At 37.3% G+C, this 144,179-nt stretch overlaps 1 protein-coding gene across 1 annotated transcript; it reads right to left on the bottom strand.

Annotated features, from left to right (window-relative positions):
- Positions 1–72,329: 72,329 nt before the first annotated feature.
- Positions 72,330–137,374, bottom strand: DICER1 (dicer 1, ribonuclease III). The gene is given in 28 exon segments (XM_021005138.2): positions 72,330–76,810; positions 77,972–78,047; positions 78,137–78,299; positions 87,366–87,634; positions 92,762–93,644; positions 98,443–98,598; positions 103,175–103,964; positions 104,889–105,064; positions 105,187–105,260; positions 105,263–105,291; positions 105,578–105,760; positions 107,560–107,713; positions 108,155–108,368; positions 108,614–108,793; positions 114,596–114,735; positions 115,706–115,781; positions 117,187–117,319; positions 118,038–118,192; positions 119,450–119,692; positions 120,935–121,067; positions 122,567–123,039; positions 125,653–125,821; positions 132,222–132,382; positions 133,021–133,155; positions 134,863–134,993; positions 136,441–136,603; positions 137,227–137,346; positions 137,348–137,374. Coding segments are annotated over 28 exon segments (5,772 nt in total). The 3' UTR covers positions 72,330–76,644.
- Between the last annotated feature and the right edge of the window lie 6,805 nt (positions 137,375–144,179).

Raw genomic sequence — 144,179 nt, 5'->3', positions numbered from 1 at the left:
CAGGCTGATCTAGGAATTTATTGAATTTATTCACTGAGCCTCTGAATGGAGCTAGTATTAAGCCTTCAAGGAGCTTAATAGGAGAAGACAACACAGAAATGGGAACTAGAAGCTAGAGGGGTGTGGGTAGGGTAATGTTCATTAAGCTGGCCTATTAAAGTCCAGGGCAGTTCCAAAGGCAGAACCCCATTCACAGGTTTGTAAACTGTTTGCCTGTGTTTCCTCATCTGTAGAATGAGTTGGAGAAGGAAATGGCAAACCACTCCAACTTTGCCAAGAAAACCCCAAATGGTGTCATTAAGAGTTGGACATGACTAAACTTCTGCTTACTCCTTTTGTGATGTTAGACAACTCTTTTCACCTTTTTATACTGTTTTCTTCCCTGAAAAATAAGAAGGGGTGTACCTATGATTTAATTGATAGAGAGAGCTCCCAGATGGGGAAACTTCCCTATCAATATGGGTCAGAATCTTCTCTACAACTTTTAGTCTCAGGAACCTGGGGCCTTGAGGCCACATGTGGCCTTCTAGGCCCTTGGGTGTGGCCTTTTGACTGAGTCCGAGTTTTACAGAATAAATCCTTTTATTAAGGGGATTTGTTCTGTGAAGTTTGGATTCTGTCAAAGAGCCACACCTGAGGACCAAGAGGGCCACATATAGTCTCAAGGCTGCAGGTTCCCCACCCCTGTCTTAGAAAATAGCCATGAACACTGAGTTTGAGTAACTTGTGTCACCCAGTGTCATGTCTATATTATGAAGTGACCCTGGACAAATCACTGAAGTATTAAATGGTATAATAATCCTTAATACTAAGTATTTCACAGGGATGTTATGGGGTAACCATTTTGTCAACTATAATTCATCTCTTCTTTTAAAATTCAAACAGTGCATAATATCTTTGCTGATGACCCATCATGGTATACAAGTCACTCTGCATCTCTAAGGCTTTGCAGTGAAATAAAAGCTTTGATAGATTCTACCAAGCTGGAAAGGCTTTAAGGCTAGACTTAGCAATATAATGAGTGTCTGTCTCTTGAGGACCATCAATCAGATGAGATACATGTTTTTAGACATAACTACATGTGAAAATCTAATGTATGAATTGAGAAGATCCACACCTAGAAAATTCTAGATTCCAAAGCATTGAAGTGTTTCTATTCATCCAAGGATTATGGAAACATAGCATTTAGAGTTGGAAGAAATCTTAAATATTATCCAGTCCAACCCCTTCATTTTACAGATGAGGAAACTGAGTCCCAGATATAGAATATCTAGTAAACTAGTAAGCAGAAGAACTGGAAAACAACCCAAGTCCTGACTCCACTCTAGATGTGATGTCTCTCTCTGTCTCTCTGTTTCTGTCTCTGTCTCTCTCTCTGTGTCTCTGTCACTCCATCTGTCTCTCTGTTTCTATGTCTTTCTTTTGCTCTTTTTTCTCTGTCTGTCTATTTCTGTCTCTGTTACTCCATCTCTGTCTCTCTGTCTGTCTCTGTTTCTGTTTCTGTCTCTCTGTGTCTGTCTGTCTGTTTCTCTCTCTCTCTCTCTCTCTCTCTCTCTCTCTCTCTCTCTCTCTCTCTCTCTCTCTCTCTGTCTTTCTGTCTCTCTCTCTCATTCTCTCTCTCCCTCTTTTTTCTCTCTCCACCTATGATTTCATTAGTATTGAGAACTCCTTCTAGGAAGCTACGGAAATGCTATATCTTGATGCAGATCAGTAAAATGCCATCTTAAAGAGTTGCCTGAGGGCACTGAGAGGTTAGGTGATCTGCCTATGGTCACATAGTTTATATGTGTCAGAGTCAGGTTCTAAACCCATGTCTTCTTGACTCCAAGGCTGACCATTCTAAAACACTACCAGTCTGTGCTCTTGTACATTGCATTTTTTTTCTAGGCACTGAAGAGAGAACAAACATTTTAGGGGAAGGAATTAGAAGGGAAGGAGAGAGAAAAGAGGATGCTGAAGATCAGAAAATCTAATCTTCCAAGATTATAAACATAGTATATGTATAAATATAGGTATGTAAATAGAGGTATCCTATGTACAGCAAGGAAAAGAGATGTATGGACAGAGGAGGAAGGACAAATGGGCACAGTGCCTGGGATAGAATAGGGGCTTAATAGATATTTATTGGCTGACTAAAGATTCATCAATTAATAGATTGAAGGGTTGGTACTATTAAGCCATGGCCCAAAACCAAAGTTCTGGATATATGTAGATCGGATTCAATCTTTTGCTTGTGTCCTTTAAATTCCTATGATTACAGTTTCCTCATCTTTCCAATGAGGAGGTTAGACTAGATGGCCCTGAGGGCTCTTCCAGCTGTACAGCCATCATTCTATGACCTTAGAGTCCATAAGATCTAGTTCTGTGCTCTTGAACTAGAATCATAGTTCATTCCTAACCCAGTGCAGCAATGTACCTGACAAGTGATCATGGAGACTTTATTTGGTAACCTTCAGTGACATGTAACTCATTATTTTGAATACCTCTCATAATTACAAGGTATTTCCATATATTTGAGTCAAACTCTTCATCCCCGTAAATTCTTCCCATTGGTCCTACACATCAAATCCCTCTTTCCTTTGAGAACCTTTCAAATATTTTACGATCACATTCTACCCAAATTTTCTCTTCTCCAAGTCAAACACATTCAATTACTTCAGCCATTCCTCCCCAAACTGAGAATATTTTTAAAATATAGGATTGTCTACAAAAAGATAAAATACTCAGATTAACAGAACATGAAATAAAGATCTTAATCAAACCAACTGAACAAACCATAAAGGAACTATCCGAGGGAAGAAAAACCTGGGTCCAGATAAATTTATAAGTTATTTCTAACAAATATTTTAAGAACAATTAATACCCATGCTACACAAATTATTCTATATTTTCTATAAAGAAAATACTATCAAACTATGTTAGGCGACAACTATAGCCCTAATACCTAAACCAGAGAAAGACAAAGCAAATAAAGAGAACTACAGATCAATATCATTAATGAATATTGATACAAAAATTTTAAATAAAATCCTAGTAAAAATCCAAAAAAGTATTAACTATGACCAAGTTGGATTTATACCAGAGATGCAAGCATGGCTCAATATTTGGGAAACAATGAAAATAATTCATCATCTGACAATATTACCTCAATTAACTTACTTATTCAATGCCATAGCAATCAAACTACCAAAGGATTATTTTGTAGAAGTAGAAGAAATAATAATGAAATGTATCTGGAGGAACAAAAGGTCAAGAATTCCAAAGGAAATGATGAGAAACGTAGGAAGGAAAGAAACCTAGCAGCATCAGATCTCAAACTAGTCTACAAAGCTATAATCATTAAAATAATTTGGTATTGGTTAAAAAATAGAGAGGTGACCCAGTGGAACAGGTTAAGTATACATCATACTGAAGCAAACAACTCTAGTAACCTAATGTTTGATAAGCCCAAATGTTGGAGAAAGGATTCATTATTTGACAAAAACGACTTTAAAAATTAGACAGAAATCTAGCAGAAATTAAGTTTGGTCTAATACCTCACATCACACACCAAAACAAGCTCCAAATGAATACGTGACCTAGATATAAAAGGTTACACCATAAACAAATGAAAGGATCCAGGAATAAATTACCCTTCAGGCGGGGAAGGTATGCATGAGCAAACAAGGGATCAAAAGATAACAAAGGTAAAAAAATGATAAAAAAAAGAAAAAAAAAACAGACTGTTCATGGAGTTGTGGATTGATTCAGATATTCTGGAAAGTAATTTGGAATATTTTCCCAAAAGTCATGAAATTGTGCGTGCCATTTAACCCAATGACACAATTATTAGATCTGCAATACCAAAGAGATAAAAGAAAGAGGAAGAAGTTCTTTGTATACAAAAATATTCATAGCAGCTCTTTTTTGTAATGGCAAAGAACTGGAAATTAAGGGACTCATTAACTGGAATGCCTGACTGTAATAGGATAGCATCATGTTATGAGAAAGAGATGGTTTTTGGAGAGACCTGGGTAGACTGGCATGAACTGATTTAGTAAAGTGATCATGACCAGGAGAACAATTTATACTAATAATATTGGCATTATAAAAACAAACCGTTCTGAAAGACTGTAGAACTCTGATCAATGGAAAGATCAATCATGATTCTAGAAGACCAATGCTAATGAATGTGACTACCCCGTGATAACATAGAAGTTATAGACTAATACGTGGAATGAAACACATTTTTGGCCACGGACAATATAGATAATTTATTTTGCTTGACTATGCTTATTTATTACAAGAGTTTTGTTTTTCTTTTGATGGGGTGTAGGATCAGGGGAGAAAAAAATAAATACTTAATAGCTGAAAAACTAACATTTAATTTTAAAATATTAAGTGAAGTAATGTGCAGGAGATGTATTCTTATACACAGGAACATATGTTCTCAGCAGCGTCTTGGAGAATGTACTACAGAGTTCAAATGAAAGACTATAATAATTCTGTATCTCCTTTCTCCCCTTGGGCTCCCTCATGGGAAAACCTAGCCTTTTCTGCATGGCCTGTTTATCTTTCTATAATTGTTCACTTTGTCTTTAGGAACCGTAGGCTTTTTGCTACTCTGAGTATATTTATTAGGAAAGCAAATAGGAGGAAGAAATTGAAGAGCATTGCTGGAGAAGAGAAAGTGATAGATTTAACACTGAGGTGTCTTTTTCAGAGACAAACAGATAGACAGACTGGTAGATACATAGAGAGAGAGAAAAAGAGACAGAGTGAGAGAGAGAAAAAGACAGAGAGGCAGATACAGAGACAAAATTAAAGATCCTTTTGATACAACTTCCTAGAGCAGATTCTGATGTTTAAATGAGAAGTTTGTTAGAGAAGTACAGTTGGATAAGATTTGTTGGTCTCTGGACTTATCAGTAATCTATATTCTAGTGGTGAAAATCTTAGACAGAAGAATAAGCCAGCTATAGGCCTAGGGAGTGGGGGTGGAGGTAGAAAAGGAAAATAGCTATTAGAGATGCAAGAGACCTCATCAATTGAATCCCCTTACTCTACAAAATGAGTCCCAGAAGAGTCAAGTGACTTCCCTAGCATTACAAAGCTAGTTAGAGGCCAGGCCAGGACTAAAACACAGATCCTTCAACTCCCAACCCAGGGTTTTTTCCACTGTAAACATCAGCTCCTGAAAAAGAGAGACAGAGACAGAGAGAGACAGAGACAGAGAAGAGAGAGACAGGGAGAGAGAGACAGAAAGATACAGAAACAGAGAGAAACAGAGTCATAGAGAGACAGGGAGAGACAGAGACAGAGAGAAACAAAGAGAGGGGAGTGGGAGGGAGAGAGAGAGAAAGACAGGCAGAGAGAGAGAGAGAGAGAGAGAGAGAGAGAGAGAGAGAGAGAGAGAGAGAGAAATGGGGGAGAGGGGGAGCCAGATGGATAATACATCTCTAAAGGACCTCCTACACTACTAAAAAACTTTTTAAATATACAGCTCCAATCTTCATGATCCCTTCACAGAATTTTCCAGTGCCCCCTCTCCACCCACACTGAGAAAAACAGACTTGCAATGTGGAATCATAGGATTTTGCAAGTAGAAAACACCTTAGAGATCATGTAATTCAATCTCCTCATTTTACAGATATGGAAACCGAGTCCAGGAGAGGTGAAAGAGTTTACCCATGTTTTACCCATGTTCACATGTAGTTAGTAAGAAAAAACTAGATTAGGAATCAGAAGACATATTCTAGTCTGGGCACTGTCATTTATTAGCTGTGTGATCCTGAGTCACTCATAACTTCTCTGAACCTCAAGTATTTGTCTTTAAAATGGGAATAATAATCCCTACCCTGTCAATTTCACAGCATTGTTGTGAGACTCAAATGATATAATGACTGTAAAAACACATTGCAAACTGTGAAGTATGATGGAAATGTAAGGTTGTATTTTTGTTATTAACTTAAGTTACTGACTCCCAATCCAATAGTTTGTCCACTACACTTAACACTAAGTGACTTGTGTAATTATCAGCCTTGAGACATCAATTTAAGTGAAAACTGGCCAAAATATCCACTGTAACTATAGTAAATTAAGGGCACGATGACATTCTAGTTGAACAAATTCAATGCCTTAAATCCATTAAAAATTTTCCCATTCTGAATTCAAGCCAACATTCCTCAACTTAATTAAAAGCTTCTTCCCCTCCTTTCCCCTCCCCCAACTCAAAGCTCAGCTCCAACAGTATCATGCAACTTTGAGCACGTCATGTTACCTTTCTTTCTTCATCTCTAAAATTGAGATAATAATATTTAAATTACCTATAGAACCTACCCTTACTTTGTTAAGCAGACATGTTATAAAGTTCAACATAAGCATGAGTTATTATTTTTCCTTTCCCTTTTTTCTACCTATTATGACTCCCAATTCCCTTCTTTCCTTCATTCATCAATCTTTTCCTTTTTTCTTTATTTTGTTTCTTCTTTCTTTCTTTCCTTTTTTTTCCACCCACAGTCTATATTGCTACAGAAAACAGATCTGGCCTCATAAAGACCCAAGTTCTTCTCTTGGAGAGTTCTCAATAATTACGTCTTTGGCTCCTGCCCCAACTCAGATTTTTCCCTTAGGAAAATTTGAATTTCACTGATTTTAGTTGCCCCCAGTTCTCTTACAAGCGCTGAACTAACAAAATGTGCAATATAGAACTGTATTCCAAATAAACAAACCAAAAAACTACAGAAAGGATTCATACTAAAGCTCATACCTAGTTAAGAAAACTTTCCCCTCTCAAGAGCACCCAGGGACCTATACATCCACTCCAGACTCAATTCATTGTCATCCTGGAGCTCAGGGCTCCCCTACATTGTGGGGAAAAAAATTTCAGGTGCTAAAGAGTCAAGCAACCCACAGTTCCAATGACGCCTATCTTCCCTTGGAGTTGTATTCAGTTTCTCTAGACCCAGTGTTATGCTGACATCAAAATTCCCCCAAGCTGAGAAAAATCTTGATTGAGGTTGTAGGAGTTAACTGCTCTCCGCACCCAGTACTGTCCTGTACAGTCCACATGACTTAGAAGATCAGCGAAAGGCAAGATCCAGGATGTCTCTATTCCCCAGTATCCCCAGCTTCCAGAGCTCCTAATGAACGAAAAAGCAAATCAGCTTCTTCTAGAAATTCCACTCTTATTTTGCCACCAATGCTTACATTTATTAAGCTCCTTCCTCACTTCAACCAGGAACTCCTCCATCACTCTTCTACCACTGCCTCCAGGTCCACACGGCGTCTCTCTCATTTTCCCGCATGAAGATTGGAAGCATCTGGTTTCACACTCCTACCAAGGCCTTGTTGCTCTTCCATGAGACTGCTACTACGGCTTACATGTGTCACTCTTATTTGGGAAAGTGATAGTTATTAAGATGAGAAAACCCCTTCACTCATCCCCATCCTCTTTGACCCTATCCTGCCCAGACCTGCTCCAGCCCTCCTAACCCCTTCCACTGTGCCTTCTGGAATTCCCATTCCATTTTATCCTGGATCTCTTCCTCCCATAATCTTTCCATTTACTTGTTCTTCCTGAAAACTTACTCCCCCAGACAATACTGCATCCCTGGACTTACTCTCTAGCACTAGCATGCAAATACTCCTCCCCTCCATTAACATACTGATCCTTAAAACAGAGACGGAATCTTCCTTGCTCCCCATTGCCATTTTCAGATTCGCCCTTTATCTCCATCACTCAGCAATGTCTCCTCCTTTAAATTCACCTGCAGCCTCTGGTTAGTCTCCCTCCTTTCTCAGGGAGTTCATCACCTGGTTCACTATCTTCCTCTCCTGCCTAACTCCAGCCTTTATACTGGGTACTTGGGGAAGCCAGCACTAAAAACACCAGAGTAGGGAGGAAAAAAGCTGACAGCTTCTGTTTTCAACTCTGTCGTGGCAGCAAACACCCCTTTTATGCTACCTCCTACCTTCCTTTTTTTCTCATTTTTCCTTCCTCCCTTTTCTTCCCCTCTCTTTCATCCCTTTTTTCTTTCCCTATCACTCTTCTTTTTTCCTTCCTTCTTCCTTTTCTTCCTCATCTTCCCACCATTGGATCCCAATCACAGCTTCTTTCAAATGACTGCCAAGGAGGGCCCAAACCTGTAGAAACCACATAAACAACATCTGCCTGGTGCTCCTGCTCCCCAAAGCCAAAAGGGGCTGGCCTCCCTGCACAGACTCCCTGCACTCCGTGGAGAACAGCATGCGCACACATGCCAGACATTTCCTCATCACCTCTATTTTCGGTCCAACTTCCAAATGGGCATCCTGTCTATTGCCAATGTAATATGAAGTGTAATAAGAGAAAATAATGACTTGATAAAATGTTACACATGAGGGCTTGTGTGCTGCCTCCCAAACTGCAAGACAGTTTCAGTAGCTGCTACCATATGCCTGACTCAGGTTGGAAACTGCTTCTCATAATCTCTTTCCTAGTAATTTAGGGATGAGGGCTCTTTAATTAAAACCGTCCCACACTCAAAAGCCTAACAGAAATGACACAAAATCTTTGATTCTGACTCCACGAGGATCTTTAAACCAGAAGATGATGAGCAGGAACCTCAAAGCAGAGATACTGGCAGTTTAGCACTGGTTTCATTTAAGGATGGAGACTTTACTAGTGATTATACTATTAAACCCCAAAATAGATGCAAAATAGGTGCCTACTTGGTTCTGTAACTCAGTGATGATATAATGCCTTTTCCATGCTGGGTAGCATGCTTGAGTTCAGTCTAGATTCTGGGAAGAAAAAGAAAGGAAGGAGGGCAGGAGGGCAGGAAGGAGAAGGAAGGAAGGAAGGAAGGAAGGAAGGAAGGAAGGAAGGAAGGAAGGAAGGAAGGAAGGAAGGAAGAAGAGAGGGAAGGAGAGAAAGGACAGAGAACAGAAAAAAAGAGAGAGCAGAGAAAGAAAGAAATCATTGTGATATAATAGAAAGAACACTGGCCCAGAAATCAGGAGCACGAGTTCTAGTCCCAGCTTTATTACTGAACTGCTGCATAATTGTGGTTAAATTGACGTACTCTTTCTCTGCCTTACTTTCTTCTGTAAAATGAGGCACTTGGATGTCGTGATCTGTAAAGTCCCTTCCAGATCTAATAATCTATACTATATTGGCATAGGAAAATCAGACAATTTAGGTTTGGAAATATCTGTGTTCTAAAGTCTAAATCTGCTCTCACACACTATGATTCTATAACTGTATTGGTAGGTTTGACTAAAAATCAAACCCTAAGTTAGACGGAAAATCATCATTGCATTTCTCAAGGCCAGGCTGATGGTATGATGTGAGGGGCACTGACCCTAAGTAACTCTTCTATTGTCTTGTTATGGTATTTGAAATTCCCTCTACTAAAGTCATTCCTTTAGGCAAAAGATTTCATTTTCAAGGGCCTTCTGTTAAAAATAAATAAATATTATCCTGGAGGAGTAACAAATTGGACATATGCATAGACTTTGTAATAGTTACAGCTACAAAATTTGCTATGGAGAAGATCTTGAACTCATCTTTTCCCCAATGTTTTTGACAAACTTATCATCTGTTCAGTACCAGGCAGTCTACATTGATTATTAGACTAGTTATTGGAGACATTCATGATGGGTATAAGCAGTCTGAAGCATATTAGCAAGGGCAACTTGTAAGAGAGAGGCAAATAATAATAACAATAACCATAAACAAAAATAACAACTAAAACTTATATAGTGCTTTGGGGTTTGCATAGTGCCTTCCATTTACATGTAGTAGACATTAAATAAGTGTTGTTATTGTTTTATATTTAAAAAAATCATCCAAAGACATGTGGGATCAGAAAAGAAGGAAAGTTGGTCATGGAGTAAGAAGAATAAGATGGACCCCTCAGGTGCTACATTGGTATCCTCAGGATACTTTTCTAGTAAAGTGGGTGAGGGATGATACAGAGGCCACGGAAGGACTTCCTGCCAGGTTGAACGATCTCTGTTGAGCCAACAGGCAAGTGGTGCGGGGTACTTACCCATCAGTAAATGAGAAGCATTGGTGAGGATGGCTGTCCCTCATGTAGCCTGCGATATTGATAGAGGATGGGAAACAACCAAGAGGGGATATATTAGAAAATGGGGGCATTTTCATGTAAAAACCAGGGAAGAATTAAGAAAATGGGGCCCATGTAGTACATACAATAATGCACCCTTTATCTCAAGTCTGGGCTGGCTTGCACATTTATTCCACTAATTCTAGGAGCTTTAGGTTTAATTTGTATTCTCTTTGTCTCTGTCTGCCTGTCTATCTCCCTCTATCTCTCTGCCATTTTCTCTATCACTTTGTCTGTCTTTCTCAGTCTCTGTGTTCAGTCTGTGTCTCTGTCTCTCTCTCTCTGTCTCTGCCTCTCTCTCTTTCTGTCATTGTCTCTATCACTTTGTCTCTGTCTGTCTCTGTGCTGTATCTGCATCTTTGTGTCTCTGCCTCTCTGTCTCTCTCTTGTTTCTCTGTTTAAAATCTTTTTTTTTAATGCAATTTTATTTTTTGGTCGGGCAATGGGGGTTAAGTGACTTGCCCAGGGTCACACAGCTAGTAAGTGTTATGTGTCTGAGGCCGGATTTGAACTCAGGTCCTCCTGAATCCAGGGCCGGTACCCTATCCACTGTGCCACCTAGTGGCTCCTAAAAATCTCTTTTAACTACTTGAGGGGGTTTAGAAATACTACTGTAAAGTATCTCCAAAATGGTTGTGATTCCAATGGGAATCACTGTTTCTGTCTCTTCCCTGATGAGGCAGAGAGTGCCTCTGCTTCTATATAGAATCATACCTTTCTCCAAACCATAGTCTGCTCTGCTAACATTAACCACACAACAAGGATTAATAAATGGCAAAGACACAGGCTTCCCCTGACACAATAACCAAACATCGGTAAGCATGAGGTATTTGCAGTTAAGCATTCTGTTGCTTACTAGTTGGATACTGAGTGACAGAATAAAGGACCAAGGAAAGCCAGAAGAACTGGCTTATCATTTTTCCTGCTTCCATCGGTTCAACATGATACAGTCCCAGGAAACCAAGCTTCAGCACTGCTGCTCCAGGGCTTTGGTCAACTGAAGCTCTGGACAAGCCAGAGACCTGTAAGCTAATGCTTGTTTAGGTCACAATGAATGGTCACACTCAGGGTGCAGACTGAGGGAGGTGAGGGTTGTAATGTTCTCTGCCCTAGTCAGCATATATCTGGAGCACTGTGTTTAGTTCAATTCTGGGCAAATTTTAGGAGGGACATTAAGATGATAAGTGTGTCCAGAGGATGGTGAACAGGGTTGTGAGAGAATTGGAGACCTTGTTGTACAAAGTTGCATTGACAGAAGAAGGGATGTTCAACACAGAAAAGATTTATATTAAGGAGGAAACAACTGATCTCTGCAAATATTTAAAGGGCTATCACATAAAAAAAGGGGCAAGATTTGTGCATGGCTTGAGACAGATTAGGAGAAACGGGAATTGGACTTCACATGAGGCAAAATTTGCTAACAACTAGAGTGGTAATTATAAATTTCCAACCCTGGAGGAGACCACTCAGATGCAATAAATATAATACAGACAATACCTGGTCCCGGGAGAGGTGGGCCTGTCTACCTAAATTTAGAGATCTCTTCTAACACTGAGAAGTTTATAATTCTATGAATCACAACAGCAACAATGAGAAAAGTGAATCCTCAGGCTTCTACTTAGTGTCTTCTTTACCGCTTCACATTAACCCTTTTTGTGTCATGGACATTTCCCTTTGGCAGTCTGGTGAAGCCCAAGGACCCCTTCTCAGAAGGGTTTACACACAGAAAATAAAATGCAATTATAATAGAATAGTTATCAAAATATACATATTCTTAAACACATAAGTTCACATACTTCAAGTTAAGAACTGTTGATTTGAAGGAAGAGGGATGTTCCAGATATGATTCAGGCATTCCCAAAATGAGCAGTTCCTCTAAACCCCCAAGGATGGTGATGACTTCATTAATACATTGTCATTAGCTTCTATTATTCTATTAGCAGGGAGCAGTTCCTGAGGGAATAAATTATGGGACAGGCATTTCTAATAGGAAATTTTAGAGAATGATAATGATAGTACAAAGTGTTGCAAAAGTCTTGGTGCAGTTTTAAACTACTGAAATTTAAAATGCACCTTGAGTTTAGGAAAGTGGTATAGCACTTTAGGCTTTGCAACTTTGTGAGATCTTGTTTGCTCCTCACCACAATCCCACGAGGTAGGTGCAATTGTCCTCATTTTGCAGAGGGAGGAATTGAGGCTGGGTGAGAGTAAGTGATTTGCTTCTAGTCACACAGCTAGTAAGTATTTGGGGCAGGATTTGACACAGATCTTCCAGACTCCAAGTTCAGTGCTTTAACCACTGTAGTACCCAGCTACCTCACATAAGGAGAAAAAAAGAAAACCCTGGCGAAGCAGGTCCTGGTGAGACACAAAAGGGAAATATGATAGGGACCAGAGGGCACCTCAGAGTGTATTTGTTAAAATGAGCATATAGGTACATAGATCTCATAGGATGTCATAGAATGTCAGCATTAGCAAGGACCTTAGAACCACATAACTGTAGCATGTTAGCTCTGGACAGATCTTCGAACCACAGAACACAGAGCATTTAGTCAAAGACCTCATTTAACAGAAGAAATGCTTCCAGAGAAGCGTTGTAGTGAAAGGAGCATAGGTCCAGTAGCCAGTGGACTTTGGTTATAATCCTGGTTCTGCCACTAATTAGCGGTGTGACCTTCCCCTATCTGAGCCTCAGTTTCCTCAATTCTAAATAAGGGTCTAGTACTAAATCAATTGCCATTCAAGACTTTTATGATGAAGAGGACAATGACAAATGACTTGTTCAAGAACAGTTCATAAACTAGGCATTCAGGTTTAAAAAATCATCAAGTTAATAACAAGCATAAATCAGAAATCCCTAACATGAAAGAAAAATAAATTTGAAAAAAGACTATTCATTTGATAAATAAAACTGAAAGTAGTTTTTAAAAGAACATCAATCTAAGCACACCATTAGTTAAGCTAATTTAATAGAAAAATATTACAGAGAAATAATTTAACAAAATAAAAAATGACTATAGAAAAAATAAATATCAGAATTATTGTATACCATTATATTCCAACAAAACTAAGAATTTTAAAGAAATGAATTTTTTATAAATATTTAAAATATATAGAATATCAGAATTAGAAATAGATAATTTTGATTTAATCTGAGAAAAGGAAATTGAGGAAGCCATAATAAACTCCCAAGGGGAGAAAAATTAAAGATGATGAATTTATAACTTAATTTTATCTACCATTTAAACAAAAATTAACCCCCATACTACATAAGTTATGAGTAAATTTTGGAAAAGGAAGCCATATCATTAAGCTCCTTTTATGAGATGAAGGAAGGAAGGAAGAAATGAGGGAGGGAGGGAAGAAAAGAAGGAAGGGTGGAAGAAAGGAAGGAAGAAAGGAAGGAGGGAGGGAAGGAGGGAAGGAAAGGAGAGAGAGAGAGAGGGAAGGTAGGAAAGAAGGAAGGGTGGAAGAAAGGAAGGAAGAAAGGAAGGAGGGAGGGAAGGAGGGAAGGAAAGGAGAGAGAGAGAGAGGGAAGGTAGGAAAGAAGGAAGGGAGGGAGGAAGAAAGAAAGGAAAGAAGGAAGGAAGGGAGAGAGGGAGGAATAAACAAATAACCAAAACCAAAGGTTTTGATTTGGAAAGCAACAGAAGACCCATGTAATCTAAGGTCAGAGATAGGCTTGTCCAGAGATTTGAGGCTCCTCAGAGGCCCTACCCTTCCCAATGGAAACATTTCCCAATGAAGCAGAATCATGTGACCCCAACCTCTTTGTTTCTGTCATGTCCAAACTGTCTAATTCCATCAAGGAAAAGCCTCTAAAATACAAAACCCAGGCTTTGCCTTTGGGCCAGTTTCAAGTTTCTTACAACCCAGTAAATCCGTTTGTTTTTATTTCTTCTTTCTGTAAACATTTCTCCATCTAATATGGTAACTGCTATTTATACAAAGCTATAAAAACAGAGGTCAGAACACAATAAGATTATAGTCTTATTTCAATACATTCAGTTCATAATAAAATAAAATCTTACAAAGTATCCTGAGTACCATTCAGGATTCTCAAAGAATTAATGTATATCACATTGAAAGAATTCTGTTTGGATATAATATTTTCCACAGCTGTCAGGCCTCATTTAAAAGGCAATATCCTCTTTCTGGCATTTTATTTAGTCTCCATTTATCCCATATGTAGAATTGCTAATTCCATGATGTATGAGTCAGGGGTGTATGATTACATGAAGGTAATATGCAGAATGAGCTAGAGAAATGATTTGGTGTGATGAATGAAAATGGGGTGTGTTACTCTATTTGTGGAGTTGCCTTTCTCGTTGATGATGTGTGTCAGAAAAGATAGAAAACAGCAGCATTGACATAAAACATTTTTTCTGGTGCCACTGGAGTATGCAAATAAGAAGCAGTTTGGAATAGTAGCTAGGGAATCATCCTTGGAAGTAGGAAGATATTGACTAAAAAGTTAATGAAAAAAAGAAAAACCCATAGTAGGTGTGATCAGACTGTAACACATAACTAGTGAGGAACTTTCAAGGAAAATAGGAGTAAAAGATAATCATCTAGAAATTGTATCATAGGAAGAAAAGATAGAGTGGTCAGTCATGTGGCAAGACCAAGAAATGATAGGTCAGAGTATTCCACTGGTACCCTCATGAGATCAGGAAAAGGAAAGACCTTAATTCCCAGGCCTCCATTGGTAAGTATAATTCCTGTAAAAAATACAATACTTTTTTTACAGGAGAAGAAACTGGCGCTCCCTCAGATTGTGACTTTTCACATAGCTGGTTAGAACCATGACTAGAGCTCGAATCTCCTGACCCCACCAGCACACTGGGTGGAAATCCTCTGGTGAACTTATGGGAAATCAAGGTTAAGAGCTGCATAAAATAGTCAGTGATGGATCAGTTTCCATTTGCATTGTTGGAGAAAACTCCCAGACTAATGAGATCATAGATCCATTTGAGCAGGTGAATGCTACTTACATATCATCTGCCTCACAAGCTGTTGTGAAGAAAGTGTTTTGTGAAAAGACGAGCGCTATAGAAATAGGAGTTATGAATTAACTTCAACTGATCCGTGATATTGATGTGGGTGCAGAGTGAACACAGTCCATGCCCTCTCATTCGGTACAACTCTTATCCTTGTCCTGTCATTAATCTTTCACAGTGAATCTGTTTGGCACACTTGGAGCCTCTGTATTACATGAATTCCTTAAGGTTTCATGGATACCAATGAGACTCGAAGGCTGGCCATGCCTTACTCTTGCTATGAGACCAACTTGTCTCCTTTTCCCTTCATGCAGGTCCCCGATATCTTTTACACCTCTTTCGGTACATAAGTCATTCAAAGATGACTGTTCATTCTGACCACTTTTTTACCACCATGTGGTTTTACATTGCCCTTTGGGGCACCTGCAATTTTTGCTTCTCTTGGGATTATGGCATAGTGGATAGAGAACTGGACTCAGAGTCATAAAGACCTGGGTTTGAACCTCACTCCAGATACCTACTAGATATGTAACTCTAGGTAAGTCACTTAATACTACTGAATCTTGGCTTTTTCATCTGCAAAGTGGAGATAATAATAGTACTTACCTCACAGTGTGTGTGTGTGTGTGTGTGTGTGTGTGTGTGTGTGTGAGAGAGAGAGAGAGAGAGAGAGAGAGAGAGAGAGAGAGGGAGAGAGAGAGACAGATTGACAGAGACAGAGACAGATACTAAGACAGAGGCACAGACAGTTTGGTTGTTTCCTCCGTCATTTCTGACTCTTTGTGATCCCATTTGGGGTTTTCTTGGCAAAAGGGATTTGCCTTTTCAAAGCGGTTTGACATTTCCTTCTCCAGCTCATTTTACAGATGAGAAAACTGAGGCAGAGAGGGTTAAAGCAATTTGCCCAGGGTCACACAGCTAGTGTCTGAGGCAAGATTTGGACTCAGGAAGAGGAATTTTCCTGACTCTAGGCCCCTGCTCTCTATCTACTGCTTTACATAGCTGATAAATGTGTGTGTGTGTGTCTGGGTGTATGGGTGGATGTGGGTGTGGGTGTGTGTAAATCATACACACACATAGATACACACACACACACACACACACACATATATTTATATATAGTGTTTTGCAAACCCTAAAGCACTATATAAATCTTAGCCATTTTTATTTACATGGTTTGCAGTGATATAGCATCACCAGAGGAATGTTTGTGATTTTAAAAAAAGATGAGCTTTTGTGACAGGAAGCAGCTTAAAATCATTAAAAGTAATGCACAATTTCCCACAGGGAATTTAGCTTACTTTCTTCCTCCTCTTGTACATTTCTAGATACATCTAGCTCACTGACCATCTTCAGTACCTGTCCAAGATACATAAATTACAGGACTAACTCAGTGGACTGGCCACTGAACTGCATACCATGATCCAAGCAATATAAATTCTTCATCCATGTTTTCCTATATGGATTCCTAGGAGAATGTCTGTTAGGTGGTCATGGATCTCACCGAGGAGACTCTGCAATGTTCCAGTCTTGAGAGCACCACAAACAGAAGCCTCTGGGGGACCCCACCTTCTTTCACATTTGGACCATGGGTCCTCCATGACAATAGTAGCCACCTTTGGTGACAATGGAAATTAGAACACAACATAAATGTGACATTTTAAAAATGCTTTACCAGATCAGCTTTACCCTAAAATTCCAAAGGGAGATTCCTTAAGACTTGAGTAATTACCTGTTGCATTTTAAATCTGGAGAAGACAGTTTTAGAATCATAGGATGGTCCTTGAAGATCAGCTAGTTCAACCTCCCAAACAATGTAGAAATTCTTTCAATAGAATCCCTGATTGATGGACACCTTTAGTGATGGCAAGGTCACCAGCACCTAAGACATCCCACTGCATGATTAAATAGCAAAACTTGTTAGAAGGTTCTTTATATTGAGCTGAAACATATTTGTCACAAAATTAATATTTTGCTAAATGGTTCCTTTTCTTCATGGGGTATGCTGGGAATAAGAATTTCATTAAAATTAGACTTTACTCCCTTTCACTCACTTTATAGATATTTGCATTAGTGTCTCATTACAATCTTTTAAGACAGCAGATACATGTGGTCAGGGACTATATCCTGTCTAAACTTTGCATCTTTCCCCAGGACCCAGTCCAGAGTTCTGCACATAGTTGACTTTTAATAAATGTTTATTTTGTTGTATTGTCCAGGCAACCTCAGTGTGGAAAAGAAGCTGAAACCCTCATTAACAATACTGGCAGCAGCTAACGATTTCTGGATTCCCCAGCAGTGCTAGCAGCCACATGCAAGGCCGTATCTACCACTACTATGTGTTTCTGCCTCCAGTCTCTATCAGCTGCTCCTGGAGGTCAGAAAGGTGTATATTGGGCACAAGCTTCCACACACATGCACAGAATTCAGGTCCATTCTGCTGCACTTCGTCTGTGTTCTGAAGGTGGAAAGGAAGTGTGAGAGCACAAGAGACAGCAAACAGCTCACTGGAATAGGCCACCAGATGAGAGAGAGGTTGAGATCTGAATGACAAGTGGACACCAAAGGTGGCTGAACAATCTTGAAAAAGGCTTGACAAGCCCTCACACCAAAGTCTTCCCTGAGCACCCCTTGCAACTCTCACCTGTGGCTCCAAAAAACTGTAGCATGTACAACAGCCACACCCCTATAAAACCATCTCAGCAGACAGCCAAACTAGGTTGAGGGTAATCAAAAGGCCTCAAACTCATCGGTGAGTTAGAGGATGTCTACTCCAAGCACGTGAAGACTACCCTCCCCCCAACAGAATGGGCAGACAGGATCAATTTATTCCAGTGGCCATGAAGGTGGCTAAAACAGGTACTGTGGAGCACTTAGCACTGAGGATACCAAGGTCATCCACTGCATCCTGGGCCTTTGCTGATCATCTTGACTTTTTTTGTTTTGTTTTTTTAGGCAATTGGGGTTAAGCGACTTGCCCAGGGTCACACAGCTAGTAAGTGTCAAGTGTTTGATCTGAGGCCGGATTTGAACTCAGGTCCTCCTGACTTCGGGGCCAGTGCTCTATCTACTGCACCACCTAGCTGCACCCCCCTTGCCTTTTATCTTGCTCCTGGACTTCAATGACTCTGGAAGAGAGAGTGAGGCTGCTGACTTTGCACAACTCTGCCTCACTTAAATCCAACTCATGTGCAGGTCAAGACATCACCCATAACATCACGATGTCATTGATCCTTTTGGAAAATAAAGGAGGAACAAGAAGAGCAACAGGCCATCAGGATAGCGAGCTGATCCTTAATCAACCAATCATCAGGAGGTAGCTCCACTATCTGAGCCCTAATCCTGCTAGATAGCATGCTGACCTTGTATGAGATGGCCCTTAGCTGTTCCCAAAGAAAATGACATGGAATCGCTTTTTGTTGACACAATGAAGAATTCAAATTAATCACTGATCCCCCCATCATTTTCCCTTACATAATGCTCTGACTGGTTTCAACTTCACAAAAGAAGACGCCCCTCCCAGAGTAAGCTCATCACCTCTAAGCTCATCCCTATGCTGCTAACTCAAGCCCTGGTCCATACCACCTGCCCTCAGGTTCCGCCCCCTCTGATTGGAGGGCTGGAAGGCACAGTAGTAAATTCCTCCCAAGGCCTTCCTTTATAGAGGAAGAGGGCAGGAACTGGCTTGTGCTGCTTTGCATCTGCTGCTCTGCCTGGTTCTAGCTCCACGGAACAAAATGCCCCCAGCACCAGTGCCCCTCAACTGCTTTCCTGCCCCCTTTTATGTGTTGTTCTCTCCCTTTAGATTGTAAAGCTCCTTCAGGACAAAGACTGTATTTCTCTTTATTAACTGTATCCGGAGCACCTAGCACAGTGCCGGACACATAGTAGGTGCTTAATAAATATTTATTGGACTGGATTTTCTTTTTTCTAGCTCTGGCATTCTATAATACTCAGTTTCTTTTTCATGGACCATTATAATCTGTCTATAAACATGTAATGAAAACTATTTTGAGCAAAATCTATAAAATGTTTATATGTTTTTTGTTCTTTGAAAAGTTGTTGGCAACTAACAATGATATTAAAATCACCCAAGACTAGAACATGATGGTATTTTTATTACTCTTCATCTTAAGATAATAGGCATAGACCTGGAAGGAAGCTCAGAAGGCATCTAGTCCAACCCCTACCTTTTATTTTTTAAATTTATTTTTAATATATGGAATAAAACAAGCACTTCCATAACATAGTATGATAAAAAAAAAAGAGGATTGCACATGAAACTGCAAATCTATTATATATAACTTGTGTTCCTTTTAAATATTTAATAAAGTTAACATGTAAATTTCTTTTTTTTCCTATTTTCTTCCCTCCCCCACCCCATCTCCCATCTTAGAGATGGCTCAAGACTTGGCCAAAGTCACTCAAGAAGAAAGGGTGCCAGAATTCAAAACCAAGTTCTCTGACTCCAAATCCTACCCACCATCTTTGTGCCATATGATATATTTTTGGCAATATTTGGTCATTATTGTCACATGTTTAGTTCTTTTCCATGCAATATAACCCAAATCCTGTCCTGTGAACAACATCCAGCAGCCTTTTAGCTGTGAAAATATTTTTGTGCAGTTTTCTGACCCGCAAAAAATATTTTTATAGTGAAAATGTATGACTGGCAACAGACTGTGTAATGTCAATGGTTTGTTAGCTTCACTGGAAAATAAACAAAGGTGAATATGTGAGTACTGGGGGATGGGTAAACTCAAACAAATGTGATACTCAACAGCCCTTGGGTTGCATTTTTCCACAGCCAAACCATAGCACTAATTGCTTTACAATCAAGTTGTCTGCCTGAGCAATTGGATAATCCTAGTGAAGGGTGGAATATGGGGCAGATTGAAGCCAGGAGGGGTGCACTTTCCTCTTGTTTGAAACATTCTCCTCAGCAAAGTTGCCTAGCCTTGTGGCACCCTGCTGTAACAGAATGGAATTGGTTTTATCCTGCTACCTTTCTTATTCCTCCTTTCTTTTTTTTCCATACTCCATTTCTCTGCTATTCCTGTAACATAAGAGCTCACCAAGACTCTGTCCTTTATGCTCTACAAACCACAAAATCACAGAGATCTTACAAGTAAATATTAGATCCCATATTTGACAGCAAAAAAACTCAAGCCCAGAAGGAAATGACTGTCTCAAGGTCTGAGACAGTGATTGTTGTGAATTGTATCTACTGAGTCCTACATCCAATATTTTTTCGCCACAACGTGCTCTCTATTTCCTCTTTTCTCTCTACATTCTCCCTCTTGGGAATTTCATACACTCACCAATTCTATGCAGATGACTTTCAGAGCTATATCTTCAGCCCTCACCTCTTCTCCAAGCTAAAGACTTTCAGTTTCCACTCTCTGATAGACATCATAACACTTATGGCAATGGCAGGTTTTGAGTTTGAGGCCTTTCTGAAAGCCATGACGCTACTGTTCAGTAAGCAGCCTCCACTCCCATAGACATGCCACCTCCTACTACCTGGTCCACCATCTTCTTCTGGAATCTTCCATATCAGAAACGTTCTCACTAATTGGTAGCTCCCTACCTGTAACTTCAAAGGTAAGAAGCTAATCAGATCTACTGGACTGAGATTTCACTTTTCAATATGTGAGGTGTGTACTGCCCTGGTAGATTACATACATCCACATGGGTTGTCCAAATGCCATTCACAAGAGGCATTGATAAATATCTCTCATTGCCCATCCCTCTCCAAGGGAAACTATAATTCCTGTCTTGAGGAGAAAAGGAGAAATGATCATGAGGCTAGCCAGTCTGTTCTTCAGTTTCTGAGAAAGGAGAAGGATTATATCTATCTGCTCCCCTAAATGATGGTGGTTTAGAGACATGATTTTGGTTCAAAATAAAAGAAAAATCACTTTCTTAACTGTTCATAGGGCCAGCGGAGGGTTGTCCCAAGCTTATAGTCACCAGCTTGTTTCTTTTTTGCCAAACACTGGTTATACAAAAGACTTATCACAAGTAGTGAATAACTAGTAAACTCATTTATGCAAACAAATGGCAAACATAAATCTATTACAGATTATAATATAGCAGAAAATATACAACAGCAATGACCTTCTTTTATATATATTTATAATTTCTTTTTTTAATTAATTTCTTTTTATTTTTTAACATTCCCTTCCATGAGATTTTGAGTTTTAAAGTTTCTCCCCCTCCTATCCCTCTTCCTTCCCCAAGACAGCATGCAATCTGATATAGGCTCTACATATACACTCATATTAAAACATATTTTCACATTAGTCATGTTGTAAAGAAGAATTAGAACCAATGGGGAAGAACCACAAGAAAGAGGAAACAAAACAAAACAAAAAAAGAGAGCAAATAGTATGTTTCAATCTGCATTCAGACTCCATGGTTCTTTCTCTGGATGTGGGTAGCATTTTTCATCATGAGTCTTTTGGAGTTGTCTTAGATTCTTGTAAGCAATGGCCTCTTTATGTCAGAGCAAGCTAAAATCTCAGTTCAACCAAGAGAGAGGCCTTGATCTCATCCAAAGGAAATATCCCAGAGTCTCTAGGGAGATAATCTGATAATTAGGGGCATGTTGAGACAACTACCACTACATATCTGTAGCTTTCAAATTCTGTCTCTTCTTCATACCACATGTCTGAAGTCAGTCCTAAAGAGAGTCTGGAACTTCATATGTCCTCTCTCAAAGATGAAATACAGAATCTCTCCTCTCCAGAGTTCTTTTTTCCAACCCTACCCCTCACATAGGCATGTAACACTGCATTAACATTTTCTCTACTAATTCTGAGACACACTTAAGCATCAGCACATCATGAGTTGGGATGGCAACAGACCCAGTCTTAGTCCTTCACAGTAAAATGGCTACCCTGATGAGAGAGAATTGTACAAAGGGTGCTCATAAGGAAAATTATATTCTCCAGTTTGATGGTGGTTGACTGTCATAGTATGGGGACTTAACTAGCATTGCAGTCCCACATCTTAAATTGTTATCAACCTCACTTCCTCTGACATATCTGGGCTCAGAGCACTGGCAGGCTTCTAGTCTCTGTCTCTCTCCCTTATCTCTTCCCACCCCATTATCCCTAACCAAGAACTTCAGGACCCCCTGGAATATCACCAACTAGACCACCCTAGGCTTCTAGACCTCCTACAGCTTCTTTGGACAGAGTGCTGCACTCTTCCAGGTCCTATGAAGCACCTCCTTTCAGAGCATTATAGTCTTCTCAGCCCCATAGAGCATTCTCAGTCAGTGAGCTTGGGGAATCTTAATCAGAGCTCTGATAATTTCAGACTTGTTCGTCTGAACATGTGCTAGATTGTTTGATTAATTCCCTCTTTCCATGATTACAAGCTTCGGATTGTCTTTTTTTTTTTTAAGTCCTGGGATGTATTTAGGTGTTTTACTGTTGTTTTCTCTTCGGATTTTTTTATCCCGACCATTATGCAATCTGGTACCCTTTATAGATCTTTTTCTGGAGTTATATGTATGAAAGCTGGGATCCTCTATGATCCTCCCTCTTGTTCTTGAATTCCCTAGGTCAGCTACGTCATAGATAACTTTTGACACTGGGCTGACACCTTTCCTTGTTCTTTAGCTCTTTTCATATTGTGCTGCCCATCTTTGGAAGTCTATATAGGCAGGACCACCCCAAAAATTGTTGTTCCTTTCATCCTTCCCCTCCCCTTTCCTCTTCCTGATTGCCAGCTCCAGGAATATTTCTACCCCTGTTAGTAAGGGCAAGGAAGAGGGGACTGTAGCTATATTAATAATATCAAAGATTCAAGTGGATACAATGGAAGGGGTGGACAGAGGAAGATAAAGAATGGGGAAGGGGAGTGCTGAGATGGATGGAAATGAGGGACTGAGGAGAAGTAGTGGGAGTCAGTAGACATCAAGTTTAAATCACAGAGATTAGGGAAACCAAAGATTGAAAACACAGAATTAGAAAGGTACCAGTTGACTGGATGTCCTCTTATTAGCTAGAATCATTCAAATCTAACTAAAAAAGTATTGGATTGAAAATGGAAGATGAGGGGAAAATACTTACACTTATCTATCAAGCTAGATATCATAGAAAACAGCTACAGTGTAAAAAGAATAGAAGCAAATATCTCCATTAGTTCACAGGAGGCAAAATTGAAAGGGCCACTAATAAAACACCTGGACTTAGATGTCTATATATGTACAAAAAGTATGAATAACAAACAAAGCAAACAAGAAATCCTAGCACAGGGTAGTAAATTTCCCTATAGGTTTCACTATATGACTAAAATATGGCTTTAAGACTATATCCTATAAAAAAAGAACAAAACAGATAAAAGAGAGGAAGAACATGGAGCATCATTGTATATCAAGAACATATAATTATTTGAGGAAATTCAGGAACCAATGGGAAGAAGCATTTGGAGAAAGCATTTGGGATAAGATCAATAGAGAGGGAAACAAGTGATATTGTCATCAGAACATCCTACAAACCATCTGGACAAAAGGAGGAAATATATGAGGGGTTCAGGAAATAGACCACAAGCCTAGCACATGATATAGTGGGGATAAGGGACTTCAGTTATCTGGACATCTGTTATAATGTTCTCTCTCATTCTCTCTCTCTCTCTCTCTCTCTCTCTCTCTCTCTCTCTCTCTCTCACACACACACACAAACACACACACACACACACACACACAAACATCTATCTATCTCTCCCCAAAATCAGAGCACCTAATAATTTCTATCTCAGTCTTCTTTAATGATAATTTCATCCTTCAAAGATAGAAGTAATAAGAGTTAGCCAAATTCTAACCAACAAGGAAGAACCAGTTGCCAAAATAAAAATGATGAGAATTTTGAGTGGAAGTATCTACTCCATCTTAGAATTTATAGTAGAGAAGGCATGGAAACCTGCCTTAGAGAAAACCAATTTCAATAGATTCAAAAAAAGGAATAGAAGGATACTATGGTCTAGAATTCCTTAGAGAAAATCAGTCCAAAAGGGATGAAAAGTGCTTAAGAATAGAATTCTGAAGTAAAAAAGATAAACAATTCTGAAAATTAGAAAAAGGAGAAATTGTCTAAAAAGACCAATGTGTATGTACAGAGAACTCATTAACCAACTTAATTTCAAAATGTCAGATACAGAAGATGGAAGGAAGAGCAGGTAACTAAAGATGGATGTGAAAGTGGCACGGCCCTGTAAAAAGAATGCCAGGACAAAGATCAGAGTGAGCTTATGCTGGAAAGGAATGCAAAAGCCAAAAAAACAGGTTTTTAGCTTTCTACAGAAAAAAAGGAGGATCAGAGAAGGGAGCCCTGGGTGGATGAGACAATGAAATCAGACAACGGAAAGAATATAGCACAGATCAACTTTTATTTCTTTGTTTTCTCTGTCAAGGAAAATTATCTTTGGACTAAAAAGGGGAAAAGAAAAATGGCTAGTAGAGAATTGAAAACCAAGAAAAATAGAGATACACTGGGGGTACAAACAGAAGTCAAGATGCTCTCCGCTTTCAAAAAGCTCACATTCTAATGGGGAAGATAACACATAAAAGGAAACTCAGCTGTAGAAATAATGGAAAGGCTTAGAATTCCTAAGGGTACAGAGGTGGAGCACAGTTCACTACCCAGGAGCCAGGTGATAGACTAGGGGTCTGATAGTAGGGAAGATAGTAGAGTCTGGTAATCTTCCATATCTTTGGGAAGAATAGAATTGTTAATCACATCTCTTGCATGTGGTATAAGCAGTTAAGCAGTCTGCAAGGATTCTGGATGGCTTCAGGGTAAAAGGCAGGCAACAGAGGAAGAGTTCCCAGTGCCAGATGGGTTCTATGTGCCAGGTACTGTGCTAAGCCCTGGAAATTAAAAAAAAAAAAAAGGCAAAAACAGTCCCTACATTCAAGAAGCTCATATTGTAATGCAGGAGACAACACGTAAATAACCAGGTACATATAAGGTTGTTGTTTGTCCTTCACTCTCAAAGAGGACCAATGACATCAGGAGGGTGATATCTTGACTTACATGTGAATTGGACTTAAGTGAGTCAGGGCTATGCAAAGTTACCAGCCTCACTTTCTCCTCCAGGGTCATCTGAGTCCAGTGGCAAGACATGGGTCAAGACAACTGGAAATGAATCCAGTTTCAGTGAGAGACTTTGGCCTTTTTAAGCTAAGGTCTTTCCCAGGTCTCAGTTTGTCTGAGGCAACACCCATTCAGTGATTTAAGGCTAGGTAAGAAATAAGGCAAAAGATGGCCTGGTTTGCCTACTCAAAAAAAAAAAAATTAAAGTGGGAGGGGAAAACCCTCGGGGTTTCTGACCAGAACAGAAACAGCTGCTATTTACACTCACTCTGAGCTATCAAAACCCAAACAATGACCAAGTGAGGCTTAAGGCAAGGTCAAGTAGCTCCATTTGAATCCCAATGGGCTTTATAAAAGCCTGGTGTTCCAGAGCTTTTTTCAAGAAATCATAAATGAAACTACATGGGAAAAAAGAGTTAATTGTCCCATATAGAGTAAAAAGAAGGAAATCTCAAAGGGACAAATAGTAGAAGTAGGGGATCAGAACATGACAGGGAGAGACAGGGAGAAAGCTTCCTGCAAAAGTTGAGATTTAAGCTGAGTCTTAAAGGAAGCAACAAAGAGCTGAAGGTGAGGAGGGAGAGCATTCCAGGTATGGGGAACAGCCAATGCAAAGACCTAGAGACACGATAGAGCATGTCACATTCAAGGAGTAGCAAGTAGGTCAATGTCATTTAATTGTAGAGCCCAGGAAGGGAAAAGTAGAAGAACCTGAAAATACAGAAAAGGGCCAGGTTATGAAGAGCTTTAAATGTCCCAGAGAGGACTTTCTATTTGATCCTAGAGGTAATAAGAATCCCCTGATCACAACAAGTCAACGCGGCCTCCCCAAGGACAGGTCATGACTTGCTGACCGCCTTTGCTTCCTTGGCAAAGTTGCTAGGTCAGTAGATCACTGGTATGCTGACAATAACATTTACCTATATTTGAGCTAAGCTTTTGACAGAGTCTTTCAAGCTGTTCTCATACAAAAGATGGCTCAATTTAGACTAGATGATAGTACAGTTAAGTGGATTCAGAGCTATTTGGAAGGCTAAACCTAAACTATTAATAATTTAATAGTAAATTTGCAAAGTTATCTCCAGTAGAGTGGAGCAGCTAGATCGTTCTGGTTCTGGAGCTAGGAGGACTCACCTTGATGAATTCAAATCTGGGCTTAGATACTTATTAGCTGTGTGACCATGGGGAAGTCACTTAACCTGGTTTGCCTCAGTTCCCTCATCTGTAAAATGAGCTGGCGAAGGAAATGGCAAACCACTCTAGGATCTTTGCTAAGGAAACCCCAAATGAGGTTAAGAAGAGTCAGGCATGACTGAATAACAGCAATCCCCTTATGTACAGCCTAAATTTATTTCTCTGAAACTTTTTTGTTTGTTTTTGGTGAGGCAATCGGGGTTAAGTGACTTGACCAGGGTCACACAACTAGTAAGTGTCAAGTGTCTGAGGTCACATTTGAACTCAGGTCCTCCTGACTCCAAGGCCGGAGCTTTACCTAGTCAAGTGATTTGCTAAGGGTCACACACTTAGTGTTTCAGGACAGATTTAAATGGAGGTCTTCCTGACTCCAGCACTTTACCTACTTTGCTACCTAGCAGCCCACATAAGGATATATTTCCTACCAATAAGTGGAATGAGCTGCCTCGGGAAAGTAGTGATTTCCCCTTTAAGAAAAGGTTCTCTCATAGATGTTAGATATGAGTTGGAGTAAGTAGATGGTTCTGAAATCCCTTCCCACTCTAAAATTCTCTAATTATGTGGCAGAATAATGCTGGCATGGGGTCAGCAGTGGCAGCATCAAAAGTATGTTCTCTCTCCAAACACCATGGGCTTCAGCATCTGGGTAAGTAAAAACCCAATGATCAGATCCCCAGGATCCTGATTAAACTTATAAGCAGAGTCAGCACCAGTAGCCTAATCCCAAAATGTTTCTGTGTATGGTTGCTAGGGGTTGGTGTCTGTGGCCTCATTTCCAAACAAATTTTCAGATGTCTAAGTCTAGTGTCTGAGACCCTAATAATGGCTGGAATCCCAGTAAACCAGAGCCAGTGGTCTGAAGCTCTATTTTAAGTTGACTATTGAAACACTGATCTCTTTAGACAATAATAATTCACGTTATATCACACTTTAAGGTTTATAAAATGCATTACCTATATTATATCATTTGAGCCTTAAGTAGTTGTCATTATGATGTCCATTTCATGGACGAGGCTGAAATAGATTAAATGACTTGTCCATACTAGTATGTGTGTGAGATGGTATTTGAAGAGGGACTGGATTTGCTGGTGGACTTTCAACCCAAGAAGGACAGGAAGCTCTCAGGTATGAAATTCTGAAGATGAATATGTAAAAATTCTATCAAAGAAAAGCAGTAACTAATGTGGATACACAAGGAACCTCCTGATTCACTTAAATTTGTGTGTGTGTGTGTGTGTGTGTGTGTGTGTGTTTAAATACAGAAAATGGGAATAAGGTCAGGTAACAGAGGACAAATACAAAAGAGTAGATTGCTCCTGTAGGAATGCTATCCTGAGAGTGATTGGTGATGTATGGTAAGAATAAGAAAAAGAAGTTTGTTCAATTTTTTTCAAGTTACATTAGGCACAAAATGAAGATCAAAGAATGGAGAGAAATAATTCTGGTGCAACACGTCAGGATGGTTATGAAAAGTGAGATAGTTTGCCATGCATAAAACATTAGGACAAGGATTAAAATTACAGGGAGACAGAACGCATGCAGTCAAAGTAAGCAAAGCTTTTTAAACAGGAGAGCAGTGGTAAAGGTGATAGTTACTGAGGCACAGAAAACAGTTTGTAGATGAGGTAGTAGCACAATAATGGGACCCCCAGAGAATTGCTGGGTTGGAATAGAGGGTGCCCAACCCCCTGGTGGTATATATGGCAGTGCCTGGTACACATGCCTTTTATGGTTCTGACTCAGAAGTCTCTCTTTTTTAAATTTTCCTTTTGGTGATGAACTTAATCATCCACAAACACAAATATTTCAACACATCAAGAACAAAAAAGGATTGTAGAAGACACTGTGAACTTTTATTGTGTACAGTTTGTTTTTAAAGGGTATATTAAATTTAACAAGGCATTATTAACAAAGTGGCCTTTATACTTGTGTTCCCTTCTTACCTTCATTTTGTTTTGTTCTGAGTATTTTTAATGTTTCCTTGATCTTTTCTTTCTCTTTTTTTTTTGCATTTCTTTTACTATCCACTAATTCATTCCCCCCCCCCAAAAAAAATCCTTCTTTGGAACAAATATAGTCAAGCAAAATATATCAACACATTGGTCACGTCAGGAAATATATGCCTTATTCTGTGCTTCTCATCCATCACCCCTCTGCCAAGAGGTGAAAAACATGCTTTGTCATCAGTCTTTTGAAATCTTCCAAAGTCGTTTTCCTTTACATTATTTTGGTCATTGCATATATTGTCTTCCTGGTTCTGCTCATTTCATTCTGCATCAGTTTATACAAATCCTCCCAAATTTCCCTGAATCCTTCCAAATTTATATTTCTTAGAAGAACAAAGAGAGGATGCGAGAAGGGGAAGGCAACAAGCATTAATATAGTGCCTCCTATGTGCCAGACACTGTGCTAGGTGCTTTCAAAATACTATCTCATTTGATCCTGACAATAGGATGCTTTATTATCCCCATTTTACCGTTAGGAAAATGAGGCCACATTTGAACTCAGGTTTCTCTGACTCCAGCACCTGCAGTCTATCAATTTTGACTCCTAGGTGCCTCAATTATAGCACAATAATATTCTATTACATTCACATACCACAATGTGTTTAGGTATTACCCAGTTGATAGGCCCCCACTTTTGTTTCTTTGTAACAAGAAAAGTTGCTACTATGACCTTTTTTTTTTTTGGTCAGATTTATTGATCTTTTCCTGGGTCTTAGACTTCTTTGGGATGTATCCCTTGTAATAGTATCATCGGACCAAATGGCATGTGACTTTAGTGACTTTGGGGGCAGAGGTCCAAATTGCTTTCCATAATGATTAGACCAATTCACAGTTCATTCAACAATGTATCAATGTGTCTGTTCTCCGCTGACTCTCCAACAGTTGCCATTTTCATGTCATGACATTCATGCCAATCTATAGATGTGAGACAGAAATTTCATGTGAAATCTCTTCCAACTGGAATTTCTATGAATTTCTACAAATTCTGTGCTCCAAGGCAGCTTCTGCTGAATGGTAGAGGCCACTTAGAAGGATAGGCCTATCAGCAGCAGGTATCAGTGACCTGAGCAACAGTCATGGATTCCAACAGTAACAACATGTATTGATTAAGGGCCCCTCTCCCCATAAGTGAAATTCCTTCCTTCTTTCCCAAGCAGCACTCAAGTGACTAATGGCTATTTAATTTTTCATTGTCTTGATCAACTTAATTGAATTATTCAAGTGATTTTAGCAAAGATACCACTATTTGGTATCCTTTCCAAACAAGAAGTTTTATAGCACTAGTTAGAGCTCCTCTTGCTAAACTGATTGAGATGTTCAAGGAAATATACTTAATTCCCTTAATCCGGACTTCATTGGTTATGAACAATTTGCAAAGTTATAAAATTTAGGTTGTTGTGATTATGTTCCATGGCACTACACCTTGAAAACATACACTTGCTCAGAACTATCAGCAGTCCCCTCCACCCCCAAATATAGCTATATCTGGTGGCAAATTCAGTACATGGAACCTGTAATCAAAACAAGGGGCACCAGTAAGCGGAGGGCATAGACCAAACATACAGAAGAGTGGGAAAAGGGAAATGGGCATAAAGCAGGGGTTCTTAACCTTTTTTGGTCATGGAGCTCTTTGGCAGACTCATGAAACCTATGGAGCCCTTCTCAGGATGAAATAAAATACATGGATCACAATGGAAACCAATTATATTGAAAAACAGCTATCAAAATAGATATTTTTAAAAGTTCAAGGACTACAAGGTAAAAACCACTGGTGTAAAGAGAGGGGAAAGAGAGTGGAGAGAAAAATTGAGTGGGCAAAGGATTAAAAGAGAGAGAGAGAATGGCAGGGGAAGAGCAAGGATGAGGAAAAGTAGAAGGGTAAGAAAAAAAGAGTATAGAAGAGAAAGGGAGAGAGAAGAGAAGATGGTAGGGAGGAGTGGATAGGAAGAAGTAGAGAGAAAATGAGAAAGGAAGATATAATGTAGTGTGAAACCTTGTACAGGAAGTCAGAAAACCTATATTCTAAAGCTGGTTCTGCTACTCATTTGCTGTGTTAGTGACCTTAGGCAAGTCACACCTCCATGGGCCTCAGGTTTGTCTTCAGTAAAATGAGAATGCTTGGCAAGATGTTCTCTAAAATTTCTTCTGGATCAGACATCCAATGACTCTAAGAAAGCAAAAAGATCCAGGAAAATGACAAAGGTTTCAAAATATTTTCTCTCCTGGAAAAATAGAAGCCACTAGAATGAAAGAACAAATGAATGAGTGAATGAAGAATGAATGAAAAAGGATTTATTATTGAGCCTTTACTAGGTGTGAAGCACTGTGCTAAGTGCTAGGAATACAAAGAGGAAGGTAGAACCAGTCCCTGCTCTCAAGGAGCTCGGATTCTAATGGGCAAGACAATACATCTAAGAAGGAGAAAATGCCAGAAACATTTTCTATAAATATCTTCTTTATGCCTCGAAAGGAAGGAGCACTGACTGCAACCTCCTATGCCTGCTGTACTGAGGCAGAACCACATGCAAATGGGTAAGCTTTTAAACAGCAAAAAATAATCCTGGAAAAACATCGAAGGTGTCAGTGTCAAGTGAGTTACAGCACAGGACCATGTTCTGTGTTGACAACACCTTATTTCCCAACTCAGTGAATCCTCACCTGCTAATGATATCAACAAGGTCTTGACCCAGCAACCTCCAGGCCTTCCCTGGAAAATATCTGGAGCAAATCATTAAGAGATCAGGTTCCCAGCCCCTGGAGGATAAGTAGGTGCTAAGTATCAGCCAAACTGGATTTGTCAAATCCAAATCAGGCCAGGTCAGCTGCACAGGCTCCTTTGTCCAATATTCCTAGCTACAAAACCTGAGGAATATTCCCAGTGCATTTAGAGCTAAACGAGACTGTGAAGAGCATTAAGTCCAACCCCCTCACCTTACAGAAGAGGCAAAGAAGGCCACAGAATATAAAGCTATTGGCTCAGGGTCACATCCCGGGCCTGGGCCATAGCGTTTGGAGCCCAGCCTACTAGGGCCTGTCAAGTAGAGAGGGAATACTAAACATTTTTCAGTTCTGGGCAGAGGATTTTTTTTATAAACATCTTGGACATAAGGAGGGACATACCTGGCTTCAAGTACCTAAAGAATTACCATAGAGTAGAAGGATTAGATTTATTCTGCTTATCCTTAGAACACAGAACCAGGTACAATGGGTAGAGGTTACAGGGAGGCAGAATCCCAGTCCATGGATAGAGGTGCTTTCCTTAATTCTTTTTTAATTTTCACATTAACGTTTTTATTTTTTGTTGATAAATGTTTTTTAGTATGCCATATAAACCCTAACAAATTTACAAGTCAGTTCTATACATTATATAATCTCTGAAAACAATTAAGCAATACAGCAAAAAGAGAACGACTTCCAACTAACGACTTCCAACTAACTGATTGTACATACGACCTAACTCTTAACAGTTAATTCATTTGTTAAAAGAAAGGAAAGGCATGTGCCTAAACTTAGAAATAAGTTAGTACCAATATCATCCATCATTTTTGTATCTGAACTTTGATGTTGTGTAAAGTTGTCTTCGTTTACATAATTGTAATCATTGTGTACACAGGGCTTTGCATATAGTAAGTGCTTAAATAAATGTTCTTTCCTTCCTTCCTTCATTCATTCGTTGTTCTTTGGGTTCTGCTTTCTTCACTTTATATCATTTTGTACAAGTCTTCTCATATTTCATTAAATTAGTTCTATTTGTTGTTACTTATGGAATTAAGTTGTGTAATGGACAGGAGGCTGGCCTCAATACCGAGAAGACCTGTGTTCAAGTCCCACCTCAGACACTGTGGCTGTGTGACCCTAGGCAAGTCACTTAACCTCTCAATTCTCTAAATAACTCTCTAAGATTCCAAGTTCCAGAAAAGGTGCCAATCTGTATTAGTAGAGGGAATTTCCTCACCCAGTTGTTCCCTATATCAGTGAAATCATAGGTTCAATCCCCGCCCAAATCTCTATCCAATGGCTCACTTGGAGTACTGTGTTCATTTCTAGGTGCCATAGTTTAAGAAGGACGTTGATAAGCTGGAGTCTCCAGAATCACAGAATGTCAGATTTGAAAGGAAACTCCATGGCCTTTTGATCTATCCCCTATCAGAAGAGGAATGCCAGTGTTCGATAGTCTGAATGAGTGGTAATCCAGCTTGTGCTTAAAGGAAGGGAGACCATTCCATTTTTGCGCAGTGGTAATTGTCACAACCAAATCTGCAAATGGATGTAAGGGCTTCTTAATAATGACAGCTGTCCAACGATGGAATTTGTCATCTTGGGAGAGAGGGAGTTCCCTGCCATTGGAGTTACTTCAGACATATCATCTGTCAGAGACACTGCAGAGGGGATTCACTCTTCATGTAGTGAGTTGGATTTTTGGCATCTCTCAACTCTGTGATCTTCTTATTCTATGAAAAAATCTTTAACATGCTTTCAGAAACTACGTGATGGCTCAAATGCAGTCCGATAGCTTAGCTACAGATTGGTGTTGATCCATCCTATCCATAGGTATCCAGGTTCAGCTTCCCCATCCCCACTCACACCCCAACCATTCTCGCCTCCTTCTACTCCTACTCTCTCAATATAATGTATTTATGTTATACTATGATGGTGCTTTAAGATCCTGAGAGAGAAAGTAAAAGAAAAAATTAATTCAACAACTATTTCTTACGTGCTTACTATCCAGGCATTGTGTTGAATGTTGGAGTATAATGACAAAAATAAAACAAGGACCTTGTATTCCAGTAGGGAGATATAATATATACCCAGATAGGTAAATGCAAAGTAATTTAAAGTGGAAGAAATAATAGCTATGTAAATCAGGACAGGAGATGCTCCCTAACATGTGTCTTGAGGGAATTCAGGCACTCTTAAGATGTGGAGATAAAAAGAGAGTGCATTTCAGGCTTAGCAGAGAGCATTTCAAAGACATGGGATATGGCTTGTCAAGTTCAGGAAAGAGCTGGTAGGTCAGTTTGTCTAGAATGTAGAGTGTGGGGTGGGAAATAATGTGAAATGTCTGGAAAGGTAAAAGGGGACCAGATTGCAAAAGGTTTTGAATGTCAGTCTGAGTTTTTATTTTATTCTTGTGGCTATAGGGAGCCACTGAATACTACCGATCAGGGGTAACATGTTCGACCCATTTCTTATGAAGGAGAGTGATTTGTCCAAAGTCATACAGTTAGTGAGTGAGAAAGTGGAGATTAGAAGTCAATCTCCTGACTCCTAGAGTTCTTCCCATTATACTGCCCTGTTTCTTCTCCTTTTCCTTCCTTTCTTTATCTGCTTTTATGGATTCATCCTCCCAATCCCAACCATTTCCTCCATCTTCCCAGCATCTGCACATTCAGGTTTTATTACAGTCTTGGATTATTCATCCACCCATTGCATTCTTCCTGTCTTCCTGCCTTAGCTTCTCATTTTCACTGACCCTTTACATGCACGTATTTTTTTTCCCAAAATGCTTATTCCAACTTCTCCCTTTTCCTGGAAATGGAAGAAACAAGACAACGAGCCTGAGAAGGAGGCAGGAAGCAAAAGAAAGAGTTGTGGGAGGAGAATAAGAAAACCAAGGAGGAAATGACTACAAGAATGAAGGGAAAGAAAAAAAGAATATAATGAAGAAATGATATAAATGGGAGAGAAGACTTCAAGAAGAGGAAGAGGAGGAATGAGAATAATACAGAGAGATGAGGGCAAGTAGGAAGAAGGCTTTATGATTATAAACTTCTGAAGAGCAGGGGCCATATGGTTTTTTATCTTTATCACAGAGGCTCATAGATGGAAGGAAATAAGCATTTATCAAGCATGTATTATGTGCCAGGTGCTGTACTAAGTATTTTATAACCATTATCTCATTTGATCCTCACAACCCTAAGAAGTACCATGCTATTATTATCCCCATTTTATAGTTAAGGAAACTGAGGCAGATAGAGGTTAAGCGACTTACTTAAGGTTACACAGGCAGTAAGGTGTCTGAGGCCAGATTTGAACTTGGATATTTAGTCCCAGAGCTCTATTTCCTAGCCACATAGCTGCCTCTAGGCAGTTCCTTTAAAGCAGTGCCTTATGTAAGGCACTTAATACATTTGTTCAGTTCAACCAACAAACATCTGTTAAATGCCATCAGCTACTGGGCACTATGCTGGGCACTGGGGATGCAAAGATCACTAAACAGTCCCTGTCCTCACAGAGCTCAAAGAACAAGGAGAAAGAAAAAGGTGAAAAGGATAAAAAATAAGAACAAAAAAGGGAGGAAATGTAAGGATAGAAAAAGGAGCATAGGGGCAGCTAGGTGGCACAGTGGATACAGCTCTGGCCTTGAACTCAGGAGGACCTGAGTTCAAATCCAGCCTCAGACACTTGACACTTACTAGCTGTGTGACCCTGAGCAGGTCACTTAACCCCGATTGCCTCACCAAAAAGCCAAAAAAAAAAAAAAAGGAAAAGAAAAGGAAAAGAAAAAGAAAAGGAAGCATAAAAGAAAAAAATTAGAAGAACAAGAATAAACAGGGAAGGAGGAGGAGAATGGAATGAAAAGCTGGAGGACTGGGAAGCCAGAGAGGAGGAGAAGAACAATCAGTTCATAAGGATCTACTTCTATTCTACTTAACGTGATGCTCAGCTCATTCCCAAAAGAAGAGGAAAAGGAAACACGCATCCAAGAACTAAGCTCTTGAAGGATCTCACTGCCCTGAATGGAGCCCAGGCTGCTTCTCCAAAGCCAAGCACAGAGTTAGAGCTTCACACCCTGTCAGGTGTCTGGACAAGTTGTTCCTTATTCTTGGATGCCTTTTTCATTTGAGCCTCATTAGAGCAGGGCCCAGACTTGCTCACACATGGCAGGTGCCAGCTTTCTTAATGTGTGCCGTGACAGATACACGAACTGTGACATTTTAAAACCATGAAGTCTATTAGGAAAGTCCCCGAAGACACCGGGCTTTGCTCAGCCTATAAATCCCTTTGGTTCTTCCTTCCCTCCCCCTCTCCTCACCACCATTTTCCTTCAAAGTCTAACATTCTGAAGTCCAAATTCCAACTCCAGTTTGTTTAGTCCAAAAGCATCTGTCCTTCAACACTTTTCTCTGAGGAGCTTTTGGGTTATTATAAAAAAAATAATAATTCCAAAAACCTCTTATAGGAGAGAAATCTTCTCTTCCTCAAGACTGAATGGGGAAACAGACACTAATTCAAGCTTCTCCAAAATGAACCCTGTGGTGCCAATGGCAAGTTGAAGAAACTGGTTCTGCCAGAGTTCCTTAAACTTCCTTCTGCAACCCCATTCTGTTCCCACAGCTCATATTCCCTAACAAGTTTCTTCCCAGAGAAAGGTTCTGGGCAGAGGCTGCTCCAGAAATAATGACATACAGGAAGGCTTAGTTCAGGGCCTGATGCAATAATGGAATAAAAAATACAAATGTGCCTTGGTTAAGCAACCCAGTCTTCGCAAGATTGATGCTGACCTAGCATCCCAGGCCAGAGGGGTGCAGTGTTCAATAAGGAGAAAACCTGGACATGGTTTCCTTGAAGACAGACTGCTCCATCGTGAACAAGGGCAACTCCCTTCTCATTGGCTCTCAGAGCTCACAGCTAAGGGGTACCCAAATCACAGGAGCAAGCTTTTCCATGTTACTTTGGCCCCAGAGCACTATGGGTCTAGAAGAAGACTGAACATCTCATCAGTGCTGATCTGTGTATTGGCTGGATGCTTACTTGTCGGCGACGTTGTACGATTGTTTTTTCACAAGTAGTTTGGACTAATCAGCTGCTAAATTTCCTTCCAGTTTGGAAATTTTGTGATTCAATGATTCCATGCCCTGGAATTACAGAATACTTATAATACAAAAGGGAGTCCGGAAAATGTGGGATCAAAGTGGAAAAAATTAAGCATATTTTCATACTTAAATAAATGGAGTGTTGTCACCACTATCGCTTTTTTTTTTGGGGGGGGGGCCTAGGCAATGGGGTTAAATGACTTGCCCAGGATCACACAGCTAGTAAGTGTCAAGTGTCTGAGGCCGAATCTGAAGAGGCTCTCCAGCCTCCACTCCTGACTAAAGGACTTTTTTTTCTCCTCCACCCTCACCCTTCCATGCTTGCCTCCTGGTTTTCAGCTTACTTTTACATATTGGCTTCCTCCTTTAGATTATAAGCTTCTTAAGGCAGGGGCTGTCTCTTTTTGCTTGTATGTAGATTCTCAGCATTTAGTACAGTGCTTGATATGTATGAACACTTAATTAATGCTTATTGGCTTGACTTGACCTAATTACTATTCAGCAACATTGGGCTGGATCTAACCAAAGTATCGATCATTGACACAATTCTGTTAAGTCCGTGTCCTGGCAGGAAAAATGGAGCCAGTAGGGCACACAATGCACTCTTTCTTTGCCCATAATAGCATGTCAGGAAAGAGGTTAGGAGTATAGTCCCAGGACATGCAAGCAAACACAATACAAAAGACGGGAGCTTCGGGGAGAGAGATTGAATAAATCACCTCCTTGGTACTCCCTATATTTTGCTTCTCTGATCTAGTACTATACTGCAGTCCTGAATCACTCCTCCTTTTCCCCTTACCCTATTAAAGATCTTGCCCCATCAAGCCTTAGCACTGGATTACTCCCATCATACTTTGCCTTAGCTCCTACTCATGTGCCGCTGGAACAAAACTGGAGAAAAATCATCAAACCACAGTGACCAGGTCCACTGCATATTGGTATTACATAATCTCAGCTGGACCCTCACTATGGAAAGGCAATCATTTTATATCTCCCTAATTGATTCACAATCCTATTCACCACAGCGCCTTTTCCAAACTCTCATTACTTCTCCTCCTACTCCACCCTCTCATCTGAGAACCTTGCCTCATACTTCACAGGAAGAGAAATGAGGCCATTTGCCAAAAGCTCCCTCTTCTCCCCTTCCCCTTATCTCATATTACTCAGATACTTTCTACTGCTATCTCATCCTTCACTCCCATCTCACATAAAGATGTGACTCTTCTCCTTGCCAAGGCAAACCCCTTTACATGCATAAATGATGCCATTCTGTTTCTATTCTCCAACAGATTGCCCTTCCTATCATTCCTACTTTCTTACTAATCTTCAGGCTCTCCCTATCTACTGGTTGCTCCCCTAAAACCTTCAAACACATGCCTGTCAATTCTATCCTCAAAAATACCTCACCTGATCCATCCATCCCCACTAGTTACTATCCTATAAAGTTTCCCTACAGACTGCAAACACCCATTTCGTCCCTGTTCTCAAAAAGCCCTCCCCACTGACTATCATCCTATATCTGTCCTCCATTTTGTGCCTAAACTCCTCGAGAGGGTTTTCTACAATGGGTGCTTCTGCTTCCTTTCTTCTCACCCTCTTCTTAAATCTCTGCGGTCTGACTTTTGACCTCATTATTCAACTAAAACTCTTCTTTCCAAAGTTACCAGTGGTATCTTAATCACCAAATTCAATGGCCTTTTCTCAACCCTCATTTTCCTTAACCTCTCTGCAACCTCTAACACTGCTGATTTCCTTCTCCTTGCCTCTCTTCTCTTAGTTTTCAAGGCATTATTCTCTCCTTGTTCTCTTCCTATCTGACTGATCCTTCTCCTGTCCTCTGCTGGACCTTCACTCACATCGACTCACTGTGGGCTTCTGTGGAGGCTATGTCTTGGGCCCTGTTCTCTTCATCATCTATCACTTTTTGATCTTATCGGCACTCATTGTTATTATTATCTCTATGCTAATTATTCCCAGATCTACTTATTCATCCCTAAACTCTCTCCTCATTGCCAGACTTGCATCTTCAACTGCCTATTGGATGTGCCATAGACAGTTCAAACTCAGCGTGCCCCACATGGACCTCATTATCTATCTACCAAAACCCTCCTCTGCATCTAATGTTCCTATTACTGTAGAGGGCATCAACACCCTTCCAGTCACCCAGATTTATAGTCTAGGTGTCATCCCTGATCCCTCACTCTCCCATCCCCACCCAACACATTCAATTTATTGCCAAATCTTGTTAGATTTTGTCTTTATAACATCTCTTGTATGTGCCCCCTTCTCTCCTTTGATACTGCAGGCCATCATCACCTTATACTTGGTTTATTGAAATAGCCTGCTGGCTGGTCTCCTGCCACAAGTCTCTTCCTACTCCAGTCCATAATTAACTTCTAAACATAGGTCTGACCATATCACCCACCTATTCAATAAACTCCAGTGTCTATCAAATCCTGGCTCAAATATGAAATTCTCTGTTTGGTTTTCAAAGCTCTTTACAACCTGGTTTCTTTCTACCTTTCCAGTTTTCTTATACCTTGCTCCCTACCACATAGAATATAATCCAGTGACCCCGGCCTCCTTACTATACCTCATACAGCACACTATATTTCCCAATTTGGGGCATTGTCACTGCCGTCTCCCACACCTGGGACTCTGCTTCCTTGTCTCTGCCTCCCTGGCTTCCTTCACATCTCATTTAAAATCTCACCTTCTATATGAGTCCTTTCCTGATCCCCTTTCTTCTGCTGATTTTTTCCTATTTATCCAGACTTTCTCTCCTATGCACTTCCACTCACTCATAACATGCTCTTGTCATCACTACATTCTCACACACAAGTTGAGGCTATTCTCTATAGAGATAGAGCATCAAACCGGTGCACACCAGCTTTGTTAAAACACATTGGTTTTCCCAACATGAGAACAGAAATACTGCAAAATCCACTGCCCTTCACTTTGTTTCCCACAGTGGCAAGACTGTAAAACCTGTAAAACCTTTCCCATGTTGTGCAGCATCTAGACCCTCAGCATCCCAACACCCCCTCCCAAACAGAATAGTGACAGAATTTTGGTGATATACACAATTTCATAGATGTAAAATTATATATTTTTCATTTTAAAGGGGAAAGCGTTACTAAGATTGAAAGTTTCTTACCAAGCAATGTGCTAAACATCAAGGTTTCACAGAACACAGTGTAGAAAATGTTTACTTTTGTCAACTGCTTTGAGCACTGCCCCCTTTAGGATCCGGCTCCTGGAGGTCTAAGGCTAAGGTTCTATCACCCTCTCCCTGTCCCCGCCCTGGGGAATAGGAAGTACTCGGATGTAGTAATTACTAACTCCAAGACATGGACTGGTAAAGTAGAAAGAGAACTGACCAGGTCCAAGGACCTGGATTTGAGTCCTGGCTCTGTCCATCATTAGCTATATGACTTTGTGCAAGATACTTTACTCCTCAAGACTTCAGCCTACTCATATTTAAAATGGTGCCTCAGAGATAATTTTGATAAATCCTCACCTAATCCTGGCTTCTTGCCTAGAAGTTAGTGATCAAAGCAATATAGTTCAATATGTCTAAGATAGTGTGGTATCATGAAGGAAGCAATGGATACCTTTGATAACTAAGTTTAAACGGATGACTAAATTTAAATCCTAGCCCAGACACTTACTACAGTAGCCAGATGACGGTAGCAAATCACTTAATCTTACTAAGCCTCAGTTTTCTCATCAGTAAAATAGGGGAAATAATACTTGCACTATTTAAACTCACAGGGCACACGATCTCATGTCAATGAATGCTCTTTTTAAAATATGGTCTGCGTTGCTTGAGGGGGGAGAAGGATGTCAAAGTGAGAATGGTAGGAGAAGTACCATCTGGGATTGCGAAGCTTCTCCAGGGGGGAGGGATGTTCAGAAGAAACAGTGGAAGGACACTATCGACAAACCCCTTGGTGGGGTGATATATTAAAGTTTTCTTAAGTGCCAGTACTAGCTATCATATTCATCGACTAGCTGTCAGTGGTGACTGTATTTCTTATATTCTCCAATAAATGTGTCTATAGCTCAGCTGCTATGCTTGCTGTTAGCACTAAAGGGAAGGCAGTGCAGTTGGTAGAAGAAAGCAGGTGGAGACATTTTGCCAGGTAGGTGTCTCCTCTAGCTTCTCTGCCCATATTTAATCTCTTTTCAGCCCAAATATTTAAGAAGGAGACTGCAATATGCGTATTTCTGATGTTATTTAAAACTATCTCCTCACTATCCCACATATAAAGTAATCAATTACATAGTGAGATGACAAAAAAAAATCAGGTAGGAATCTCTTTGAAATGAGGAAGTTTAGCTGCGATTGCAGTTCCTCTTTAGTCTCTGTGCGTGTCACTATGTTTTGCTGGCATGCCTATTTTGAGAGATAGGCATCCAAGAGAGTACATGAGGTCTGTATTTCCATCCAGGATGTCTTGTCTTTCCATGGCTGAGATACACTGCCCCAGAGTCAGAGTGCAAGGACTACCATCTGGTAGGAGACTGTGACCCTGAACTTTTGGGCTCAGCAGACACTAAATACCTGTTAAGCCCCATGTGAGAAAACTCTCCTTTTTCAGATGCTGTCAAATCTCTTTCAGGGGCCAACATGTGTTATTGATTAGAGCAACAATCACAATAGCACCCATAAACAAGAGCATCTATGGGACTTTGCCATTAATAGTATCACAGTGACATGCAGGAGCTCCACCTGTATAACCTATAATGACATAGACATGGGCAGCAAAGAGAAGCAACATGTCACAATAGATAGATGCTGACTTTGGAAGCAGGAAGAACTGGGATCAGGTCCTACCTCTAACTTGGCTGGATGACCTTGGACAAGTCTTTGGTCACTTAACCTCTCGGTGCCTTCAGAGAAGGTGCCAATTTGTTGTAGAGGAAGTTTCTCATTGGATGCTTCCTACAATAAAAAAATTGCTGGTCCGGTTTTCTGGTTTTTATGTATAGTAATGATACTGAGCTCCCACTTGTAGAATGTAATAGTAGCTTGTGTAAATGGGCTCCCACCTATAAATGCCCACCCATGTATAATAGCAATCAATCATCCCAGGATTTTAGAATGTATATAGCAATAATTTTTTTCTTTCATGATGTAAGTTTCCCTGATTTTTTTTTTGGTTTTTATTTTTATTTTTATGTTTTTTTTCCATATGCTTTTGAGTTGAAAATTTTTCTCCCTTTTCCTCCCCCCACCCTCCCCAACATGACGCACAATCTGATATAGGCTTTACATTTACATACTCATTAAACATATTTTCACATTAGTGAAGTTGTAAGGAAAAATTTAAACCAATAGGAGGAACCATCAGAAAGATGAAACAAAACTCAACAGAAGGTAAAAACAAGTGAGAGCGATTTGACTTCCATAGTTCTTTCTTTGGATGTGGACAGCATTTTCCAACCCGAGGCCTCTGGAGATGTCTTAGATCCTTCTAATGCTGAGAAGGGTTCAGTTTAACATTCTTAGTCATTGCATAACGTGGCTGTTATTGTGTACAAAGTCCTCTTGGTTCTGCTCACTTCACTCAGCATCAGACCATATAAGTCTTTCTAGGTTTTTCTGAAGTCAGCCTGTTCATCATTTCTTATAGCATAATAGTATTCCATTACATTCATACACCACAACTTGCTCAGCCATTCCCCAATTGATGGGCATCCTCTCAATTTCCAATTCTTTGCCACCACAAAAAGAGCTGCTATGAATATTTTTGTACATGTGGGTCCTTTTCCCATTTGTTTGATCTCTTTGGGATATAGCCTTAGAAGTGCTATTGCTGGGTCAAAGGGTATGCACATTTTTGTAGCCCTTTGGGCGTAGTTCCAAATTGTTCTCCAAAATGGTTGGATCATTTCACAACTCCACCAACAATGTATAGTGTTCCAATTTTCCCACATCTCTCCAACATTTATCATTTTCCTGTTTTGTCATGTTGGCCAATCTGATAGGTGTGATGTGGTACCTCAGAGTTGTTTTGATTTGCATTTCTCTAATTAATAACGATTTAGAGCATTTTTTCATATCACTATAGATGGCTTTAATTTCTTTGTCTGAGAACTGTCTGTTCATATCCTTTGACCATTTATCAATTGGGGAATGGCTTGTGTTCTTATAAATTTGTCTTAATTATGTATTTTAGAAATGAGGCCTTTATCAGAGAGACTGGTTGTAAAAATTCTTTCCCAATTTTCTACCTTCCTTCTAATCTTAGTTGCATTGGCTTTGTTTGTGCAAAAACTTTTCAATTTAATGTAATCAAAATTATCCATTTTGCTTTTCATAATGTTCTCTATCTCCTGTTTGGTCATGAATTCTTCTGTTCTCCATAGATCTGATAAGTAAACTGGGAGAACAAGGAATAGTTTACTTATGGTATCAGCCTTTATATCTAAGTCATGAACCCATTTTGACTTTATTTTGGTATATGGTGTGAGATTTGGGTCTATGCCTAGTTTCTGCCATACTCTTTTCCAGTTTTCCCAGCAGTTTTTTTCAAAGAGTGAGTTCTTATCCCAGAAGCTGGGGTCTTTGGGTTTATCAAATAATAGATTACTATAGTCATTGACTACTGTGTCTTGCATATTTAACCTATTCCACTGATCCACCTCTATTTCTTAGCCAGTACCAAGCAGTTTTGATGATTGCTGCTTTATAATACAATTTAAGATCTGGAATTGCTAGGCCACCTTCCCCTGCATTTCTTTTCATTAGTTCCTTTGATATTCTGGACCTTTTTTTTTCCAAATGAATCTTGTTATTATTTTTTCTAACTCTATAAAATAATTTCTTGGTAGTTTGATTGGTATGGCACTGAATAAGTAAATTAGCTTAGGTAGGATTGTCATTTTTATTATATTAGCTCGGCCTACCCATGAGCAACTGATGTTTTTCCAGTTATTTAGATCTGATTTTATTTGTGTGAAAAGTGTTTTGTAATTGTGTTCATAGAGTTCCTGGGTTTGTTTCGGGAGGTAGACTCCTAAATATTTTATAATGTCTGCAGTAAGTTTAAATGGGATTTCTCTTTCTATCTCTTGCTGTTGGGCTTTGTTGGTAATATATAGAAATGCTGATGATTTATGTGGGTTTATTTTATAGCCTGCAACTTTGTTAAAGTTGTGTATTATTTCAAGTAGTTTTTTACTTGATTCTCTAGGATTCTCTAAGTATATCATCATGTCATCTGCAAAGAGTGATAGCTTTGTTTCTTCTTTGCCTATTCTAATGCCTTCAATTTCTTTTTCTTCTCTTATTGCTAAAGCTAAGGTTTCCAGTACAATATTGAATAACAGTGGTGATAATGGACATCCTTGTTTCACCCCCGATCTTACTGGAAATGCTTCTAGCCTGTCCCCATTACATATAATGCTTGCTGCAGGTTTTAGACATATGCTAAGTTTCCCTGATTTTAAAAATATTGTTACCATAGCTAGCATTTCTTTATTTTTTATTTTATTTTCATTTTCAGTTCCAAATTCTTGCTCTCCTTTTAGCCCCTACCCCATTGAGAAGGCAAAAATATGATATGCATTGTATATATGAAGTCATGCAAAACATATTCCACATTAGCCATGTTCTGAAAAATAAAAGCAAAAAAAAAAAAGAATAAAAACATGCTTCAATCTGCATTCTGAGTATATCACTTCTTTATCTGAAGGGGGATAGCATTTTACATCATGAGTCCTTCGGAGTTGTGGTGAATCATTGTATTGACCAGAGTTACTAAGTTTTTCACAGTTGATTATCTTTACAATATTGCTGTTGCTGTGCAGGTTATTGTTCTGGTCTCGCTCACTTCACTTAAATAGTGAGCATCTCTAGATCTATATCAAATAATAGCAGCAACAACAGATATTTGTGCTTTACCCATGACTTCAATGGAAAGGCCTGTAACTTTTGTTTCTCCATTGCAGCTACAGCTAATTCTTGGTTTTAAATAGATACTATTTTACCATATTAAAGAAAGATCCTATATGTTAATGTTTTAGCATAAACAAATACTGCATTTTGTCAAGAGTTCTTTCTACATGCATTGGTATTCATGTAATTTTTATTGTTCTTGTTAGTAATAGAGTCTATTATGGTGACATATATCCTAATATTATCTAACTCTAACCAGCTCTGAATTCCTGGTACAAATCCAAACTGGTCATAACGTATAATCTTTTCAATACAGTGTTGTAGCCTTTGTTGACACTTTTTTTAAGATGGCTTATTCTCTTTTTTTAATCATTTATTTAGTTAAATATTTCTCAATTACATGTAAAACATCTCAATATTCATTTTTTAAAATTTTGAGTTCCAAATCCTCTTCCTCCCTCCTGCCCATCCCATGCCTGTTGGGAAGCCAAGCAATCTGATACCAATTATACATGCGAAGTCACGCAAAATATATTTCTATATTAGCCATGTAGGGGGAGGGGGAAACAGTGAGAAAAAGTGAAAAAAATGCTTCAATCTGCAATCAGAGTTCATCAGTTCTGTCTCTGGAGGTGGCTAGCATTTTTCATCATGAGTCCTTTGGAATTGTTTTGGATCATTATCTTGATCAGAGTAGCTAGGCATTTCACAGTAGACCATTTTACAGTATTGCTGTTACTGTGTAGAATGTTTTCGTGGCTCTGTTCACCTCATTGTATATCAGTTCATGTAAGTCTTTCCAGGTTTTCATGAAACAATCCTGCTTGTCATTTCTTATAGCACAATAGTAGTCCATCACAATCACATGCCACAACTTGTTCAGTCATTCCTGAATTGATGGGCATCCCCTCATTTTCAAATTCTTTATTGCCACAAAAAGAGCTGCTATAAATATTTTTATACAAATAAGTCCTATTCCCTTTTCTCTTATCTCTTGGTAATATAGACCTAGTAGTGATATTGTTGAGTCAAAGGGTAGTTACAGTTTTCTATCTCTTTGGGCATAGTTCCAAGTTATTCCCCAGAATAGTTGGACCAGTTCACAACTCCACTAACAGTGCATTAGAGGTGCTGATTTTTCCACATCCCCTCCAGCATTTGTCACTTTCCTTCTCTGTCATGTTAGCCAATCTGATAGGTGTGAAGTGGTATCACAGAGTTACTTTAATTTGCATTTCTCTAATCCATAGTGACTTGGAACATTTTTCCATTTTTCATTGATTTGTTCTTCTGAAAACTGCCTCTGACCATTTGTCAATTAGAGAATGGCTCTTGTTTTTTACAAATTTTGTTCAGTTCTCTATGCATTTGAGAAACAAGGTCTTTATCAAAGAAAGTTTCCTGTTTTCCTCCTAATTTTGGCCGCATTAGTTTTGTTTACACAAAACCTTTTTAACTTCATCTAATCAAAATTATCTATTTTACTTCCTGTAATCCTCTCTATTTCTTGTTTGGTCACAAACTCTTCCCTTATCCGTAGATCTGACAGATACATTTTCCCATGCTTCCCTAATTTACTTATGATATCACTATTTGTGTCTAAATCACTTATCCATTTTGACTTTATCTTGGTATACAGTGTGAGATGTTAGTCTATGCCTCCTCTTTTCCAAACTGCTTTCTAGTTTTCCCAGCAATTTTTGTCAAATGGTGAATTCTTGCCCTCAAAGCTTATATCTTTGGGTTTATCAAACACTAAATTACTATGATCATTTAGTACTGTCTAATGTGTATCTAATCTATTCCACTGATCCACTGCTCTATGTCTTAGTCAGTACCAGACTGTTTTCATGATTACCACTTCATAACATAGCTTGAAATCTGGTACTATTAGGTTGCCTTTCTTCACACTTTTTTTTTCATCGACTTTCCTGATATTCTTGACCTTTTGTTCTTCCAGATGAATTTTGTTATTATTTTTTCTAGCTTTATAAAAATAATTTTTGATAGTTTGATTGGCATGTCACTGAACAAATAAATTAGGCAGAATTATAATTTTTATTATATTGGCTTGTCTACCCATGAGTAATTAATATTTCTTCAATTGTTTAAATCTATCTTTATTTGTGTAAAGTATTTTGTAATGGTGTTCATATAATCACTGAGTTTATCTTGACAGCTAGACTCCCGAGTACTTTATATTATCTGTAGCTATTTTTAAATAGAATTTTTCTATCTCTTCCTGTGGGTTTTTGTTGGTAGGATATAGAAATGATGATCATTTACATGGGTTCATTTTATATCCTACAATTTTGGTAAAGTTGTTAATTGTTTACACCAGTTTTTCAGTTGATTGTCTAGGGTTCTCTAAGTCTACCATTTCATCATTTGCAAAAAGTGATAGTTTTATTTCCTCATCCCTATTTTTTGTTGCTTCAGTTTTTGATCTTGTCTTACTGCTATAACTAACATTTTTATACAGTATTGCATAATAGTGGTGATAATGGGCATCCCTAGTTCACCCTTGAATGGAAGGCTTCAAATTTATTCCCATTACACATAATGCTTGCTCTTGGTTTTAGATAGATATTACTTATCATTTAAAGTAAGGCTCCATTAATTCCTATGTTTTTAATAGGAATGAATGTTGTATTTTGCTTTTTAATAGCTAGCACTTATACAAAACTTTTAGGTTTGCAAAGCATTTTACAATTACCTCATTTGATTCACACCTTTGTGAAGTAGGTGCATTTATTAATCCCATTTCATAGGTAAGGAAACTGAAGCTGAATGACATAGCTAAGAAGAGTGTGAGATATGATTCAAACTTAGGTCTCCTGGCTTCAATTCATATGCTCTACCCACTGTGCCATGTGGCCTACCTCTGATTTTCTGCCTCTATTTATATAATCATGTTTTTATTATTATTATTATTTTGTTCTTAATATGATCTGAGTATAATTTTTCTAATATTGAACCAACTCTGTATTCCTGGTATAAAGCCATCATAGTTATAATATACAGTGTTTTTAACATGTTATTGTTATCTCTTTGCTATTGTTTTATTTAATATTTTGAGGTCAATAATCTTTGAGAATATTGGTATATAGCTTTCATTCTCTGGTTTGTCTCTTGCTGGGTTAGGTATTAAGAACACATTTGGATCATAGAAGAAATTTAGTAGAATCCTCTTCTTTCTCTATTTACCAAACAGTTTAGGGATATCTTAAATTAACCATTTTTTAAAAATTTGACAGATTTCACTTGTAAATCCATCTGATCCTTATTTCCCTCCCTTGCTCAATTTCTTTTATTGACACTGTGTTATCTAAATTCTCTATTTCCTCTTTTGTCCATCAGAGTATTTTATATTTCTGTACCTCTTCATACATTTCATTTGTCTTGTCAGGCTTCTTTTGCTGATGAAAGTATTTAGAGAGTTTTAAAAATTCCTCTAAAGACTGTTTTGGCTATATCCCAAAAGTTTTTGATATAGTCTTATTAGGCATTTAATTTGATGAAATTATCTATTATGTTTATTTTTAATAGAATTGGTCTCAAATTGTTTAATTCTTTTAAAAAAAGCTTTTTATTATATTTTATTGTGCTGTGGTCAGTAATATATATTCTTTTCTTCATTCTTCTATTAAATTTTGTGCTCTGCATAATCAATTTTTGTAAAGGTGCCACAAACAACTGATATATGTGTGTACAAACATACATACATATATAGACACATACGTAAATATATATACATTTTACAAATCCCTTTCAACACTGACAACAACAACAAAGAAGATGGGAACTCTGGGACAATTTAACATACTACTCATAATATTCTTTGAGAATTATTCATTAAGTGTTGACAAGAACCACAATGACAACTTTTGCCCAAAAAAGCTCCAAATTAAATTTACATCATATAACTATAAAATAAAAAATGTAATTCTATCTACAATTATGAAAACTCTAAATAAAAAATTATAAAATTCCAGTTAGAAGGTAATTATAATATTTTTGTGGGACATTCTGTAAAATTAAAAATACACTCTACCAAGACCTCATATCCTTACTATTATCTATAAGACTTCATATTAAATTTATTTTACACATTTTGTTGAATATAAATAACATTTTAATTAAATAATTTACAACCTGGAAGATATTTAATAATATAATAATCATATTAAAAACTTAATTCTGATGTCGGCTTATTTTTAATTCGGTCATTTTTTAAAATTTTGGTTGCAATATTTAGCTCAACAGCAGACACACATAGTCTTAAATCCAGTTCCACATCAAGATTATTTCTTTATTTTAATTTAAGATGAGAATGAAGGGAAAATGCTCACTTACACAAATATGTGGTGGGAAATGGTAGAATTTTACAAGCTCTCTTGCTGAAAGATGGAAATTCACTTTTTTATTTTTAGATGCCTAACCAATCAATAAAAATGAATAGTCAGTTACATATAAAATATTTACTTTCCTACTAGCTAATGACAAGCCCTGTTTTAAATGATAATGTATTTAAAGTTCAGTTATGTGTATTGCATTGCTTTTCTTTTAATCATGTTTATATATTAACTAACCTTTGTAGGAAAGAATCTCTTCAGACATGACAGTCTTCTGTTCTATCAGTGGCATGCCAGAAACACTTGCACATAAATTTACTGAATGACTGGCCAGTGTTGCCAAACAGTTTATTTGAAAATCTGACCAATAGTAGAATCATAATATTGGAATGAGAGGCAACATAAGATTTATTTCTACAGAATATTTGTGATAGTTCTTGATGGTTTTAAAGTGGCTTGCAATATGCATGCCCAGTGATCATGATTTTCAAATAGCTTGACATTTGCACTGCTAGAACATGGATGTTCAAAGGATCTTGCTCACATGATTATAACTGATTACATGGGATTACGGGGTAACAGAAGGAAATATGGTACAGCACACAGAATGCAAATGAGGGTATGTGTATGTCAGGAATTGGTTTGTACTTGAAGGTCAAACTCTTATGGTGGTTTGGAAACAATTTGATCACAGGTTGAAAAACCACAACATGTTGTGCAGTTGGGCATAAGTGTTAAGAGTTTGGTATCATTGCTACATGAACACCTGAATCATGCACATGATATGACAATTTTGAATCACTGTAATAACAAACTTATAATGCTTTAAACATTTATATACTTATTATCACAGAAGAAAAATACATTTGTAACATGATTGAGAATTTATTTATTGCTTAAGGCACCATTAAAGAATTTTTAACATGAGCACCTATACCTAAAGGAGGAATCTCTCCCCAATATCTCTGAGGAATGATCATCCAGGCTTGTCTTAAAGGTCTCCAGTGATAAGAAATTGTCTATCACTTGATATAGACTATTTTTTCTAAAGGAGAGGTTCTTGACCTTTTTAGTATCAGGGGCTCCTTTGGCAATCTGGTGAAGCCTATCGACCCCTTCTCGAAATAATGATTTGATACCTACAGTCATATGGGAAGTAAATGCTAAAATTCAGTTCAAGATTAGTGGAAATAAAGACATATTTTTTTTTCCCATCCAAGTACATGGACATCTTAAAATCCATCAACCAAACCCTTGGGCCCCCATGAACCCTGGTTAAAAATTTCTGATAGAGAAGCAGTTTAAATTATTAGGAATTTCATTCTTGTATCAAACTAAAATCTGCCCTCCCTGTAGCTTCCGCCCATTATGTGCTAATGATGACAGTGAGGAGAAAGATAACCATCACTGTAGAGTACTTTAAAGTTAGAAAAATAATTTCCATACACTATCTCAATTGATCTATCTGCTAGCTCTGTCCATTGGGACTAAGCTGAACAAGTCTTATTTTTTCTCCATATAACAACCTTGTAAACAGTTCAGAACAATTATGTTCCTACCTAAGTCTTTAGTTCTCCAGGCTAAATTCCTTCAATCTATTAACTGACATAATTTCACACAGTTTTCTTCCCCTAGATACACTAAAGCTCATCATAATCCTTCCCAAAATACAACAATGTATTTTGGCCGCAGTATTTTGTATTACTGGACACAGTAACTAGATATGATCTGACAAGAGTGGAGTGTTGTAGGATCATCATTTCACAAGTCCTGAACAATGTACCTTTTTTTTTTTAATATAGCCTCCATCATTAATATCACAAGCACATCATACTGTCCATTCACAGAATCTCAGAGTTGAAAAGGAACAATGACCTCCTCAAAGGCATCTAGTCTATTCTACTTACGGCCAAACTTGTAATTGCCTCAGTACAGAGAGTGACCAGTGAGAAACTTCCCTTATCCATTATAGATTTCTGTAATTTCTATAGCTTATAGTCTCATAGAACCTAATTCACAATGGGCCAAAAATCCCTGAAACCATAACCTTTTAAGGTATCCCATTTCATTTTTGGATACTCTAATTACAAGCAAGTTTTTCCTTACATAATGTTTACATCTGCTTCCCTGCAACTTCCAATCATTGTTCTTAGAACCTATAAGTTTACACTGAATAAGTCTAATCACTTTTCCATGTGATAGCCCTTCAGATACCTGTAGACAGCTATCATTGCCCTCCTAAGTCCTTTCTTCTCCAGATTACATACATCCTTACTTTCGTAAGCTTATCCTCTTATGGAGTCACTTCAAGATCCCTTACCAGTATAGTCACATCTTCTGTATACTCTCCAATTAATCAGTACCCTTTTTTAAATTTGGTGGTGCCCAGAACTGAACACAGTGCTCTAGATGAGGTTGTTTGTTTGGTTTTTTTTAGGCAACTGAGGTTAAGTGACTTGCCCAGGGTCATACAGTTAGTGAGTGTTATGTGTCTGAGGCCGCATTTGAACTCAGGTCCTCCTGAGTTCAGGGCCGGTGCTGTATCCACTGCGCCACCTAGCTGCCCCCTAGATGAGGTTTGACCAGGGCACAATACAGTGACACTATCCCCTCTCTAGTTCTGGCCACTATGTTTTAATTAATGCTGCTTGAGATTGCTGCTACCATTTTCGGCTGCCATATCATACTCAGATTGACTTATATTGAGCTAGCAGTCTATTAAAGCTGGCAGATCTTTTTCAGATAAACTACTGTCTAGTCTGGGAGAAAATCCCAGATCATTTTCAGGCAAACTGGTCTAGCCAAATTTTCCCTAACTTCTACTTGTAAAACTGATGTTTTTAACCCAAGTGTAAGAATTTACATTAATCTCTATTAAATATAGTTTAATTAGATTGCATCCAACATTCTAGACTGTTGAGCTTTTTTTGAATCCTGACTCTGTCATCCATCACACAGCCTATTTCTCCTAGCTTTGTGTCATCTGGAAATTTATTTAAGCATGACTGTCTACGCCATTTTCCACAACACTGATAAAAATAATGAAAAGCAACAGATCCCTGGGTGCATTCTACTAGAGACATCTGTCGAAGCTGATACCAAACCATTAATGTTTACTCTTTGATTTTGGCATGTCAACCAACTTGGAGATAATAGACTTGGAGTAGGAAGGAAATTTAGAGGTTACTGAGTCCAACCCTATTATTCTATACATCAGAAAAACGAGGCCTAGAGTATGTATCAGAAACACATTGTATAGAATGCTGGACCTAACCTCTTACATCAAGTCCCACATATTGTGTGATCATGAACAGGTCATTTAACCTCTTTGAGACTCAGTTCCTTCATGTCTAAAATGTAGACATATTACCTATGATATCTCCCTCATAGGGTGATAGAGAAGCTCATATGAGATAATGTATGTAAATCACTATGCTAAATGTTAATTATTACTTTACAGTGACATATCCAATGACTATAAACACTTTGCCTTCAGGTGTCCCTACTTAGACAGAGTATGGACACAGTATGCAACAGAGGATGGATTGATTCTCCTCTTGTTGAGCTAATTTTGGCCTGACAACACCAAAAAAACAGAGGTTCTCCACCAGCCAGCGCCACACCATCTATACGTGGATCTATCCATTACAGCAAATGGAGAAATTTTGAATGCTGTGCATAAGTTCACTTACCTTAGCAGTATAATTTCTAGGGATGTTCACAAAGATGATGAAGTTGCTGCATGCGTTGCCAGAGCTAGCTCAGTGTTTGGGAGGCTCTGAAGGAAAGTGTGGGAGAGAAGAGGTATTAGGCTGCCTACTAAACTGAAGGTCTACAGAGCCATTGTGCTGACCTCATTGTTGGATGCCTGTGAAACCCAGACAGCATATTAGCTCCACGCCAGAAAACTGAATTACTTGCATTTGAATTGTCTTAGGAAGATTCTGAAGATCTCCTGGCAAGATGAGGTATCAGACAATAAGGTCCTTTCTTGAGTTGAACTGCCAAGCATTCAAATTCTATTGCACAGAGTGTAACTCCTATGGACTGGCCACATTGTTCTAATGCCTAATGTAAGTTTGCCTTAAAAACTATTTTACAGTGAACTCACATAAGGCAAGAGCTCATATGAAGCTCAGAAGAAGCAATACAAGGACATCTTCAACATGTCTCTGAAGAATTTTGTAACTGCTTATGAGATATAGGAGACACTAGCACAGAACCACCCAGCATGGCATGCCTGCTTCACAGAAGGCACTGTGCTCCATGAGCAAAGCAGAATTGCAGCAGCTCCAAAAATGTGATATGTGAAAATTTAGAGATATCTCCACTCCAAATGTTCATATGGACTATTTGTGCCCAGCCTACGGTAGAGCCTTCTGAGCTCATATTGGTCTGATCAGTCACAGTCAGATACACTGCACCTCAACCCCAACATAATGATGTCACTTTGGTCCTCTTCAAGCATGAAGGACAACAACCACCCAATCTCCCCAGCCGTCCCCCAGCCTCCTTTCCAAGTATCATGGAAAATAATCTGTAAAAACCTTGAAGTAATTAGATCTACTTATTTAGTAAACACAAAAGATGTTAACACTTTTGTAAAGCCAAAAGAATCCATTTATGATGAGAATGACTCCCTAAATTTCCTGTTTTGTAAGTTTGGATACTCACTTGGTGATATTTTCTTAAAGTGGGATGCATTTTATGACCAGGTGGGAATTATACCCGGAATGCAGGGCTGGTTCAATATTAAGAAAATTATAAGCACAATTGACTATATCAGTAACAAAACCAAAAGAAATCATATGATTATCTCAAAAGATAAAGAAAAAGCTTTTGACAAAATGTAGCACCTATTCTTATTAAAAAAAACACTAGAGAGCATAGGAATAAATGGAACTTTCCTTAAAATGATAAGTAATATCTCTCTAAAACTACCCAACAGCATGATCCATAATGTGGATAAGCTAGAAAAGCCTTCCCATTGAGATCAGGGATGAAACAAGGATGCCCATTATTACCATTATTATTCAATATTGTACTAGAAATGTTAGCTATAGGAATGAGAAAAGAAAAATAAATTGAAGGAATTTGAATAGGCAATGAAGAAACAAAACTATCACTCTTTACAGCCAATATGATGGTTTACTTAGAGAATCCTAGAGAATAAACTGAAAAACTACTTAAAATTATTAACAACTTTAGAAAAGTTGCAGGATATAAAATAAGCCCACAGAAATCAGCATTTCTACATATTAGCAACAAAATTCAGCAGCAAGAGATAGAAAGAGAAATTCCATTTAAAATAACTGTAGACAATATAAATACTTGGCTGTCAACCTGCCAAGACAAACCCAATAACTATACAGACACAGTTACAAAACACTTTACACACAAATAAAGTCAGATTTAAACAATCGGAAAAATAGCAATTGCTCATGGGTAGGCTGAGCTAATATAATAAAAATGATAATTCTATCTAAATTAATTTACTTATTCAGTTCCATGCTAATCAAACTACCAAAAATTATTTTATAGAGCTAGAAAAATAACAAAATTCACCTGGAGGAACAAAAGGTCAAGAATATCAAGCAAATTAATGGGGAAAAATGCAAAGGAAGGTAGACTAGTTGTACCAGATCTCAAACTATACCACAAAACAGTAACTATCAAAACTATCTGGTACTAGCTAAGAAATAGAGTGGTGGGTCAGTGGAATAGATCAGGTACACAAGACACAGTAGTAAATGACCATAGTAATCTAGTGTTTGATAAACCCAAAGACTGCAGCTTCTGGGACAAGAACTCACTATTTGACAAAAATTGTTGGGAAAACTGCAAAACAGTATGGCAAAAATTAGGTATAGACCAACATCTTATATCATATACCAAGCTAAGGTCAGAATGGATACATGATTTAGACACAAAGTCTGATACCATAAGCAAATTAGGAGAGCAAGGAATAGTTTAACTATCAGATCTATGAAGAAGGGAAGAATTTATGACCAAATGAGAGATAAAGAGCATTACAAAATGTAAAATGAATAATTTTGATTATATCAAATCAAAAAAGTTTTGCCCAAACTCTGTCCCTTTCCACAACCCTACCTAACTGTTCTACCCATATCTCTCCAACTTGTCCATAAAAATAACATGATAGATTTTGTCAAATTCTTTCCTAGAACATAGCTAAACTATAACTAAATTATTCCCTGAGGGGCAGCTAGGTGGCACAGTGGATAGAGCACCAGCCCTGAAGTCAGGAGTACATGAGTTCAAATCTGGCCTCAGACCAAACACTTGACACACTTACTAGCTGTGTGACCCTGGGCAAGTCACTTAACCCCAATTGCCTAAAAAAATAAACAGATAAAGTATTCCCTGAATGTACCAGTCCAGTATTCTGTCCAAAAAAAAAAAAAGAAAAGAAAAGAAGCTTAGTTTGGCATGACCCCTTCTTGATGAAATTTTTGAAATCTTCATTTTCTTTTCTAAATGTTCATGAATCATCACTTTAAAGATAAAAGTAAAAAGATTAAAATGGAACAGATATGTCAGCATTTCCATAATGCTTTTTTTCCCTCAACAACAGTGAAATAAACACATTTGGATTCTAACATATCAGTCCCCAAAGTACTAAATGAAGAATCAGAAATAGAATTGTAAGGGAATGAAGCAAAGGCCCTTTAGGCCTTAATTAGTGGCATCTGTATTCCAAACAGCCAGGAATGTAGTTAGGCAGGGACCAGAGACAGGGACCTTGACCTCTTATTTCTTAAGCTCTTTCCCCTCCCTGCACTCAGAATGGAAAGTACTCAGGGTTTGAAAACTGGGAAATTCTGAACTCCAGAGCTAAGATGATCAATCTAATTAACTTTCTGAGTTTTGAGGTAAATAACCATTACTTGGCTTATACTTTAACCTTCAGAGATAAAAATTTGGGAGATTTATAGAATGCTGACAATAAGCTAAGTTGGTTTCTTTCAGAGGGACCCAAGCCCTGTACCAAAAAGAGGAGCCCAAAGAAAGGACTACGTCTAAACTCAACATAGTTGACAGGACCCTGTTCTTCTAAAACTTTGTACCTAGGGCTGAGAATCTCCTACTGGGAAATAAGAAACAGCCAAGATACCAAGACAGCAGCTAGATGGTACAGTGTATAAAGTTCTGGGCCCGGAGTCAGGAACATCTGAGTTTAAATACAGCCTTAGACACTTACTAGCTGTGTGACTCTGGGAAAGTCACTTAACCTCTGCCTCAGTTTCCTCAACTGTAAAATAGGGATAATAATAGTGCTTACCTCTCAGGATCGTTATGAAGATCAAATGAGATAATATTTGCAAAGTGTTTAGCACAGAGTACAGAGTAGGGCACTATATAAATGTTTATTCCCCTTCCCTCCCTCTTCTCCCCAAGACTCTTGAAAAAATAATACTGGGAGACTTTTTGCTGGTCCTAGAATAGGGGCTTTTTCTGAAAGAACTGGAAAAAATATCATGGGTTTTAATCTGGGTTTTAATCAGAAAGAGCACAGCAACACCTAGTCTTCTCTTAAAATGATAGCTAAGGACTTTAGCTAAGGCAGAAGTTTGACCCTACCTGCTAACAAATATCCCATAGAGCAGCATCTCAGTAGAGATTACAGAAACATGTCCAGCAGAATAGTTATCTACTAGAAACCAGTGGTCAAGAAGAGCAGGGTCTGGCAAAGCAGCACCTAGATGAGATCATGAGATCATGAGACCAGCAAGCAACAGTGAGATGATATCACTCCAAGACACAAGCAGCCTTACGGCATTAGAGGTACGTTCTCCCTCTAGGAATGCGTGCTAGCCACAGGTGCACCCCTCCCTGAATGCACCCTGGCTGCATGTATTCCCTATGTGTACATCCCTCCACATATATTCCTTATATGTGTCTACTCTCCCCACTAATGAAATATTTGTGGGCAAATGTGTATCCAGTTTATAGGGAAGTGTTTTGTTGTTACTTTTCTTACTATTCCATTTCATTAATTACTTTGTTTTAATTGAACTGCGTCATCTTGCTGACCATTAGCGATAAACACATTGGTAGGGGCTCACATATACTTAGATATGTACATGTTGTTTCCCTATTAAAATGGAGGGAAATAACTGTTTCACTCCTGTCTTTGTGTCCCTAGTGCATTGTTATCGTTTTATTTAGCTGCAATTTCTTTGTATCTTCTGTTTTCATTTATAGTGAAGATATTCATACTGATATGTGTACATAAATGAGATCATGGATACAATGAAATATTCAAGTATCCACAGCATGCTCAGTCCTCTGCTGGACTTTGGGGATACAGAGACAAGCATCCCCAAGTATACCAATGAACGTTTCAATTCCTGGTACTTGAAAAGAATATTAGTAGTATAAAACAAACAAGAAAGATAAATTGTGTATGACACCAAGTTAAGCAAAATTATCCCAAAAGCTGAAGTATTTAGAGCAGTAGAATGCTGTGACAAGTTCTGTGTATACAGAAGGTTGATCTGGCAGATGTATGAAGGATAGATTAGAGGGAGATAGAATGGAGACAGAAAAACTTGTTTCAAGAGCCTATAGGTCCCTCAGTCAGGTAGTAATCAGGGTATGCATTAGAATGGTGACAGTGAGAACAGAGAGGATAGGAACAGATACTCAAGAGATCATAGAGGTGGAATCAATAGAACTTGGTGACTGAGTGGATATGAAAGATGAAGAACGGGAAAAAACCTATGGAAAAAAAAACACACCAGAGAGTGGGAGTATGTTGGTACTCCTGACAGAAATAATGAAGTCTGAAGCAGAAGCAGGTTTAGCAGGAAAGATGATAAACTTGATTATGAATCCATAGATTTTTAGGAGCTGGCAAGACATCCTGTAGGCAGATGGAGATTGGAGTCTGGAACCGACAAGACATAGACATCTGCATCTGTTGTTTTTCAGTCGATCAGCCCTCTGACTCTTCATGACACCAATACTGTCCATAGGGTTTTGTTGGCAAAGGTGCTGGAGTGGTTAGCCATTTCCTTCTTTAGTGGCTTAAGGCAAACAGAGATTAAGTGACTTGCCCAGGATCACACAGTTAGTAAATGTCTGAAGGCAGATTTGAACTCCAAGCCCAGCCCTCTACCACTGAGCCAATAGCTGCCCAGAATTAAATTGGGGAGAGTAAAAAAAGATGACCACAGGAAGCAGTGTGGAAAGACTAGAATTGAGAGCCAAGGATAGAACAACTTTATTCCTGTGTTATTACCTAACTGAAGAGCCAGAAAAACATATGATGGGTGTTGCCATATATTTATTTTTTAAAACCAAAATAAAAAAAAATAAGCTCAACTCAATTGAAGCCAATTTCCCCAAATTAATTTCTAGAATGAAAAACTCTCTCATTTCCCATGCTCTCCAACTTTAAAATGAATTCACTCTCTCTGGGAATTGGAGTGTCTGCCAACCTGCTGACAACTTATAGAGCATGCTAAGCTGTTGGAACAGTTTGACCCTGGAGTTTGCAAAATACATCATCCCCACAAATCAGGGGTCACAATGACCACCTTCTAAGCCACTGGTGCCCCTCAACACATTCCCCAAGGACACAGCCAGCTAAATTAAAGTTTCCAGTAAGCTCTGGCACTTGCCAGAGGAAATGATGTAGTATGGTACATTTGAACTGACCCTGACCTGGGTTCTAGTCATAGCTTTGCCATTATTTAGTTGCGTGGCCATGGATGAGTTGCCTTCTCTGGGTCTCTCTTTCTTTATTTTAAAAATGTTTGATTGGAATAGAAGATCTTTAAGATTCCTTGCAGTTCCTAATATGCTTTATTCCTTACATATTTGTAACCTAAGATTCCTTCCAATGCTAACATTCCAGGTCCTAAGCTACCTTTTAGCTCTACTATTCTATTCTCAAACATCCTGCTTGCTACCATTCTATGCTCTAGTGCCTCGTCCACTTCTAACATTCTATGCTGATATGATCATATAATTAGTTTATAACAGCAAGGCGCTTATCTTATGGCTAGTTCAATTTTGATTCTTCCTTAAGGATTTCAACTCTAGTTGGTGATCCTATCAGCCGACATTTGTAAATAGGCCTTCATTCCCTCACTAATCATTGTCAACCTTCCTGAAGTTTCAGACAGTGTCCCTTTAATTTCTTAAAACTAAGCAGCAGCATCCATGGGGGAAGAGGGTAGGGGAGTTGTTGGTTTTGAGTTTTTTTTAAATTTTTTTTTTGGACTCATTCTGAGTGTGATATGTTCTGGAGAATGTTTTTCATAGCGAGGAAAAACTTAATTTTTTTTTCCACATTGGGATGTGTCAAACACAATTTATGCCCATACATAATTCATCCCTTAAAATAAATACTGAAACCCAAGAGAGGAGAGGCTGCCGCAGAATTTCTAACAGGGGAAATTGTCTCCCTTCCCCATCCCACCATCAAGTAAATGAAAGCCAAGGAGTGAACTCCAGCTCCAGGACCAGGCCCAGTCTGAGTAATGTAGCAGACTTTTTTTTTTTAACGGGCCTCTTTTGTGTCTGTTGAACTGTTGCTCTGTCTTGAGTAAAATCTCTTGCAATAGAAAGTAGAAAGCCTCAATTAAAACCACCTGCTGGCCTTTGTCAGCTGAGCTTAATGCTGTCAAATAACTTTGAGCTCTTTAAGCCAATACAAGTCATTAAGCAAGAGGTGAATTAGAGATTCCACCGATAGGAGCCATCCATAATCAATTGATATCTTCCTCTGCTAGGGGCAGGTATCTGAAAAGAACACCTCCCCCATATGCAGCCCCCAACCTTACCCCCCCCAACTCCTGGAGAAGGGGGGAGGGGGGAGACCTCTACCCCTGGATCTCATTAGGCCTGAGGAATACCAGGTCTGGGGTAGCACTGAAAGGCGGTCAGTAGGCCTATCCATTAATAACTCTCTGGTGCGCTGCGCATTGTAATTGTCAGACTGCAATTTACAGTAATCCTCCAATGCAAAAGCTTAAATAGCTGCAGCTGATTCGAAATTCATACACCCAGTTGAAAGAGAGAAGAACAAGATGCGTGGGTCAAAAGGCCAAACTGTGCAAGTGTGTGTGCTGAGTGACAGACATTTTAGTGCTAGCCTGGGACCATATTTTAAAAGGTCACTGAAAACTTTTGGCTTGGGCCCTCTGACAAACAATGAACTTTCCATATATTTATTTGCCATCTCTTTGTTTTTACAGCAAGCAGAATAAATGAGTTAAATGACGTTGTGCGGGCCTGCACATTGTCAGCACAGGTTATAAGTCATTATTAAATGCCATCAAATCAGACCAAGCCCGGTTGAGGCAATGAGACTAAAAGTTATTTGCATTCCTTCTGTCATAAAAAATCATATCCCCTTACCCAAGACTTTCGTTTCTTTATTAAATGCAGCCACAAGAGTATTTCAGGTCTGGCAATATAAGCTCAGGAAACCCTCTTCTGTATAACTCAGTGTAACAGCTTAGAACCGATTCCACTAAAAAGTCCCAGTTGAGTGTATCTGGGCACTCAATCAAGACATACATATTACTTTTAAATAAGATTAGCTTTTATATTTTGCTGCTTAAGTTAAAACTTTCATGTCGTTCTCTCATTTTATGTAAACTCCCGCATAATTCTGTTTTAGTGAACACTTCAAACAAATTAAAAACCTCAAGCTGGACACATCTTGAACAAAAACTTTCCTAATGGCCTCGCAATCTGTTTGCTGACATGAAAACACTTTCAAATAAGATGGATTTTCCCGTCATCACCCTGGCTTTGTAATTATAGCAGAAGGCCATTAGGCCCTTGGTTACAATGGCAAAAGCAGTGTATCTGGGTTGCAAAGAATATTTGACAAATAACTTACAAATGACCTGGACCATCTGTTTAAAAAATTGTCTGTTCCTATCAACTGCCAACTGAATTTAGTATTAATTATGAAATGAAACCAATCAACTAGGGGATATTCGAGGGGTTACAGAGAGAAAGGGGTAGGTAGAGGGGAAGACAAAACACTTAGAATCATAAAATGGTTAGTGTTAGAAAGGCCACAGAATTACGGTTTGGAACATCTGAGCCAGAGAACCTGAGGATCACAACTGTATAATGTCAGAGCCTTGCAATCACAGAACCTAAAAGAGCAGAGCTAGAATGAGGACTTCATAGAATCATTGTTAGAGCTGAAAGGGGCCTTAGAATCACAGAACATAGAATGTCAGAGTTGTAAATGGCCTTAGAATCACAGGAGTATAGTGTGTTAGACATAGAAAGGGACCTCAAAGATCATCTAGGTCAACAGTCTCATTTTACAGGGGAGGACACTACAATTTAGTTTTAGAGAAGTTTAGTGACTTACCCAAGGTCCTAGTAAAAGTTGCATCTGGATCTGGAACTCACTGTCATCTAACTTCAAATCCACTGCTATTTCTACTTCATGTTAGGTTCCAGCTACTGATTTAAAAAAAAAAAATCATCGTTCAGGAAAATCACCAGAAAATAAACTATTTTACCCTTCATTCAAATTACCTTATTCTGGAAATTACAAAAATTGACTGTCATGGTATTCTCTGAGCCTAAAATCTTGAGGACAATCTCGATGAGTGAAAGTAAAATATTAAATATTTCATTCTTTCATAATCTGAAAAATATGTGCTTGGCCAATAGTAAAGTTTGGGCCAGTTGGAGAATTTTTTGAAAAATGAACAGCAAGCAATCTTATTCCCCATTCAGAACTCTAATCAAATGAAAGCCATATTCAAGTCTGCTCCACATTGGCTTGGATTCTTCATCTCAGCAAACTCGTGTTAGAGACAGTTCTGATACAGAAGCAGAGATCATTAGGGCTGGCAGGGGCCTTAAAGACAATCTAATCCAACTCCTTCATTTTACATAAACCCAGAGAGGCTAAGTAATATATCCAGGGTCACAGAGCAAGTCAATAAAAAAAAGAAAAGTCAGGATTAGAAACAGAAATATGTTCTTATAATTTAACATACACACTCTAGCACCCTCATCAAGAGCCTATGAGCTACAGTTCATTTAACTATATGAATCATAGAGTGTCAAAACTGGAAAGGACCTTAGAATTATGGAACACAGAATATTAAAGTTGGGAGGTACCTTAGAGAAAATCTGGTTCAACCTCTTTCTTGAATTCACAGATGAGGAAACTAAGGGTCAGAGAGGGGGAAATGAATTATCCAAGGTCATATGATAGGTATGAGAACTGAAAAGCATAGTTCTTTCCACTATGCCACATTGTGTACTTTAAAAAAATTATACTTATTTCCAAGGCTGTACCTTAAGTCAGTTCTTACATTTATTCCAAATCTATTTTTCTCTTCAATAATAATAATAGCTAGCATTTATATGGGGTAGCTAGACAGCTCAATGGATAGCATGCTGGACCTGAAATCAGGACTCACCTTCCTGGCCTCAGACACTTACTAGCTGTGTGACCCTGGGCAAGTCACTTAATTCTGCCTCAGTTTCCTCATCTGTATAATTAGCTAGAGAAGAAAACAGCAAACCACTCCAGTATCTTTTCCAAGGAAACCTCAAATGGAGTCATGAAGAGTCGGGTATGACTGAAGTGATTGAATAATAATAACAAGCATTTATGTAGCACTTTTTGGTCTGCAAAGTACTTTGCAATTTTGTCCTTACAATAACCCTAGAAGGGAAGGTAGGTACTATTATTATCTCCATTTTACAGATAAGGAAACTGAGTCAAATAGAGGTCAAGTGACTTGCTCAGGGTCACACAGCTAGAAAGTGTCTGAGGCCAAATTGGAACTCAGCTCCTCCTGACTCTAGGTCTAGCACTCTATACAGTGTAACTGTCCTAGCCATTAACATGAGTGTGACTGAAAACCTAGATTCTAATTGTTTTTATGCCATTAACTAGCTGGGTGACTTTGGACAAAACATCACTCTCTATGGGCCTAAATTTTCTCATCTATAAAATAACTGCATTAGAATGGATTATCTCTAAGGCCCCTTCAGTATACTCTGAGCCTGTGAACACCCAGTTTATTTTGCCATGTCAGAAAAAAAAAATTGGCTAAAATGAAGCTTTTTTTTTTTCACTGGGAAGGTCAAATGCAGCAGCATACTTGACACCCATATGAAATCTTCTTGTTAAGCCCAGCAAAATTAGTACCTTATGAGAAAGACTGGACCTTCCAAAGCACCTGATTAAATATTTCATAAATGCTACAAACAGCAAATGCCTCCAGTAGATTCACTGGATTTACAACCATCAAACTATATTAAATTTACAATATCAAGATTTATCACCTATTAAATAGAGTCTTGTTTTAGTAATATCTTGCACTTGATCCCAAAGGATCTCAAATGCTTTCTACCCGTCACCATGGTGCTACCCCATCATTCAGAACACAGGAGTAAAAGAACCCATTACGCTGCAATATTTAGGACTTATTTCCCCATCAGGAATGAATGCAGCAGCTGTTCAAGAACAGTGGGTGAACATCCAAATCTAGCTCAGGAAAGGAACGTGACCCTTTAGAGCAGGGTGAAATGCTGTGCTATAGGGAGGAAGAGGGGACGTTGGTTCACATCAGGTGCTCTCTCTTACCTGTGTGACCTTCTACAAGTTGTTTCATTTGTCTGGGCCGTGGTTCTTCATTTGTAAAATGAGAGGTTTGGCCTAGACGACCTCGAAGTCCCCTAAGAGCTCTGAATCTATGGCGCTTTAACCATATCACTAAATAGAATGTTTATGAGTTGATGTGAACCTCAGAATGGTGGCACCCAACTCAAATGGGGGTGGGAGGGAGGGGCAGGGACTAAACTTTATACATGGATCCCTTCAGGCCACATATTGAGTCAGAAAACCACATATTAACATTATCTATATTCTATTGCATTTTTGATTTTTTTTTTTGGTCAAATGTTTCCCCAATTATATGTTAATCTGGTTTGGAAAATGTGTTTGACACCTCTCACTTAGAATACATACTAAGACATTGGCTTTCAGAACTGATAGGGACCTTGGTGCACAGATTCTTCAATCCTGGATTATTGGAGCTAGAAGTAGCCCCATCCTTCTACAGGTGTCCAAAGAAAAGATGTAGTTCACCCAAGGTCATAGGACTGGCAGAACCCAGGTCTGACTCAAACACTGCCCTTTTCTCCGCACTGCTCATTATAGAAATATTATAGAAATACCAGCTGTTGTTTATTGTTGTTCTTAGGGGTAGAAGCTAGAGCTTCTTTCACTGGGATTGCTAGGTATTACCAATGCAGGATGGTACTTTCTCTGATATTGATATATATATAGTCTTAAAGAATTGCCTAAATGTCAAAATCAAATGGAAACAGGTCCTTATAGGCTGCATATTGACTTAGAAAATCACAAATTAACATTATTTATGTTGTATTTTTTTTTCTTTTATTTTGTTACACATTTCCCAATTGCCTATTAATCTGATTCTGGCAGCCTTGGAGTTTTCCCAGCAGCTTGGGGTGCAAGGGTGGTGAATTTGACACTTCTAGCCTGGAACATTAAATGGTTAAGAGATTTGCACAGGGTCAATAGCCAGTATTCCCCAAAGGAGGGGCTATTGTTGTTATTATCAACAACATATTTTACAAATAACAAAGAGGAACATTGGATTGGGGGCTCAAGAGACCTGGGTTCTAGTCCTGTCTTTTGTTACTAATCAGCTGTTTGACATCACCTATAATGAACTGGAGTTTCCTCATTTGCAAAATAAAGGGATTAGAACAGGTGGGCTCTGAGGTCCTTAACAACCCTAAAATTTTATATTCTAAGTCTTTTCCAGCTGTAACATTCAAAGTATTAAGTCCTTTTCAGTTCTACCATTCTATAGTATCTGCTCCCTTTCAGCAATAATATTCTAGGGTTCTGTGATTAAAGTCAAACACTGAAGAAGCACTATGAAAGCACAGGCATTTCTTACCCTACAGCAAGCTCAGGCTGTTGGCAGTACCTACCCTTTGTCAAAGCAATTGCCTTTAGCAAGTCTAACTCTGGAAATGTTAGCTTGTGATTTTATATGTATTTAACCACAAATTCCAATCCTGGCTTCTTGGGAGAACTGAATCAGCCCATTATCCCAAAATCGGCAGAAGTAAAACCTAACCACCAAATGAGACACAGTCCAGGCTCCAGGCTCTTAGAAGGACTTAAAATTCAAGCAGACCTTTTTATAAAAGTAACCAATGTCTGCTTATCAATCCATTTCTGAGAAAAATAGGCAGAAAAGCAGGACTAAAAGGGATTGAAAAGGCAAGGTAGCACAGGAGATAGTGTGTTGGACTTAGGAAGAGTTGAGTTCAAATCTGGCACCGGACTCTTATTAGCTGTGTGACCTTGGGCAAGTTACATAACCTCTGTTTGCCTCAGTTTCTTCATTTGTAAAATGGAGATAATAATAGCACCTACCTCCTTAGGTTGTGATGAAGACACATTTGAAAATATTTGTAAAGCTCTTTGCAAACCTAATATAAATGCTAGTTATTATTATTATTATTACTGTCAGGCTGACTCCAGTCACTTGGAAATCTGTGCTAGTCCCATGGTCTCATTCAGTTTCTTAACCCCATACAGTATCTACCCATTTAAAAGGCTGGGAAACCAAAGACTTGCACACAGGTCAGCTGCACATCATAAACAAAGTTCACAGGCTCATTTAGAGCTGGAAGGGACTTTGAGATCATCTAATATAATACTTGCATTTTACAAATAAAGAAATTAAGGCCCAGAGCTTGCAACTGACTTGCTCAAAATCATACAAATAGTAAAAAGGATGTTTAGTTTTGAAGCGCAACCCTTTGACTGCAAACCCAGCACTTGTCCCTACAGCTAGGTTCCAATGAGTGAGAATAATGAATCCCTTGAAGTTGTCACATATATTTGAATTTACACTATTTGAAGGTTGTTGTCATCATTGTTTAGTTGTTTTTTCAATTGTGTCCAAGTCTACATGACCCCATTTTGGGTTTTCTTGGCAAAGATACTAGAGTGGTTTGCCATTTCCTTCTCCAGTTCATTTTACAGATGAAGAAACTGAGGCAAACACTTATGTGACTTTCCCAGAGTCGCACAGCTAGTGTCTGAGGCTAGATTTTTTTTTAAAGTGCTCTATGCATGGCACCACCTATCTGTCCTCCAAGTTTGTTTGAAGTTACAGTTCCATAAAACATGGTTCTAGCCCAGTGGAAAGATGCTGTCCAAATTCTAATATATAACGTGACAACTCCAGGGGCATTTGTTATTCTTACCTGTTGGGACCTACCTGTACACTGCCTATTTCTTAGAAACAGCAAATAAGTTGCTATCATAAAAGTAGCAAATCTCCCTCAGATTATCATTGGATATAGCTAAAATACTTCTATCCAGCAAGTGGACTAGGTCACAGGTGGCTGGAGTCACGAGATACCTTTTACCTAATGGGCTCAAGACTAGGGAATTCCTGACTGCCAGAGAGAATTTGAGTGTAAAACTTCTCAAGGAAGGTTTCTCAACTCAACATCTCCTTGTAGTCTTGGAGTTCTGTGACCCTACTGTAAGTGCACAGGAACTACAGGTGCAGGCTTTTTAGGAAGTGACTGAACCCTATTACCATTCCTGGGAAACAGAATAGAGCCGATCCAAATCTTACCAAGAAGGATTTTTTTGGTAATGTTACAGAAATTGACAAAGCTGTGGATGGATGGAAAGATCATCTAATCTGGATGTGGTCTCCAGCTCTGCCACTTAACTTTTCCAGGCAGGTTTCCTCACCTGTGAAATGGAGATGCTACTATTCATTGCCTAACAGGGTTCAAATGATCATTCACATAATTATGTATATAAATATCATAATCAAATGATAATGTCTATAAAGCAATTCCTCCTTCCTGAGAGGGGAAAAAGAGAGGTAGGTCTCATCCTAACATTGTTTCATAGTAAATCACTGTCCTCAAATTAGAAGCATTTTAAACCCTTCTCTTACTACCCTCTGAGATTATAACAAATCTTTCCATTTCCAGAAGTACTAAATTCATTTACAGATATATGCTTTGATGTTTATTGTCATCACGGTAAAAAATGTGTTCCAATTCAAATATCACTTCCTCCAAGGTTTTCCTCATCTCCCTCTCCCTGCCCCAATATGTAACAAGCCATCTCCCTCTTCTATCCCCCTCCCCAGACTTCATACAACATTTTGTTCTGCTCCTCTATTGCATTTAACCAACAAGCATTTAGTAAGTGCTTACTGTATTCCTGGTACCTTGTATCCCCCCTAGGGATTCAAAGCAAGACAAAAACACAGCCCCTGCTCTCAAGAAGGTTGGGGTGGGGAAATGGGGAGGAAACATTTACCATGTATTACTGTGAAATATAATTAGGTGTTCGTTTTCTTTTTCTACTAGAAAGTGAACTCCATGGGGACAAGGATGGGTTTAACTAAACTTTATCTCTTCCCCCGCCCCACCCTATCCAGTACAGTACTTCACTCACAGTAGACACTTAAATCCAATTGGACTGAATCCCTATTGTTTTTCATCTAGCTCTTTTTTGACAGAAACCAAAATAACAGTATGATGAGGTGGAAAGAGCATTCCCTGTAAGAGTAGTCAGAAGGCCTGAGTTTGAATTCTGGTTTTGCTACTATTTCTGTAACTGGGCCAGTCATCTCTTTCTGGGCCTTGATTTGTTCCTCTGTGAAACAGGGGGTTGAACCAGAGATCTTTCAATGTCTCAGTTCTAAAATCTCACAAGCAAGAGTTAGGATGCTCAATCAATCCCTGGCCTATATGCCAGATGCTTTATCCCTAAGGATACAGATAACAAAAATGAAACTCTTTTGTCTTTTTTTATATCCCCCCAGTGCTTAGCATAGTACCAAGCATATAGTAGACACTTAATAAATGTTTATTGATTGACTGAAACAATCCCTGCTCTCACACAACTTATATCCTATTGGGGGAATACAATAATGTATAGAAGCCTATACAGAATAAATACTAACACAAGGCTGTTAAATACAAGGTAATTACAGAGGGAAGGGAGTAGCAACAGGAAAGGCCTTGTGGAGAAGGTGGTCCTTGGACAAGGTTTTGAAGAGAGGGTTTTTGCAACATGGAGGTGAGAAAGGGCTGCATTCCAGGCACGGAGGATGACCACTACAAAGGTACAGAGACAGGACAATGGTTTGCCTTATGTAGGGAAAAGAAAGAGGGCCAATTTGACTGCATTGGAGAGTGTGGGAAAGTGAGTAATGTATAATGAAAGATGGGTTGAGGCCAGCTTGTGAAGGTCTTTAAAAAGCTAATTAAACATGAGGGTTTATATTTTTCCGAGGGGCCAAGGAGAGCCAGAGGAGTTAACTGAATAGGATAGTGACACAGTCAGATGGATGCCGAAGGAAGGTCACTTTTGTAACTCTATGGAAGATGGATTGGGGAGGCAATCGTAATTGTTTTAGGCAGAAGATGATGGGGGTCTGAACTAAAGTGGCAGCTCTGTAAGCGGAGAAAAGCAGTCAGATGCAAGATATATTGGAGTGGCAGAAACAGCAAGATTTGGCAACAGTTTAGCTATACGACGAGGAGAGAGAAGCATGAACGATAAGGCTGAGGTTATATGCCGGGAAGATTAAAAGAACAAAAGCGTCTTCAATAGAAATAGGGGAGTTTGGATTTGAGAGGGGAAGATGAAGTGCTGTTTTAGCACGTTGAACTTGAGACATCTGTAGGATATATTATTTCCCTTGGTTAAAAAAGAAAAAAAAAGATGCACTAGAGAAGGAAATGGCAAACCACTTTAGTATCTTTGCTAAGAAAACCCCCATGAATAGTATGGTCCATGGGTCATGAAGAAATGTACATGACTGATGACTGAACAACAAAAAAAGATTCATCAAAGAGGAAAATCTACTGTGGCTGCATACAGAGGCCTTGCCTAGGCCTTTACAAAAAAGTATACAATGGGGCAGCTAGGTGGCGCACTGAATAGAGAACTGGCCCTGAAGTTAGGAGGATCTGAGTTCAAATGGGACCTCAGACACTAGCCATGTGTCCTTGGGCAAGTCACTTAACCCTGCCTGCCTCAAAACAAACAAAAAGTATACAAACAAGGGATAACTAGATTTATCACATTAGATTCAGCATTTTTTGTCACAGCAAATAGACTTAAGTTGCTTAGTAATAGGGCAAAGCCAAAATTGAACTAAATAGTAACCCATGTAACAACTTACAATTCTATAGCCCTTAAAGGTCTCTTCACAAGTTGATGAAGAAGAGCATATCATGGTGCTATAATGGAAAAGGCACTGGATTTGGAAAGCCAGAGGATCTGGGATAAATTCTGGCTTTGCCAAGAACTCTGAGTGATCTTGGGCAGCTCACCTGAATGAATCTCAGTTTCTTCATCTGCTTAAAAAAATAAAGGTGGAGGACAGGCAATGGTTTGGCCCAGATCTCTAAGGTCCATTTTAACTCTAAATTTTATGACAAATGAGGAAACAAACTCATGGATATTATGTGAGCTGCCCATGGTCATGTTATTAGTGTCAGGGCCAAGATTCACACATCTAGTCTCCTAGGATCTATTGGTGGGAGGGATTTTTTAAATCAGCTATGTTAGGTGTTTTATTTTTAATTAGATCTTTCTGGGTATTTCTTGTTTTTATGTCACCTACATTTCTCTGCACATCCCTCCTCCTTCCCCTCCAAGAATTATCCCTTTACGAGAATTTTTTTTAAATCAGCAAAACAAATCAATGTATTTTTAAAAATTTAACGTTTCCCATGCAGGGAACCTCACCTCTGCAAAGGAGAGAAGATAAGGGAGAAAGGATGTCTTTTCATAGCTTTGTTTAGATCAGTTCTGTTTTTACAATTTTACAACATCCAAGTTTGATTGTTTTTAGTAGTTATCCTTTTTATTTATACTTAATTACCACTTAGAACAGCATTTCTATGGGAAAATGTGTTCTAATGTCCAACTCCCAGACACTAGGAATACATCAGTATTAATTCTATCCCAGGAATGATTAAAGTGGGGTAGATTTTATCAAGACACTAGCAAATTAATTTTACACATCTACATAAAGAAAAACAATTCTATTTGTGTAAAAAAAATTAATACCCTAGGCTACTTGCTCATTTCTTGGCTCTTTTGACTCTAGGAACCATAGGCACAATACAGTAAGAGGCTTCTGACTCAGGCTGCCCTGCTGCCCATACTTACCTACGGTACTAGTTTTTGGTGAGTTCACTGTTCTCCCTTGAAGGTACATCTCCGCCAATCAACCCAAGGTTTATCTTACTTTACACTGGATCAGAAAATGTGGATCTTAAAGCATGGATCTTAGAAACTACCAAAGTCCAACAACCTCACTTTAAAGAGAAGGAAACTGAGGTCCATAAGGCAGGTGACAGGTCTAAGGTCATGCAGCTTAGTAAAGCAGCAGAACAGCAATTTGGAAGATCTCACTCTGGAGATCTTTATGTCAGACACAGGATCACAGACCTGGTGCTGAAGCTTTAACCTAAAAAGTGATTTTAAAATATCAGCTTACCTTATGAAATACTTAGTGGGACGTGATTTTTATGATTTGCATCACAGATGGGTAAGTTTTACCACATTAACCTGGGTGTCAAGTCTGGCATAGTGGAAAGAGCGCTTAGCATCAGGAGACCTAAGTTTCAAACCTGTTCTGATGCTTAACCTCTCTAAACTTGTTTCATTTGCAAAATGGGAAGAATACATTTACTTTCCTACCCATCTCCTAAGACTGAGGAACTTGAAATAATTTCAGATTAGTATCATTACTTTCTCTGGATATCAATAATTACTATTTTTCTTCTGTAAGCCAAGTAATTATCATCTGCACCAAATTTAGCAAATCACTTTTCAAGGATTAAAGGTAGTCAAGATAGTGATGTCAGCTGGAAGAAAACTCAGAAATCACTTAGTCCAACCTATAGTTGTCCAAGAATACCCTTTACAATATCTTCAACAAGTGGTCCTGTAGCCTATGCTTAAAACTCCTAGTGATGAGAAGCTTATTGCCTTCTGAGACAGCTTCTCCTATTTCTGGACAGCTCTAATTTATAGGGAGTTGTTTTTTTTCCTTTTATCAAGTAGGTATTTATGTTTCTCTAAAACTCCTACCCATTTTCCTGGTTCTACCCTCTTGAGCCAGAGAACAAGTCTGATGCCCACTACATTACAGGCCTCAAAAGACAGCCAAGACTGTCCTAATTCTTTTCATAAGCAAAACATCCTATTTCCTTCAACTTATATGTACTGATCAAAGTCCTTCATCATGGTCACCTTCCTCCCACCTAGTAAATATCCTTCCTAAAATATGGTACAATACAGAAAATGAATACAAGCTTTCCTTGGAGGCTGGGAATGGTATTCTTTTTGGCTTTGTAAACCCAGTGCCTAGCACAAAGCAGGCTCTTACTGTTTACTGAATTTGAGATGAAGACTGACCCAAGCATGTAACAGAACTGAAGTATAACAGAACTATCATCTCCCTCATTCTGGGAACCATGCCACAAGCATTGTAAGGAGGAGAGAGTTACTTTTTTTTTTTTGTCTGCCGTATGACTTGGAATCTGCTAAAACCCCACCTTTTCTCAATGAGCCCAGGATGCCTCCTTCATCTTGTACTTGTGGAGTTGAATTTTTGAGCCCAAGTGTGAGACTTCATGCGTATCCTTATTACATTTCCCCTGATTAGATTTGGTCCAAGTCTAGTCAGAGGCCTTTTGGAATCCTCTGCATCCAGTGTTACAGACATGCCTCTTAGCTTTGTGTCATCCACAGATCTGACAGACATGCCATCTAAGCTTCATTGCTGAACTGACCAAAATAATAACAAATCCCAAGCTCCATCCCAGGTACACTGAACTTGCGGCTCTTCGAACAAGACGCTCCACTTCCCGACTCAGGTGATTTTCATTGGCTCTCCCTCCTGCCTTTCTTACCTCCACCTCTTGGCTTCAAATCTCAGTTAAAATCCCACCTTCTGCAAGAAACCTTCCTTACGCTTCAATGTGTGTGCCTTCCCTCGGGGATGATCTCCAGCTTATCCCATATATATATCTTGTTTGTGCAAGATTGTTTCTATATCATCTCCCCTATTAGACTGTAAGCTCCTTGTGCGCTTGTCTTTTTTTGTATCCCCATCACTTTGTACAACACTTGGAATGTAGCAGACACATAATAAAAATGCTTGTTGAAGGTCATATGACCAGTTCATGGCAAAATTAAGAGACCAGGTAGATCTCCTAACTCCTAAACTTACATTATATCATGTTGATACTCTCAAGTAATTTGAAATTACTTCATTTTCCAAGGCTGCATGGAGGAAAACTTAGTAATTAGTGCCTTAAGAATTTAATAAATTAGTGCTTCAGAAAATTTAATAATTAGGTAGCAAAATAAAGAGAACACTGGGCCTGGAGTCAGGAAGACCTGAGATCAAATCCAGTTTCAGACACTAATAAGCTATGTGACCTTGGGCAAATCATTCAATCTCTGCCTCAGTTTCCTCAAATATAAAATAAGAATACTAATAGCACTTACATTGCAGGGTTGTTGTAAAGATCAAATGAGAGAACATTTCTAAGAGCACTTAGCACAGTGCCTGGCACGGAGTAGACACTAAATAAATGTTTTTTCCTTTATCTAATTCAAGTGCGTTTTAAACATAAAATTACCCAGTTCAATGAATTTGCATTTTTAAAAATTCTGAAGTATAAGCACTTTAAATGAGAACAAAAATCTACCTTATTTCAATTTTGAAAATTTTAGAGCTTGCAATAAAACAAATAAAAGGACTCAAAGTGAACAGACCATAACTTTATTGGAGATATACTCAGCTACAATTATTACATTAAAAAAACTATTAAAGGTAATTGTGATCCATAAGGTGCAGACTGCAAATTTCTGCAGCATGATTACAGTATGAATGAATTACATTTTATGTCCCTTAGAGACAGCTGCAGCATGTGATGGTAAATATTTTATTGTCCATCAAATTATATTTGTTATTAATTCTACTTGATTTTAACCATCTTTTACATCAAAACTATTTACAATTTTAAAAAGCCTGCAATTTTCCATTCCTGTTCACAAAACATTTGCGCTTTTTGCTACACAACCTGCTGCTGCAGTGAATATTGAGTGCATTGACAAAGCAATTTAAAATTGTCTGTGGTTGCGGCCCGTGGAAGTGGGCTGGGGAAAAAATTGACACAACGAATGATTGAAATGTATTTACAAGTTACCTTTGAAAATTTCATTTTAACTGCTAGTGGAATATATAATGGCCTACCGCAATGGAAATTTCCCAACTGGTGTAACCACAATTTTGATACTCATTTTTAATAATAGTCTTGGTCTTAAAATGGCATATCTTACTTAAAAACACTTAATGTACAGTATAAAATAAATGAATTCATTTGGAAATAAATTCCTGAAAATTAATCAGTGGTTGAAAAATATACACATTTGAACATACTTAAAATCACTTTATAAGGTAACAAATATGACCAAGTGAGTTTCCTTTCTGTAGATATGAAAGCCCCATGAGGGATGGATTTTATGTATACTGCAAATAGAGGTCTCAGGATCTCAGCTGGGTGGCACCGTCTGAATGTAAAGGAGCTGAAGCTTTACCTCAGCATTCATAGTCTTAAGTCAACTGGGCCTTTCAATGAGTTCTGAGACTGTACTGTGGTTGGCTTAAATTTCTATTATATTCTGTACTCTGAAGTCACAGCATAATTTCCAGTAACAATGCTGAAAAAACAGGCTGTTATGTGAATAACAGCAGTTATGAACTGAACAAACAGAACCAGAGTTTCTCGATATTTAGACAGGGTGTATTATTTCAGGCGCTTGACTCTTTTGGAGGCCAATCTAGCACACCAGGTATGTGAAAATATTGGTTTGTTCAGAGATAATTACAGGAGTGTCAGAGGTCATTCTAATTTTAATCACTTCACATAACAATAAAAATATAACCAACAATTTAAAAACATAATTAAGAATTTTGTTAACACATCTTTGTTGTATTTTCACAAACAGTAAAAATGCCACAGACATTACAAATGACCTATTTAAGTTGTGCAAGTATATGACACATTGCAGGCATTATAATGATCTTTTTCAAATTCAGTAAATCAAAACAGCAGCAAGGCCAAACCACATTTTTTTCCTCTCTGTTAAGCATATTTTCCTTGAAATGAGGTAAAGCATGGTACCAAGTGCAATGCTTAATTGTGCTACATGAACAGAACAGCGCAAAAAAAAAAGCTATTAAAAACGCAGCATAGGAGAACTGTTGAAAGTACAGTATAGTAGAAATAAGAAAAAATGTTAAATGTTTGGAGGTTCATGCCAACTAAGCCCCACACCATCCTCTGCGGAGTCTGTGCAGACCCTCTCTCAGGACTGGTTGCAACAGTCTCCTATGACTGCCTAGTCCTCAAACTACCAGATCTTCAACAGTATTTTCTGCTCAACACTGCAAACACGTGAACAGAAGGGAATACAAAGTTGTATTACATGGCAACACAGGATGAGCTGTATTAATAGATGGATACAAAACATTTCGATGAGGTTACACTGGGAAGAAATTTACAGGATCAAAAACATATCAGCAGCAGGAACTATAGTTTAGCAGTCACAAGATATCTCTTTCAGATACCTAAGTCATAGTCTTGCCTAGTAACGAGGGGATCATTGAATGCTTCAGAAAGGCAAGATAAAAATTAAATTAAGCTCTTTCCCCCCCAACAAAAATGGAATAGCTATTGATAAAATATTTCGATGGCAGCAGGAAATTTGAACCCCTGAGAATCCTATGACCTAATTTTGTTTTCATATCAACTGAGATTCCTAATTTTTTTGAAGTTACAAAAGGTACTGAGGAATGTTTTCTCCAATGTTGTGTCACTTTGAAAACATTTGATCTTAGTGCCAGGAGATAATGGAATTTCTATTTATTTCTCTAAAAATTAACATTTCTATTCATTTCTTTAAAATTATCCTAAAACCTCAATTTTTGGCATCCGGTAGTTTATAAATTACCAAGGGATTGTTGAAACTACTGCCACATATAACCAATGCAAATAAAATTAATATCGATCCTTATTTTAGCAGCTGTAAAAATTGATGGTAATACAGATCAAGACTGACTTGGTTTTAGCATGCTATGATATCTTAGGTTGAGATTTTTTTTTTAAAAACATCACCACATTAAAATTACTTTCCTTAAAATTAATTTGTTCTTAAAAATTCATTACATAATTTAGAATCTCAATTTAAATTTTAAGACATCTGAGTCCAATAAATAAGTTTAATTTTCAAGAAGCTTAATAATCTCCCCTGTCATTCAGGCTTCTTTGAAAGCTGGAGCTGACAGTTCTCTTCGTGTGCATGCACAAAGGGTTGTTCTCTGGAGCAGTTAAAAGCAAGGAATACAGTATTCAATTGTGAGTTAACACATCAAAAACAGCATTACATGAAGCATCAAGTTCAGACTGATGGCTGGAAAACATCAAATACCTCTGCTCAGCTTTCTCAAACTTCAAGCATAATTAATGGAGCAAAATTGCAGCAAACCTCTACTTGTATATTGGTGGGAGTACAAAAATGACCCACAGCTTTTTAAAAGGTAAATTAAGAGGTATTATAGTTACAGTGCAAAAAAAAAAAATTAAAATTTCAAGCATAATACATAAACATAGCACCAAACAGAAAAAAAATGCATGCAAAAGAAAAATAAAAGAACTGAGGTATTTAAGTGAAGAGTGCCTACCAAACCTAATCAAAGAAATTTAGGCCCAAAGCCTACAAATGCAACTTTTTTCCTCTTTTTTTTTTCCCAAATAGACTAAAACAACAATGAGCTAGTTTCTCTAAATCAATGACCTAAATCACAGGCATCCCGAGTACGGCAGTTTATCTCTAACATGAAACTTTCCTGGCATTTAACAGCAGAGCTTTGGTAGGTGACACACGCATGCAACATTGTGAAAAGCACAGTAAGAAATTCCTATGAGAAGTCTAAGTGTAAAGGTGCTCTGTTTTTTTTTTTAATAAGTAACCAATCAATTATAAAATCTGCAGCATATTTTAGGTGTGATATGTCTAAGGTTATTTTGTTAGAGCAACGGCTTGGCTTCCATGGCAAAATTTTTCCCCATAAACATTCCCTTAATTAGAACTACCTAGCTGGCATTTTTCAAAGAAATTAAAGATTTAGCCAAAGACCACTTGTATTTATGGCATTATAAAATTCCATAGATTAACCATATCTTCTGTGTTTTCTCTTCAAACAATTTATGTATGTTCACTATGAAGGTAACGTATTATAATCCAGCTACATTAATGAACTGTAAATATTGAGCTGTTTCATCATATGACACGTGATAAAATGCAGGGAATGAAAAATAAATTTGTTCTAAAAAGATTAGAAATAAAAAAAGCACATCCATGAGGGTTTTACTTTTTAAGGCAAGAACCTTTTCTATGCAAGATCATGTGGCATCAGAAAACTGAAATTTTCTTCTAACAGTATGCCAGCCCAGCCATTTCAATGCTAAGTTCGTCCCTAACTAATAAGTGCAATAATGATTGGGAAAGTCATCTGACACTAAGATAACATGGAAATAGAGGACAATACTGACTGGCACACTTACTTTCTCTCATCCCATATCATTCAGTACGGTTTATAAACTGGTTTGTGACTGGCACTAGTGCACAGATGGAGGAATTTCAAGATCACACTATAGAAATCTAGCAACTGCTTTAGTTGTATGCTCCCTGGCCTTCTAACACTAAGCAAAGCTGCACTGACAAAAGACCTGACAACAATGGTTTTGGAGACTTGCTCAATGTCATCATTAAAGCACTCTTGTGATTAAGCAAAGCAGAAGTGAGGAAAGAAGACAAGATTGTGTTTGCGCAAAAGACTAAAACTACCATTAGTTCCAACATTGTTTATACATGTTAAATGTCTGACTCTGCTACTACTCTGTTTTCAAACAAACTTAAATTCTGTCTTCAATTTGTTCCTCTCAACATCAACTTTAAAATTCTTTTAAAAATGTGTTTTACTGTCAGTTTTGCTCTTTGTTTCCAAGTGGGTGTCTCAGCTGTTGGGAACCTGAGGCTGATTTGCTTTGAGGCTTCGTAGCGCTCTCCTTGCAGCTGCAGATTTGGCAATCCTGTAGCTCCGGCCAACGCCTTTAAACTTTCCCTTCCCAACCACTTCCACAGTAACTCGCACCTTCCCATCATAGGTTCTCTCTGCAGGACTGAAAGAAAACCAACATTCCTCATGAGAGGCCCAATCACATTCGGCACTGAGTGTGTGGCACTGAGGAGACGGCACAAAAAAAAGATTTAGCCTTGCCTTGGTTCCTTAGTTCAGCATAAAACAGTAGAAGTAAAAAGTGTTGTGGACAAATAAGCTAGAAGACATAAATTACCAAGGAAGGGACTATTGAAATGACAGAACCCTTACAAATAAAATTGAGGGGATGCCCATCAACTGGAGAATGGCTAGTATATGAATGTAATGGAATACTGTTGTGCTATAAGAAATGATGAGCAGGCAGACTTACAAATAAAATTACTATTAATTCTGATTATAAAACTTTATGGTAACAGAGACCAAGATTGATTTGGTTTTAACCCACAACATCTGATAACGTGACTAATACTTAACCACATTAAAATGACTTCCCTTAAAATCAATTTATTTTTAAAAATCATTAAGTTTAAAATCTCAATTTAAGTTGTACGTATTTATACCCAATAAATACACGTAAGTTCCCAGAAGTTCTCTCTCTCCTTCACTCAGGCCAACAAGCCATAATATAGAGTAGACATTAATATCAAAGATATAGATATATCTTCTTATATGGGTATATCTATATCTGTCTATAAATAGACAGGTACAATTTTAAAAAGCATTTTCCTTAGAGAAATCCTAAAACATCAAAATATCAGAGTTTAAAAATCACCTCAGCTCTTCTCTTTATTATATATGTGGGATTTTAGGCAACTTACTTAACTACTCTGGGCCTCAGTTTCCTCATATGTGAAGTAAAGGGACTGCACTAGATGATCACTTAAAGTCCCTCCCAGCTTCAAATCTTATAAATGAATCTGTGATACCACCAAATTATCCCAATTTTATAAATGGGAAAATCCAGGGTCCGAGAGGAGTGACTTGCCCACAGTAATGGTTAATAAAGGCGGGGCCAGGACCAGCACCTGGGGCTTCTAACTCTCTTGCCTGGTGATCTTTTTACTCATCCATGGAGTTTCTACATGAAAAAGTATCATTTCTCCTTTAGGAATCATTAGCTATTATTACTGGTGTCATTTAGTGAACTATCACATAGGAGAACTACATATGTGTAGCAGGAACTTAATGACTGCTGAATTGACCTGAGCCTCCATTTCCTTACCTAAATTTGGCAGTTTCTGGTTCCATCTCAAGCAATTCTCGCACAGGAGAGCGGGGCACGTTAGCAGAAAATTTTTCTACAATCAGATTGAAAACATAAATGAATAATGCTCCCTGAGAGATTAAATTATTTTACAATTCATCATTTCTTGAAAGTCCATAATACCTATTAATGGTCGCATCATTGGATAGTAGACTTGCCAAACCATCTCCAATGACATTCCACTATCCATATAAATGGCACCAGCAAGTGATTCAAATATATCTCCCATGGCCTTCGGTACTTCTATATCTTCCTCTTTCTCTTCATCCTCCTCAGATCGTCTGAGCTGTTCAAAGAAAGAACAGTGATTATCAAGGGAAAAAATAATATGTTTTTAAAACTAATCTTCACACAACATCATTATTTTCCTTGATACGTCATTTCAGTAAAGGTCAGTAACTTTCTCAACATCCCAAACAAAATATCAACCACAATGTTGTACTATACATAAAAAAAAAACAAAGCTGACAATGCAACTAAAAATAAAGACAAACCACTAAACTAACTGAGCAAAAGAACTCTTGCTGCAGGAAGACTATTTTTTGTTTAGAATACCAGTTATGGAGATACTTCCAGCCACGACCGATGCCTGAAAGCACATGTACATACAGCCAGCCCAGCTCCTACAGGTCTACTACAGCAAAAACTTAAAAATCATCCTGAATTGAGTAATGACAAAAAAAAATCCAATGAGAAATTACATTATGTCATTTCTTCAATTCCAGAAATGCCAAAACATCAGCCAGAATGCCATAGGCGACAGTCACTAGAATAGCCAACGGCAGAATAAGTAAATAAGAATGTAGTCTCCTAGCATAGCCAGAAACATGTAGTCTGCAAGACTGTATCCAGTCAGTGAAAGCAAAAAGGCTCCCTTGAGAAGGCATCAAGAGTGCAACTGAGGGGGCAGCTAAGTGGTGCAGTGAATAGAGCACTGGCCCTGAAGTCAGAAGGACCTGAGTTCAAATCCAGCCTCAGACCAAATACTTGACACTTACTTAGCTGTGTGACCCTGGGCAAGTCACTTAAACCCAACTGCCTTAAAAAAAAAAAGTGTAACAGTGACAAGTATGGGCAGCGTAGTGAAAAGATCTGAAACTAAGGCTAGAGAGATGAATAAATGAAGGAAGAAACATCCCCCTACAAGGAATTGTAACATCCAGAAATATCCAAAAACCCAACTATGAGCCTATAAAACCCAGTTGACTGGTTCAGCCCCAGCCACCCCCTGGATGCATGTATACTGAAGCTTAACTGCCCCAAAATGCCTCCTCCCCAACCCTCCCCTGCCACCACCACTTTTATGCTGTCATCCAGAGTTCACTTTCCTGGTTCCCTGCCCTTCATCCCTCATTCTTTATTAGGCAATTCAGAGAATGCCCTCATCCCACCCTCACTGCCTCACCTCATTAGTGACAGGGCGGTTTTCTATAAGTACCACGTCAGCTCTTTGTTTAAAAATTTTATTTAAGTTTGAACCGTAAGTGGTTCTTGGCCTTCAGGGGCCTTTGATCAGTGTGTATTCCACCACAAAACTGAACCAGTAGTCTCATATGTAGCCTGTGGAACGAGGGACAAAGGGGTCCACATACCTATGCTGTTCTCTACTGGCATCCCTTCCCACAACTGCCACTCCTGTATTTCAATGTCACCTTTCCAGACCAATTCTCTACCTTTTTGTACTGCAGCTGGTGTCTGAAGTTGAATGGAAAGAGCATTGCCATTAGGATGGCTTTTTAGAGGCTGGAATCCCCTGGAGGAGGACATCCATGGGAAGTGGAATACTCCCCATGACATACAGCTGTCTATGTGCCTGAAAGCCTAAGACTGTAAGGATGTTCAGTGGTCAAAGGATTTAACCCCTTGGGCCTTCCAGAATTTCAAAGATGGGTGATCTGCGAACAAAAAATTAACCACCAAGATTACTAAGGGGACTAAAGATTCTATCACTTGGCTACTCCTCAGGATAACAGACAGAAGCCCTCACAATGAGAAGGCAGGAGTAGCGGTACAAAACTTAGGCTGGCTCCAGTCGGCCTGATGACTCAGTTGCAGAATAGACAGCCAGTGACCAGAGGTGTGAAGGTATAGTGAGAAAGAACTCACACAAAGCCTATACCTGATTCAAATGACAGCAGAGACAACAAGCTGCTCTACCAGACTGACTTTTTGCTAACAAAGAAAGGTGAAGGGTTTAGAGAGAAATTTCATACACTCCAAAGTGTTCTCCTCTTATACCTCAGAACAAGAATCCAAAGTTTTAGTCTGGGAAGTTTCCTCCCACTAATAATGAAAGGAAGGGGAGGGGAGAAAGGTAGCAGTGCTTCACTAACAGACAAAAAAACACGCTGGAGGTAAAAGCGTAGGGCTCCTTTAAGAGCTAACTAGAATTGGGAAGTGAGGAAGGACTTCCCCTAGAAATCTCTCCCCAAAGGTCATGTGCCTCTCCGTATTAGGTCACAGTGCCCTGGGGGTGACACAGGTAAGATCCCTAACTCCTTGCTGTGGTGAAAATACTTCCTCCCACCCCCCAAAAACACCTTCAAAGCCAGGAGATGATGTTAAAGGCAATGTGGATGGTCAGGGGGGTGAGTGTCACCTTGCCATCTTCACAACACATGTCAAGGGACCCTGAGAAGCTCAGAGGAGGAAGAGAAGGAGGAAAAAGAAGAACAAGAGGAGGAAGTTCAGGAAGTTTATGTTCTTCTGGACAGAGACCCCCAGACCCCAGCCCTGCCTCCGTCCAAGAAAGCTGGGAATGGACTGGTTCTGTTCTGAGGATTTTAAACAGGGAAAGAAAAGAAAGTAAGAAACACATTAGTGAAGAAAGATGGAAGAAGGGGGTGGAACTTACTACTTCTTATAATTAACTGGGGGGGGGGGAGAGACAGGCATCAGAGTCTCACTCTTACCTGAACCTTACAAAGGAAGGCTGAATGTACACACAGACACAGACAGACAGACACACACACACAGAGGTTTGGTGTAGAAATAAATCAGATTTGACAGGGAAATAGGTGGAGACAGGGAAAGGTAGGATTAAAAGGGGAAATGATACTGGGAAAGTAGTGGTCATAAGCAAAACACACTTCTAGGTCCTGAAGGGGAGATTAAAAGAAAAAAAAAATAAGCAAAGAACTACAAACCAAGCAGATATTCATCCACTGGGAATGGATGAACAAATAGGAATGTATGCATGCAATGAAATATTACTGCACTGCAAGAAATGACAAGAGACAAATTCAGAGAATCCTGGGAAGTAGGAACTGATGCAAAGTGAAGTTAGCAGAACCAGGAAACAATTTATACAATGACAACAACGATATGAAGAAGAACAACTTTCAACTAACCAGTCTCTAGGATTATGATGAAGCATGTTAACCCCCTCACAGAGATGATGAAGTCAAGGTGCAGAAGGAAACACATATTTTTAGACGTGGCCACTATATAAATTTGTTTTACTTGATTATGCTTATTTGTTAAAAGAACTCTTCCCTCCCCTCTTTTCCTGTTTTTAATTAGAGATGGGATGGGGGAGTGGAGGGTGGAAAAGACTTCCCATGGTGGTATTCCCAAAAAGGAAAAAAGTTTAAAAAAGGAAGGCCAAGGAAACACTTTTTAAAAAGCATATATATAGGAGGAAATTTAGAAGAGAACACAATCAGGACAGTTTTTTTTTTAAATAAAAGTTTGAAATTATCATATGCTTAAAGAAGAAAGCAGTGAAATCAAGATTCACAGTTTCTTGTACAATCCTTATTTTGTGTTCTACTTTTACATATGGAAATGCTCATTTTGGGGTGTACTTAAGTTCAGATTTTTAAAAAAATTAAAGAATATAAGTCACATACTAAAGAGCTAGACTAAATTAGATCTAAATTATATAATGCCTATATCAATCAAAACAATAATTACTTTATGAAAGGTGCTACCCTGAGGAATTCTCCAAACTGGGGGAGGGAGACATATAATGAGAGTATCTGGGGCTCTCTGGGACTTACTTAGCGTGCCAGGTTCTGAGTTAGCTGGTGCTTGGTGCCTGGCCTCAAGAGGTGGACTTAGGGGAAAGGGAGTAACAACATTCCTTCCAACTCTAAGTATCTGTCCCCTTACTTGAATTGCCTATAGCAGGATCCACCAAGAGGTCGAACCCCTAAAGACAATGAAAGTATACCTAAAACTCATTCTTGTAAAGTTAACAAATTACCCCTTTGTTAAAGTTAACAAATTATGACCCTTTGGTCATACCCATTCTAGTAATTCTGAACCCCTAGAGGTCATCATTTAAACCCCCTTCCCTGTCCCTCATTGCCTGATCCCTTATTCCCATTCACCTCAACCCAACCCCAACAACGTCCCATTCTAAAGCTACCCATCCCTTCCATACACTTTCCAGAATGCCTGCTCCACAGGCAATAAACACGTTTTCATCTTCTATCTTTTTCTTTCACACTCCATCTTCTGGCTCTCACTAAGACCTAGCTCCCTAGGAGAATCTGTGATAGTGCAGCCAGTGTTGGAATGAGAGGCCAGGTAGGAGGGAGTTTTGTTCAAATTACAGCAAGGAGGCCAGTGTTACCAGATCACAGAGTATGGAGGAGAGAGAAGAGAGTATATCGTATAAAAAACACTGAAAAGGTGGGAATGGCAGGTTATAAAGTGTAGATTTCTCCTGAATCCTGGCTGAAGTGGGGGAATTGGAATACTCTTTGCTCCCCATTGCCACTTCCAGGTTTTTCCTCCACCACTATCATTCAGTGACCTCTCCTTTTTTGAGGTTCACTCAATCCATATCTACCACCCAACAGAAATTCTGGCAGCTACTGTCTCCTGATCTCCAAGACAGCCTCTTCTTTCTTTAATGAATTCAGTGTCTAACTCAGTCTTTCTTCTCCTCCACTCCTTCCCTCATACTAAGGGACTTCAACATATATGTAGATAGTCCTTCAAAAACATAACTTCATAGTTCTCCAATTTACTTATTTCACCTGATCTACCCTTCTACACCACTTCAGCTACACAGAAAGACGGTCATACTCTTGGTCTTATCATCACTCACAAATGCACCATTTACACGCTCATGAACTATGAAATTCCCTTATCTGATCATAATCTGTTGTCATGCCACAACTCCCTTGCAACCCCAAAGCCTATTCTTTGTCCACACCATGACCTCCAATCCCTTGACCTCTTGGTTTTTTCCTAAGTCACCATCCATGCACAAGCCACTCTCTCCTCCCCTCCCTTCCCCATCTTGACCCTTTGATAAACCCTTGCCCTCTTAACTTATTAAAGATCTTTCCCTGCCAAGCCTCAACTTTGGATCACTCCCACCTTTGCTCCTACACAGGTGCCGCTAAATGATGCTGGAGAAAAATCAATAAAGTGGGTCTACTACATATTTATGTTATATAACCTCTCTGGCAAGGCAATCTTTTCGCATTTCCATAATTACTCCCTATACCACTCATCACAGCAACTCTTCTTTTTATTCTTCTTCCAAACTCCCATGTCTCCCCATCCCTCCCACCCTCTTAGCAGAGAAACTTCCCTCAAATTTTACTGAAAAAAATTAAGCTACTCATCAAGACCTCCCTCTTCTCCCCTCCCCTCTCATCTCACATCACCCAGGTCTTTCTGCTACTATCTCCTCCTTCCCCTGTCTCATATAAAGAGGTGGCTTTTCTCTGCCAAAATAAATCCATCTACTTCACCAAGGGACCTCATTTTAACCTATCTTCTCAAGTGGACTGCCCCATCCATCATCTCCACTCTTACTTATCTTCAATCTCCCCCTGACTATTACCTGCTTCTCTACTGCCTACAAACATACTTATGTTTCCCCCATCTTCAAAAAAACCTTTACCTGACCCTTCCATCTCTGCTAACTATTATCCTATATCTGTTCTCTCTTTTGTGGCTGATTTTTCATTCCTCAGTCACCTAAAACCATTTTCTCTAAAGTTACTAAAGATCTCTTTTTTGCCAAATACAATGGTCTTTTCTCAAACTTCATCCTCCTTGACCTCTTGCAACCTTTGGCACTTGATAATCATCTTCTATCTGATACTTTCTTCTCTACTGCGACACTTTTCTCTCCTGGTTCTCTTCCTATCTGACTGTTCCTTCTTAGTCTCCTTGGCTGGATCTTTTATCCAGGTCCTGTTTAATTGTAGGTGGCCCACAGAGCTCTGTCCTGATCACTCTTCTATTTTCCCTTTATACTACTTCCTTTGGTGATCTCATCAGCACCATAAATTCAGTTATCATCTCTATGCTGATAATTCTCAAATCTACATATCCAGCCCTAACCACTGGAATAAGGCCATTAGACTTGAATCTCCAATTGCCTACTGGACAACCTGAACTCTAAGTCTCACAGACATTTTAAAATCAATATAGACAAAACTGAACTCATTATCTTTCCCCACCAAACTCTCTCTTCTTCCTAACTTCCCTTTTACTGTTAAGGCACTACTAACCTCCCAGTCCCCCAAGCTCACAACCTAGGTATCATCCTTGACCTCTCACTCTCTCTCTCACCCCCTACATCCAATTTGTTGCCAAAGCCTGTCAATTTCACAACAACATCTTGACTATGTCCCCTTCTGTCTCATGACACTGCCACTACCTTGGTACAGTCAGGCCCTCACCACCTCATGCTTGGACTATTGTAATAGCTTGCAAGTTGGTTTCCTTGCCACAAATTTCTCTCCATGCTTGTCCATCCTCCACTCAGCTGTCAAACTGATCTTCCTAAGATGCAGGTCTGACTATATCACAACTCCCCTTCCCCCTCAATAATCTCCAAAGGCTCTCTATTACCTCCAAGACTAAAATCCTCTGTTACGCATTCAAAACCCTTCATAACCTACTATTCCCACCTTTTCGGTCTTCTTATATCATATACTCTCCTCTCTCCCCTTCATACTCTGTGATCTAGTAAAATGGGCCTCCTTGCAGCAACCTGAACAAGACACTCCACCTCCAGCCTCTGGGTATTATCACAGCATTGTCACGTGCCTGGAATGCTCTCCCTCCTCATTTCTTTCTCCTAGCTTCTCTCAAGTCCCAGCTAAAATCCCACCATCTGTGGTGGCAGTGCCCTTTAATGGTAGTGCCTTTTCTCTGTTGATTACTTACTATTTATTCTATATTTAGCTTGTACGTATGTAGTTGCTTGCATGTTGTCTCCCCCATTTGACTGATTCCTGAGCAGAGACTGCCTTTTAACTTTCTTTTTATCCCTAGCACTTAGCACAGTGCCTGACACAGCAAAGGCACATAAACGTTTATTGAGTGACTGGCTAACATTTAACAAGCTCATTTTAATGTGATTCCTAGTAGACAAATATCACTCACTACCTTTAACCTCCACCAAATACTCTAATAATACTATTACTGAACGTCTTGAATGAAACAGAACACAGAGTTCTCAACATCATAATGATTCTTTCCGGAAAAGGTAGAATTACATTAATGGAGTTACATTATTTAAAACTATCATTTCCACTTGCTAAACAAAACAAGCCGAGAAGCAAAGCTCTCAGAACCTTTCAGAAGCAATAAAAGCACTTAAAATACAAACCCTAAAAAACTGACACAGCAATGAAAAATTATTTATTATTCTGAAATAAAGATTACTTCCCAGTACTTAAAATCATGGAATCTGAGAACTATAAAGGACCTAACATCATCTAATTCAATCCCTACCAAAGACATTCTATAACATCCTTCCCAAGACCTCCAATGACAGGAACTTTGCCAAGGCATCCTATTCCATTTTTAACCCACACCTCTTTCTCAGCTATATGTAACAGCAAGCTACATGCAGCTAAAAATACAGCAACTGAAAACACAAGAACCACTCAAAAAGTACATAACACCATTATAAATATATCATGCTATTGATTATAACTTTTTTAAACTTTTATTTATGGGAACAGAGAGATGGTCCTAAGATTACAAAAACAGCTTGATACACTGACATCAAAGGAGAAAGCAGAAAGTAATATCAAGCAACTCATGTAGTTGTATGCTTAAAGCAACTCATGTAGTTGTATGCTTAAATCTCTATAGAGAAAACTGAGATAAATTCTTTTAGAAAAAATGACTTCTGAACATTTATATCATGTGAAAGCATTTCCACTCTAAATAACATTGGCACTGCACATAAGGAGTTACATTGGTAACTTTATAAAGTTTTAAATACAAAGAAAAAAGTAAGAGTTTGAGTTTTAATTAATTTTCATTCAATGTAATGCTACACAACAGAGTGCAGATCCTGATGTAAATGATCTGAAGGACACCAATTGTGCTTGGGCCTTTTATTTTCCTTGACAAGAAGTCAAGGAAATGGAAAGGCTCCATTCATGGAAGCATCCACTCTTCCCATCACTAGCCTTTGTATCTAAAGGCCACAAGCTGTGCTAATGATTCTACCAATACAGTCAGAAAAGCCATGAACTAAGGGTAAGGTAATTAGAAGGATGTAGGTTATTTAGGGAGTAAATTAAGTTTTCTTGACACTTCAAAAGAAGACTGTTAAATGAAAACAAAGCTAAGAGGAAAGATAGGAAATTATTTTATTTCTAGTATTGGAAGGCTTATGGATGACTTGCCAAAAGACTGGAATGGATACAAAAATCTGAGAGGCATTAGATTTAGTATCTTTTCCTATTAAAAATCTAAAACTACAGCCATGCCTCAAAGATACCAGAATTAACTCCCCTGTGAATCTTTTGAAGTTATTGAAAAGCCTGCCAGATGTCAATGCACGAACACCAAATTGTGATTATTTTTTTCAAAAATAATTATCTTCCCTTTCCAAACAGAATCAGAATTGTTTAGCTGACATAAAATGACTAATATGCAAAGAAAAACTATATAAAGCTATGGAGTTTTTTTCCAAATTAAAATATCTTAGCACAGTGCCTGGCACATAGTAGGTGCTTAATAAATGTTTACTGACTGATTAATTCTTTTGGTTGCTACTATTTTTAGCACAGCAAACAGGAAAGAATCTAAAATAGTTAAGTCTAATAAGAATAGTAAGAAAAAGTCTTTTGAAATGAAGTGTGCACCTATCACTGCTCTCAAGGATTAAAATTCCAAAACAGAATCTGAGTGGACTGATTCTACTGTTGGGCCATTTGCACTCTACCATAGCTATAAAAGAGCTATCTGAGGACTTGAGATAAGTTTTGAAAATTTCCCCAGAAGACATTCAACGTACATTTACCACTAACTTTCCAATGGCATTCACCTGTTCTTTATGCTGCAGTAAAAACATCAAACTATAAGGTTACAAATATACTGCAACATAGTCATGTTGAACTCAGAAACCACTAACCTCAGAATCCATTCCTTGCATTTCATTCTTCTCAAGCTGAAACTGCACAAAATCATCAATAACATGGAACAGTTCAGGAGAAACAGCTTTGAAGTACTTGTGGTAGTCATACTTGACAGCTAATGATGCAAAGATAGTGTTATTGACAAGAGCAGATCGTAGGTCAGTTAGAACTCCTGGGGAGTGCTGCCGTGGGTCTTCATAAAGGTGCTTGGTTATGAGGTAGTCCAAAATTGCATCTCCCAGGAATTCCAAGCGCTGATAACAATCTGTGAGGGAGGAAACTTTTTTTAAAGCAGTTGCCACAGCAAATTCTTAAAATATTACTTGTTTGGCACTTTTCGTGGCAGCAAAAACCTGGAAATAAAGAAGGTGTTTGTCTTTTGGAGAATAGCTAAGTATATTAGAACATATGAATGATGGAAAATTACTGTGATACGAGAAGCAACTAATACAAAGAACTGAAAGCAACTAATACAAAGAACTGAAAAAGATCTGGGAAGACTTATGAACAGACATACAGAAAAGTAAGGAAAATCAGGAAAACAATATTCACAACTACAATAATGCAAAAGAAACTAAAAAGAGCTGCATGATTTTAAGAAACAATCTTGGCCCTAGAGAACACCCCGGTCCCCACCTTCCAGTTGAGAGAAGGGTTGATAAAGGTGGTAGTAATTAATATCTAGCTATTATTATAGTGTCAAAACAAAAGGTATAATGTTATCTTTAAAGTATCAGCACGTACAAGAAGGAATCTGTCCCACTGTAAGCAACTTTATGTAATCTATGAACTGGTCTTACTTAAAGATGTATTTTTTAAAAGGTACTTGTATAAACTCATAGGATGAATATTTTTAATAGAGAACTCAGAACATCCAATCCAACCTCCTTATTTTATGTATGAGAAGAGAAGTTGACTAATTACCTAACATCACACAGCAATTTATTTGGACTTGTTATCATGGATTTTTTGAGGAAAAAAAATGTTTTTAATGCTAACGTATTTCAAAAAGATACATTAATTTGAGGGATTATATTCTAAAAGACACTGGGAATTAAAATTCACATGCTAAAATTTATGCTACAAAATGAGTCACTTATTTCATCAGTTATAAAAAGCTGAATGATACCTCACTAAGGAATAATTTCCAGTTTGACAATGTCATATATTCGGGCACTGACTTGACGACTGAGTGGTCAACGGGTGAATTATTCTAATATTTTCAGTCATATATCATTACTTCAGCATAATCAGTGTTACATAACTCAATATGTCTTTTGGGAAAAGGAAGGTCATTTTCTAGATATGAAGTAACAGGACTGGATTCTGACACCTACCTATGGATTTGGAAAGTAAAGAGTTGTGAGATGAGTAAAGATTTGAGACATACCTAATTTGTCATCAGATTTTCAAAACTGTCATAATAAACTATCACTTCTACTATCTTAGAAATGATTAAAAGATTTATTCATTAAAAGTCTCTTGAGTTTTCAGGTTCCATAAAAAATAAAAAAGAAATATGTATATAAAACATCAATATTTTCCATCAGTTTTGTTTCCAGTAGCCTTAACTATAATAAACACTTCCACGTGTCAGATACCACACTAGGCATTGGGGATATAAATGCATAAAATGAAATATCTCTACTCACAAAGAGCTTACATTCTAGCAGGAGAGACAACATAATTATGTACCCACTGAATAAATACAAAGAAAATAAATAGAAAGTAGTTAAACAGGAGGTAGTTGGAGAGGAAGAGCATAAGTTGTGGGGGAGACCAGGAAAGCCTTCATGAAGTTGGTGGTACCTGATCTGAAACTTTAAGAATTAAAGGGACTCTTTTTTTTGGGGGGGGGGGGCGGCTAGGCAATGGGGTTAAGTGACTTGCCCAGGGTCACACAGCTAGTAAGTGTTATGTGTCTGAGGCGGATTTGAACTCAGATCCTCCTGAATCCAGGGCCAGTGCTCTATCCACTGCACCATCCAGCTGCCCCCAAAGGGATTCTATACGGCCGAGGTGAGGGCAGGAATGGGGAATAGTAAGAGCAAAGACATGAAGAGAGAGTGTGGAGTGTCATGGGTGAGAAGCAGACAGAAGTCCAGTTTCTCTGGATCAGTGTGGTAGGGGGAATGAGGTCCGATGAGGCTGGAAATAGCTCAGGCGAGATTGTAAAGGACTTTAAAAGCTTAGGGGTCACAAAGGGCTGTGTTAGTAGAAGACACGATAGATCTTGTAGAGGTAGCGACAGCAAGAGCTGGCAACTGACTGGATACATAGAGTGAGGAAGAGTGAAGGATAACGCCATGGTTATGCAGCTGGGAAACTAGAAAAACTGAAGTGACTTCATCAGAAATAGAGAGGTGGGTTTTGGGGAAAAGATAATGAGTTAGGTTTTGAACATGATAAGCTGAGATGCAATTTGAAATGTTTAAGATGCAACTGCTATTGAAGCTCAGGAAAGAGACTGGTGCTGGTTACATGGATGGGAATCATCCACAAATGAATGAGAGCTGATGAGATCACCTACAGACAGTGTAAAGAGAAGAAAAGAGACTCAGAAAAGCATCAAATTCCATAATTGAGAAATAAGTGATAACTTTAGAGGGAGCAGTTTCATTTGAGCGTTAAGGTTGGAGGACATATTGTAGAGGGTTGAGAAGAGGATGGGGAAGGAATGAGCTTCAACAACTTTTACCAGAACTCATTGAAATAATTCAAATAACTGCTAATCTAAGTTCAAGAAAAATTTCAGCTTCACTTTTGGGTTCTCTGCTTACCCAACACCATCAATATGAAGCCAGGCCTCTAACCTCTAACTGTTTCATGTATAATTCAACCTTATGGTGATTTTTTAAAAATTCCCTTCTGGGTGGGCAAGACCTTGCTAACTGAAATACTGACAGCATCAATCAAAAAGCATTTATTAAGCAACACATCTGTGACAATCACTGGAGAGACAAAGACAAAAATTAAATAGCCCTCGTCCTCAAGAAAATATATTCTTTAGAGGAGAGGGTGCAGCACATGCACATAGACAGGAAGGTGTCACAGTAGATAGAGCATTAGACCTGATGTCAGGAAGACCTAAGTTCAAATCCAGCCTCAGACACTTACTAGCTGTGTCATCCTGGGCAACTCATTTAACTTGTTTGCCTCAGTTTCCTTATTTGTAAAATGAGGATAACAACAGTACCTACCTCCCAGGGTTGTTGTGAGGATCAAATGAAACAACATTTGTAAAGCATTCAGCATAAGGCCTGACACATAACAGGCACTATCTGTAACTATCATCATCATCATTATTTTTATTATAAAAAGTAAACGCAAAGTAAGTAGAAAGTAAGGGGGGGTGGAGAATGAAACTAGCAGGTCAGGAGATCAGAAAGCCCTTGTACAGCATGTAGTACAGATGGGCTTCAAAGCAATTTCAGTGGTTTTTTTTCCTCGAGATCAGACAGAACAAAAGGATATGAAGCCTCATCTAAAGTACAGGAACCAATTTATGGATAAGGTCATCTTGAATAGGCACTATTGGAAAACACAGGACTTCTGGGTCACACGACCAACAAGATGGAGGACTACACATTTTCTCTGATCTTCAATACCTGTCAAACCTCTCTACAAAAGGAATTATGCATAAGAGATAAAGCAATTTCAACTGTCTACATGGTCTAAGATTGTGAAATGCCCAGCATGGGAAGAAGCTAAGAAAGCTCTGAGATACAGCTCCAGAATTATAGCACCACTTACCCAGGGGAAGGAGTTAGAAAGTGAATGATAAGCAGTTACAAGGGGGGAAAAGACTAAAATTATTGTTCGAACATCTCAGGAGGAAGAAAATTCTGTTAAAAAAAAACCTGAGCAGACACAGACAAAGCAAAAGGATAGAGCCACCAGATCAACTAAAAGAGTCCAGACAGCAATGAATAAATCCTGCCAGAAAAAGGAAAATGAATCAGCACCTGGCAAGGCAGAGGATCTGATGGATTCCAAAGAGAGCACAGAACCACAGCAGGGTGATCTTGCACAGTTTACAAGAAAAATGAGAACTGTGAAAATAGAATCTGTGGACCATAAAGCAAAAATAATTGGCAGAATAGAAAAACTTTAATCTATCATGGCAAGCTCACCAAGGCAATAAATGAGAGAACAACTGACTGGGAACGCAAACACACAAAAGTGAAGCATAAGATGGAAGAGAAGCAAATAATATTAACATTAAAGAAAACATGATCTCTATATAAGCAAAATATACTGATCTCAAAGACCGCTTAAGGATTATGGGGCTCCCAGAAGAACACAAGTCAAAAATTTTCAACACCATAAGGCAAGATATAATATAAGAAATCTGCACATAACTTCTGAACGCAAAAAAACAAAAGAGCAAAAGAATCCAGACTGCCTCCAGAAAAAAATCCTTTTTTGCAAATTCCAAGATACACTGTAGTGAAATTATCTGCTTCTCAAAAAACCAGACAACAGAAATATAAGACAGTTAAACAAATACAGCAACCAAGAATAATAACAGAAAAACCATTAAGAGATTTCTTTCTAAATGCACAAGGGACAAGAGTGAAAGTAAAAGACAGATAGAAGTGATGGTGGAAAGATATCATGGACTAAACTTCACAACACCCTGCCTACAAGTAAAAGGCACCTTCAATGTGGAAGGCGCATAAACAGAGAAAAGGGAGGAAGATGATAGAGGGGAATATGCAATATGGCCTAAACAAGTCAAAGGCTAACACTGAAGGGAAAATAACTATTGTAGTCTCTCAGGAAGAAGAAAGAATACAGGTGAATGGGTGAATGTGCAAAGGGAGAGATTGAGAAAGGGGGAAAGAATAGGTAAATCTTGTTTTCAGTGGTGGGAGGAAAGACCACTGATGAATGGTCCTACAAGAGAAGGCAGATATTCTATAAAAGAAGATGGAGACTTTACAATAGGTGTGATCTGCAGGTATTTGGTGTTTAAAGAGAACATTCCCTGGTCTCAAGAGAAGAGGAATCTGAGCTCCTAGGAACAAAGGACACCAGAAGAAAGGAAGGACATGGACCCAGAGAGCAGGTTTTAAGGCAAATGTGGGGGGAAAAAATTACCAAGGGGAAGAAGCAAAGTTCAATAATGAACTGCATAATCAGGGACATAGGAAAATTTCTACCATGTGACAATATTCTCTCTATCTCCTGCAGGAATTTTTTTTTTTTAAGAATTGAGAATGACAAGCATGGACAAGAATAAATGCTTTCATATTCTCAAAAATCTTGCCTCTCACACAAAGTAAACACTTGGTATGAACATAAAGGTATAACTCTCTACAAATCCAAAATGTAATCAATACAAAGTTTCATTTATATAGGAATAAAGTTGTATTTTAGGAGACCTTACCAGTGATGGTATTGTAGTGGTAGGAGGCATGAGTAAATGCCTGAAGAAGGTAAGCTTTATTCTTGAAATTGTAGTTTATTTTCTTTTCAAAATTTTCAAAGCCTGATATAAGGTGGTTCAGTGTTTTTTCAGCATCAGGATGATCAAACATGCACCTCGGTGGAATCTTCAAACAGCCATATTCTAAGTCTTTATATAAAGAAGACTGTAAATTGGCTACAGAGATAGAAGCATAGTTCACCGAAAGATTCTTTTGTTGACTGTTGAAATTATCTTTGCCGGGGTACAATGTGTTCTCCCAATCACTCCTTTTAATTACTGGGAGCACCTTCAGCCCCAAAGAACAGAGGAAAAGTTGAGCAGCTCTCTCACCACAGCTGGTTAAATAGCAGCCCAATAGAGCTTCTACACAGTCTGCAATGCTTTTATCAGCAATACACTGCTCTGTATGCAAGTCATAAGAAATTGACTGTTTCCCTGTGTCAATGCCACAATTTTCTTCTGATGGATTCCAGAACCCTACTACAAAATCATCCTCTTCAACAGCTTTGCTAGGATCCAAATAGCACATTGCATCCCAAGAGCTATAATCAAAATCATCAATATCAGATGAAAATGGTATATTACCTAGGGATGATTTTTTGGGCATTTTCCATTCATAATTTGAATCATTGGTTGAAAATGGAGAAAGAGAAATTTTCTTCACAAAAGCCCCTGATCCCATTAACATATTATCTATAAACTTAATATGTTCCTGATCATACTCTAAGAAATCATCTTCATAATCTACTTCCTCCTTTGGAACCCTCCACATCAAGTCTTCGTCTTCTTCCTCATCATAATCTTCATCCAGCTTACCATTTGCCAACATGTTGTCTTTTGTCTGAAAGGAGAAAAAGAGGGTAGAATGAAGGAGAAGTATAACTGCCACTTTAAAAAGCAATTTGATATTCAATAAAAGCAAGGGGCTATGGATAATTTCAAATGACAACTTCAAATACTAAAAGTCAACTTAAAAATCAGCCATTTGTTTTCAATTAACATAAAATAAGTTATTTAATCACATAAACAAAGACATGTTCATTTTACTGTTTATTTTTGAAGTTACACAGTGACCTTTATCCACAAAGAACTAAGATTCTGTACAAGAGCATAAATTTGTAATGTTCATTATGCAAAAGTTAAGCTGAGCTTTCCAACTTTTTAAAGAAGACTTGCACACAGGGTGTTCTTACACCTTACATAAAAGATCCCCAATATTCTTTAAAATATGGCAATGGAATTAAAACAAGGGATTTTACAGTTAGTAAAGTTAAATTTGTGATGTAACAAAATGGTTTGATCTCCATACACACCAAGAAAAGTTATACCACTAAAAGAGAAAAGATGACTAAAATTTTTATGAAAAATACAGAGCCAGTATTTTACTGAAGTTTCTGGTAATGTTTATACATGTGGATAAAAACACACATTAAAATAAAATCCCTTTGCTTAAAAAGGAAAAATATGGTAATCACTGTACTTTCACACAGTGGCCATTAAATAAATATGTATTGTATTTTACCCATATCTTTAAAAATGCTACAATTATTATGAGGATACTATCATTTATAATTATAACTAGTAAAATCAGTGAGAAGTTTAGAATGACAAAGGACATAATCTACTTTGTCAGGAAACCTGTGCTAATTCCAGTTTCTTCAGCAAAAACTTATTTGGGAAATGCTAAGATTCAACAGTGATGGACCTTTTCTGAAATGCTAGAAATATGCCAAACAACAGTACCCTTTTTCAAGTTATCTTAAAATTGCATCTTAACAATGATAACCTTTAAAAATGATTTTGAGGGTTTTTTTTACTTTTGTTTTCAAGAATTTCAGAAATTTACAAATATTGTATTAGATTGTTGAGGAATTCTACATTTCTTTGAAAAAGTGATTAACAAACTCAAATATTTGCAACCGTCTATATTTAAATTTTAATTATCACTATAAGTTTGTGAAGTGTAAACCAGGGAATGGCATCAAATTATGGCTATAATGATAACTTTTCCAGAACTGTAAGACCACTTCTAATTTGAATAAAAAGAAATGCACTACAGCGGTCCTCACCCTTGCCACAAAGTTATGACCAATAGAAACTAGCTCCTATTATGATATAAAAACTAAATGAAATACTTCTTACTGAAAATTGCTGTTTTCCAAGTCACAATTTTTATATCAAATATAAGGTTAGAAATATACCTGATGAATAGGCCAGTCTTTGGCCCTCATAATGAAGAGTGTTGAATGACCAAACTGTAGCAAACAATTAATTTTGATAATTTTAATTAAAAACCAGTTGCATACCAATTATTAAATTTTCAGTATGAGCATTTACACCTTGGAAATTGGCAAACTAAATTAGGGATTTATTTATTGTTTTGTTGATTATCTCTAGACTTGAGAAAGTGACAGAGAAAATGTTAATGCAGATTAAACTTAAAAGTGTCATAGCTTTTAGGACACCTGGTTGTTAAACATTTACCAGTACACCCCCTACTTCTAACTGAACTAAATTTTTTAATGTATGTGCATATGAAAATATAGAAATATATATGCATATATTATATATGTGTGTGTGTGTGTGTGTGTGTATAAAAAAAATATTTCCTAGTAGATCTTTGAGGGCAAGGGCAGTACCTTAACCCAAGAGGGAAAAAAGTAGTCCTCTGAAAACTGTTGCTGGTCAATACAGGTTTGTCATTCAATTCAGTTCAACAAACCTTTAATAAGTAGCTAGTGTGTTCAGAGCACTGTGCTAGGCTGTGGAAGTTTTCCTCTGGTTTGAATAAGGCATGGTTCCTGTTGTCAAGTAACATACATAAATCATAATCTGGTGGAAAGGGTATAATTTTTTTAAAAGTTTTCATACCTTTTCAATGAAAGCTCAAATTCTATGTAAACATTCAACTCAGATATCCTACCCAAATCACTCCAATATTCTTTAAAAATGCTTATTTCATAGGATTAAAATAGGAATTGTAAACTAGTTTCTTCAAATAAACAGATTTCTTGTATTCTTCCAGCATAACAAAAAGTGGATGCAGAAGTGTCAGTGATTAAAACCAAGCATGAAGAACACTGAGATGCTGTGGAGTTTTATTCTATTAGCCAAAAGGCCAAATGAAAGAGGGTTGTGGGGAAAAGAGTAAGGAATGACACATAAAATGAAAGATAATACAGTTAAAACCCAAGATGGCACCTCATACTGCACTGTTCAAAATACAAAATTAAAAGTGATTTCATATTGAAGTTACCCCCATACCACAATAATGTAATAACTTTATTCAACACAGATCTTTAAAAAGCAGAATAACTTGTCTGTATTTTTATTAGGAAGCTAACATTTTGCTAAAGATTACCCAATTAATACCATTTTTTTCCTCTAATATCCTTCCAAATTCAAATTAAATTTTAAGTGCAATTTTTGAATTTCACATCACCATGCAAATGAATTTAAATTTTCCCTTCATTATTTTCCTAATAGTTCTACTTGATCTGCCTTCTAGGTAACTCAATTTTTAGATTTTTTGCTTGTATACTATGACGAAGAATTTCAGCACCATATAAAATGCTTTAGTGATAAGTAGTCAAATACCATATTAAACCTCTGTTCCTCCAAGTAAAAAGAAAATGTAATATTTTAATAAATTTATTTCAGCTGATTTTATTGGTTTGGACCTGTGATTTCACTGGTATAAGAAATTCCCAACTATTGTGCAATTCAAAAATCTCACAGAGCTGCCTGGGCCACAGGAAGAGTAAGTGACTTCTGAAGGTCACACAGCCAGTATCAAATGCCTAGACCTGAATAAGTTTTAGCTGTGTTGTGTCTGAGGACAACTCTCTATCCGCTCACTACACTTTTCAAAGAAGAAATTATGCCATTTGGAAACATTTAATATGAATACTTAGACTATAAATAGTCATTTATGGAATGCATATTTATTTACAGGCATGGTTGTCTGTGAAACTGTAACAGGAGCTGTTGAAGCAAAATGAAAAATCAACCATTAAAAATAATGAGTACAAGTACATATAAACTAGTATTTTTTTAGCAATGTAATATAAATCTCTGAGAGATGAAATTACCCAAAAGACCAATTCTGGAAATTCAGCAAGCTCTTTTAATCAACATGTTACAGTATTACATACTCCCGTAACCCTGCTAGGTGCCCTCTGGTGGCCTTGAAGTTAAGACTAAACATTACAGATGCATTTCTCACTGCTAAGACTGAAATTTTATTTTCCAAGAAACCTATAACCTCCTTATAGTGAATTTTTGCTTGCTTGACTGTTTTTATTAAAGTTCGCAAGATGAAGAAATGAACTATAAAAAAAGACTGGGGAAAATGAAATATATTTATCAGAACTATGGAGAAAAGTTTTTTTTATTAAATAGGAAAATATTAAGGAGTATTAAAGACAATAAGATGTGATAGATATTATATTTTTAATTTTTATACAACAAAAACAATCAGAAGGAAAACAAGTAATTCAAGATGACAAACGTGAGCCACAAAAAATATACAGAATGACCTTTATGAAATAATGTAAAATGGAAAAAAAAAATCAATCAAGATAAGAGAATACAAACCATGACTACCTAAGAGGAAAAGTTGACAGAAGTAAAAGAGACTTAAGAAAGAAAGATTAAAAAGTTACAGATGACCCTTTATGCAATGAAATTCCTTAATTCAAATGTAAATAGTTGCAAAATAGGTTTAATTGGCTGCACTGATATTTTAATATCAAGTTTACAATAACCACCTAATTTTTAAAAGTTTACAAGATGAAAAACATTCTTTTCTAGCTAAAATGTAAACTGGAAAACTAAGTCTTTAGTGGAGATTAGTAATTTCTGAATTCTGCTGGCAAAAACTATCTTGCTAAAATGGTATTTATTTTACAGACAGCACAGGAACTCATGGTTAGAGATCACAAGCCATTTTTCATTCTGTTTTTAATAGTTAAGATTGCATGTTAAATGAAACAATCATTTTGAGAAACTTGAAAGCCCCCTATCTCTTTTTAAAAAGCCATTTGTCACTGAAAAAGGGTACTCTGAAAGGGAATCATGGACCAAAAAAAGAGAAACTTCCTGGCTTCAAGGAAAACAATTAGTTTTAAGTAGTGAGTAACAGACTGAAAATTACTGCAGTTCTACTAGCAAAGGCAAAATGCATAGGAATAATTGAATAATAAAAGGGCATGCAGAGAAGTCTCGATGAAACTCATTTCTACTGGGCTCTTAAAAACTAGTTCTAGTACTGCCTCAGTGTTATCACTGGACTGGATTTAAATGGTTATTTCCATTTAAAATGTGGCTAAGAACTTAGTACTCAGCAAATTTTGAAAATTCTTATGGACATTTTGTCCTAGTGAGCCCCGGGATTAATCAATTAGTTAATCAACTTTTGTTTACATTTTTAAAGAAAGAGCGATATTCACAAGAACAGACCCCAAATTTTACTTCACATATTACTAACAGATAGGAAAATGTTAGTGACAAAGAGAAATACATAGGCACCTATATAAAAATAAATACATAGGCACCTATATAAAAATAAATACATAGGCACCTATATAAAAATAAAATTATAATTCATTTACACAACAAAGAGGTTAATACAAACTTACCATTTCATCTTTCTCCCATTTATCTGTGTTACTTTTGTCTTGATTAACTACGTAACCGGGAGGAAGCCAATTTACAGGGGGATCAAAAATGGACACTACCATGCGACTGGGCAGACCTTTCTTCTTCCCAAGGCGATAGAGATTACAGTTGCTGACCTTCAACAGAAATGTTCATAAAACACCAATACTCAGAAAAATACAATGGACCTCAAATAAGGCAAAGCTGCTTTATGCTTTTGTTGATTTTTTTTCTCAAATTTTACTTTTTTTCCAAATTCAGGTCAACATTTGTCTATAATAAACATCATACTTTCCTCACAAATTAACTTCTTCCACCCACATATTTCCCCCCCGATTCCCCCCCACCAATAACTTTTATTTATGCATTTTAAAAAATGAAATCATTCACCAATATGTATCCTCTTTCCATTCTCCACTGCAAGAAAATTATAAGCAAAATCCAACCAAGAAAGCAACCTGGTTTGACAGTATATACATCATCTCACGTTGGTAGGGTCCTGCCTTTCTAAGAAGTGGAGGGAGGAATATTTCCTGTTTCTTTCTTGGGGACAAAGATCAGCCAATGCAACTAATTTGAGGCAGCCTTTTTGTTTTTCATTAACACCATAGTCATTTTACATACTGCATTTGGAATTTAACCTTCCCTTTTCACCAGTTCATACAGTTTTCCCATATTTCTCTGAATTCTTCATATTCACCATTTCTTTGTTACCATAAAAATATTCCATTAAATTCCTAAACTTCAAATTAGTTTTCCATTCCCCAATCAATAACACTCAGTTCCAGTATTTTTCTACTACAAAGTACTGCTATGCAAATTTTGTTATATCAGGGGCCTTTTACTTTTGTAACTTGGTTTCTAGATATAGATTGCTGAGGAAAGAGAAGGGAATTGGGGGGACAAAAAGTACCAACAGTTTAGTAACTTTTCTTCCATAATTCCAAATTGTTTTTTCAAAATAGTTGGTAACAGCTTCATTGACAAAGCATCTGTTTGCCCCTATACCCACTAACATTAACTCTTGCTATCTTTTACCATCTTTGATACCTGAGAAGCTGAAGTGGACATCAGAACTGTTTTAACTTTCACTATTAGTGGCAATAATTTATAATAATTTATGGCTGTTGTTAGTTAGCTAACTTTTGAGAACTTTTTTTGTTCATTGCCTTTGACCACCTATCTTTTGGAGAATGGCTCTAGATTTCTTATCTCAGATGTTAGGTTTTATTCAGATGTATCCCAAGCAAAGACCTTTTTCCCCCAGTAAGTTTCATTTCTTATCTCAGAAGCACTGATTTTATTTATACAGATCATTTTAAATTTTGCATAACTGAAAGTGTCTATTTTGTCTTTTATGATCATCCCCTATCTCTTAACTGATAAGCAATCTCCTCTTATAGCAATTGGAATAATATGGTTAAGAGTGACTAAAATGTCCATTTGACCCAGAGAGTCTACTATTAGGCATATTCCCCATGGAGGAAGATGACAAAAAGAAAGCCCCATATCCACCAAAGTATTTATAGCAGCATTTTTTTGTGTGTTTGTGTGGTAGCAAAACTGGAAACAAATGGATACCCATCCATTGGGGGATGGATAAACAAACTGTGGTACATAAATATGATAATATATTACTGTGCTTTAAGAAATAATGAATTCTGAGAAGTATGGAAAGACTTATTCGAACAGATGCAAATGAAGTCAGTAAAACACATACGACTATAATGTAAATATAAATAATAACAAAACAATCTCAACTGAATTGCATGAAATTATAATAACTAAAGGTTAGCCCCAAAGAAGACATAAGACAACACATCTTCCCCAATGTAGCTGCTGAGATGGGAGACCAAGGGTGTAGAACATTTTATACATTAATAGTGATATGCTGATTAGTTTTGCTACACTTCTTCCCTCCTCCATTTTTTTAAAGTTCTCTATTAAAAGGAATAATCTTTTGAATGAGAATTAGGGGGAAAGGTACATTGGCAAAGAGAAGTGATATAAAAAAGATACCAATAAACATTTTTAAAAATTCTTTTCCTAGCTACAGACTTTCAAGGTACTTGGGTTATCTCCTTCCATTCTTGTCTTTAAAAAAAATATGGAATTATCCTTTTATACTTAACTTTTGTATACATTTGGAACCTATGGTGGTTTATGGAATATGCTGGTCTACATCTTTTTTCTACCAAAATGTTTTCAAGTTCTCCCATACATTCTTGTCAAATAGGCATTCCCCAGTAGCTCGTCTTCTTAGATTTATGAAACACTGGATTGTGTTCAATTACTTGAGAGTTTTGCTGCTTAAGGTCCACAAATCTATTTTTCTACTGTTTAAGTGGTACCAGGTAAACTTGATGATTATAATATGGTTTATTATTATAATATATAATATCATTTGAAATCAAACAATGCTATTCTCTTCATTTCTTCTTTCATTATTTCCTTGAGTTTCTAAACCTTTTCTTCCTCCAAAGGAGTTTTTTAAATGTTAGGTTCTAAATCTGTGAATTAATTTGGTTGGCATTGTAATATTATATAGGCTCAACCCAACAATGAACAGTGACTATATCTCTAATTCTTTAATTCTTCTTTTTCTATGAAGAACATTCTATAGTTATATTTAAGTCCTAAGCGTGTCTTGGTAGATTAATTTCCACATATTTTATGCATTTTGTGGTCACTTTGCAATTTCTCTCTGTTTCCTTCTATCTTTCATTAGTACTGTATAGATATTTAATGCATTTAAATAGAACTTCCTTCACTTCAAGCTTTCACTGATGTCTCACTGTGGCACAGAAGTGTTCTCAAAAATTATTTCAGGGGAATACAAATCTGACAGCTCCTACCAGGCTAAAATGGCTTCAAAGTATAGGCCCAGTCTAAAACTATGTCTGTTGTACATGCACCAGGTTACTGAAGTTAGAGGAACTCTTGATCAGAATGACCATAAAGTGACAAGTTTTCACAGTCACAACACTCTCATAAACTAGCTACTAATTACAGAGGTGCTATAATCTCTTGACAGGAAGTACTCTACTCTTATGAAACTACAGATCCTTGAAATACTGAAGTAATATATTTTTACCTGTACTGTACTTTTACATTATCTCTTCAAGTTGCAGGAAAACATTAACAAATCTTCTAGTGATTTTCAACAATCATTAAAGTACACAACTTGAATACAAAATGGAAAATATTACAATATACAACTAACATTCTATACACTTTACCATGTTAGTATATGAATACTAAACCGAAAATTAATTATTTTTCAACTAAGAATACAGAACATAGAAAAATAAACAATGTGTATACAAAGACAGTAGATTTTAAAAATAAACTTTCCACATTCACAACTTAATGACTTAAGTAGCAAATAACTGCTTTTGATGATCAGACTAACAATTATTTAAAACAAATACATATTAGAAGCCAGTTATGTCATAATATACCCAATTATATGTACAATGGAATATCATAAATTCTTTATGTAGAATGAAACTTGGTCTTAAACAGTTAAGAAAACTTAAATTGCTTTGAAATTCAACCACAGATATAATTCTAATCATAATATAGCTCATATCACACAAGGCAGACAAACTTAAATGGGTCTCAACATATAGACCAATGATATCATGGATCCATTTAAATATCTGTGTATTTTTGAGCACAGCTCAAGTATTACTATTTAATCTTACAAAGGACATCAAAAGACCTGTCTTTTAATTCTATAAAGAGAAAAAGGTAATATGGAAGAAAATTTATATTCATATGATAATTTTAATCCTCCTCTTTGTTCTCTTTTTCTTACTATCTCTAATTTCTCCCTTTGCTTGTTAATATTATGTTTCTCTAGAAATTTGCATCCAGAATTGGCAAACATTATTATCTGCCAGGGAATTGATGATTTCCTTGAAATATTACTCAAAAAATGCCTTGAGCTTTTGCTTACAATAGTCTACCTGCCTGGAACATTTTTCTTCCTTTCTTGCCAAATCCTACCTATTCTTTAAGACTTTTATCAAAGGTCATCTCCTTTGTAAAATCTTCCCTGATCACTCTTGAAGTTCTCTCTCTCTCCTCTGAATTATAATAGCAATTATCTGTACAATTCATTTCATAATTAGACATATACTGCTTTATGACATTTCTTATTCTGCAATTTAGTACTGCTGCTTAAATATTTTACTGAAATTTAACTCCTCCCCCTGTTCATACCTCATCTCCTTAATTAGACTGCATGCTCCCTAGGACAAGGAAGGGATGTGCTGTTTTTCATATTTGCACTCTACCTCCCCTACCCCCAGTGCCTAGAATACAGCTTTGTACATATTTAGTCAACAATCAAAAAGCATCTTTTGATGCTTCATTTGAATTCAAGCAGTGAGCAAAGCAGTATACTTAAGAAAATCAGATACTCAAAGAAATTTCTAAATTTCACCACTGAAAGAGAAGCTTCATGTCAAGAGTTATACTATTACTGCTTAGATCTTTGCTGGCCACTGGAAACAGGAGGGAAATGAATACTGGAGCTCGAGTACTGATCTTGAGTAGATGCTGCCAAGTGCACAGAACAGTCAAATGATATTTTCAAAAATGATATTATATGTGAAAACACTAACTAAAATGGATATTATGCAAAAACTGGAGTCTGGTAATTATTTCTGAGTTAGTTTTGAAAGTTTAAGGTATATTACTGCTTACCTTTTTACTTCTCATGTAAGAAAGGCGGCCCTCATGAGCATCAGGGTAAGTGCAAAACAGGTATGTGGTGATTGCATGCTTTAAAAAGGAGTCACCAAGCATTTCAAGTCGCTCCAAGTTAAATCCATCACTAGCATTAGAAAGGGTCAGAGCCTGAAGAATGAGTCCAGGATTTGGGCCAAGGGTTTTTGAGGAGTACCCATTGGAAGGGCTATGTTCAGAATCAATTCTCCCTTTTGAAGTAATAGAAGTTTCTGAAGTACTGGTGGTCACTGTCACTGCCTTTGTGGGGCATCCATCTGAGGTAGATTTGTTAGCATTTCCATCAAGGTATTTATTACTCAGCAGAGTACATTCATTGTTGGGTTTGGGCTGGTTCTCACTATTGTATAAATTCTGAATGGGATATGAGGTAGTTGGTTGTACAGGTATTTCCTGCCTGTAATAATTTAGCTGATTTCCTTGGCAAAAGTCTCTATTGACTAAATCATAACTGCCATTGGCAAGATTTTTATTGTATGAAATACCATTAATTGCTGTAAGTTCTGTGGAAACTTCAATTTGGATCTTACTGGGTGACTCATTAAATAATGATCTGCAGGTCACAGACATCTGGTCATGATTTTCTAGAGAGGAGGTTCTATTAGTGCCTTGATGTGCAGCATTTTCAGGGACTACAATTGTGCTATGCTTACAGTAATTTTCATTTTCAGCTGAAGAGGAGTTAGGAATTGAGATGAAAGATTTACTGTCAATAGATTTTTTCCATCCAAAGTCCAAGTTAGGATATCTGTAAAGACAATATGATTGTTGAAAAGCTATTATTCCAAAATATTAAGTGCAAAACATAGCAGCTGATTGGAACATGCAAACATAAACCTGTAAATTTTCTCTTGGGTCAAAAGAGAAACCTTCTTCTTATCCAGACAGATCTCATTATAAGAAGACAACTTACTAAAATCTACTATGCTATAACTTATAAATGATTGAATTTAGTACAAATGGAGATGCATAGTGGAAAGAACACTCACTAGTCTTGGGAGTCAGGGGGACTGAACCTGATCATAGATCTGACATTAGTTACATGGCCTTAGGCAAAATCGGCCAAGCTCCCAAAGCTTTACACTGTTATGAACAAAGTTAACTTTGTGAATCTTAACACACGACATAAATATGAGCTTTTATTACTCTGATACTTGCACTAAAAAAAAATTTCAGGTCCCCCTCATTATTTTGATCCATCTTTATGCACTGCAAAATAAATACATAGGACTTTCCCTAGATTGCAACTAAAGTAAAGAGGGCAGAGAGTGGCAAAAGGATGTTAAGAGGAAAGAACTAAAGATTATGACATGAATTTTTTTTAAATGAAAGAATCCTTTGGAATGTCTAGAAATTAATAGGCAGGCTTTCATCTCAGAATCTCCTATCAGATCTCTTACAGAATCCTTCCATCAATGATCAAGAGTCAATCTTCTTGGGAATGTATCTTCCTTTACATAATGAAAAAAAAGGACTTAAGTTACAAGCAAAGAATGAATCTATTTCACATAATCAAACGCGCTTATTTTTAAAATTTTTTTCAGAATAACTTTTTAAAGGTATAAAAATATGAACTAATTTCAAGTTAGAAACTTCATTTATTCAATTCCTTTATAACTAGAATTTCAAACTTAAGAAAGTAAAATTTTTTTAAATAATGCAAAGGTTTTACCTGAAATCAGCCGGGAGTGATTTGACCCCTACGCCAGCATCAATGGCTGTTTGGGCTCTTAGTTCCTCTGCTGTCAAAAGGCAGTGCAGGCGATAAAGTATACTAGGGAGACAAACTGCTTTTCTCCATAATGATGCAGGAATTGGATGAATTGCACAGAGCTCAGGAACCAATATCTTTGAACAGGGGGAAAAGGATTATTTTTCCAATTATTAATTTCCAATAACCTTAAAAATCAGTCATTTTGATAATATAAAAAATTATATATAGTCATACCATACTTATGTAAAAGCAGTACCTGTTTATTTTGTAGACTTTCCCATTTGGCTTTCCTTTTTTCAGCACTACTAAGTGGAAGGGCTTTCCCCTTTGATTTAAATGGCGAGGAGTCAACAGATTAAGTCTAAAATTAGAGATAAGACTTCGTTTACTATACCAAATAGTAAAAACCAACACAAATTTTAGGTGAAAAAAAAAACATATATGTCATTACCTATAAAAATAAAGTCTTTAGTATAAACTGACTTTCAAACACAGGTTTGGAGCTAGAAGGGACCTAAGAAACCAACCTCCTCACTTTACGAGGTCACAAAAGTAGTAGTAATAAGGTAGCATTAGGTGAGATTTAAGCCCAGTTTCTCTACAGCAAACGCTCTCTGCTGCCTTCCCACACTTCAGTGACTTCTTACCTTGAAGATGTATGGTCCACATCCAGCAGTGGCTGGTTAAGATTGGTCAGGTCAAGATTGTACTTTGTTTTATAATATTCTGCAAAAGTTTCATATTCAGGGGATGGGAATTTACTGAGTGGCGTAAGATCAGTATATACATCAGCAACATAAAATCGATGAGGCTGATCAAAATTCCGATACCTAAACAAAAAGGGGGGGAACCAGGGGTAAGACTGATCAACTTTAAGTTTAGACTATTACAACTAATAGAAAATTAATTTAAACACTTTTTAGTTTGAGGTAATAACTCTAAGGATGAAAATTTAGATGACATTTAAGACAATTATAAATTTCTGATAACATATCTTAGATGGTTCATTTCAAATACACCCTAAAAATAAGATCTGCACCCAACTTTAAAAAAATTAAGGACTCAGGCAGCTAGGTGGTACAGTAGCTAGAGGACCTGAGTTCAAATATGGCCTCAGACACTTATTAGCTGTGCGACCCTGGGCAAGTCACTCAACCCTAACTGCCTCCAAAAGGAAAAATTTAAGGACTCATTGTATCTTTTACATTTCTGTTTTTTTTAAACTTCGGCGATTTACAACTATATCTTATTGTAAAGCCCTTTTAATTAATCTCATTAATTCCTATACTTTTCAAGTTTACATTACCTTAAAATGTCAGCAATGAGAATAATAAAAAAAAATCCCCAAATATCCTTATTTTGAGGTAGGGGAATAGAGTAATTACAGAAATAAGATATATGGCCTCAAATATATAGACAACCATATCCTGACTGATTTTTAACTCTCCAAGCAGGATTTCATGGCATTATGGTAAGGTTTGGCTAGAATATAATAATGACATTACTTCAACACTTGGTGGGGACACAAAATATATGCTGTTCAACAGCTAGAAAAATTCATTTCTTTAGCATTTGACTTTTTATCTCCCCTTATTATCATCATGATAGATACTTGTGCTTTGGTAAAACATCTGCACCTTTTAAGAATATTATTTCTAAATACGTTTAATAAGAATGCATATATATATATATATATAGCCTATATCAGATTGTGCACCATCTTGGGGAGGGTGGTGGGGAGAAAGGGGGGAGAAAAATGTTAAACTCAAAAGCATATGGAAGTGATTGTTGATAAATCAAAATAAATTAATAAAAGAGCATCAATAAAACATTTATTTTTTAAAAAAAGAATATTATTTCTACTTAGTTTTCACCAAGGTGGACAGAGTACAAAATTTCTAAAACTGAAAAAATTACAGGGTAAATACTTTAAGTACACCCAATCTATTTATTCAAGAAGGATATAAAAGTAAAAGTTGGTTTAGCTCAATTCTGGCTAATCTAAAGGATAATGATAATAATCACAAGGCATAATAAAACACTGCAGTGTTTTTTGAGTGACAAAAAGATTAAAATATATTCAATTTTTTAGTATTCTAATTCTTTGAAAATTGTAAACTTGTTTGATTTAACTAAATTACATGATATTTGCTATTCCCTGAATGAGTTGTTTAACAGTATTATGCTATATTTGCCACTCTCTCCTCAAAAAACAAAAACAAAAACAACCCACTCTATCACTGTAATTTATGATTTTTAATGGATTTTTCTTGGCAAAATTCTTAGAAACTACACTAAGAACTACTATTTCTATTCTACAGTAGGGATCTGAGGTTGTGGGTAAACAGAGAGGGGGAGGCAAAAGAAAGTAGGATCAGGCAAAGATGTTCTACAGAAATTAACATTTAAATTTATCTCTTCTTCCTATATTGAGATCCTTCTACCATGAAATAATCATTTGTAAACATAATTAAGTATATTAGAGCTCTGGAACAGGGTACTTAGAAATAAGAATAATAATGTTTCTATATTAATTTTTCAAAATCAATATATAAACTTTTGTGCTGGTGAGTATATCCACACAAATATACTGAAGCCCTTTAAATGAGCAAAAATGGGATATACGTACCTTGGAATGATAACTGCATCCTGGTAATCTTCTAGTTTGAAAATAAAAGGTGTTTCTTTCGTATACTGAGTACTGGGAATGCCTGTACGAGCTTCGGATTTTTCAATATCATCCATGAATTTAAAGTCAATGTCCAAAGTGCTGGAGTCATTAACTTAGAGGAAGTTAAAAAAAAAATCTTTATCTTGTTAAAAATAAAAATGACAAAGACAAGAGATTTCTAATTCTGACTACACATTACCAGATCCATCTCTAAATTATGAACAGAAAAATAAATTTTTATATCCTAGATTTAAATTGCTTCAATACTTCAAAAACCTGTGATTTCACTGAGGCAGTCCACTTTTCACCAATGCACACTGCCATTCCTCTATGGCTTGGAAGACAATTTCTAAAAGTTGCTACAGGTGAAAAATTCATCACCCTTTTACCTAGTGATGGCCACCTTAGGCTGGTGCTCAGACCACAGAAATATTGTCGATCACTGGGCCCACAGTTATCCTTTATAATTAACCATCAAAAAGAATTAGTGATTTTGTGGGATACTGGATATTTAAAGTTGGAATTTCTGCTCTATTTAAGACTGAAGCCTTACCAACATTAAGAGGTAGAACACAGTAGGCTGAATCAGCTTCTGTGGGTTTGAATTCTAGTGCAGGTTTTTCAAGCCGAAGAATATGTGAGAATATGTACTGGTGAAGTCTTGTGATCAGCTCAAGCATTTGTAAGGACAAAGTGAAACCAGATTTCTTCAACTCAATAGATATAGTAACCTCTCCAGAGCGTGTGTACACAGGAAAGTGAGGAATCTAAGCACCAACACAAAAAAGCCCCCAGCCAAAAGTTAATGATTGAATGCCATCACCTATAAACACACAGAAAATACAGATGTGAAATATTTAAATAAAAGGGAAACATCACTTTTCAAACACTGAACTTAATTTTGGGTTAATAAAAGATTCCACATAAATCCCAACCTTTCTCTGGAGAAGAATAAAGGAGAAGAGAAGGAAACAGAAAGTAACGTAGAGAAGAGGTAATAGGAAATTGTTACCTGAGGTATAGGTTTGGCTGTCAGTATTCCAAAGCATCTTGTGGTATCCTCTGGAGGATAGAGCTTTCGTCTCCTAAAGTTAAGCTCATCAGGTAAGGGAGTAGTTAATACCATCCCAATCACATATAAGTAACAGGGCTGATCAGGCTTTGGATAACTATTCCTCAAACATTCTGGAATCTATAGTTGAAGAGAGAAAAATCAGAATCACTAAAACAAGCTCATTTAAAATAATCTCAATGACATTAAGTCATTTTTCTTTAATTAAAAGCTGCAAAGAAAAAACCTTAAGAAAAAAATACACAAGATCTATAATAATCAATCAATCAAATCAAATATTTATGAAGCACCTACCATGTGCCAGGCACTGTGCTAAGCACTGAGATTAAAAAAGAGGGGAAAAAACAGTTCCTGCACACAAGGAGCTTACAATCTAACGGAAAGATGTAGGAAGATGGTCTTACATTTGTTAATGCTGAAACTTCTTTTTTACTACCTAAAATTTACAAATATAGTTTTTTAAAGAACAAAATACAATAAATTCTTTATTATTAAAAAATCAAGAAATTGAATATTCAGAAAATTTGATAACTGGTTTAGATTGGTTTACCTCAGTGGCCACTGAGTCTAGTCTAAGCCACAGACGAAAGAAATCCTCATTATGACAATTGCTCCTCTAGTTTCTGCTGAAAATCTCTAGAGGAGGAACCTACCAACTCTCCAGGAAGGCCATTCTACTTTTGAAGAGCTCTAATTGTTATAAATTTTTTTGTGGGATCGAGCCTAAATTTGCTCCTTTACAACTTCTATCCATTGCTTCTGGTTCTGCCCTCTGGGGCCAAACAGAACAAATCTAAGTTTCTTCAACATGACAATTCTTCAAATATTTGAAGACAGCTACTATGTCTCCCCTGAGTCCTTTCTTCTCCAGATCCAAACAATCCTTCTATGACATGGTTGCAATGCCCTCCACCATCTTGGTTGCTCGCCTCTTGACACTTTTGAGAGTAACAATGTTCTTCCTAAACATGGTGCCTAGAACTGAACACAATATTCCAGATGAGGTCTGAGGAAGGCAGAGTACAATGGCACTATCAATAGAGTACAAATACACCAAAGCATCGAGCCAAATGGTATTACTGAATTTTGAAGGTGAAAATATGTACAGCAAAAGCAAAACAAAACAAAATTTTGGAGACTAGGATGCAAATAGGTAAGCTGTTATTCTCTCTAAAAAATAAAGATTTGGAAATTTTAACAAAAATCCTAGGAAGTTCTTCAGACCAGTGTTGCTATATTTAGAAATCAGATCCCTGCCCCCCAAATCACAAGGCAATCTCAAAAGAATTACACAGACCTTGCTAAGCACCTGCAACTCAGCCCCTGAAACACCGATTGTAGGATTACACATCTATAGCTAGAAGGTAGTCCATTTAGTCTAATTCCCTAACTGTATAGTTGAGGAAACCAAGGCTTAGGAAGCCTTAGGAAGACACTAACCCACGGTCACGTCAGATAATAAGCATCAAAGGCTGAATATGCAGCCAGGTCCTCTGACCCAAAAGCCACTGTGCTTTCCACAGTACCATGGGCTATTACTCAGTATCAGTGCTGCTTTAACTCTTCTCTGCCATTCCAGCTCCTCTCCATCAAACCCTCTCCTTATATTCTAAAAGTATATTTTCTCTTGCCCAGTCCATTAACATCATACATCTTTTTACCACAGCTAAGTAGAAATGGCTGAAAGATGTTACTGTCACTATAACTTTCTCAAAGGAATGATAAAAATCACACCAAAAGTCAGAGGAATCTTGAAGATGGTTCCAAGAGCTGCCCTAACATGGCTGACTAGATAAAAATGTTTGAGAACTAAAGTCACAAAGTAGGAAGAAACTGGGATATGGGCCCTAAAAAAATGAATAAAAATGCAAGGTAATTCAAGTTCTCTGAAGTTCTAATAAAGATACCTTGGGGGGTAGAAAATAAAGTCATGTATTAAAAGATAGTTACATAGTTAAAACCAATGTGCATACATTTATTTAACACTATTTTTTAAAAATCAAGATGGCTCACAATTCTTGCAGTTCTCTAACTACACTCCCTACTTTAATGCTGTCGCTGGAGTCACTATTGTCATCATTCAATCATTCAATGAACATCTATTAAGCATGAGAGCAATTTCAAAATCTACTACACCAGGGGTGGGGAACCTGCGACCTTGAGGCCACATGTGGCCTTCTAAGTCCTTGGGTGGGGCCTTTTGACTGAGTCCAAGATTTACAGAACAAGTTTGGATTCAGTCAAAGGGTCACACTTAAGGACCCAGAGGGCCACATGGGGCCACAAGGCTGAAGGTGCCCCACACCTCTGTCTTGTAACTATCTGTCCCCAAATTATATATCACCATTTTCAAGATCCAAGAGACAATTACGTAAAATCTATGACTGCTGCAGAATACATGTTAATACATGTTATCTGTGCAGCTTATCTTAATATATGGTTTTAAAAATACAATAACCCATCTGTTTGAAACAACTCAGCAGACACATTTGACATTAGTGATAATGTCAATGCCCTATTTACTTTGTACCAAAGCAAAGACAAACCTAAAAACTTTAGCTATTAACTTCTAGTATAAAGCCTCCTACATGCCCTGGGCTAGTATACAGCATATAAGTTAGAATCATAATCAGAAAAACTTTTCCTACCCAATAAATCAATCAAGTGCTGATTTATTAAACATTTAATAGGTACCCAAGATCAGAGTATTATAGGAGAAAGAGGGCTGACTCTGGAATGAAAGGACATGCCAAGGTTCCAATCTTGCCTCGGCTATCATCTGTGTGTGACTTTGTGCAAGTCATTTAGCCTCCGTGACCTTCAGCTTCCTAACCTGTAAAAGGAAGGGTTTCAATTAAAGGGCCTGTGAGGTTCATTCCAACTGTATAGATCTGTGATCCTATGTACCTAGTGTTTGTGAAAGACACAGAATTACAAAATATAATCATTGCCCTCAAGGAATCTGTACTCTAGTTGAAGAGACACAATAGACACACACATAACAGAAATACAAGAGTATATAATCTGTTAAAGTGTGTGATATAAAACACACAGAACATACAGAAGTTCAGGAGAGGGAGTACAGTCAACAAGACAAGTCAACAAGCATTTATTAAGTGCTGGCTTATGTGTCAGGCACTGTTCTAAATGTTGGGAACACAAAAAAAAAGGTAAAAGAGATTTTTAAAAAGTCCCTGTTCTCAAGGAGCTCAGGGTCTAATGGGAGAGACAAAATGCAAAAAACTATGAAACAAGATTGACATAAGATAAAGTGGATAATCGATAGAGGCAATGTGCTAGCATTAAGGGGCTTGCTGCAGAAAGTGGGATTTTAGCTGGGACATAAAGGAAGCCAGGGAAGCCAAGTGGCAGAGATGAAGGAGAGAATTCCAGGCATTAAAGACAGGCAGTAAAAATGCCTGGAGTAGGGAGATAGAAGTGTCTTGTTCTAGGAACATTAAGGAGGCCTGTGTTACTGGACTGAAGAGTACATGAGGAGAAGTAAAGTATAAGATCACTGGAAAGGTAGGAGGAAGCCAGGTTATGGATTGCTTTGAATGCCAAGAGGATTTTTGATCTGATTCTGGATATAAAAGGGCGCCATTGGAGTTTACTGAATGAGGGGAGAGGGAGAGGGAACAGATGAAAGAACTGCACTTTAGGAAGATCAACAGGTGAGTGGAGGATGGCCAAGGGTGGGGAGAGAATAGAGGCAAGGAGGTTACCCAGAAGACCCTCCTCCCCCCAACTGGCTCCTCCCAGAACCTCCATTTTAAGAAGGCCTAAGCCAATCAGTTCTCCATTCCTTTCCAGGCTATATTACTGCCTCATCTCTACAGGACTTTCTCTACCACCCACCTTCTTTCAGACTCCTTTTTCTGTACTGTCTTCCCTCAGGAGAATGTAAGCTCCTTGAGGGCAAGAGCTGGTGGCTGTTTTTCTGCTCGTATTTGTGTCCTCAGCAGTTGGCACAGTGTCTGGCACCTAGTAAGTGCTTCATAAATGCTTACTGACTTGATTGTGCTTGACTTCCCGTGTGAAATGGTAGGATTTTCTCCTCTGAGTGGTCAAGGATCTCACTGCAGATGCCCAGGCTGTTCCCCCTGCCTGGAATGCATTCTTTTCTCATCACCTCTTGTTATCCTCAGATTTCAATTCAAATCCCACTTGCTGTAAAAATCTTTCCAGGTCCTTGCTGGTTGTCAATGGTTTTTTCTATTCTCAAATGACCTTGTATTTATCTGTTTCTATAGATGAAAATATAAACTTCCCAAGAAAATATAAATTCCCTGAGTACAGGGACAACTTTTTTCATTTTTATATGTCTATTTCCAGTGTCCAACACAACAGTAAGTGATTAATAAGTGTTTGTTGAATTGAATTGCTATATTATTAGGCCTGGTACATTATCACATACAAACAGAAATAACTACAGGACATGACAATCTACAGGCAGCACCTCTTCCATTTGGAGGGCACAGCTGGGTTGCACAGTGGAGAGAATGCCTGGCTTGAACTTATCTTCCCGAGTTCAAACCCAGCCTTACACACTTACTAGCTGTGTGATGCTGTGCAAGTCTTTTAACCCTGTTTGCCTCTGTTCCTTACCTATAAAATGAGTTGGAGAAGAAAATGGCAAACCATTCTAGGATCCCTGCCAAGAAAACATAAAGGGATCACACAAAGTTGGACACAACTGAAAAACAACTTCCATTTGGATCCTAAGAGGCCCAACCTTCTATCACCAATAGTCATCTAGTGATAATGTCTATGAATCATGGGACACCACAATTTCAGAAACATCAAAACTGTAAATAACCAAAAAGGTGGGCTGAGTAGATCCTCTGTATGACTGAGGAAAGGATATGGATAAGAAAAACACAGGATTAGCAGTTATGGATAAGGTTCCGATCTTCAGCTATTGTAGGAACTGCTTACACTCACATTCTCACACTGAAATAACAGGAGTAGCTGGACATCGTAAAATACTCATTCCCTTGTGCTCTGTAATCCAGGGACCTTGGCCCTCTTACTGTTCCTCAAACAAAATACTCCATCTCCCCATTCTAAGCATTTTCTCTGGCTCTCCCCCATGCCTGGAATTCTCTCCAGTCTCATTTCTACCTCCTGGGTTCCTTCAAATCCCAGCTCAAATTCCAGCTTGTAAAGAAAACCCCTTTTGATCTCCTCTAATGCTATTGCCTTCCTTCTATTATTTCCAATTTCACATTTTTGGAATTTGTTTGCACATAGTTGTTTACATGTTGTCTCCCTCATCAGATTCGGAGCTCCTTGGAGGAAAGGAGTTTTGCGGGGTTTTTTTTTATCTCTAGCGCTTAGCACAGAGCCTGGTACATAACAGGTGATTAATAAATGTTTATTGCGTGACTAACTTTATATACATCATGTTATTGCATATGGTCCTCACAACAACCTTGTACATAGCTAAGACATTTCATTTTATAGATGAGTAGGCAGGATATTTAGATGAAAGAATAGTATAAACAATGGAACAGAGATAGGAAGGAACTTTGGTCGTCTCAGGGACAGTAAGGAGACTAGCTTTGCTGAGGCAGAGGTAGGTGCTGGGCAACAGTGGAGTGTAATCAAGGGGAAGGTGTGAATCTTAACTTTTCCGCTTACACTGGTATAAGGCCTTGTATAAATCACTCCAACCCTCAGAACCTCAGTTCCCTCACCTTTAAAATGGGGATAATACTTGTATAGCATACATTACAAGGAAAGCTATTTACAAACTTTAAGTGCATTACACAAATGGAAGTTATTAGCATATAAATGTGAATTATCATCAGAAGAGGCTCCAAGTACAAACAAAGGAAACAAAGGGATTTAGATTTGACATGGTAGGAAATAAGGTCCCAAAAGATATTATATCCTTATCCAGTTATAATCAATACTAACTGCTTTGGGGTAACACTGCCTTCGTTTTGTGGAGCCTGGTCGACCTGGAACGCTGGTTTCTTCTTCATCATGCAAATCAAGCTCTTCTTCATATTTAACAGTCTCTTTTCCAACTGGCATCAAATGATCATCTAGTTCACCTGTTCATTAACAAAAAAAAAAAGAAAGAAAATTAGCACAAATAACCTAAACCTCACTTCTCTAATAGTTAAAATCATACTCTGTAAGTAAAGTACATTTTGTACTTCTACTAAGTACATTTACTGGTAAAACTCTAGAAGCATTTAACATTAATTCATCATTTTCAATTACATTTTTGAACAAAGGAGCACAAATTCAGAACTGGAAGGGACCTTAGAGGCCAATGAATCCAACTCCTTATTTTACAGAAAAGGAAACTGAGACACAGAAAGGTCACGTGACTCACCCATGATCAAAGAGCTAACAAATGTCTGAGGTGGGATTTGAATAAAAAATATCATCTTTAGGGGCAGCTAGGTGAGACAGTGGATAGTGCACTGGCCCTGGAGTCAGGAGGACCTGAGTTCAAATCTAGCCTCAGACACTTGACACTTACTAGCTGTGTGACCATGGGCAAATCACTTAACCCTGATTGCCTCATGCCAAAAATAAATAAATAAAACAAACAAACAAATAAATAAATAAATAAATGTCGTTTTGCTCCCATTAAAACTGCAAATGCCAACATTAAATTTTGCTTTTCATTCTATAAGAATGGACTAGGATGGAATTATCTAAGTGGGTGGCTGTCACAAGAAATTTTCCACAGCTATCTAAAGGAGAAACATCATCTAGCTGGGTCATGGCAATGACAATAAGTGAGATATCTGGAATACATTTATAATTATGCTATTTCTAAAAATGATGCAAATCAATGATGGGCATTTTCCCACACAAAACAGACTATTCCTATATTATTTTTAAGTCATTAGTTAATGATACTGCTAAGATTTCCTTTAACTAAAGCACACCATCAACAGTAATAACATCACTACAAATTTGGGTCCCTAGAAACATTCAATATTTCCATACAAAAGTTTTATTCATGCATTTTCTGTGTTGATGATGCTGCCTTTCAAATATCCTTACCAATTTTATGAAGTTTTTCACAGCAAATGAGAGCTACAACTCTTTCAGCCAGTCTTGCACAACTCATTGGTGGACCCTGAAAATAACAAGACCTTTACTTTATATATGAACATTATTAAGTTTTCAACTCCATTAATTTAAATATAGGTAATACATGTTTTGCCTCAAAACAATATTTTAAAGTTCCATTTACCTGACATTATAAAATTCCATATTTTAAGAAAACTGGAAGGTCTCAATTTAAGAGAAGAAGCATTTTTAAAAATTCTTATGGAAGAACAAAAGGTTATCATTATTACAGTTTTAAATTATGATTCAATTAATTAATTTTAATAAAATTAAAACAGCTTTTACACACAGTGAAAAGAAAATCTTCATTCCAACTCAAAATTACAAGTATAACAGAATCACTTATGTAGCTAGAGACCTGTCTTAATATATGTACCTATAATACAAATTATTAGTGATGATATCTAATTTTTAATGTGGAATAGGGAATAGGCTTTTTCTTTGTTGCTCTGGAAAGCAGGTTCAGGTAGGAGCAACAGATGAAAGTTAGGCAGATGTCAGCACAATACAAATAGCCATTTATTTTAAATTTATATTTGATTTTATATCATAAATTTAACCATAGACAAACATGAACCTTTTAGGATATGAAGAATAGGACTGTATATGAAATCATGAACTTCTGTTACAGAGCTCATTAGAAAATACATTAAACTTAACATAATAGTGACAAAATTACCCTCTTTTCATCCTTTCTATGTGATATGTACGTGCTGTACTATGATACTACCTTTTTTCCTGCATTTCTATCCCTATCTACTACTGTGGCCTTGCCCCAATAGATGCGCACCCTTAAAACAAATTAGCATAACTGAGCAAAAGAATTAAACTGGCCAATTCTGAAAATGTATATCTCATTTAGCACCTCTAGCTCATTATCATTTGGCCAAGAATTGAATAGTATTCATCATTCTTCTTCTGAAGTCACAATTAGTCACTGCATTTTTTTTTTAAATTAGAGTCATGCAACAACTAAATGTGGTGTTTCGGAAATAGAAAATACTTAAGCAGAAAGTGGATGTACTTGTCAGGAATGCTGAAGAAGGGACTTCTGAAATGGTTAGCAAGTTAGACTAAATGACCTGTAAGGTCCTTTCCAACTGTAAAATTGTATGAATGATGTAAAAGATAATTCTTAGGTAATTTCTCCTCCTCTTCCACAAAGATGTATCTGTCTAGTTGTTTTGTATGTGCTGTCCTAATTTTTATTTACACTCCTACAAACCACATTCATAGACCTTAAAAGTACAAGATTTAATCACAGAACAAAATAATTGGGAGGAGAAAGGAAGAGAAAAGAAAAAAAATGAAATATAACTTGTATAGCTTCCTCTACAGTAGAAATTGGAATAAAAAAAATAATACTCTACAGATTCTATATACAAAGGCTTGCCTAACTTTTCCATACTTACAACAATGGCAGCTCGGAGAGGTGAGTTAATTGGCAGATAGAGAGTTGAGTAAAATGTACCATCTGGCAATTCTCGGGTTTTACATTTAGGAGCTAGATGAGTAAACGGATCACTTGGTAATCTTGCACAGTATCTATGAAAAAAACAGAAATTCTAAAGTTGGGAAATAGTGGGGTAGAACAATAATGGTGTTTATTTTCATTACCTTGAACATGAACATGGCTTGCAACCATAAAAAGTACTAAAAGAAGTGTGATTTTTAATTCCTGTATACAGTATTATAGCAATGTTTTATTTTAAGATGATGATTCTGCTATGTGCTTGCATACAACACATCATACTAAAAGCCAGGTATGTATATTCAGACCTTTTTCAAGCCAACATGAGAAAACTACTCGCTCAGGCTAAAGTAAATTAATACCATCTCAAAAATACAAATTGGCATAATAATCTGTTGTCACTGCTTTGAAAAAAATGATTTCACCTGAAATATATACACTTTAAAAAAGAACTACTATAGAACAAGTACAATAAAATTTACTCAAGCAGAAACATGTATCTATTAATCCAGAGTTGCCAATGAATGCTTATATATTAGCTCGCTTTTTTTTTTAAACCTCCCGACCAGAATCTCAGATTTTGTTTAAAGTGTACTTTCTGTACGTATGATGGCGTAGCTTGGTAGAAATAGCTGATGAGTATTTTCAAAAGTACATCACTCATCTGGAATAGGATATTTCAGTATGATTTAGGTAGATCTAAAATGATATTGCTTACTTTTTAAAATACAAATCTTGTAACAGCCATAGGTTTTTAGTCTTGAAATAAACACAAATGATTTAGTACCATACCTATTGATGTGTCCAATGGCTGTATTAATTGTGACTCTTGGACTTCCATCATCTGGCCTCAAAACATATGGTGGGAAAATGTCATCATCATCCACAATAGGTTCCGTTTCAGTCTCACTAGTATCAACTGACTTTGAACATTTGTTTCTTAAGATCTGTATGTTTTAAATGAAGAACTTCTGATGAGAATAAATCCTCTTTTGGTCAATTCTCTCTGCCTTTATACATGCCAATCTTTAACAGGAATTCATTTTTTATCCATGACCCTTTCTCACTTCAAAACTCTAAACCTCCAAAAAGGTTTCCCCAATGATTCCCAGGCCATATTCCCTCAACATAGAAATACAAAGTCTCCATTATGTCTGTATTTGTATTCCTCTATAAATGTACATCTTTTTTAATAAATGCAATTGCTGAACAGGTTTATCAAAGACAGTGTCCTAGGAGGAAAAGGGATTGGAATCAAGAGGGCCTGCGTTTAACCTCTCATTCTGTCACTTATCAGCTGCGTAATCTTAGGAAGATCATTTAATCTAAGGCTGTTCCCTCATCTGTAACATAAAGATAAGAAAAGACTACTACTTTCCTAGGTCTCACAAAACTATGAGGAGCTAGAAGGGATCTTAGACATCTAGTCTGGAGGCTCTTAACCTGAGGTCCATGAACTTGTTTTGGTTTTTTTTAAAAACTTCATAACTACATTTCAATATGACCTGTTTCCCTTAAAATCTTAAGTGTTTTATTTTATATATTTAAAAACATTATTCTAGGAAGGAAGACGTAGGCTTTACCAGATTGCCAAATGGGTCCACGAAACAAAAAAGATTAAGAACTCCAATCCCTTCATTTAACAAATAAGAAAACCTATTCAGAAATGTGGGAGAAGTAGGATTTAAAGCCAGGTTTGGTGCTCCTTCACCAAAACATTTTCCTTCCCTTGTTGTGAGGATCAAAATAAGTAAGTCCATAAAGAGGTACATGAACATTAAATTGCAATATAAATGTCAATTACTATTTTTTATTTTATCACATATCCTTACACTAATCTAATCCATACCCAGTGAACCCTTCAAGCTAATTCAAACTTCCTCTTTGCCAGGAAGCCATTCTCAGTCAAAACACAATTTCAATTCAATCACCCACTTATTCTCATTGGTCTCAGAACTTCCAATTTATACTATTATTGTGCCATACCTGTTATGCTATTTCAAGGAACTTGAAATCCATTCTAATGTGTAAGACTTAGCTCTTCATTAGATTAAAAGGTTTTTGTTTCCTCTGTTCCTTGGTTATGTTCTGTAATAGTGTTGACTGCAACGCTCAACACGTCATATTCAATAGAAGCTCATCACTATACACTGAGCTCTCCAGAAATGCTGCTGCTGAAGATTCATTTATTTATGACAACCTACCTTTTCAATAGCTTTGTAGGTTTTAAGATCTTCTTCAAAACTTTTTATTTTGTCTGAATCAGCTAACATAATATAATTAGAGATGGGTGCCCTTGCTCTTCCCTTGGACTGTACATAAGATCGATATTCCATAGGCAAATCAAAACGAACCACCAAGTTGCATTTTGGTATATCAACACCTTCCTCTACAATACTGGTTGCAATCAGTAGGTTGGTCTCATGTGCCCTAAATTTCCTAAGTACCTGTAAGCAGAAAAAATCCAAGATAAAATAGTTCTTAAATTGTACAACCATCAATATAACAGATGTCAAAACAATGTGCAAGAGTAGGAAGTTAAAGCAATTAAACCTAAAAACCATTTCCATACGTGTGATGTAATGAGTATTCAGACAACAGGCTAAAATGTTAACAGTACAGTAAAAGAAAGAAAAGCAATCTAAATACACAAAGTACATTCCAAATTAACACCTTAATGTGGCCATAAAATCCAAGCATTTAGTTGGGCTGCTGTAACATGAGTCTATTTAATTAAATGACTAAATGCACTATAAAACTCTTGAAGTATTGGTAACATAAGAACCTGTGTAATTGCTTTTACATATAGTTTTTCAAATATATTGATCTCAATATTCTAAACCTTTAAAATAATTCACAATTATATATTGCAGGCACCTGCTTATTTTATTTTTTGGAGACTCATCAGTTACCAGCAATTGTGATCAGCAATCATAGAAAGGACCTTTCTAAGCAAAAACATTCCATTTTGGTATAAAATTTTCTAATATACCAGGTTCAGTGGCCTCTTTTTTTCTCTCTATTGGAAAAATTAAACATTGAGCGGAGTTTCAAAAAGCTGAAACAACAGGACTGGTTTTGAATGGTGTCACAAAAATGATTCAAGAACTATACCACTCTAGTTCTTTAGTTGAAAACAAACTTACAAACTTGAAAGTGTTTTATTGTTTTTCCACAAGAGTGTTTTACCTCTAGTTTAAGTTTCTTTACAAGGATATACTTGAAAATTGGGCATTAAAGATGGTAATAAGAATCAAGCCTGCAAATTCTGTAAATGCAAAAGTCTCTTTAAAAAAGCATTCAGAGAGGTGTAAATGTCTTTTGAGTTAATCAAACCATAAATTCAATTCGGTATAACTTGCTACAAAAGTCTTCAACTGGAGTTTATTATTCTAAACAAGAACTAAGTTCATTTTTTTCTTTGAAATTGTAGTTGAAATCATCATCAGCCCTCTGAAGAAAAATGAAATTACTGATGATAGGTCAATTAAAACTAGACTCTAACATTTTGGACAATTTTTCAAGTTGAGAGTGTGATTCGATATGGAGCTAATAAATGATGAAGATGTCTTTTGTGTAAATAAACTGTATTTCAAACAAATGCTAAAGATCTAAATAAAATGTCTCAAGACAGCTTGTCTGTATAAATCCCAAGTTAGTTACTGAAAAATTATTTTTGTTTAAATTACCTCTTCCTGTTTTCTGAATTCCACTTCCATCTGTTTGTTACGTGGCTGATTCTTTCCAATGCCATGTCCAGTTATAAAATTGCTGCTAATATAAGCCAGCTCTGGATCTTGCTTGCCAGCTTCTTTTATCAATCTAAAAAAATTATACATTCATTTGAAAGTTAAACATACTTGAGGGTTTTTAAGAAAACCTTCTGCTTGTAAGGTCCACATGAAAAATATAAATTAGTGTCAATCCCCATCCCCTCCCAACATACATGGCCTTGGTATTCTGTACCTCCTCTTCCTAACTGCTTTGTTTGTTAAATAAGAGGTTTATAAAGACATCAGTGGGGCTAATAGGGAATCACTGGAAATATGTGCATAAGAGGGTAATATTTTAACAAGGATTATAACATCTATAGGCTCAATTGTTTAGGTGGTAAGGGGTTACAAGAAAAGCATTAAGACCTGAAGAACATGTGGTCTAGAAAACTGCTTTCTCTGAGGTTTTCTAGAGCCATTAGAATTCTTGAAAATAATGTGGATACTTTATTACCATAAACTTGGGCATTTTATTTAAAATAAAAAAGTCAACTCATTCAATCTATAACTTAATGTGTGGTACTAGTATTTCAAAATTTTCAAAGACCTGTGATTCAATTATTTCTATTATATCTGAAAAACAAAAACACCTATCATTCAAGCACATGGACACTGTCTTCCCGGTTTCCATCAATGCTATACAGAACAGTGATTTTCAAAGTATAGTTTTTGGACCAGACAATAATAAAATGTTTAAAAATCATTTTATACTGCATATTGAATCAAAATGAAAAAGCAGAAATGAACATTTTTATTAAATATCTCCATAATATTGTCTAAATATCCAGAAAGAAAAAAAAACTCTGAAAGAACTGTCAACTCAGTTACTAATTAGCCACGTAACCTAAATAAGTAACTCAACTCTCTCAAGCATTCTTTGTTCTTGTGATGGTCACAGCAAATGAATTCGAGGAGGATAAATGGTTCAAAGTGTGTTGTCTTTGTGACTTGCCCACGGGTCACAGAGCTAGGAAGTGCCTGAGGTGAGATCTGAACTCAGAAAGATGAATCTTTCTGACTCCAGACCACTCTATCCACTGTGCTATCTAGGATGCCCAAATATCCTGTCAACAGCTAAAGAAAATTAAATGCACTACTTTTTTATCAGTATATCCACCAAAAGCAATGTATACTTTTAACATACTTAAGTTAATTTTTAAACATTCGATTATAGATATCTAATCCATCTGGTTGAAAGTAATACCCTTTGATTAAACAGAAGCAGCCTACAAACCACAAGTTTGTGGCAGAGAGTTCCTGGAAGCCTCCATAGTGACTGAGATTTGGATCCTAGAATCATCAGCCATATAAACATAACCTACTATAAGAGATACATCTCTTGAATTAGTTTATATTGTACTTCTTGTACTCATTTCAGATTTCCCAAAATGTACTTTCCCCCTTCTCAGCTGTTTTTTAGCAATTAAATAAAAATAAGACGTTGATGTAATCCTTATAGTTGCTCTCAGAGGTTTTTCTGTGTATCACTTTAAAAATGCAAAATACTTCCTTATTCTACTATAGAAAAATTATTAATCACAGTTTTACCTGTTTAAAACTACTGCTGTATATCTTCTCTCCACAAAAATAATCCCACATAAAATATTGGTAAATGGAGAGGGAAAATTTGTCTCTGGCTTCTCTTTTTCTTCAATTTCTTCATCCTCATCCTCATCTTCAGAATCACTCCAAGACACATAATTATCTTGATTCCTATTATTATACCATTCAACGCTCTCAAACTGCTGCCGCTCATATGGTTTATATTTGCGTAAAATTTCAAGCAGTTTTATTACTTTCGGGGTTACAAATTTCAGGTCAAGTGAGGCAGGTGAGAAGTGCTCTTCACAGAGTGCATGTATTTTCCTTAGGAAAGTGTCTGTAAACAATAAAAACTTCCTGTGCAGCTCCTCTTGCTCATGTTTGATATATTTCTGAAGTTCTCTTACCATCATTCCAGCTACCTTATCTGTACACCAGGGTCCCAGAACCACCAATACTGCTCGGCAGTCCGAAAGAATCTATTTAAAAAAATAAACTTTTTTAAATAATGAAAAAAAGAAAAAAGTCAAACAATAATGATCTGACAATTCACAATGTTAAGCCTTTACTTCTCAAACTGTGCAAATAAATTTATCTCACAACACAAAGACAAAGATTAATTACTTAAGGATTAAATCCCCCTTCTAGATCTAGTATTCCATGATTCTATTACAACCTATAGATGAGTCTATTACAACTCATCTGACTTCAGGCTATAAAATCATAAAACATTAAAAATAAAAGAGTCAAAGCTTTAAGTTTATGCAGTAAGAATCGTAATCTCATTAGCTCATTTCTAAGTAAATAATACAAGAAGTAATGAGGAAGGGTCAATTTAGTTTAAGAAGCAAAGAGAAAACATTTCCCCTAATCCCCTATGAAAACACTATAATGCAAGTATTCCTCTAACTGATGGTGATGATGTCGATTAGAAAACAGTCAATAACTCCCACCTGTAATATGCTTTAAAGTTAACAAAATATTTTGCTCAGAACTTTGTGTTGAGTTTTACAATGGGGGCAGCTAGGTGGTGTAGTGAATAGAGCTCTGGCCTTGGAGTCAGGAGGACCTGAGTTCAAATCCAGCCTCAGACACTTAACACTTACTAGCTGTGTGACCTTGGGCAAATCACTTAACCCTGATCACCTCACCAAAAAGCAAAAAAAAGTTTTACAATAACATTCCCATCTCACATATGAGGAAACCAAGGCTCAGAGAGATTATTAGGTCATCCCTCTAAGAGAAGGGACAAGATGGGATCACACTCTGGTATAAAGTAACTCAATAGTAGCTCTGAATTCCTGAGGGAGTTTCAAAGGGCAATGAGTGTTTCCCTTCCTCCAAAAAGAAGGATTATTTTGGAGGAGGGAATAGGTAAAAAGTTTCCCACCAGTCACACATTTCCCAAAGAAGCTCAGGTTTGTAAGCTTTAGAGTTTAATCTAGGACCTTAAACTCCCTTGTCCTTACCTGGCCCTGCCATCTCCCACATTTGATATGTCTGGAGTAAAGAAGGGATCTAAACAGTCTTTAAAAAAGAATACTGAAGGGAAATTTTAGATTAAATCTATCCACAGAGGGTCCTTTACTACAAGTGGTTTCAGTAAGATAAGTCAAGGGCACTTCTACCCAAGATCTATATAATAGCAATATCTGCATGGGTTTTGACTTTGCTGATTTACAGTAGGAGTTCTCAACCTGGAGTCCATGGACTTCATCGTCCTCAAGGCTTCAAAGATATATATGGGGGAATCAATGAACTCAGATGGAAAAACAATTACAACTTTATTTTCACTAGCCTTAAATGAAATTTAGCATTTACTTCAACTGTTCATTTTAAAAATCAAAAAATATAAATTATTCTGAGAGAAGGTCCAGTTTCACTTGACTGCCAATAGAGTCCAACCCCCCTCCCCCTTGCCCCACACACATAGAGGTTAAAAACCCCTGGACTAGAGGAATAATTATTAAAATGAATAGGAAGTATTTGCAGGGATTGACATAAAGACTAACCTTGATTAGAACGTATAAATGCAGATTTCAATCATATTTGCCATTTAAACCCTTAAAAGTTGGTTCCTTGTTTTTTTGTGGGTTGGCCATCTTATTTTTTAAAAAATACACTTGGGGCAGCTAGCTGGCACAGCAAATAGCGCACTGGCCCTGGAGTCAGGAGGATCTGAGGTCAAATCTGACCTCAGACACATAACACTTACTAGCTATGTGACTCTGAGCAAGTCACTTAACCCCAACTGCCTCACCAAAAAAAAAAAAATACACTTAAGAGCAAGGCTGTGTGGTGTAGCAGATGTTCCACTGGATTTTAGAGCTCAATGACCTGTATTTGAATCCTGCTACTCTGTCACCTAGGCAAATCACTTCTCCTCTTTGGGCCTCAGTTTCCCTATATGTAAAATAAGTTAGTAGGATTCTACCAACTCTAAGGTCCCTTTCAACTGTGGGTCCCTATGATCCTACAATCAGGAAGGACTGAAAGAATCATCCTAATCCAGGTAGTTACACAAGTTGATAGAGATCCCTTTTTAATCCCGAACACCACATATACGCATACATATACAAGGTAGGTAAGAATTAATTCCATCTCAGACCTCAAAATTAAGAATCCAATTAGGACGTGAGCCACTGGAAAAACTTACTACAAAATTCTGTAGCTGACAAAAAACCAAAGCTGGTCTGAAGCTATTTTTCTAAAATAAATATGCTTGGCCCAAGAGTGCCACTGCCTTTCTGATTTACAAAAAACTATAAATTCCGGAATCAGGAATCCCACTGAAGCATGGTATTAACAAGAAAAATGTTTAGAGGAGAAAAAGATGCATACATTTTAATCTGAGGAGATAAAAAAGCTGCTTTAGAAGAACTGTCTTTTTTTGTACTAAAAAATTATGTACTAGTTTTCTATCTTCCACTACTAGAATATCATTGAAAATTTCTTTGCCTAACTTCTTAACCATAAAATTGAAATGTTTTAAGTTATAAAGTTATAATATTCAGTTTAATGCGAAATGACTAGCAAAGAATGAATAGGAAACAAAGCAGTCCTTTCCCATTACCAAATATTTATGCTCTTACCTGTTTAGAAATTAATATAGAATCTTTTTCTTTTGAATGCACAGATATGTTGCAGTCATTGAGAAAATTAAGTGCTTCATCCAATTCCTTTAGCAGCCTTTCATAGAGCCCACTAGTATCAGCATATGGTCCACAATCTACCACAATCTCACATGGCTGAGAAGTGTATCTTTAGGATTAAAACAAACACAAATTTTCATCAGCAAAGAAAGCACTGCTGAAAACACAACTTCACAATTTTCCTTGACATTGTTATAAAAATTTAAGAACTATCATATGCTAGACCTATTGTTTGCCCACCACAGAATTTATCTGACAGTAATATTATGGGACATAATGTAAAGGAGCATGCCTGCTCTCCATTAGTGTCAACTTCAAAAGGCTAGGCATTTACCCAAAACATCTCAAGCTTCTCTTAATAACTTATCAAGGGAGCTTTCAAACATAAACTTACCTGAAAACTTCTTGAAACCATTTATACTTTCAATATGTATCACACTTCTTTGGATAGTAACTTCTCTAGGCTTACTACATTTTGTGTAAAGCAAGAGATTCTTTTTCTTGGACCAAAAAAAAATTCTTCCCCAAGATTGGTCCCAGGAATTAAAAGGAAGAAAAGAGTAGGCTAGATTCCATTTCGAAAAATTTCCCTATTTGGTAAACTGTGTGTGGCTTTTAACAATATCAAGCACAAAAATTAATCTCTCACTCAAATGTGGTCCTGGATAACCTGTTAGGCTAGGATTCTTGGAATACTGTGATCTCCAAAGAATCAAAGTTGTGTGTGACATAAAAGGCAGTCAAATTAGATCAGGAGGCTGTAAAGTACAAGCAGGCTGTGAAGTATAAGTATAAGGTTGTAAAGTAAAGTATAAGAAAACTGGAAGGGTAGAGGGAGGACAGGTTATAAAGCACTCTGAATACCAAACAGAGGAATTTATATTTGATCTTGGAGTTGATAAGAAGCCACTGCAGTTTACTGAATGGAGGTGGGAGGGGTAGAAGGGGGAAAGGGGTAAAATGTCAGACTTGTACTTTAGGAAGATCATTTTGACAGCTGAGCAGAGGAAAGACTGGAATGGGGAGGAGAGATTTGTGGCAGGGAAACTGACAAGCAGGCTGCTTCAATAAAAGGTGATGAGGGCCTGTATCAAGGGGGTGACATGTCAGAGAAGACTAGGGGTTATATTTGAGAAATGTTAAGAAAGTAAAATTGACAGGCCTTGGCAAAAGATTATATGAGGGAAGTTATGAAGAGGGGAAAGTTTTGGGGGAAAGATAAATGATTCAACTTTGGACATTCTGAACTTAAGATATCCAAAGGAAATCCAGTTTGAGATGTTCAATAGGCAATTGAAGATGTGAGTCTGGAGGTCAGCAGAGAGGTTTAGACTGGATAAGTAGATTTGAAATTCATTGATATAAAGACTACAATTGAATCTGTGAGAGCTGATGATATCACCAAGGGGAATAGTACAGAGGGAGAAGGGAAAGTAGCCCAGGACAGAGCCCTGTGGGCCACCCACAGTTAGCTAACAGGACCTGGATGAAAATCAAGCAAAGGAGACTGAGAAGGAGCAAGGATAGATAGGAAAGGAAAGGAAAGAAAGTAACGTCTTGAAAATCTAGAGAGAAGAGAGTATTAAGGAGAAGAGGCTGATAGTGTCAAAAGCTGCACAGAGGTAAAGAAGGATAAGGACTGAGAAAAGGCCATTAGATTTGGCAGCTAAGAGATTGTTAATAACTTCGGGGAGAGCAGTTTTGGTTGAATAATAAGGCTAAAAGCCAGACTGTAGAGAGTTGAGACTGAGAAGACCTCCTAAAGGATTTTGGCCACAAAAAGAGAGATATGGGACGACAGCTGGCACGGATGAATAGATCAAGTAAAGGTTTTTTGAGGATGGTAGAAGACACAGGCATGCTTGTAGAAAGCAGGGAAGCAGTAGATGAGAGACTGAAGTGAGAGAGTGGGTATGATAGAGGGGGCATTATGCTAGAGACGGAGGGATTGAATGGGACCACTTATACATGTATAGAGGTTTGCCTTGGCAAGGAGAAAGGTCATCTCTTCATCTGAGGGGTAAAGGAGAAGACTGGCAGAAGGCAGATCGGGGTGATATGCGATGATAAGAGGAGAGGAAAACATGGAATTCTCAGTTAATGACCTCAATACAACTTAAGGGAAACACCAGAAAGCTCTTCTAACTAGTCTAGAACTGAAAAAAACAACACCTAGAAACATGAAAATGTTCAGAGAACAGGGATTGCCAAGAAAGCCAAAACCCAGACTGAATGCAAGAAATGGAGCTCAAAGTCAATAGGATTTCAGTTCTGATCCGATGGAGCTACTGTAGGGAGAAAGCCAGTTCCCAGTAAGTCAGTGGGAAAGGAAACTGTCATGGCTCTACTCTGGGCAGTGAGTACATACCTGAGGGCCCTACATGAGGCTGAAAGTCAGTTTACAGGACTGTCCAATAACACAGATAAGCACAATACCTAGACAGCCTATTCTGAGAGACCCCCCAAGAGGCATGAAGCCAATATAATCTCCAGTATTTGGCAGGAGTCTATCAATGCTTCGGCAAGATACAAAGCCAACTTCCCACTTGGTGACTGTGCAAGGAAATGGACATGGAAACAGGGCTAAGGCCGGTATCCAAATTAAGTCACCAGAATATGAATGAAAAATCTAGGAATTTCAGTAGATGGCAGGCCTGGTCCCAAATCTGCCTATTCAAACAGACAAGCAGGAGGTGATTTCAAGAACCAGCCACGTGATCCTAAACTACAGAAGGGCAATGGCAGTCAAAATATATCAGACAGAAATAAGCAAGGCCTGGCCCCAGCACAAAGGCCCAATCCAAAAAGGGAGGTTGGCTGTATGATCTTAGGCTTCAGTTCTATCCTTCCTCAGCCACTGTTTTATGCATCTTAACATTACTAATGTTTTTTAATAGAGTGCTAGACCCAGTGTCAGAAACTTCAAATCCTGCCTCAAACACTAGTTGTATGGCACTGACTTAACATCTCTCAGCCTCAGTTTCTTTGTGTGTATATACATGTGTATATAAACACAGATGCATATACATATATGAACTATATACACATACCTGTAAGTAAACATACACATATATGTTTATCTATGTTTATATATTTCTATATATGTGCATGTACTTTGCAGTCATGTTGATATACATGTATATATATGCCCGTATGTGCTTATATATTACTAATTAAATTTTAAAAACTATTCCCACATGCCTTGCTCATTTGAGCTGTCCTTCTCTATTCTTTCTCTAGCTCCATTATACTTATTTCAAAAAACTCTTAACAATATCCTTGTCCCCTCTCATAAAGTCTTGAGCTCTAAAATAGCTTTCCATGACTTATCTTCACAAAGAGGAACAGAAAACAGAAGGATCTTAATTCACAGGTCTGGGGTCAGCAATGAGATAACTGACAAACAATGGGACTCAATTCAATTCAAGCATTTTTTAAGCATCTACAAAATACAAGGCATTGAGCTAAGGATTGCAGATACAAAAGGGGAATGGGAAGGCCTTCAGGAAAGGTTTCACAAAAGAGGTGGTAACTGGGTGAGCCCTGAAGGATGGTTAGGATCCTAAGAGTGGAGGTAAAGAGGAGTGAAATTCAGAAATAAGTAAGGGAAGGCAGTAGGTGATATATAAAAAGTCTGGAAAGGTAAACTGGAGCCATATTGTACTTTAATTCAAAATAAAGAAGTTGATATTTTATCCTAGAAGTAATAGGGAACCATTTGAAGTTTTTAATCAAGAAAATGACAAGATCAGATTTATGCCTTAGAAATATTATTTCAACAATAATGCAGAGCACCGATTGTAAAGGCAAGAAACTGAAATCAAAGAGGTTATTTAAGAAGTAATTACAATAATCCAGATAAGAGGTAATTTTTAAGAGGCTGAACCAAGGCAGTAGCTGTGTGAGGAGAAAGGAAAAAGATGTAAGAAATGCTGTTGATGGAGAATCAACAAGAGTCTGCAATTGATTGGATATTGGGGGGGGGAGAAGTAAGTGTCAAATATGAGAAGAATGACGGCAGTGTCCTCAACAGGAAAAAAAAAGGTAAATTTGTATGACAAATGGGTTTAGGGAGGGAGATAATGAGTTTCATTATGGACATACTGAGTTTAAGATGCCAACAGGAAATCCAAGGAGACAGTAAATGGCTAACAACCAGTCTATGTGACAACCTGAAAGGAATATATAAATAAATGAAGGTGACAGGATTACTGTGGTTCCTTTAATAGCCACTTCCAAGTAAAGGTTAACTCCAGATGAACTACACTCAAATGACTTAGGCAAGTTTAATAAAATTTTTCATTCAAACTGTTAAACTGATCTGAGAAACTAAGATAGAAGGGAGCTAATATCCAAAAGAATTTTTCTAGTTGAGGTCTAAGGACTTTTGTAAACAAGGGAGGTCCTTGAGGCTATGTACTTCTGGAGCCTCCATTCATGAAGGCTTCAATAATTCTTTGACTTCTTATCCCATACAACTTTTTTGTTTTTCAATGAATATTCCATAAAAAAATCAATTTCTATACATTTATTTTCAAAGCACATGCTATACATGACAGAATGTGGATTTCAGTACTACAGATTAAATTATAGTAGGTTCTTTACCAAGGATGAAACGTATCTGACAAGAACTAGTTAAAGCTGTATTTCTCTATAATCATGCAAATCACATCAAAAGGGCTTTAAACTGAAAAGGAAGATGGAGGGAGAAAAATTGTCTAAATATATTTACCAAGTAAGATGCCCTAAGGAGGAGATATAATATAGGTAGAAGAAGACTGTAGAGCAGTAGAAATGTCAAAAAAAAAATTAAAGAAAAAAAATCAAGAAAAGAGCCAGCAATACAACCCCACGGTCTCACATAATCCTCACACAAATGCAAAGTGTGGGTGATAAGCTTATTCCCTATACAAAGAAAAAAATATTGCCCTCCTGCAATCAGACTCATGTTTTGAATACATCTCTGGAAAGGAAATTCCTGTTTCGAAAGAAATAGGAGAGATTAAAGTGAAGCCAAATAGTTTGGGATTTTATATTATCAAATATATATTACATAAGATGTACTCATGTGAGGAAATCCAGTATATACTGCAGACCACTTGTACAAAAAGACAAAGCAGATCACAAGCCTGGTCCTCAGGAATGGGATATAGTTAGTGGAAAATACATCAATTACATGGACGTTTGCTAGAGCTTTATCTCTACCCAAGGAGAACAGCAAAAAATTCTTGGTTAGCTTTAATAATTTCATTCATCAAAAAGAAAAGAGGACTCAAGCACAAGATACTTTATTCTGTACCTGATATTCAAATACTTAATTATGGGAACCTTGGGATCTATGGGAACCAACTCAATTTTAGAATATATAACAAAGGAGAGGAAATGGGCATGTTCTGAAAAAAATATACCCTAAATTTTGGCAGAGCAGATTTCAAATGCTTTAGAGAAGGATAAGGAGGAATTCATGACCTAAAATTCTGCAGAGAAATCAGCTCAGGAGGAATGAAATGAGAAGTTCTTAGGGATGCATTTCTGAAGATCATAAGAGAAACAATTCCAACGTAGATCAATACAGGCAGTTGTCTAAAGAGACTGACATAATTGAGTACACAAGAGAAATTATCAAGAAACTTAGGTTTTTAAAACCTGGAAGCAAGGATAGGTAACAAAGGATGAATACAAAAGTATGACATTGTTCTATAAGAATACTGTTAGATGAGTTAAAATTTAGAATTGAGTGCCTTATCAAATTATAAGCAAAAAAAAAGGTTTTTTAAGCTATTTGGGGTAAGAGGAAGCTTAAAGAAGAAAAGTATCATAGCTGATAGTGGACAGAATTAAGCCAACTGAGGATAGAGAAGGCAGAACTACCATATACTCATATTTCATCAGTTTTTCTCTTCTCTTTTTCCTCTTCTCTTTTTCTTCCTTTCTTTGCTTCTTTTTTCTGTGCCTTTGTAAAAAGTGTTATCCTCCTACCTGGGATCAATCAATCAGGTATTTTTTAAATGCCTACTATGTGCTAGGTACTGTTAGGCAAAGGGGGTACAAAGTCAAAATGAAATAGTCCCTGCTCTCAAAAAGCTTAATTTCATTAATAGAAACAGCAGGTACATATGAATAGATACAATTAAATACAAGAAATGAAAGAGGTACTAGTAGTTAGGAGAAATAAGGAACGGGTTCATGTTGGATGTGGCATTTGAGCTGAGTTCTAAAAGGAATAAGAGATTCTAAGAGGTAGAGGTGAAAAATGAGAGCATTCCAGGACATGAGGAACAAACAATGCAAAATAAGCAATACTACATCCAATTAAGCCAAATAAAGAAGGAAAAAAAACCCTTTCAACAGAGGGGCTTCTGTATAAGGATAATACGAAATATAAAGACCTCGATTCATGCAATAAACATTCACTGAGTACTTACTACGTTTGAAGCATAGGATTAAGTATTAAAAAACAAGAATAAGGAGCTTGTCCCAGTAACATAAAGTATGCTATCAAGGTATACCTGTCTAAGACTACCAAATCAGTTGCAGTTTCAGCATTGCTCTTAAGGATTTTCTCCAGTTTCTGAATCTTCTCCTCCAATTCTGCAGGATCACACTTTCCATTTAAAATAGAAGCAGTTAATCCCAAAATTCGAGGACATGATGGACAATCTTCACAGATCTAATATAATAAAAAAGGTATTAGAAATTTCATTTTTCCCTAATAACACTATTACCAGTGATTGTAAAGCTGAAAATGAAGATTTAAAGTCTGCTCTGAAAAATGAACATAAGGATTTATGTAGCAGAACTTCTAATGACAATTCTGGTGCAGGTTGACTATAGGGGTACCAAATTATAATTCCCCCTAATTTACTACAGTATATTTAAATGATTTATCAAATGTTAATTTAATTATATATTCAATAAACATTGTTCCTATAGGTTATCTGAATTGTGTTTAATAATATTTCAAATTACTTAGATACCCATACAATTAAGAGTTGGAAAGGAACTTAAGCTATCTAATTCAAACTCCTCAACTTTAGGAATAAGAAAACAGTTGCCCACAGAGGCTAAAAGATTACTCCTAGAACACCCCATCATTTTTAGTGAGTAATGGTATTAAGTTTAAAATCAAGAGGCCTGAATTACTGTTTTTGAAAACTGAAAAGGGATTTGCTATCAATTCATAGTTACTGTTATTTGGGAAATAATCTGTTACTGTATACAATGAATTAGGTATACAAATTTAATTTCAAAAATCACTGATGCTAATAATTTAAAACACTGATAGCTGAGCATCTTTTACAGCCATACCTTCATAATTTCTCGATAGGGATGGTCCAGGATTGCAAGATGACATTCATCAAATACCAACAGGTTAATGTTGGACAGCGATAGGTAATCATTTTTTAAAACATTCAAGGCGACTTGGCAGGTCATAACCAGAACCTAAGATAAAATAAATGTAGATACATAAAGTGCATCATCCATTAAACAAATTAAATTATATAAAATAGCAAGCGGTTTCTTTTTTTTTAAAGCTATTATTTTTAAATTTAGTACCTAAAGTCAAACAAGAAATTCTCAACTAATTCATGCACTTATTTTACATGAAAAGTATAATTAGGAATTATATTGAAGTAAAACTGTAAGACAAAGACCCAAGATCCCAGTGATACAGGCTCTGCCCATGTCATTATACTCATATCAAGGTCTCTGGATTTTTTCATTGAATTGACTTGTCAAATTGATAAAACACCAGTCAATTCAATCTTCTAGACCAATTTAAAAACAAAAAGCAATAAGCAAGCCATTTGTTTTGGTGTTAATACACCAAGTATTTCTCTCTGCCCCTCCCCCAGATTCTAATATTCATTTGATACTTCAGTAGAAATTGAGAAATTGTGCCAAATTCTAATAAGTACTGTCATATAGACTTTATTACTTAGAGTTCTTCCAACTCGGAAAAGTTAATAACAACAACAGTAACATTAATAACAACAACATTTTTATGTGCTTTAAGATTTACAAAGTGCTTTATAAATATTATCTCATTTTACGGGCAGCTAGGTGGCACAGTAGATAGAGCACTGGCCCTGAAGTCAGGAGGACCTGAGTTCAAATCCAGCCTCAGACCAAACACTTGAGACTTACTAGCTGTGTGACCCTGGGCAAGTCACTTAATCCCAATTGCCTAAAAACAAGACAAAAAAAAAATCTCATTTTAGCCTCATTACAATCCTGGAAGGCAAGCGTTACTATTATCCCCATTTTACAGATGAGGAAACTAAGGCACAGAGAGGTTAAGTAACTTGCCCAGCAAGTATGTCTCTAAGGCTTGATTTGAATCCAGGTCTTTTTGACTCCAAGTCCAGTGCTCGGTCCAGTGCCCTACCCACTGCACCACTTAGATATCTCACTTTATTTCCTAGATTACAAACATTCTAATTTAAAAGTAACATTTTGAAAGCAGTTTCATTTTTTGTCACACAAAGCTGTGGAGAAGAGGTATGGTAATAATTCATATTTCTCCAACTGTTCTCCTGTTGCCTAGAATTACTGGCTTGGAATCTAGTAATTAAGAGGCAAGTGATAAGTAAGTCACTCTGTAAGTTAGACTTCTAACTTTTCTTTCAGGAGAACTGGTATTTAAATACTGCTTCATGTGTCCCATTTTAGCCTTAATAGCCTAATGAAGTAGGTACTACAGGAAATACTATCTTATTTTACAAATAAGGTAACTGAGGCTTAAAGGGGTTAAGTGACTTGCCCATGGTCACATAGCTATTAAGTGTTAGAGGCAGGATTTGAAATCAAATTTTCCTGACTCAAAATCTAGCACTTTATGTACTAAAAATCATATTACCACTCTAAACAACTGGGATATCTGACTTCAGGACAGATATATTAATTCAATAATCACTAAGTTCCTATTATGTACAGGAGAAAAAAACATTCCAGTTAGATATTATTCTTGCACTCATTAAACTTATTATCTAATCAAAATATTCATTTATTATACTGATAAAAACAGGACAAGGCAACTTTTAATTATATATTTGTTCTTTTAATTCCTAACTCAGGCTAAGATCACTTTATAAGTCAAATTCAAAAATACTTAATGATACATATTATAAAAATCTCTCTACATCTCACCTGGTGTTTAATGAACTCTTGGTTCCATTTCTCCTTTGTCCAAGATGCACTTGTTTCTAAGCCTGAATATTCTCCAACTTTGAGATCTGAATGTGTTCTGACAGCTGATGCTTGCTGAGCAACTTGGTTTGCTGAATACCAACACATAATTTCACGTGAGATAAAATAAACACTTCCTAGTTGATTCTATGACCTACCTAATAACACATATATTTCAAGGCTCATAACTATGATTTTACCAGAATGAGGAACCTCCCAACAGCAAAGCTCTATTTACCTTTGCAGACAGCCATGGCCTATCATCTAAGAGTCTTAGAGAGCTGGTTAGCGCACTGAAAGGCTATGGGTGACTCGTCCATGGCCACATAACTAATATGCTTCACAAACAGAACTTGAACCCAGGTCTTCCTGGCTATAAGGCCAGTCTTCTTAACTACTGTGCCAAGTCACTTCTTGACGCTAAATATTTATTTTCTGGACTGAGCTATGTAATTTCAGTAGCACTGGGAGTTTCTAGTGAGGTCCTCCTGACACCAAGGCCAGTCCAATACTTGCCATGTAGATGGGCAACTTATCTATCATGCAAGAATTGCCTGGAGCACTAAAAGATTCAGTGATTTGCTCAGGTTACTAGAACCAGGATGTGTCAAAGGCTGATCTACAATCCAGGTTTTGTTAACTAAAGCCAACTCTCAAACCACTATACTAACAGTACTAGTTGAAAAAAAAAATGTGGAATCATAAACTTTATAAAGTTTAAAGAAAAATATATATAAAACAGCTAATATTTAATCAATCATACAAGAGTATCAATGCTCTCTGCCAAAATACTACTAACTAGTGTCACTTTTCTAACCATCCTCATTCACTTGGTCACAGCCTTCAGTCAGAGAAATCTTTTCTTCCCAACTTCTACAAATGAATTTTACTTCCCAGAATTCCCAGTCACCAAAGATTCACTTGTTCTAGCCTAAGGGAATAGGAATGAACTTAGGCAGAAATGACAGTGATTCTACAGCTAGTAGTCCTATTTTCAAATCATCTGAGCATTTATCATTTCATCACTCAACAAGGATTTAAACTTTTTAAAATATTCAATAAAGCACCTTGAGCACTGCATATTTAGTTAAGCTAGACTCAAAAGTCACGTGCCAGAGTTTCAAGAAGGCAGATAAAAAACCTTACCACCCTTACTGCAAATAAAAAAATTTCTCTGTAAAATTTTTGAAGTGTGTTAATTGATTGTGTTAAACAAATGTCATCTCCATTACCCAGATGTCAAAATCTTGGGGATTATTTTACATCTTCTTTTGTAAATTTTGTGTCAGGAAAAAATAATGTAAATCAAAAAGTTACCAAGCACAATCATTTGAACTTGCAAAACATTTATTTCAAATAAATACAAGTAAATGTAAGAGGAAAACCAAAAGGTAATATGACTATTCTCAGAAATCTGAAAAGCCTGTTGTTATTAGTCAAACTCCTATCAATAAACACAAGAAAAAATTTCTTTATGACAAGCCTCACCATTTTTTACTCCACACAATTTTTTGGACAAAATAATATTTTTTAAATTACCAGAATTGACCAAGAACACCGTCCTTTTTCCATTTCTGTTGAAATTTCCCCTGATCTGATAGGACAGCTCTTTAGTGAGTAGTACTGCAATAAACGTCTTCCCTGAGCCAGTGTTTAAACAGACTATTGTATTATGATCCAGAGCTGCTTCAAGCAGTTCAACCTAGAAATATATTGGAAAAAAATAAAGCTTTTAACCTGTTAAATGTAAAATGCAACAACAATAAAGAATGCAAGAAATGTATAATTGTTTCCTGCAGAAATCATAGAATAAATTCACAAAAAAAGATTCTAGAATGATATATAAGCTAGACCTGCCGAAATGCTTTTGACAATTAGCTGAAAGTTTTATACTTCATATAACATTTGTAGTTTACCAAAGTTTTTTAAGAAATTTTACTTCAATACTAAAAACACTCACTTCTAGACAAGAAAATCTAAAGTTAAAAGAAAACTTTCTTGTGTCAGTTTAATACAAGTTATTTCAAATGAAGTTAGATTCCAGGGCTATTAGGACAAAAGTAAGGAGACTACCCAAAGTATCTAAGAAATGGATGTTCAAGTACATTGAGATCTTTAAACTGACCAAGGAAAAATGAGGAACTTAGGAAATAATATCAAATCAAATAAACACAAATATCAAGGTAAAATGGAACTCTGAAAAAGTGTTTTGAATAAGAATGGATTGGAATAGATACCAGTAAAACTAGATGCATATAATGCATGTCAAGCTAGTTTACTCTATGTTAGTGAAAAATGTTCAATTATTAGTATTAGCATTAGTACCTGATATTTTCTTGGGGTGTAAATGTTATCATGAATTGCTTCTTGTTGCCATGGTAGTCCAAAAAAAGGACCCATTGGTGAGGAAGCAGGGGTCATGAGCTGCAGTCCTGCCATGCTGAGGGGTTGCAAAGCAGGGCTTTTCATTCATCCAGTGTTTCTTTCATTGCATTTTTGTTCTAGCACAGCTTACTATAAGAGAAAAAGAATACCATTACACAACCGTGCATTATTGTAAAACATTAAAAAGCAAAAAAAAAATAAAGAAAATCTCAGAATAACATATCTATGGATCTTTTTCCACTCTTTACTTGATGTAGCATTTCTTCAATTTCCAAAGAACGTGTTCAAAGTCAAGTACAGTATTTTACCTAAATGCTACAAGGTTTTGCTAATATTAGGGTACTCTATCAGTACACTATAGAAAGTCTTTGAGTCTCAGATCAGCCTCAACCCAAAAGAGATTACCATTTCACTTTGCTGCAGATAAGAGGCTTCAAACAGATCAACAATTTAACCATTTAAACAACTGTATGTGGATGAATGCATGCATGCAGATATGTGTGTATGGGTATACACTTATATCACATATGTATGTATATACATAAGCATGTCTATATGTATGTTTTAAAATACTTTTTAAAAACTATAAGCAATGGCAAAACTTATAAGCTGATATAGAACAGAACCAGAATAACATGCACAATGTTTATATAGTATATCATACTACAAAATGTAATATCCATCGATATAAATTTTTAAAAAAGGAATTGAACTCTGTGTGACTGTAATAACAAAGACTGACCCCAAAGAAGAGATGAGAAAAAGCACCTCCCCCCCTTCTTTGTAAACTGAGTATGCAATGCTACATAGAATACAAGTTTGGTTAATATATTGGTAGATTTTAGTGAACTTTCCTTCCTCTTTCTTTTTTATTCTGTTACAAGCGAAGTTTAACTATGTAGAAAAGTAGGGAACTTGGAAAACATATAAAAGTGATGGGAAAAAAACCTTAAACTATATGCAAAACAAGATTAATAAACTGCATTTCATCCAAGTATCTAGAAACCCAGCTACCAGTGACACACATGTTGGTAACCATGTCTACATAATCTTTTTCATGGGCTTGACTACTTAAAATCATAAAATCTGAATAAATTAATTATTCTAATTTTCCAGTCCATAGACAGGAACTCTTGATTACCATTGGCTTTACAGTAACAGAAGGGAGCTGCCTACTCAGTGTGGGAGAATTCATCTCTTCTACTTTGCTTCATAAAAGAAGACTTTTCTCAATTGCACTATTTGTTACCTTCCCTTAAAACCTAGAAAAAGAAAATGTCTTTGTTCCATGACAAGAGCAACTGTCCATACCCCAATGTTAAATTTACATTATTACTGTAGTGTATTGACTTGATTCTTTTCTACTTAATTCAACTTATAATCCAAGTATATAATAACATTTTTTATACAGGATCATCTTACAGCAACCCATAGATGCATAACCACTGAGTTCAGAAACAAATTCAACAAGGGAGGAAAGTTTATTTAGCCACTAAACCATTTTTTTGAAGGTAGATAATGCAAAAGCATCATCACTGGGAGTTGAGAATGCCCAAGGAGATAAGAGCTGTGGATCGTTATTACTTCAGTAGTCGTTCTCAGAGTATTTTTCAAACTATGGTAAAATAGCAGAGCTTTACAAAGGGCATCTATGTTCTTAAAAATGACCAAGCACTTGTTCTGTCTGTATAAGAATAAACAAGTGTCCTACATGAAACATAATCTGTCCATTATTCACTGGAATACAATTGAAATGACCTTTGTCTTCCCTCAGACATAGATTTTATTGTTTATGTCACTTAGACACAAAGTATATCCCCTAGCCATCATCTCAAGACTGCCCAACCAGTAGTTCAATAACACTATACAGACTTTGATATATTTCTTATATAACAGCAGTCCAAGACAGATAATGTCCAAGAATTCCATTTCTCTCTCTCTGCTGGCACCCTGAGGTTTTCCTCCTTTTGTCTCTCCCAGCCTTGTACCCACATCCCATTGTGCCCCCATGATAAGAGTACCTCAAGGTCCTCACAACAGAAAAAGTACTTGTGATGGATGGGACTAAGAAAAAAAGGTAAAATCCTGGAGGAGTTGCTTCCCATGCCCTCAGCTCTCATGCCATCTTCTCCCTCCACTTTTATATTCCATTAACATATTTCTGTTTCTCAACCCAAAACCCTCACCCTTTCTTTGATAAAAACCTAGATTAGTTTCACTTTGTGAGGTGAATCCCTTAAGTAAGAATCTGTTTTTCTCTGCTCCCTTTCTCAGCCAAATGGCTTGAAAAATTTGCCTATACTCTCTGCCTTCATATCCTCTCCTCTCATTCACACCTCAATCCTTTTCATTATAGCTTTCAATCTGATCACCTTACCAAAATTTCCCTCTTTAAAGTTACCAATGATCTCTTTATTGACAAAGCTGATGGATTTTTTCTCAATCCTAATCCTTCTTGACCTCTCTTCTTCATCTGACAATGATGACCACTCTTTCCTCTTGGACACTCTCCAGTTTTGGTGACACCACTTTTTCCAGTTTGGTTTTAGTGATTCTGCTTTCTCCTAGTTCATCTCCTACCTGTCTGAATGCTTCTTCTCAGCCTCCTTTACTATCTTATCACCCGTATCATGCCACTTAACTATGGGAATACCAGACAGAACCTCTTTTCTACTATCTCCATACTCCCTCTCTTAGAAAACTCACCAAATACCATGGGTTTTAACTACTGTCTCTAGCAGAAGACTCCCAGAGCTATATATCTAACCAGTCTCTCCTCCAAGCTTCAGACCAATTACCTATTGGCCCTTTCAAACTGGATGTCCCACAGAAATCTTACACTCAATATGTCTAATAATAATAATAATAAAGAAACTTCAACACAAAGAAGGGGACCAGAGGGAGAATGGATGACTTAGGAACTTCTTTTATTTCTATATTTCTATGGCTGGCATCACAATCCAACTCAGTCACTCAGGCTTACAACCAAAGAGACATAAAAGTGCTTTCCTTACAATAACCTTATGAAGTAGGTAGAATAAATATTACCTACAGGAACCTCCTTAAAACTATTGCAGAACAGATGCCAAATTGCTGTAACAGAAAGGTGCTTCCTTCCTTTGCCAAGAAGTTGCCAATATCAATGAAATCATAGTTTTGATACTTTTTTTTAAATTATAACTTTTAGGTGACTCTGTCCAAAGTTCTAATCAGGATTGTTCTTTGTTCATCATTTTTCCTTTCATATAATTATAGTTAGTATATACTCTAGTAGGTTATAATAACAGCTAACATTTATTATCATTATTGAAGTGAAAATTGGCAAAGATGACAAAAAATGGGAATAGGTATTGTTGGAGGGGTTATAAGAAAATAACTAACTAGCATTTATATTGTGCTTTAAGGTTTTGTGAAGGGCTTTATAAACATTAGCTCTTTAGTAAGGACTCAATAAAATAGGTGCTATTATTACTTCCATTTTAGAGATAAGGAAAAGAAAGAACGGTAAGAGAAGTCAAGTGATTTGTCCAGGGTCATACAGCTAGGAAGTATCTGACAGGATTTGAAGTTAGATCTTCTGGACTCCTAATCAAGCATGCTATCCACTAATTAGAGGTGGGAAACCTGCGGCCTCAAGGCCACATGTGGCCCTCCAGGTCCTCAAGTGTAGCCCTTCCACCAAATCCAAATTTCACAAAACAAATCCCCTTAATAAAAGGATTTGTTCTGTAAAACTTGGACTCAGTCAAAAGACCTCACCCAAGGACCTAAAAGGCCACAGGTTCCCTACCCCTGCTTGACTAAGTTAAGCTCCCTCCTTTCCTCTTTGTTTTTGGTTGTTTTCATTTTGCATTATTTCACATAGGTTTTGCCAGATTTCTTTACGTAACATCAGCTTCAACTGCCTTTTCTATGGAAACTATAAAAACCGTTATTGTCTATTGAGGAGTCTACATTCTAACAGTTTAAGTACCATTCCCTGAGGTGAATCAGTGAGGCTGTGTGAATATTTCAACTTTGACCTATGAAGAATCTATGAGGAGATAAAGACTTCTTATTACTATTTGTGAAGAGACAGAGTTTTAATTATTTATAAAGGGATAATTTTAAATCTTATCTGTGAAGAGATTGTTACTTATCATGGCTGAAGAGAGACTGAGGTACAGAGAGAAAAATAAAGATAATTTCTTTGTCAAAAGAACTGTTTAACTTTTCTCTCTGACAGGATAAAGAAAATTTTTTAAAGACTCTGGTAGATATTCTGAGAGCTGACCAGAGGGCCTATATTACAGAAGTGAAAAGAACTCAAGAGTAGTTGTGATGGTTTACAGATAATTTTAACTGTAATTTCACAGCTAAAATGTAAATTAATATTTATGTCTATTTTATTTGTTAATTGTTAGAATCTTCTAAAGCAGGGGGTCAGCAAACTACAACCAAGGGCCAAATTTAACTGCCTCCAGGTCCAGGAGCTAAGAATGTTTTTACATTTTTAAATACAATAAAATTACAGTTAAAAAGTAAAAAAACATTTAGCCAAATCCCCAGGTTATGGTATGCTGATGGAGCTTGCACTCCACTGTCATAGCTTTCAAGAATCAAGGATCACTACCACAGTGCATCAGAATAGAAATTCTGTAAAGGCATAAATATATGTATGCGTGTGTGTGTGTATATATATATATATATACATATATATATATATATATATATATACACACACACACACAGAAAGAGACATGTAGATATATATACACACGCTGAAATTTTTGAATTTTTTTTAGTCATTTATAATCTTAAGAATTTACTAGCCTGCATATTTCAATAATCCATGGTTTTGTTGATGTTATCACACCCTCCAACTACATAAACTGCAACCTGTCCACTAGTAAGTATTTCTGCTGAGTGAAAAATTTACCACCTTGCCATGATGCAATGAATCTTTCCACATCTTGCTATACTGATCCTTAGACAACAAATGTATATATACAATTTGTTGCTGGGTTAGAGTCTAAAGCCACACTGGCTTCATATGGCCTATCAGAAGTTTGTATTCCACCTATGAAGCCAGAGGCAAAGAATCATTCCCCAATAGACAAATGGTCAAAGGATATGAATAAACAGTCTTCAAAAGAATTATAATCAATGATCACACGGAAGCATGTTTCAAATAACTAATACTAAGAGAACTGGCTTGTCTAGACTCATGATTTCATTGGTATAGAGAATTTCCAGTGAGAAAACTCCCTCTAAGAATGCATACAGTACCTATTCTGAATTTAATAATCTTAAAAAATTACTTGGGAGCCCTGAAATGTTAAATAACTTGGACTTGCTCCAATTATCAAACAGGCTACATGAGTCAAAGTTAGGATTTGAAAGCAGGGCTTTCTGAATGTGAGGCTATCTGTCAATCCACATCATCAATCAGCCTCTAACAAGAGAAATATTACTTAAAACAACTATGAAGTTTCACCTCACACCAAGCAAATTGGCAAAAAATGACAAAAAAAAGAAACCAAAACAGAAATAGTATTGAAGGGGATTGTGAGAAAAGCAAATTAATAAACTGTTAATAGAACTGGTTCGAGAGCGAAAGCAGTGACTTGCTTGAGCTCTCCCCCAAATCTCTCCAAACACTCATAAAAAATGGCTCTGAACAAATTCTGAAGAAGCAGAACCCACAAAAAGGCAGAGCCCAAGACAATCTGGATGACTGATCAGAAAGCTGTTTCACGCCGGGCTGGGAGCGCAGAGCAGCGTGGGCACGCAGGCCGCAGCGAACCTGGAGCAGGTTTCAGAGGACTGAATCTTGGACAGTTGTGGAGGTTTCCAGACTCCTCAATCCAGGAATGCCAAAGACAACTTAGAAGGTCAGTGGGAAAAGTCTGTTTCTGTCAGTGCTGAGAGAGGAAGGCAAGGTCTCAGGTCCATTCCCCAGGAGCTTGGCCCGCGGGGGGGGGGGCAGCTGCTTCCCGAGTTTCAGGCCCACAGACTGAGGGGGAATCCAGTGGCTGATCACAGAGGGATTGCAGGGATCTCTTTGCTGAGGCAGGAATCTCTTGCTTTGCCTATATTTGGATCTGGGTCACAGTTCTGGGCAGCAGTGCTGGGGTGAGGAGAAGCGCTGGCTTGGTGGAGGTTGTAGTGGTTGTGAAGAAGAGCCCCTCAGGACAGAAAGGAGTACTTGTAGTCGCAGGCCAGGAAAGGAGTAAACACCTTGCCCCTTATCATACCACCTTGGAAGAAGTGAAAATTTACAGGGCCCTACAAGTATCTCTGAAAACAGCTGTACAAACCCCTGAAGCTTGGGACAGTACATTCTCCACATTGGAAGCAGACTCTTACCTTAACAAAGAGTTTAAAACTCAAGTAACTGGCTGGAATCATGAGCAAGCAGCGCAAAAACAGTCATACTATATTATCTTACTTTGGTGAAAAAGAAGATCAAAACATACAACCAGAAGAAGACAACAAAGTCAAAGCTCCTACATCCAAAGCCTCCAAGAAAAATATGAATCATTCCCAGGTCTTGGAAGAGCTCAAAAGGGATTCTGAGCAGCAAGTAAGGGAAGCAGAGGAAAAACTGGGAAGAGAAATGAGAGTGACGCAAGAAAATCATGAAAAACAAGTCAACAGCTTGCTAAAGGACACCCAAAAACATAATGAAGAAAATAACACCTTAAAAAATAGCCTAACCCAAATGGCAAAAGAAGTCCAAAAAGCCAATGAGGAGAAAAATGCCCTAAAAAGAAAAACTGGCCAAGTGGAAAAGGAAGTCCAAAAGATTACTGAAGAAAATACTTCCTTAAAAATTAGAATAGAGCAATTGGAAGCTAGTGACTTTATGAGAAATCAAGACACTGTAAAACAAATCCAAAAGAATGAAAAAT

Source organism: Phascolarctos cinereus, unplaced genomic scaffold (genome assembly GCF_003287225.1).
Source record: "Phascolarctos cinereus isolate Bilbo 61053 unplaced genomic scaffold, phaCin_HiC Scaffold_2;HRSCAF=192, whole genome shotgun sequence".
NCBI classification, from domain to species: domain Eukaryota; kingdom Metazoa; phylum Chordata; class Mammalia; order Diprotodontia; family Phascolarctidae; genus Phascolarctos; species Phascolarctos cinereus.
The sequence above is the reverse complement of the archived record's forward strand: the minus strand, read 5'-3'. Positions and strand labels throughout refer to the sequence as shown.